This window comes from Prunus persica, chromosome G2 (genome assembly GCF_000346465.2).
Source record: "Prunus persica cultivar Lovell chromosome G2, Prunus_persica_NCBIv2, whole genome shotgun sequence".
In the NCBI taxonomy this organism is placed as follows: domain Eukaryota; kingdom Viridiplantae; phylum Streptophyta; class Magnoliopsida; order Rosales; family Rosaceae; genus Prunus; species Prunus persica.
This window is the reverse complement of record NC_034010.1, coordinates 18,382,877-18,525,656: the sequence shown is the minus strand read 5'-3', so window position 1 is coordinate 18,525,656 and position 142,780 is coordinate 18,382,877. Positions and strand designations below refer to the sequence as shown.

The window sequence follows — 142,780 nt, the reverse complement described above, 5'->3', positions numbered from 1 at the left end:
CTCAACACACTAGTCCGAGTTTCAGGTCCCAGGAGCAACCTCTTTAAGGAACACATAAATGCGCTCCCGAACTTTTGTGGGTCATCAACAAGTCTTTTTTTAATATCACAGAACTCTCGTCATTAATTTGGTATGTTTCTCAAAAAGTTTCCAAACCAGTGCTGTTGCCTATCAAGACATAACAAGCTTAAACTCTGCTGTCAAAAGGTTTTAAGAGTTATTCAATAAACTGAATATTTCCCAATACGAACACTCTGTCAGAAATTGTGACATGTATGAATGTGACGTAAATTTTGTATCAATTTGTCAAGTTCACTGTTATTGTTTGCTGCTCTTCTGAACATCAAATTGTGCACCTCTGATCAGGCTAACATCAGTAAATGATTAATGCAAGTCCTGTTTCTGATTTCATTTTTCTCTGTAGAGAAATTGGGGATGGATCGTGGGATTCCTGGACTGTGCCCTTATTGGAACAGGTGACTCTTGAACTAATAGTATGAGTGCTTTCTATCAATAATATATTAATATTCCATATGTAGTTTCGAAAATAATTTATTATACTTCTACTTGCAGACGACCATTGCTTGCGAGAAGGTGGTGAAATAGTTTGGTAATACATTTTAATTCTTCATTCTGGAAATTAAATTATAACACCTTTCTTAACAAATTTCCATGCCAATTACAGGTGAAAAATATAAGTGAATTAAGTGAGGGTTACAACATGGTTGGACTTTCTCAGGTGATTGACAGGGGTTGTAAAAGTTATTTGTTCCCACTTGTGTTTTTCCTTCATAATCTGCTGCTGCTACTATAAGATATTTCTTCTCCATCCATGGACCCTCTGCATGAATGTAGGACTTATGTCTATTTTTTCAAAGTAAAAAGAAAGAAATATAATGCTTCACATGTGTTCGTTTAAACTTCAGCTGGTGAGTGTTTAAGCTTTGGCTTATTTCTTACGTTTACCAGCTCCATGAGTCATTCTTCTGTATTGCTGATGGTCTCTCCTAGCATTCTTTTTTTTCTTTCTTACTTAGCAATTACTATGAAGTTCTTGTACCCTTGATGGTGCACAAGCTGCGAGGTCACAATATTGAAGAACACCTAGCATACAGATGTGCATACATACAGTTGTAACTGTCTTCTCAGTTTTAGTGCAGTTTAATGATTGTATAAGTGCCTTCATGAAAGGTGGGGAAATTTCCATGTGAATTTAGGACTTTTAGTTGCCTTATATAATTTTTGGTGATTAGATTGCATTCATCCATTGTAGTTTTTCCATTTAGTTTTCGACTATTCAACTTTGTATTGATTCTAATGATTTAGTTGTTGATAACATATTCCGCATTCGTTATGTTTCACAGGGTAACATGGTTGGTCGAGGAGTAATTGAATTTTGTGATGGGGGACCTCCTGTAAGAACTAACTTGACAATATATATGATATTGCCTTTTCTATTATTTTTCTTAAACATTTTTTTATTAATATTCATGCATAATTGTAATCCTTAAACATATATTGTTTTGTACATGATTGTAAAGCATGAAATGGTTTCCTGGTAAAAGAAATTCATCTTGATCTGGTAACTCAATATAATAGGAAAGTGAGAAGGCATATTTTTCCTTTATTAAGCTCCACAAAAGTTTTGTTACTTAAACCTGTTTATTGCTATTTTCAGCATTCCTAGTTTTTGTTGTTACAAATATAGTGCGTCACTGCACTAAATGTAAAGTGGTTCACAATTCTATAAGACTGATTCACATTTTCTTTTCAAAAGTGTGGTGGGCTTCTGTTACTGTTCGTATCCATGTATGATGAAAGCACCTCATCTTGTTACTCTCAACCTATCCATTTCAAAAAGCGCTAGTCTAATCCCTATGGATTTTGTGTCTTTCCAAGTCCTTCCGAAACCTTCCATTAGTTCCATCCATCTAAACTCTTGTAGTCTTCTGCTAAAATCCCACATCAGTTATTGTAACTTTGTAAGTCTTGCATGGGCCATTGCCAATTGGTTTTAGGTACGATGCTTTGAATTTAACACGATATCAGAGTGAGCGTTCATCCACATGCCAGGCCCAATTGGCCGTATGTGCTCCACGTTACCTAAGTATATTGATCCACATATTTCGCTCATTTCGACCACATATAAAAATCTCACATTGGGTAGTCTAAGCCTTGCATAAGAGTACATAAAATCCTAGGTCTTCATTCATTTCAAATGGTTTTGGGTTGGATGCTTAAACTTTAACAGATGGATTAAACGCCAACCATACTAATCATCTCAGCCTCTTTACCCTACTACTATAATACATTTAGCAATGATAAGACCAAAAGGGTATTGGGTTGATTGTAGGGAGAAGATTGTGTGAACCTAACATTACCTGATCAGTTTTTGCCATCTTCATCAGTGTTGTCCCTTGTATTTCTTTCTCTACCTTGTAGCACCTTTTGTTATTACATGTGCTGACTTATTTTTTCTGTATCAATTTTCTAAATCGCTAATGTTCCATTGTATATTTATATATGTGAAACAGGTTAAGAATTTTATATCACTAGCAGGTCCCCATGCTGGTACTGCTTCTATTCCATTTTGTGGAGTATGTGCTTCTTCCTCTTCTCTCTGTTTTCAACAAAAAAATTATCATTTTGAATAATTTTACTTACAATGTATAATAAAGTCATTTTCTAGGTTTTTATTGTATTTGGAATGCACACTTGCTTAAGTAGTTAGTTTAAACACAAAATCCTGATAAACAGGACAAAATCTATTAGGATGAAATAAAGACTTGGTTATTTCCCTCATATGTGAGATAAACATATTGTGAATCAACCCCAGTAAAATATTTCAATATGATGTCCCATATGTAAACCGAAAGCATCCTGAATTTAGAATATTCACTGTTGTTGAGCGCTGTTCAGAAAGATAATGATGTTTCCTTTTGGAGTTATTAGGACTTGAGCTATTCTATGCAATATAACTTCATTCAAGTATTTGTCTACATTGAATCCAGTTAAAACTAAGTTACATGTGTGGTATTTGGAATATGACATTGGTGCTTCACCATTCATGTTACTTCAAAATTATTTCCGTGGCAAATTATTATTTTGCGTGAATTTAAAACAACCAGAATTTTTGTCATGAGAACAGACCAGATATTCTGTTGTTTTCACCTTCCCTTTCAACTTTGTAAAACGTGAAGTGACAGAATCAATATTCTATTTCCATCCCATGCTGATCAGAAAGACACTGAAATGCGTTTTTGTCTTTGGAACCCTTGGCAACAGAAATCAATATTGATAGACTTAGAATATGATGGGGAAATAAATAATATCAGTGGAATAAGTAATATCGAATATATGTTATATTACTCACTTACCAATATATTAGTTATATATTTTATGTTTTGCAGTCCGAATGGATTTGTGCGCTTCTGGACAACTTAATCAAGTCAGAGATCTACAGCAGCTATGTCCAGGTTTAAACTTATTGAGCTCTCAAGTTCTTAATTTTTGTCCTTTTTTCTTTTGTATTTAAGTTTCTGAAACAGGAGACAGTAACATTTGCCTCAGTAAAATGGTATCTCTGTTGAGATTCTTGTGACCAAGTTGTCCTGTTTCTCTCTTGTTATTTATCTCTGTTGGAAACTCGCCAATTGAATTACCTACTTTTGATGTGTTTGCAGGAACATTTGTCTCCAAGTGGTTATCTTAAAATCCCTACTGTGAGTATAATCCATGAGTTAGCTTAAAAGATTTTTTGTACTGCCTGTAGGTTCCATGCACCAAGAGTTAAACTTCATCAACCTTTTTATTCTCCAGGACATTGCTGCCTATTTAAAAGGGTGTAGGTTCCTTCCAAGGTTGAACAATGAAAGAAAGACTATGAGCAATTCCACTTATAAGGAACGGTTTTCAAGCTTAGAGAAGTTGGTATTAATTATGGTGAGGTTTAGAGTTATATTTTCTGTGGCCCATTTGAAACGATTCAGTTTGTAGTTCTAAATTTCCCTGGCGTCCATGGTTAGTTTGAGCAGGACACTATATTGATACCCAAGGAGACCTCCTGGTTTGGATATTTCCCAGATGGGGCCTTTGATCCTATTTTGCCCGCGCAAGAGGTAACCTATCTACTCCATAGTTCTTGCTCAAGTACTGAATAATAAAAGTTTGTGCTTTATAATCTGAGACCATGGAGAGAAGTCCATATTCTTGTTGCCTAGTGCTTTTTGGCTGTCAATGTACTATACTTTAAAGCTTTAGGATTTCTGAACATTGTATTATCCTGCAGACCAAGCTGTACACTGAAGACTGGATTGGCTTGAAAACCTTGGATGAAGCTGGAAAAGTTAAGTTCATTAAGGTATCAGGGGGCCATCTTCACATCTCTCGAAGCGACATGAAAAAGTATGTTGTGCCATACTTGGAAAACGAAGCCTCAATGCAGCCCAAGATAGCAGAGCCTTCATCACATAAATCATTTTCATCCATCTGGAACAACTTCCTGGATCTTTTCGGGCTCACAGAGCATCGGCAATTGGTATTGACTGTGGTTTAATCTGAGTAAGAACACGGGATATACAGAAGGAGGCTGTGAAGTGATTGTTACCACGTATGTTTTCATTTTTAAACAGTAGGTGCTATACTAGAATGGGACTTCTTGTGTCTTTATTATGCCTCATTGGAGAATGGAGAAGTGGATTTTGCACTGCAGAGTGGCAATTGCATTTGACGAGGTTCTTCCAAACCTTACTTCATAATTTTTTTTTTTCTTACGAGATTGCTAACTTAGCGTATCCAAATAGCATAAACCAAATCGTTTTCTTTTGGGAGTGATAATAAAAATCATATTTAAGGAACGAAAGTTAAACTTTATTACCTTGTTTTAGAATTGCGTTTATGTTCCAATACCAAGGCAATTAGAATTTCCAAATTTGAGGTTATATAAACGACCGAAGAGTTCAAACTCTTGCCATTTCTCCAAAATTTTGGGACTACTTACAGCTCAAAGGGTGAATAGGCATAGATAGCACCAGTTTCAATAGTACATGCAAGAATAGTACAATTTGAAAACATTGCATAACTAGAACGTATAAATACAATTCTATTTCAAACCCTAGTTCTCTATTCGACTCCATTGTTTCTCAAATTTGCATGGTTTTCAACATTATGCGATTCTTGCATAAACCATGGAACCGGTGTTATCTATCCATGCCTATTTCACTAATGTAGGGTATAGTTGAAACAAAGAGATAAACATGTAATTTATTCACAATGTATATCCTCAGAGGCATCACCTCGGAATACTGCCAGTACTAAAAAAAACATTCTTAGATTATTAGTCCATTTCTTCAAAGCTGCAACTAAAAAGAAATGGACAGAGGATCAACTAATGCAGTTTTTCACCAGATTGTTGCCAGGACGAGTCTCAAACAGCTTTAATATATATCACTATATAGGAGACATCATCACAAAGAATACGAACAAAAATTGAAAATGGTTAAGGATACAAGTGCTTAAACTAATCCCCCATCTAAACAAACTTTTTTTTTTCCTTATATGATTTGGTACAAAGGGGGTGGGTTACTTGAGCCTAAATTAACCATCTTTATGCCTCAGAAATGGGGGACAGAAGAAAAAATGAAGATCAAGCTGATTTGCTGTCAGGGCAAGGTTTAGTTCTTTTACATGAAAGATTACAGAGAACAGCATGCATCCTTGTGGTGCGACATCCTGCTGTCCACGGAAGCTCATAACAAAGCATTAAATCAGCCTCCATCAACAACCCTAAACGGAGATGTTTTGCTGACAGATGAATTAGAGTGATGGTTCTATATGGTGATGCTCAAGATTGCGAAGCACAATTCTAGCAAAGATTTTGGCTTCAAGCGGAGCAGTTGCCGCAGCAGCTGCAGCCCGCAGAACACGTGCTGCTCCTGCATTCTGCATAAGGCTGGCATGGTGCATGGCATGCCGGCCACCAGGAATGGTAAACTGCAGTTGAAAGAGTGCATACATAAAAGACTGTTCTCCTTAAATAAATAAAGGATATATGCATTGGCGCTGAACACCACCTGGAAATATACCCTTTCTCAAAGAGGGAGAGTCTAAATATGCACAATTACCTGAAGAAGAGCAAATGCAGCACATGCCTTGAGAACAGATGATGGATTCCGCAGCATGGTAACAAATCTTCCAATTTCAGCCCCGCTGACAGTACAAGGAAAAGTCAAAATTCTGATTTAAAAAAGGCAAATACTACGGGGAAAAATCAAAGTAGCCCTCTCAATTGACAATATAAATGAACTTCCTGGTTAGATGTACATAAACCAGAACAGTAAAACAATCTTTACACAAACATCAACCACTAGAAGATAAATAAATAATCGATCGACACCACCAAGGAGATAAAAGTAATACTATCAAAAATAAATTATCAAGTAATTTGGATTATATTTTAATGTTATTTTGTAAATTTCAACCATAGCAAAAAGGTTAAAAGGTCCTGGAAAACATTGGATTGGAACTACGACTGTTGAATATGTTATAGATGACACATGATTTCCACAAAATGCATGGTATGCAGGAGTAAGAATATTAACAAACTAAGGATGGCTAACAGGCATTCAAGGGAACCAAATGAGTGGCTTAGAAGTTGGATGATTATATGCCTGTATAACCTAATGAAAGAAGATGAGAGGAAGGCCAAAGGAACAATGAGTGAGTGATTACGGAAAAGGATAAACAAAGCCAGAGAGAGAAAGAGAGAACCTGCATCTCAGATGTCCTGCTTCTTGAATACGAGCACCTTCGGTCACTTGTGCCAATGCTGCAGGGGCTGATGATGCTGCAGCAGCAGAAAACGTTTGTTGATCAGAAAATGTGAGGACAAAGGCCTCAATGTGCTTAAGAGCCATCCTTCTAGAGCCATCTAAGCTCACACTCTTTGAGATGCTTTCTGATGAAGTCCCTATCAAGGCAAATTCATCCATTCTGCACAGAGCATTAACTAACTTTAACATATGGAAAAAAAATTAAGAAAAACTTTAAGATATATAGATGCATGTTACTCCCAGAAACAATTTTCATCCCACTTGCATAGTGAGAAAATTTACTTCCCATGTAAATAATCATTATCATATACCTATGCCATAGGAAACAGCAAAATAAATGTCACAAAAAAATAAGCATGGCCACCAACTTCACATACTCTGACAGGTCGAGATGCGCACTCTCTAATAATATAGTGTGACTTATAAGCTGTAGGTATTTTTTAAATCAAGGTTTTCAACCAAAACAAGTTCTCTATATCTCTTTACTACAAGATATTCCTATATAATACACAAGAACGTCAAAATTCCCAAAAAAATAAAAGGAAAACACTTCAAAAGGATAAATTCCACCCATGTCTAAGGCATGATATTTTGAATCAAAGGTTTCTACACTGAAATCATCTTGTCAGAGCTACCAGCAAAACCAGGTTTCCTTAAAATGAATAAACCATAAGACTCAAAAGGATATTAAACCCCATTACATATAGAACAAAAATCCAGGCATTCAAAAGAATCTTGAAACAAAATAAAGAGTAATATCCACACAGAAAACAGCTAGGCTACAGTCATGCTACAACAAGTACCTGCCATCAAACATGTACGCCAATGCCAATGCAGCCATGAAGCGAGCCATTTTTGACACCGATGAAGAACAAAGATTAACAAGAGCAGGAACACCTCCTTCTTCCACAATACGGAGAGCATTACCAGGGTTAAAAGCAAGATTCCAAAGAGCACCTGCAGCTGTTTCATGGACATCCTGAAAGTTGAAGAAAAAATCAAAATCATATCACTTTCATATTGTAGGAAAAAGTAAAATCAAACAAAAAGAGGTTGATAGGAGACATGAGCAGATATCTGTAAGTACATGCACTAAACTCAATGAAGCATATACCTTGAACAAAGACAAAGGTTAAATAACTTAAAAACTTTCCAATTGGAACACAAGTGAATTTATATGCATTCATTATTTTGGAACTTTGAAGCAATATAAAAGCCTTGTAGCGTCGTGCTGTTATTCAACACTAAATGAAAACCAAAAAAAAGTAAATGAGTATAAGAACTTTCCTAATTTGACTAACAGCTAATACAGGATGTAGAGATCTTAGCTTTGGTTCCCAAAATTTCTCGTATCTCATTATTTTACAGATTGTCGGCTATTATCTACTAAAAAAAAAGACACGCGAAACTACTCAAATACTATACTGTTTCATACTTAATTTCAAACTGAAGCATGCACTGTCACTAAATTCAGCTTCTATATTTCATTTTGGAAAAACATATGTTCCCATAAATTGAGTAATCAATTCCAGAGCCTAGATGAGTGCAATCCACAACGATGGAGTGCTATTAAACTTATTTCTCAAACAATCTTAGTAGTCAACGCAACTATCATTCTTTAACTATAAAAACCATCTGCAATTTTGATAAAATAAAAATATAAAAATAATATAAAAAATTTCTTAACAGTGCTTCATTTCCTCTTATTGACCAGGAATATTTTGTTTACACAAGATAATTTTTCCCTTATAAATGTTTGTTTTACCATTTCACCCTAAATTTGGAAATTTCAAACATACTTGGCTTGTTTAAGAAATGTAAACCATTATAAGAATTTCCGGATCAAGTTTTAGTGGCAGAATAGAAATTTCGTCATTTTTTTTTCAAAGAAACCAACTTTTATTAAATGACACAAGAAACATATAGCAGAAGTGGCCAAGCAGGCCACAACCGAAAACAACATCTAAAATGTCTAACACTACATGATTTGTTCCTTTTGACGATTTTTACTAATCTTGAAAATAACTACTGCTGTCTCATCAAAAAAAAAAAAACTACAGCTGCATTTGACAACAAAGTTAAGACAATAGTTTTAAAATAGACCTTAAAGATTTCGAATGATAATTGAAAAAATAAAATAAATACTTACTGCAGCTTCAGAACGTGCCAATGCAATCAAAGGCACAACACCTCCTTCCCGTCCAATGGCAATGCTAACAACGAACAAAAAGTGAATATCAATAATTCCAGCATTGAATGAATAGTAAATATCCATATCATTGAAAGAACATGGGAGTCTTAAGACTACGATGGATTTCGAAAAACAACAATATGTGACTGGAGAACAAGGATATTTAGCAGATCACTAGTTATTTGATCCATTCATAAAAGGCAGAAGTGAGTGATATTCTTTAAGAGCATAAGAATTGAGTAATTTTGAAAGGAATCATTCCAGAATGAAAAATTACCCCATTACCCAAATGAAGCATGATCAAGTAACACAACTAATTATGGGCATTGATTAGATAATTTCGTAACTTCAACTTAATAAGTCCTTTAGATGGAATCTGGGTTCTAATAATTGCTCACAGATTATCTACTCGCTCAAGGTTTTCATGTATATTACCCTAAACCCTTTTCATGTATAATACCGAAAGGCTGTTTTGAAATTTTTTCCATCAAATTTGATGCTTTGGGAAGGGGAAAGAAAGCTAAAATCCTTTGGGGCATTCTGATGCAGGCAGTGATCTGGAACCTTTGGCTGGAACATAACAAGAATCTTCGAGGATTATAAGGGAAAGGGAGTGGGAGTGGTAGAGTTATGGGATAGAGTGAAGTTTTGGGCTGCCCTTTGGGCATCAACTTCCCTTGCTTTTGAGGATATATCCTATCCTACAATTATGCGCAATCTGCTGGCTGTAGTATCTTAAGGGGTTGTCTTTTGATTGGCTGTTTTGTTTTCTGTGTTGAGTGGCCTCATGTTTGTTTCACTGGCTAGTGTTTCTTTCTTTTTGTCTGTGTTCTAAATGTCCTCCTTTTTTATCCTTTCAAATTTTGAATAAAAAATGCTTCTATTCCCAAAAAAAAACAAAAAAAAAAAAAAAATGTATATTACACTTCTTTTTTCATGCAAGTGTACATAACCTGCAAGTTGACCCAATGGACAGCACACACACCGACCTCCCCCACCACCAACATTTCCTTCCTTTTATACTTTCTACACTTGTTTGGCAGCAAAAGTTTCAAGAAACTAATCATCACTGTCTAGCTCCAGAGTGAGACCAGATATCTCACATTGCATTCCAACAAGTTCAGTAATGATATAAGATACATACATTTGAAATAAATAAGTAAACGATATCTACAAAAAGACATGCATTATCAGGCCAAACTCTATGTCTCATATTGGTTTTTGAACTAGTCATTCCTAGTTGTGTTAAGAAGAGCAAGCACATACCTATTGGCTTCTGACACTGACAATCCCCAAAGAGCACCAGCAGCCCTTTCTTGAAGACCTGGGGAGGCGTTTGAGCAGCCTTGTGCAAGAGCAACCTAAATAACCCACGTGAGATACATACAATGCAACTTTCTGGCGTATAATATAAAAAAATTGCACTTTAGCTAGTCGGGTCACTTAAGCTTAAACAAAACAACAATTTCAAAGTATTACTATTTTAGCTCAAATGAAAGATTGAATTGTTAAATTGTACCAAAACTTTTAAACAATATAAATTTCCCTACTCAACTTGAAATCAGCATTTTCTCACATAAATGGGCATATACAAAAAAAATTTGTGTCAAAATGTATCCGTTGGTGCAGCAAAAATGAAATGGGCTAGCATAACATTCACATTTTTAACTCAAACTGACAAGAAACCAACTGGACCCAGATTATACGTTTGGGTTTAAATTGTAATCTTGCATGACAAAAAACTAACAGTACATAAACAAAAACACAAAAAAAAAATTGCTAGAAAGTATGCATGTTGGAAGGGTTTTCCCATCCTTCAGCTTACAAATTGTGAGTCCAAATGCCATTCAAATTATCACCAAAAGGTTTCATGCAGATATGAAATGGTTCACACAAAGAAACTACTAAAACCATCTGTTTTAATCAATTTCCCTTGATATTCTCTTAGATCCAGACCAGAAAGGTAACAAGTTTTGGTCAAACCCTAAATTGTGACATAACTCTTAATAAAGACTCTTTCATCATAAAATAGCATTTATTACAGCATAGTAACAACCTATTAAATTCTCCAGAGAAAATAAATAATACATAAAAACAAGGGAAAAAGTTCAGCTTCAAGCAAAAAAGTTGATAAAACTGAAATTAGCATACATATATTTTTGGAAACCTAAAATAAAATTATATGGTTACAGTTTTGAATGAGCTAGGTCCCCTCACAGCACATCAGGGTAATACACTGCTTTCAAGGACAAAGACTGGGTTCAAACCTGGGCATTCTCCTCTTGTAGAATATCTTAATAAATTTAAAACAAATAAATGGCTTTTCCACTAATAAATAGAGAACAGATTTCAATGCAAAAACAACCCTTCCCATGAATCTCAAAAACAAGAAAAGGTAAAATCACTGTACTTTCCTTATCAACATCAGCGGACAGGAACGTCTTCCATACGCACTCTTCATTATGCATCATGGTGAAAAAAATTGGTATTTTCAATTATCATTTTCAACAAGTAGTAAATTTTGGGGCAAAGAGTTCCAATCAATTATTTTTGTTCCCCGAGTCAGCAAGCAACCTCTATGACAGTAAGCATTGAGAGATTAAGAAGCTATTTCTACATAGGACCAAACAATTTTCTTCCTCTAAAGCACATCAAGCAATATACTTATCATGAAACACTTTCTTTCTTTTAGGGATTTGAATGAGAAGCTAGCATGGATGCTACTGGCATTATAGTGTTGTGATCAATGAGGGTAAATAATATATCATACCAAGGCCTCAACACCACCAGCTGCAGCAATTGCTTCTCGGTTTCTGTCATCGAACGATAGATTCCACAATGCACCAGCTGCCTCTTGCCTGTTAAACAGGAAAACAAGGTATAGTTTTACCTTGGTTGCACAGATAGAAGTTGAAAAAGCTATAAACAAAATGAAGAGAGTGAAAAACCAATTGGTCATGAGTTGTAGAGGCCTAAGACATTATATTGTAACACTAGGCTTTACACTCCCGATGTGGGATATACTCTCAACATGCCCTCTCACGTGTGGTAGCCAAACACAGATAACTTATATTGGGTGGCGTAGGAGCATGCTTGACCACTAGGCCTAAAATGTGAATTTCTCGCCTAATACTATGTAGAAGTTAGGGCATCCAACCCAAAACCAATTTGCCATGAGTGAAGAGGCCCTTGACATTATATGTTGTAACTCAAGACTTTGCATTCCCGAAATGAGATACTCTCAACAAGTCTAAAGCTTAAGCATATCAATGAACATTTCTTAACAATTGAAAATTTTCTTATTACTTTTGTTCCTTAATTGAGATTATGCTTCCTTTTATTGTGGTGTTTGGTGGAGGAGGAAGAGGAAGAGGGAGCAGAGGTACCTTGTCCCATTGGTGTGTATACAGAAATTAAATAAGAATAAAAAAATTCACTGGAATGAAAGTATACGTAGATGACAAAAAAAATATCAAACGAATACAAATAAATTCACCCAAAATATTCAAGTAGCTTAAACAATAATGTAAAACGTAATCCACAGTAAACTACCTGACACCTTCATGAGGAGATTGTGTAAGCTGAACTAGTGCTTCAAGAGCACCTGCCTCTTGTCCAACTGCAGCATTATTACTATTACTATCTCCATGAGCAGCCAAATTCGCCAAGGCACGGGCAGCCTGGTATAACCAGAAGTGCATTAAATAATTTGCTAGAAAGCAACACACAATGCACATGTTCACAAGCAAACACACAGGTGCATAAACAAGAGGGAAGTAGGGGAGAGAGCGAGAGAGAGAGGATCCCATTGTAAGATGAGCACCAAACTAAATAATATTTGACATTTGAAAATACGTTTTAATTAAGAAATCTACTTGGAAACATAAAAAATTCCTAGCCCATACCATTTTAGAACCAAAGCGCGGAAAGAAAAAACATATGGGATTAGGTATTATCGATGAGGCTGAATGAAAGGGAATCCAATACAATAGTGAACGGATGTCACTAGAAGATCCAGTGAATACATAGAATAAGGAAAACTTTTCATTAATTTAATGTTACACTGCCTGCCATAAGTCCAAGCCATGAATTGGCACTTAGATACGGAGGCACACCATAGGAGCCTTAGACCGAGACAGATCATAAGAAAATAGTATGAGATTCTTATAAACAAAGGACAAACCAGTCCCTACAACCTGAATCTTGACGAGGTGGGTGTCAAGGTCAAAACCACAATGATCAAGACCAGATTTGAAGGTTTCTTGAAAATAAGCTTTTCCTAAAACGTCAACCATCTTTAGCTATACAATAGATTATACACAAGCTGAAGTTGAGTCTTTGTCGAGTTGTTATTTGGAGCTTAGCAATATTATAAGATCAAATGATCCAATTGAGCCCACCAAAATTATAGCAATATTTAAAATAAATAGTAAGAAGGCTTCTAAGTTAGTCTAAAGAAACAAACATGTAGGCATCAAGAAAGCAAGCGACATTGATTTCTGAAATTTTATTTACAAATCACTTAAGTGGGCATCCTAGAGATTTCAGTATGCACATCCAGGACACCGTGACAATGAAAAGATTTACTACCTGCTCTTGCACTCCCTCAAACTTGCAGTTACGAGCAAGCATCACCAAAGCCTGCACACCACCTGCCACAGCAACCTCTGTGCTACACTTGTCATCAGCAGCTAAATTCGCCAGTGCACCAGCTGCACGTTCCTGAAATGACACACATGGGAAGCAAGCCACAACTTTAATCACCATGCAACAGAACCCCAAGTGTATTGCATGACATGTTAGCATTGTATGGAAAGAGAAAAAATATGGGACAAAAAGGTAATGTACCAGAACTCCATCACCACCAGAGGACCATTTGAAGATAAGATCAACTAAAGCTTTTACTCCACCGGCCTCCGCAATGGCACCCTAACCAGAAAATTTAATTTATTACAAGGAAAATTTTGGGGTATATGTATGTGAGAAAACAATAGATTGTAGACTATCAAACCTTGTGCTCTTCTCCAACAGAAAGATTCCAGAGTCCTCCAGCAGCCTCTTCTGCAACCAGCCTGTTCATAGACCTTGCCAAACCAGCGAGAATATTGATTCCTCCTTCCTCAGCAACAGCTTTTGCAACATTGGCATTAACAGACAAGTTTGCTATAGCCTATTTAAATAACAAATAGGAAAAGGAAAGTCAGCCTAATTCCACATCTACATCACCAAATAACCAGTTCCTATACTGACCAAATAAAACAAGCATTAGTTGAAAAGAGGAGCACTCGTAATTACATGAAGAAGAAGAAAAAAAAAATTAACCTTAGCAGCCTCTGACTGGAGCCCTTCCCTCCAAGATTTTGCTAGGTTTAGGAGAAGGCGTATGCCACCATCCCGCATAACCGCTTCAGCCCTCCTGCAATCTATGCTAGCATTTTCATCATCAATAACAACAAAAGTTGCAAGTCCTGTAGCTGCCCTTTCTTGAACATCCTCTTGTGAGCTTTGCATTAAATTGAGCAACAATGATGCGCCTTGCTTGGGCCAAAAATCATCTAAACCCTGTTGATTGCTCTCGGCAATGCGCAAAAGAGTATGAGAGAGAATCCACTCAATCCAAGTCATTATGTCATCCAAGTTCTTATCCTTGTTCTTTGAATTCCTCCAATCCAAAAACACATTCTTCCCTTTCTTTGTAATGTCGACTAATAAAAAAGCTATTTCTTCCATAATTTCTGTAAAGCAGGCAAGTAACAATTTATTTTTATATTTACGAGAAGCAAAGTTGGTGTCTTCTTCAAGCACAGGACAATTCAAGGCACATAAAACCTTCAAGCTCTGTGATGATGATAATAACCGTGAAACAGCAGCCGAACCAATATCAGTTCTTGAAACATCTAGCCCAGTCAAGTTAGGCAACTTATGCCAAAGATGTGAAACCACACCCCATTTCATATTTGACGTCCCTGCTACAGAGAGAAAACGAACTGATAAAACATTTCCCAATGCCATCTCGTCAATGTTCAGACAGTCTATGAACCCGATATCAGTCAAATTTTGACAATGCTTAGTTAAAGCAATAATAGCATCAGCATGAACATCCCTAATTCCCGAAAGTCGAAGCTTTTTCAATTTAGGACAGCAAATAGCTATTGCTTTTATAGCATCACTGCTGATCCTTTCACAGAAATCTGGCCCAAGCTGGAGGCTTTCAAGTGCCTCGTGCCGAGCCACAATCACAGAAAGTGTAGCATCAGTTATTTTTCTGCAGTAATCACCACTTATTTCACGTAAATTCCTGGCCTGAAGATGCAATATTGCATCAGCAGATTCTGCTCCCCGAAACCTAAGCTTCTGAAGATTCACACATCTTGCAGCAAGTGAAGCTGCCATGGCATCATTGCATTTGTGTGCCCTAAGATCCAAAGAGGTCCACAAACACGGAGAAATTCCAAGAACTCTCCATGTTTTGCAAGTTGATGATAAGCTTGCCCGATCACGATAGTTCAGACACGAAAACAACTGGATTACTGTATCATCTGGCAAACTAGTCCAATCAACAATCCAATTTTGCACTGAACCTGAAACTTCTTCCTCAATTTCTGGATAACAAGGCAAAACCACCTTCTCCTTCCCCTTCCTAGCCACCTTCCGCCGCACCCTACGACTCATATCTCAATCAATATACACAGACCCAGAAACCAATAGTCCAAAACCATTCAACTACACAATACCCAAATCTTATGACCAGTGAAGAAAAACGCACAGACCCAGAGACATGTAACCTTTAAACTCAAATCCCAAGTTCTAAAACCAGTAGGGAGAAGAACATGACAAGCCCAGAAACCAATACTGTTCGCCCCAAAAACCCTAATGCTCAGACAAGAAAGTAATTGTATATGTAGTAAACAGAATTAAAAGGTTCACAACATACAACAATCCAAGTCTACCGATTCCAAACACCCAACGAAATCTGGTATCCTAAATGCATTACACAAAAGGAATTATATGGTTTCTGTCAAACCTGCGAGCTGAGGCTATGTGGATACCCTTAAATCTTCAAGCTTTCCAACAAAATCATATACCTTTTATAGAATTGCTTTCTAGAAGCTGCAAATAGAGCTTTTGATCGATGAGAGAGTAAGCGAGGGAGAGAGGAGACAGAGCTGAACAAGGGTCGGAGAAAATTCAGGTGTGTTTTTTACAGAGAGAAAGAGGAGAGCAAAGCCAAACCCTCAAAGCATGTATCTACCCCTCTCCCCAATAGCCTTCGCTTCTTGTTTTAGTGCACCAAATGAGAGAGAAAGAGGGAGGAGGGTATGTCTGTGGAGATATTGGGATAAAAGGAGAGAAGAATTACAGCATTAAGGTGTGAGGAGCCAGAGAAGAATGGTGTGAAAAACCATATAGCTCATGAAGGAGCATCAAAAATCAGTAACCTCCATTATATAGTTTGCAATATTTGGTGTTTCGGCAAACAACAATTTTTGGGTTATGCAATTGTTGGACTAAAAAAAATTGTATACAATCCTTATTCTTTATATATTTTTATTGTTTTACCAAGGAAATCAAATAGTTATAAAATCTCATGAAAACAAATGCATTGGGAAATCCCTCTTCTTTTTACCCCAAATTTTCATTCCCTCTCTGTTTCCTTTTTGTTTCTAATTGTGGATTTCAATATACTTCTAATGTATCCGCTAAGACAAAAATAAAGATTGGGTCGAACTCTAGTTTGTGTCAAGGTAATAATTGTGAATGGTCATTGACTCCTAGGGAAAAGGTGGAAGAGTGAGCCCCATTATGTGACATACAGTTGCATCATCTTTTCATATGTAATGTGAAAACTCATACATCTTCTAAGTCCCATATTTTTAATGTTGGCATTATTTTGCTTACATAAACAAACATATGTACTGTTAGGGGTTTGTTGGTCAAATGAGTAAGAGCGTTTATTCTTACATTCGAAGTCTTAGGTTTAATTTTTTCCTCCTTTCAATATCGCTTGTTAAAAACAAGCATATGTATGTATTTAGGCTCACAAGGAACACAACATTCCTCCATCATGTTGATTCTCAAGTTGAGAACTAAGGGCATCTACAATTCTATTGATTCCTTCTTGTCATTCCATTTTTTTCTAATTAATACAAAGGGAACTCTTTTCATGAGCTAACAACCAATGGATATTAAACAGACGAGGCTCCCATGCTTGGATTCCATCAATCGACATGATTTAGAGGCCAATTGGTTGATATATCCATCGTTCTAAGTATTACATGCTGCATTCATTCATCAACATTGTCTACTTTATTCTTTCTTTCTTTTTTATTATTTATGAATAGTATTTTCTCTTAAGTGGTGAATGATGTATTTATTTCCAACTACAGTTAATGATATGAATTTTATCACTTGAATTTTTTGCTGAAAGAAGAATAGGAACCTCAAATACACTATTTCTTACTTGACATTGTCCATGCGGATCCCAAAAAGATAGGAACTTTCGAGAACACTCTCAACGTTATCATCAACCCCTTATTATAGAGCTATGAAACCCTAAAAGACTAGGAAAATCAAATTATCAACCGAGAGAAATTGGAAGAAAGAAAAAAAAAAAAAAGGGAAGTAAAACATAATATAGAAAAAATCTAAAACTACTTAAAATACATAATTCAACTCAAAAATCCTAAATTCAATGGAAAGAAGAAACTATAAATATAAAATATAAAATTGGAAAGTCTGCACGGCTGCGATTGTGTACGGAACTATTTTTACTCACTACTTTAACCCAAAGTGTATTTGCACCAGCATTCTCAATACTTGACACACGTGTCTATAGACATAATCATAGTTAATTTTTTACTTTGTATTTATAGAATCATGGTTATCCATATGGACATGTGTCAAGTGTTAAGAAGGGTGGTGAGGGTGGTGAAAATACACTTTGGTTAAAGTGGTAAGCAAAAATGCTCTCATTATATACAAGAGGTTGCTTCCTTAATCCATCTTACTCTTTGAATATTCTTTCGTAGGATTCCTATTGCACTTATGACATATTTACTAATTAGGAATGATAGTGTAAAGAATGGGATCCTCATTCAAGGTCATTCTAGTATTCACTAACACTTCGAGAATCAAAACAAGAGTGGGACTCGTATAAAATCAGCAATCACACCCGTGACATTTAAAGAGTGAGAGTCCACAGTGAACAGGTGGTAATTGATGGTAATCATGGATCATCAATAATCACTCTAATTTGTACTTAACTGCGATTCCAACTTAATAAATATGTCATTAGACTGCATATTATCATACGTGACTTATCGAGTATATTGAGTTGCATGCCAAATTGAATTTATAATTAAACCATAAAGAAATTTTCAGTTTTTTTTTTCATCAACTAAGTGTTGAACAGAATGCATTTTAAGCACCCGATCCACGGTCCATGCTTCCAATCGTAAGTCGAGGAAAAAAAACCTTTCCACTTTAGTTTTTTGATTTATTTGTCTTCTTTGAGCGTTAAATGTAAAATCTCTCGTTGTCTCTCCAAAATTTGTTTTACTGATTCCGTATACTCGCGAGTTGCCAAGATTTTGTGGGTGTGCCTAATCTTGTAGAATTTAGGTCATAGTTTGGAGATCAAAGACTCATAAAACCCTTTGAATGTCAAAGTAATCTCTCTTATATATATCCTTCACCTTCATAGGACAATAATATTGCTTGCCCAAGTATTTTGTCCAACATGTTGACCTAACATTTGTATATGTGCTATAATTTCCTAGCGTTAGGAAAAATCCCAAAATTTTCATCAACAAATTATTGAGGTTGTTCAAGCTAAGCTAAGGTAGAGGTGGATGCTTTGGATTGGTGACTGGATCATTTGTAAAATCATTTAAGAATGGAAAAAACAAACGAACTGAAAACCCAAGAAAATAAGCAAGAAGATACAAAACAACGAACTAACGTTGTTCGGCTATGTGTCTACGTCCATGGCCAACAAAATAGAGGTTATCAAACCTCTAGATTCAAAGCTTGATAAACAACTAGAAAGAACAAGGTCAAGAAACTAGGAAATAGCGTTACCTCTCTTTTCTTCTCTCTCACACACACGTTTTGCCCTTCAACATTATTCTCTCATTCAACTCCTTGAGTGGTAGTATTCAATTCTTCTCTCTGGCTTGCTGATCCATGTAAAAACATGTGTTGTTTTATGTGAATGTTAAATTAATTGAAAATGGTGAACAAGTTGTGTATTAATATATGTTTGGTCAACTTTTGCACTACATTACATGAAATTTGATGCATTTATTCATACTTGTTATCTTTTATACCCTTGGGGTTAATTTTTATTCTAATATGGAAGAATGGTAAAATATTGTTCCTTGGCAAGTTTTATATATGCATGTTTACATGATGCATTAACTATTGGAAATATATGTGTGGTTGTTCCCATTTGTTTTATGCACTTACATTAGCTTTTCCCCTAACTCGGATGGCCAATCCTTCATTTTCTGTTTGCAACTCAATTTTTTTTCCCTTAAATTTCTTTCAAATAATGCTTTGAATTGGGCTTCCTATTAAAGCATACATGATTATAAACCTTTCTCCTAAAAGCAATATATAGTTTGATATGGTTTCATTAAACCCTACTAGCCTCGTTGTAGCTAGAAGAAACGTTTGCTTCTATAGTTTAGAGGAATCTCGAGCCTTTGCATTTGAAACCGGTGCATTTACCCCCCTTTCGCTAAATTTAGAGTGTTATAATAATCTAACCAAACATAACTGATGTTAACTATTGTTGTTAAGTTGTTGTTTTTTTTGTTTCTTCACGTTCATGTCTCCTCAGTTTACAACAAGTTTCTTTTTCTTTTTTGCGTTTTGGTCATCTTCTTCTTTCTCCCTGCTTGACTAATGCCCTTATGGGATTCAATGGAAAACCGTTCATGGTTGTATTAATCTTCAAACCCAACTAAGTTAAAATAGTTTTTTGCTTTTCTTCAATATTTCATGCATTTTCTGGCTCCACAAGAGGGCTTTTTTGTCGTCATCCCCTTCCCTTCATAATCTTTTTTCTTTTGATCGAGAAAGTAATTTTCCTTCCCTTCATAATCAAATTGCAATGGATATGTGTTCTCAAGCTGATTATATCTACCTGAGTCTTGCAAGAGGAATTGATGGATATGCGTTTCAAGCTAATCACCTGATTCTACAAGGATATGCATTCTCTGGTTGACTACGTGTCCCTCGAGTTCTGCGATGATATGCTTTCTCAAGCTGACTACATGTCCCCCGAATTCTACGAGGATATGTGTTCTCGGGCTAACCATGTATCCCCCGAGTTTTGCAAGGGTGTAACATATATGGTACTTGAAATTGATGGAATATTATTGGAATTGACGAATTATGATTTAGGGTACACCTAGGTGGAGAGTATTTGAGTTTTGAGATGTTTTAAACTAAAATTGATGATTTAATCTTGGTACTTATTGGTGAAAGTTTTAATATATGTTTTCATATTTATGAGACAATGATTGAGAGTTTTCTAAGTTTTAAGGATTTTATACAATTCACAACTATTCTCTTAAGTGATGAGTTTATTTTTAGATGTGAAAGATTGAAGCATGTTGTATTCAAACCATTGATATTTATATTAAGGTTTCACGTGACCAATGTTATTTTAATAATTTTCTCGTTTTCCTACTTATATGTAATGAGCTATTATATATATATATATTTGTATATGCATGTATGTGATGGGTGGAAGATTGTTTTGAAATCAATATCTTTTGTTTAAGTTTCAGCAGATTGATTATAGTTTGAAACTTTTGGTTTTAGGAAAGTGTGAAGGAATATTTAATTCATGTACTTACATATGGTTTGAACTTTGTTTTCTTGTAGAAAGAATTACATGTGGCTTGATCCTTCAATAAGGGTATATAAGCAACCTAGGCTAACCTAGGTGCAACCGCAAGGTTATGACTTATTTTTTATGATCAGTTTTGTAAAGTTGAATTTGCTAAACGCTTGGGAAATTATTTGAGTTTGCTGTGCAGGTAAATTTCTGGGTTTTGAGCCTTCTCCAGGGGAGACTGTGCCGGTTTTCTGGTAGAAGTCAAACCCTAAAGCAGTTTTTGAATTAGGGCAAGAAGGGTATTTTGGTCATCCGTGCCCAACACCTGCCAAGTGTCGGACACACATGGGGTTTGACCCTGATTCCACACAAAAATCATGTGCTCAACTTACCACAAGAATTGTAGGTTTTTTTTTCCACTTTTGTTATGGACTTAAATTTTTTCACAATTAAAACAATTATTTAAAACCTTTTTACAATATCTGGTTTTTTAATGATTGTTCAACTTGTAAACAATTTTTAAACATTAACCTTTTTTAAAAATTATATATTTTTTATTAAATCTACATGGCAATGTTTTATTGGATAATGCTCTACAGTAGTAAATTAACGAAAATCTTAACGAAACTTCACGATATGAACTACTTGTGAGCACAAGTGTTAATCTTAAGAACCATTAGTTGACTTTGTGCATTTTATTATTATTATTATTAGGAGTAAATTGGCTTTTGTTTTAGGGATGATGTGTTAATTTTGAATTCCTAGAATAAATTTTAATGCGGTGACATGTGAAGGGCAAAAGTCAAGCATATCCAAAACCTGATAACTTCATGAACCTTATGACGTTTTGTAATAATAATCCTTTTTAAAATGTAAATAATTTTGCACACCACTTTAACCTAAGGTGTATCATCACCACCATTCTCAATTTTTGACACGGGTCCATTGGCATAAGGGAGCTTTAGTTTTAAAACACAATATAGTTTATTAATTTGAAAGATAGGAATACAGTTTCATCTAATTAGCATCAGGCCAAAGACCAAAATGTAATACCTAATTTTACAAAAATATCATTAAAAAATATCAAAATTACACACAATGCCACTCCTTCTAAGGCAAGCATACTATGTCAAATGTCCATATCCGGTCACCCGCCACTGCCACCATCAGGCCAGCCAGCCGCCGTCGTCTACAGGAGACCAACTTCGTTACCATTTATTCACCTTTAAAAAAAAAAAAATTTGTGTCATTGAAGGGAATCGAACCTTGACCCTCAAAGGAGAAAGGCTCACTCACAAACCACTACACCAGTCTTGATTTTTTAATATTTATTCAGTTATACAATATTTATATAAACAATCAACAGTTTTTTAAAAATAAAAAAATCATTTCAACACATATTCACACGAGAACTGCAAATAAAAACAGAAACTGCAACAAAAATACAATGTATATATCAATTATGTTATAAAAAAAATAAAAATGAAAACGAAAACAGCTACAAAAATAAAAATTAATTTTATAGAAGCAAAATGGAGGAACCAAGATGAAAGTACTAAAATTGAAACTGCGATGCAAAAACGAAAACTGCAATGTAGAAGCGGAAACTGCAATGCATAAACAGAAACTGCAATACAAAAATGGAACTTGCAATGTTGAGTTTGGGCAAAATGCTCAGCTCTAGAGTTAAACAAAACAAAACAATTTTTTTATTTATTCAAGACACGTTGGTAAAATACTCTGTTTCTGGCAATGCAATTTTCAAAAGTCCAATTTTGAGTTCCCTTTCTCTTAGGTAGTTCTACTTTTCTCTTGCCCACCCAATTCCTCATCTGGGTAACCTCTACTCTTCAAATTAGTGAGAGTGAAGGCCAAGGAAAGAGAAAAAATCCAATTGTAATTAAATGAAAATTGCAATGCAATTTCCGAAAGTCCAATTTTGAGTTCCCTTGGTCTTGGGTAGTTCTACTCTTCTCTTGCCCACCCAATTCCTCAGCTGGGTAGCCTATACTCTTTAGATTGGTGAGGTTGAAGGCCAAGAAAAGAGCAAAAATTCAATTGAAATTAAATGAAAACTGCAATGCAGTTTCCAAAACTATGTACAATGTATTTTTGCAATACCATTTTCAAATCAAGACAAATGCATAGTAAGTGAGCTTTATAATAAGAAGTTGCAGCTAAATTTGATCATTGCCTAACATAAGATAATTGTAGGTCATGATAAGGAATAGGACATGATTGCAAAAAGTATATTAATGTGACTAAACTTACACCTAGAATCAGATAATTATAGGTCATGATAAGAACCTCATTTTTTTTTTCACCATAAAAACGCATGGGAGAAGTACTACTTGACAGTGCGACAAAATATATTGCAATTCGATATAAGTAAGGAACCAAGCTTAACAATAAAAATTGTAAAATAGCCTGATTACTCACTGTTGATATTCTGTAGTGCTGTCTAGCAATTAGTTTTATTACAGGTTAATATCAATTAAAACTAGGGATGGAAAAATTGAACACAAGAGGTAAAACTATAGACTTCCTGGTATGAGCAAAGTTGTATGTGTTACCAACCCATAGCAATTTCAAAGTTAAAAAAAAAAAAAAAAAAAACTTTCAATAAGAACTTGAAAGTAATATTCAGAGGTATTTATAGACGTGAAGGAGGGCAGTACATGTGTGGTAAGTGATAATGCCACCAGGTTTTCAGATGAAGCGAAGCTACCACTCTAATACATTCATAAACGAACTCAAAACACAACAAAGTAGCTACAGTTCAAATCTCAAAACAACACCACCGAAATTAAACAGAAAAAAAATGTAGAAATGCCCATTTCCAAGTAATTCAATCGCATAACATAAAAACCAGACCACATCACTTGGCTCCCTGCAGTGCGCAGACCAGAATGCATGAATTCGTTAGTTATCCACAACCGAATCCCGGCTATCTAAGATGTTGTTTTCATGACCAGCTTGAAGTTTATAAACATGTCTTCATAGTAAACAGCAGCTGCAACAGGTACCTGTCAATGTTGACAGAAGCAAATTCATACATTAACGGACGAAACTGCTGATAATTCACATTATGTGTAAGGTCAAAATGGAAAACATCATAGGCTGCTACAAGGTGTAGATCTCCTTGTGCAAATCTTATGGCCAGTTGATATTCAAGACGATTAACTTCATATAAAGGCAACACACCTTGTTATTATTTAGTGCAGTGATGTCATATAGTGAAGGCTAGTCCTTTTTCTCAGCCAATATATGAGCAGCACCTTTGAATTTCCTTAAGGCATGAATCTCATCAAACATCCATGGAAAGATCATCTGCAGCAGCAAAAAACCCAGTTTGTGTTTGTGAGGTAGTAGTCAAAGTTGCAAGCAACAACATACTAGAGGTCAACTCCAATTTTGCTGTGTAAGACCAAGAATCTGTGAGAATGTGAAGGTAAAAAGTCCCACGTTGGAAAGTTGAGAAACATAGCAAGGGCTTATAAGGAGTTGAGCTACTCCCCCCATTGCCAATTAGTTTTCAGATGGAACCTCAACTTCCTTCATGGTATCAGAGCATGGTTAGCCCACGTGTGAAAGCCCAATGGCCAAACGTGTTCCACATCACCCAATATGTGTTGTCCACGTGTTAGGCTTGAAAATTTGCCACACGTGCGGGGGCGTGTGAGAATGTAAAGGTAAAAAGTCTCATGTTGGAAAGTTGAGAAATCTAGCAAGGGCTTATAAGGAGTTGAGCTACTCTCCGCATTGCCAATTGGTTTTGGGGTGGAATCTCAACTTCCTTCATGTGGTATCAGAGCCAGTCATTCAAACCCAACACGTGAGATCCACGTATTGGATAAAGGGTATGGATAAACATTCAAGCCCAACATGTGAACACCACATATTGGGTAAGGGTAGATGCCCAATTCAGGCCCAATCAATCAACCCGCTCTGATATCATTTTAGGATTTCAGAGGGACAGGCCCTTGGCCCACCACTAGCAACATTGATATTGTCTTTAACTTAACCACATGTTTAGCAGGTGTGGAGTTTTATACAAAAGGCCTCGATGTTATTAGGTGTGGAACAATTTATTATATAGGACTTTCTATTTTGTTAAGCTTTCGATGTGGAACTCGTGTATTCTTCAACACTCCTCCTCACGTGGGACCACTTTTTAGTGAGCCACACGTGCAATCAATTCCACATCAGTCACTGTTTTTCTTTTTTTTAAAATTTTTAAATTTGGGGTTGTTTAATTTTGATTCAATTTGGGGTTTTTTTTGTTTGAGTTGGGTTTGTTTGATTTGGGTTTAATCGGGGCCAGTCAACCAACTAGGCTCTGATACCATGTTAAATTCAGAGAGATGGGTCAACGACCCACTACTAACAACACCGATATTGTCTCTAACTTAACCACCTACAAAGTCCAATAGGTGTGGGGTTTTATCATAAAAGGTCTCAGTATTATTAGTAGTAAAACCATTCATTATATTTTGTATTTTATTTAATCAAATTTCCAATGTAGGACTCATAAGAATTTGCAATCCTTTAGGTTAGGAAGCACATCAAATTCCTATCAACCAATATCAAATTAAAATGTTGAAGAAACACACAGGTCACCAATTCAAGGACAAAGTAAATCAATTAACACATAACAGCAGCACAGGGGAGCTAAGCAATCATACTAGTACAAACTGTTCGACCTGATCTTTATGCTGATTATGGTGAACAACTAACAAAACCAGGACTGCAATCGAGAAGAGTCCAAAAGGAGCCCAAATTTAATACGAAAACCTCCTTTGAACCAAGCACCGATACTCGGCTCGTGACGATGATGATCTCCTATACGCGTCTCGCTCGCTGTGCGATGTCGCTTTGAAGATCGCCACCTGAAGGTCTGACGCTAGGTAGATCGCTACGGTCGTGATGCCGATACTCGTCTAGTCCTTGTCGATTGCTAACTTTAATATCACGATGGAAACAAAATATTTGAAAATGGCGAAAATGTAAATGTAACTCTTATATTAATCATGCTTTTAGCACATGGGCTTACTAACTGGTCTTTGACAAAATAAAATTTAAAACTCATCCACTTTATCCAAAACAAAAATAAGTAATGTATCAAATGCTAATTACTAAAGTTTTTTGTGGGTAAACACTAATTTTTCTTTTGCATAATCATAGTTAACTATTTACTTTGTATTTATGTAACTGTGGTTATGCCCATGAACACGTGTCAAGTATTAAAGTGGTGGTAAGTGTACACCTTAGGTTAAAGCGATGAGCAAAAAATGCTCATTTTAAAACTAGAGAGCATGATTGGTGATGTTTTAAGAAAAATCTCGTCTTTTTAAACATCCCACGATTTGTAGTGTCATCACTTTATCTTTTCTTCTTTGGTAAGCAATAAATAGACAAATTCAAATAAAAAAGAGACATATTCTCTTAGTACGAGTCCTTTCACATTACCTAAGTAATTGACAGTCGTTAATTAATGTAAAACCTATTCCACACTTGTCAATAGACTGAAGCTAGAACAATACCAGAAGAGCCACTATCCCAACTTGATCCACTTGAACCTATTAGGTGTGCCTATAAAGGGAGGTTAGTAGACATTCCAAGGGGCTATTGATCTTGGTATGTCAAGTCTATGTGCTGTATAAATTTACTTCAATTGCTACACAATCCCAAAAAAGATTAAATGTACATATCTTGATATAGGGGTTTCTTTCTGGTTTTGGTCAAAATATAGGGTAGGTATTAATACCATGCAAATTTTTCTGCAAAAAAGCATGTGCTCAATTTACCACAAGAAATTTTTTAGAAAAAATAATAATAATAATAATAAATAAATAAATAAATAAGAGAAAAAAGAAAAAGAAACGTGTGTGAATATGAATGGGTGTACAGTAACAGTCCACATTCAATCACTGGTTTTCAGTATCTAAAAGATCCGTACATTTACTCTCAGTTTATTACACATTTCACTGCGTGGGCCCCACACTTCTTAACATAAATACCAGACAGACATCTTCGTCCACTGCTCGCAAACAAAATTAGAAACCAGAAAGAAACGATGGGAGGTGGTCAGAGGCGGACGACCCAGAATCAAACTACGTCGTCGGCATCGTCGTCATGCTGGTCGCATTTCTGGTCGTCGGCTTTAAGGACCAAACCCTTGGGCTCTCCATTGGAAGTTGCCGTCCGCACGAACTCCGGCGACGGCCTCGTCCGTCGTCTCGGCATGTTTGACCTCATACTCCTCGGCGTCGGCGCTTCTATAGGCGCCGGCATATTCGTCGTCACCGGCACCGTCGCCCACGACGCTGGCCCTGGTAATAATGATCTGAAGTCTGAACTCTTCAATTTTAATCTGTATGCTTAATATTTTATTGACTAATAGTTCAGCTGAAGAAAAGCTGGAGTATTTGTTAATTGCAGTATGAAATGGATTAATGGGCAGTTTTTCAAATCCCAATTTATCATCTTTACTAGATAAACCATAATCTGCAAATGAATTGTCATTTCTTGAAGCATACCTAAGTACATATTTCAAATTGAGTTTTTAGTTTTTTTTTTTTTTTTTTCCATCTTAGAGATTGTGTTGGAATTTATAAATTTTTTTTTTTTTTTTTTTGGGTGCCATCTGCTGTTAGCATCAGCTTTTTGGAGATTTGGAAATTTATAATTAGTGTTTTTAAAAATTAGTAATGCATAAGGATCTTAGCAGAGCCAATTTTGTTTATGTTGGGTTCTCTTTGAGTGGATTAATATGAAGTTTGTTATAATGATGCAGGAGTGACTATTAGTTTCATTCTTGCTGGAGTTTCTTGTGTGTTAAATGCACTCTGTTACGCTGAGCTAGCTTGTCGCTTTCCTGCCGTTGTTGGTGGAGCATACCTTTACACATACACGGCTTTCAATGAGCTCACTGCTTTTCTTGTTTTTGCACAACTTATGCTCGACTATCATATTGGAGCCGCTAGCATAGCCCGGAGCTTAGCAAGCTATGTAGTTACAATTCTAGAACTATTCCCAATTTTTAAGGAAAACATTCCAGACTGGATTGGACACGGTGGCCAAAAGTTCCTCGGAGGAGCTATATCGATCAATGTATTAGCTCCTGTTCTCCTTGTGCTTCTTACTGTAATCCTTTGTCGGGGTGTAGGAGAATCCGCTGCCGTAAACTCATTTATGACTGCAACAAAGGTGCTCTTTCCATGTATTTTCTTTAAGTGAAGCATTGCACTAAAAGTGTTTGCGATTCAAGCAGGTGTATTTATATTATGCCAATTTTCCTGCAGGTTATCATTGTTATTATTGTCATCTTTGCTGGTGCTTTTGAGGTTGATACTTCAAATTGGACCCCTTTTGCCCCAGATGGTTTCAAACCAATATTGACTGGAGCAACAGTTGTATTTTTTGCATATGTTGGATTTGATGCAGTTGCTAATTCAGCTGAAGAATCAAAGAGGCCGCAGGTATGCCACGTTTGGAGTGATTAAACTTCTTTTGTAGCCAACTACTTTAGTTAATCTGATGAGTATTCTGTTTATATGTGTAGAAAAGATCTTCCACGCCATCTTATTCTATAAGAATTTCTCATCATTTTTTTTTCAACGTTTATATTTCAGCGGGACTTGCCAATAGGAATCATCGGCAGCCTTCTAATATGTATTGCATTGTATATTGGTGTCTGTTTGGTGATCACTGGAATGCTACCTTACTATTTACTTGGGGAAGATGCTCCATTGGCTAATGCTTTTACATCCAAGGGATTGAAATTTGTTTCAATCTTAATCAGTGTAGGTGCTGTTGCTGGACTTACGACTACCCTTCTAGTTGGTCTGTATGTTCAGGTGAGCCATTTTACCCCTCACTTAGTTGAAGTGACCTCTCATCATGTAGCATGTGCCAATTTAAATGATGGATTGTTTCTCATGAACAGTCTCGATTATATCTTGGGCTTGGAAGAGATGGTTTACTACCTTCAGTGTTTGCTAGAGTACACCCAAGATGCCACACTCCCATTCATTCTCAGGTCTGGGTTGGTATTGTTGCTGCCGCCTTGGCAGGCTTGTTCAATGTGCATATTCTCTCGCACATTCTTTCAGTTGGGTCATTGGTAAGTCACTGTCCAAATTTGTTTGTAGCATATAGAGGATGTTAAATGAATGCGCTTTAAAATATGGGTTGAGGCTGTTTCATATATTTTGAAACTACTATAAAATTTATCATTTGCCAATGACATCATTATCTAGCTTAAGATCTATTGAAGATGGCAGTGGCACAGTGCACGGCATGATGTGATGGATAGCTGTAGAACTGTAGGAAATAGTTGCATGGCTTTTGGGGTTTGTATTAAGATTGGTATTATCAGGCATTTCTTTGTTGCTAATACTTTCGGGTGTATACACCTCACCTTGTATTTTGGCTTGTTTCAGACAGGCTACTCTGTCGTTGCTGCATGTGTTGTTGCTCTTCGTTTGAAAGATAAGGCATCAAGTCAAGTGTCTTCTTCTACCTGGCGGGAAGGTGTCATCTGCCTCTTAATAGTTGCATGTGGTGGTTTTAGTGCTGGACTCTGCTACAGATTCAGTGTTTCAATTGTTTTTCTGGTGGTAGCTGTAGTTGTGGCAATACTTGCTATGGGTGCTCTTTGTTTCCGCCAAGTAAGTGACCATTGTGTGCTGTTATTTAATTGGTTGCAGGATTCATAATACTTGTTGGTAAATCAAAACCTGAAATTTTTAGTGACTACCTAGTCTTCAAGAGTTAAAAGTGTGTGCCCAACCTTATGCAATATGGTTTTAAATTGAATCACGGATAGGCTGCATGACCATATCTCTTTGTATCCCCCTTTTCATCTTTATTTTTTTCTCAGGTTTATGCCGATCTGCCAGGGTTTTCTTGTCCTGGTGTTCCTATTGTCCCAGCCGCATGCATCTTCTTCAACATGTTTCTCTTCGCCCAGGTACTCTTTTAGTTCGCCAGAAAAGTGGTAATGAAAGGAACTAAATCAAAGAGTTCAAATAACAAAGCGGATGAGTGATAAGTAATTTATTCTTTTGCAGATACACCATGAAGCATGGGTGAGATTTGTCATCCTTTGCATTATTACAGTTGGTATTTATGCATTTTATGGGCAATATCACGTGGATCCGAGTTCAGAGGAGACTATTATTTATCACCGAGCGTCAGGAGAAGAACGGTAAATAATTTCTTTAGTAAATGGGCCGTGCATTTTGGTTTGGCACCTGTTACAGTGTTAGTTGTATGTACTTGTTCCATGGTAGGTTGTAGTAAGATGTATCATTAATTCATAGTCCGTTAATTTTTCCAAATAACTTTGTTGGAAAGAATACCACTCATTATATTCATTGAGAGATGTATATAAATAAATATACATTATAGATTGTTAATACTCATTATAATTATCTGCTTGAGTCTGGTGTTGAAGGTACTTCTGTATTTATGAGTTATATGAAACAAATATTTGGTCAATGATATTTAGTACTCTGGATGGATTTGAATCTACATTTTTGATAGACTAATCGTGAAGCTTCATCACTAATGCTGCAAGCCATCACTAATGCTGCAACTGCAAGGTATTTGGTGTGCAAATTCTGCTTTCAAAAGCAATTGGAAGTCCTTTTGAAATGCTATCTGGAACATCTGAGTTCTAAACATTGTATTTGTGGTCCATATTGAATAAAATTCTCAATCTTGACCCTCTCCTCTAGAGCCAATTTTCATTCCACTTTTCTATGTTGTGTTGGCTTGTGGTAATCATCCTTGATCTTCCAGGTCTAAAGCTACTGCAGCAACAACGGAAGGGACCTCGACTGAAAGTCTAAAGCCTACTCAAGCTTAGTGTGATCGTAGCCTTAGAAGTTTGAAGTATCCTGCGACTTCTGTATAGCCTTAGGGAAATATTTTAGCATACCAGAGTCCACCATGTTAACCTCAGAATCTAAGACCACAATGAAATTGTTAGTTTCTATAAAACGGGTTTTATAGGGTACCGCCAGGTTTGACAATTTACTTGCGTAAAAGTCTTAATATCAAAATGAAAAATTATTACTGGAATCAAAAGTTTCTTTCAAAGGTTTCAATTCTGGTTTTCTCTTGTTGACCTACACAGCATAGCTTCTAGCCGGCACTGAGGCATTTTCTTCTGTATCTTTTGCAATGCAATTGAAGTTGGACAGAGCTCCAGTCTTATTTCCCTGTCTTGTTTCCAAACTGTTCCTGCTATTCCCCTTTATCTTCCCCTTATTCCCAACCATAATCCCAAGCCTTAAAGAACAAAAGAACCTCAAAATAAATAAATAAATAAGCTACCATGGCAAATAGGATCGATGGGTGACAACAATAGCACCACTCTTAAAATCCCTTTACCAATTGGTTTTTGTAATGAAACCCTACAATAGATAGGTGATTTGTGGACTACAATAATATTCAATAAATTTACATGCACGCAACTCAATTTTTATTTGTGAACACAATCTTTGTCAACAATTGCGAAATACATGAACTATTCTTAAAGAATTTTAGTTACACAATATTCCTTTTTCCAATTACACATGAGCCTCATCCCTTACTCTGCAGCCGAATTCGAAATTCATTCCACAAAATAACCATGTGTTGGCCATTTCAGAGAGTGCAGATATGTCCAGATGCCCAAATGGGCAAAATGTTGCCTCACCATTTATTCGCATACAAAATCAGAGTAAAAAGCCAGGACAGTCCTCCTTCTGCAGTTTTGAATGCTTAGCAGTTCCACATCAAACACTTCGAACTGTTTGGAGCTGAAAAATGTAGAAGGTCCTACCTGTAAAACAGATCGCATGTTATCAATCAAGTTAATTCGACACCAACAATATGGAAGTTTAATACAAACGCACATGATTCCCAAAAAGAGAAGAAAAAAGAAAGCACAACAATCCAATTTCTTGATCAAAGAATATGCTTATGTTATGATAGCTCTGCATCTCAGGACCCAAGCTGCCAGCAATGTAAAAACAATGACATTTTGTTGAAACTTGAATCTTCCAATTCTTAAGTCCTGAGATGTCAAACAACAGATCAACGCCATAGGGTTGAATAACCATAGACTGAAAGTTGGCTTCATGGGCTCAGATTTTGCAATATATCAAATCAGGGTGGTCAAATAAAAATAAGATAATTAAGAATTCAAGGCATTTGTTAGAACCTTAATAACTAGTCACTGTACAGAAGAATGCCTCCAAATCAAAGCAAATGGAAAGGATCACAATCACAACAGAAACTTGCAATTGCAAGTCTACTAATGTTTTGCCTCCTCAACCATGCCAAAAATATCTTAGGTGAGGTGAATTACGTAGGAAGAAAATTGAGAGAAGTACACAGAGTACTAGTAGAACATTTTGTATAACTGCGGAGTCTTTCTTAGAGCAACCATATTTAGTATAATTCGACATTTTATAGTCTTTATAGTAATTTAGTAAGGGAATCAGAGAGATGAGTAACTGACCGGGGGTCCAAGTTCTGGTGGAATGATTATTCTTCTTTTCCCCCCAGGTTTCATGTCACGAATTCCTTCTTCAAATCCTGTAGTACTTCCCAGTTTAGCAACTTCAACTACTAGTTATCTTTCCTCCTCCCCCTTCTCACTTCCTTTTTGGGAGTGAGGTAGAGGGGCCAGGGCAAAGGAGAAAGTACACAAAATTTTATGAACTCTAGAATTGATTTCACTTTTAACCTGGGACTAATGCATTAGTGCCCATGCGGATTCTGGCAGGAGAACCCTGTGTGTAGCTGCTGTCAATACGACGGCCTGACTCATTGTAGCCAACATAGTGGAACATCACCTGCAAAGTATCTAGAATCAGAGTAGGTCATGGTTGGAGAAGAGTTTTATCAAAAGTTTCAGTGATTCACATAAATTTAATGTCAATTTTTTAGGGGGAAAAAAAACCAAAGTTAAAAGTTGGAAGGACTTTCTTTTTCCGAGTAAAATTTTCAAAGATGTCTTACAGATGACATGACATAATCCTCTCCCCAAATTTTGATATTGCTTCAACCGTAAATGTCAAACTGTGATATATTTTGGAAAAGAAAATGAAAGAAAAACCTGCTGACCAGCCTGTGGGAAATCACCTTCACCAACTACAAAATCACGATATATAAGCCCTGAGTCACATTTTGTGTAGTTCTCTGGCGTTACTACCTGAACCTGAAAACCTGATACACATGTTCATACACACATGTTGGATCCGCCGGGATGTTTAGAAAAGCAACAACAATGATTATGGCTGGAGAGAGGTTCTCTAATTGAGGCTTGAAATTTTATCATAGTAACAGATGACCAGGAAATGCAGTTATTGAGCAGATGATTTATGGAAAACAATATGTCAGTGTTTGTATTTGCAAATGTAACAGTGGCACAAACCTTCTCTAATGAAACTTGGAAAGTCTTCGGGTGCATTATTTTCTTTCTGTATCCGCTTGTTTTGTTCAAGTAAGCGTCTTTCGTCAAATTGACTTTTACTCTTTGTCTTTCCAGAAGAAGATAAAGTTGGAAACAAGCTAGTTGTGACTGAAAGAAATAGGAGAAGCCTACGATTCACATTCTCTTCATAACGAGACATGCCGCCACTCTTTGCCCCGGACCTGCAAATCAAAGATTTGTATAAGCGACATAAATATTTTTTTTTTTTTATCAACAGAATAAGGTAGGTAAACATTAATCTAAATTTGTTAACCAATTAATCAAAACCTAACCTGTCATGTCTCAAGTCGTGACTTGAGCAGCATTGTATTATTTGCTTATTCTGAATCAAATGAATCCTTAGTAGGGAAGCTGGAAGAATTCTGTTTGTCAGTAAGTAGATATTGACAAGAAAGATAAGTAAAACATAATTATGCTCACGGTTTGGCTGCTGATAAAAAAAGAAAGAAAAACTTCATAAACTCAACGCATTATGTTAAAATAGTAAGAATCTGCTCATAATTTCATTCATTCTGTCTGGAAAGCAAATGGAGTAACACGGGTTTCTTCTGCAATAATTTGAGAACAACAGAGGAAGTGTTGGCATGTTAACCAAGATGAAGAATAAATTTCTTTTAAAAAACATGTATATACATAAATATAAACAGGGCACACATCTATCGTGCGTAGTTACGGATATGCTACATTGCACAACACGATGGGATGTGTTTACTGCATGATGCAGTCAGCATAACCACGCGTATTAGGTCATGACCGATGATCCCTAGGAAGTAAACTCCTTGTTACAATTGTTCACTCATTTCCTAACCACTTAAAACTTTTGGGGTAGTCTAAGATGATATCAGCTCTCGTTCTGAGAGATCTTCTCATCTTCAGTGCCCAGCTATGTGTTAGTTTTCTGCAGTGCAAGATGTTCGGCATATGTATATATATGTGTGTGTGCGTGTGTGTTCTCTCCACAAGCAAGATTGGGCTGCACATGAGAGACTGTTTGTTCAATACACATTGTTAGCTCATTCCAAATACGTTAAGCTTTTGGGGCACAACAGTAGTCTACCATGGTATATCAGAGCTTTGGTTTCAAGAGGTAATGAGTTCAAAACCTCTCACCACACCATTTTTCAGTTATCTATTATTCTGTTCAGGACAGGGTTGGACGCGCGAGGAGAGCGTTAACTTGATATAGATTATTGATTCATTCCCTAATATCTAGTGTTTGCTGTGTGAAGCTAACAATAAAAAATGCGATTGAATAGTCCTGAGACTCATTAACGAGTACAAAATTTCAATGATCTAGAGACCCAATTTTGCCATGAGAACATGAAACAGAACTAATATAAAGCAGAACAACTTCTCATGTCTTGGAATGGCTGTGAATTTATTTGTAAACAAGAAGGTGAGAATTTCAATTGCAGTTCTTCATGTTATCATGGAAACTGAAACCTACACTCTTGAAGTATTTTTCCCATATAAGTTAGAAAAGCTCATTTAGTAATTGACAAAGACATTAGCTTTGTCTATGCTGCAAACAAATAAGCAGAGGCAATTTTTCATAACCAATTTCTGGGTCTTCTCATAAACTAAAAGCTGAAACACCAAAAGAAAAAAAGCACACTCAAAAAACCTCTGTTTAGAGAAATCTACACTTCTGGGTTAAGTGTAAAGAAAGCTGAAATTCAAATTTTGAGCAAGTAACAGTATCCTATTCCAAATGCACCCATGTGCATATGCATAAATACATACATATATATTTTTAAATACACCGAGAGAGAGAGAGAGAGAGAGAGAGAGAGAGAGAGAGAGAGAGAGAGATTACAGGGTTTAAAAGATGAGGGAATCATCAGCATGACGTCTCTTGGGTTTTAAGCTTCCGGCATAAATGGAGTTAGACAAAGAGCTAAAGACACCCAACACACATACACACACACACACAGAGAAAGAAACCGTTTGCTGTTATTTTGCTGATGTTATCTGTTCAGTTTTCTGGAAAGAGGCAAATAAATATCATTCCACTCCCATTGGTTCTTGTAATATCATTTGCTGCCCATAAGGTTCTTCAATATTGCTAGGGGAACTATAAAAATCGGCAAAGCAGACCCAAATGATCTTACTGTTGTTTGGGTCCAATTCGATCCAAAGGTATTTTTGGGTTGAGAAGAACCGAAGGAAAATAGTAAGTTCAATCAAGGCTATGTTTGGTCCAATGGGCCGAATAAATTTGGTTTGGTTCAATTTTATAATAAAAAATTAGGATATGATGAATTTATTTCCAATCCTTCAAAAAGATTTCCTCAAAATACCGATTTTTTATTTATTGGGGAAGGGAATTCGAACACACGATATTAGATGCAGGTGTAACTACTCTAAATCACTTCAACTACAAACTCTTGCCTAAAAATAACGATTTTACTCTCCATTAAAATAAAATAACTGAAAAAGAAAAACACCCCGCCCCAACAACCTTAATTCTACCTTAACCCAAGTACAAGAAATGATCTTATCGTGCGGGTAAGGACCGGATCACATGCCTTGCTTTGCACAATTTTTAGCATATAAGGCTGATTTGCAAGCTCAAGCCTAATTGGCGCCAAAACTACCCGACTAACTAATTGATAACCTTAGTTAACAACCCAGCTAAGTGAACAATGACAGCTCAGCAATTCTTGACACATCACAGGTGACCTGGACCAATCGCAAGTTCAAATCATGCTGACTACTTAGCTGACATGGCATTATCCTCACATTACCCCTCCCTCACAAAATTAACCTCGTCCTCAAGGTTGAAAACCCAGGAAACCTGCTAAGCCAACAATATCCTGCCTCAGCACCTTCTCAACAATTTAGTCTGCAACTTTCTGCTGGGTGCACCCATTAGAGTATTGAAGGTGGCAGGCAGCTGTGCTTTTGATTTCATCTCAGCAAAGAGACCTTCAGCTTCTTCAACTTGGTTGGAAATACAAAAAGCACCTATTAAAGTATTATACACAATGACATTGGATGAGATTCCTTTCTTCGCTCTTGAGCACCCAAAACTTCTTTTGATTCCATTTATCGCATGTTCTGCTTGTGTCGCCATATGATAGTATTCTTTACTTTCAGCTTTTGAACTTGTTACCTGTTTCTTCTTCTTTGGAGAACTCTGTTTTATAGAGTCTTGAATGTGGCTATCGCTGGTCTTTTGATCTCTATATGATTATATACCATGAGAACCATGAGGCAATCAAGTTACTGTTGCAGATTATCCAGCCCATATTCAAAGTTATTGTTGCCGTTAAAGTAATAGAACACAAAGTGGAAATCTAGTCGGAATAGTATTTTTAGTGGTGATTTTGAGATAGAGAAGGAGGGGAGAAGGGGGTCGTTGGGGAAAGGGGAGTCGCCGGAATGGCCCCATGTGGCCACGCACAACAGAGGTGATCGGGTGGGTGCTTGGCTGTTGGGTGTTTTTCTTTGGAGGGAGAGGTGGGTGTGGTTTGAACAGATTGAGGGTGTCAATAAAATTCCCCTTAAAATATTTATAACTTCTCTACTAATGAAAAATGGATCATGGCATTTGGAGAAACGTGTTTCCAAAATGCGACAGAAACTATAGGAAAATAGTAGTGTGATTGAAAATGCTTTCTAAACATCTACCTGGTCTTGTACAGCAGAAACAAGAAATGCCCATCAAATGAATAAAGTGTAAATAAATAGATAAACACTTTAAGCTAGAACAGGATGAATGGTCCATCTTCCCACAACTCTATAGAGCATTATTAGTATTTTATATATGATCACCTAAAGCAATTACCACTCGTGCCTAGCCCTTTTGACCTGTCAAGTGATGCTACTTTTTGAAGCCTTATCTGCTCTCGAAATTTGGCTATAAACTCACCGGCCTTCTTATCAACCTCAGAGTCTGGTCCTGCAACATTGACAGAGTTACATGTAGCAGCAGCAGCAGCAGGAGGATCAGCATCTTCATCTTCTGAACTTACTAGAAAGTTTTCGGCCTCACTTTCCGAGTCGTCTTCAGACTCTTCGGCAACAACATTGCCATGAAATTCTTGCATCTCTTTCTTCTGATACTTGGGAATTGTTGGCTTTGGCATGTGCAAGGAATTGCCAAGATCTAGCTTACCAGTTACATTGTCAAAAAACTTCTTGTCGGTTCCTCCATTTTGAATTATATCTTTCCTCATAGATATAGCTCCACCATTATCACACATCTTTTCAACCTTGTCATCAGTGGTCAGTCTACTTGGTCTGATTGTTCTAACTGATCTTCCCCTTAATGAAGCTTTAGTGAGGCTTGCAGGTTTCACATCTGATCTCAAAGAAGCTGGCCCTAACTCTTTGTTACCCAATTGATCCTCTTCACTTCCACTTCCACTCAAGCCCTTGAAGTAATTTTCTGAGCTTCTCCTCAAGTCCTCCTCATGGAAAGAACCAATGCTATAGCCCCGAGAATGCAGTGTACTCATTGAAACTTTTTCAGTAATTGGTTTTGGTGGTGATGAGGGTAAGCCTGAAGGAGAAGACCCTTGAGAACTCTTCCTTTTCTTCAAATTATTCATTTTTGAGTTCAGAGCCTCTGAAGATATAGAGCGCGCAAAAGACTCCTCTTTTGGTGAAGAAGACATGGAACTAGTTTGAGAAGACTCGGAAGAGAAAGACAATGTGGACCGGAAGGACCGAGTTTTCATTGATTCAAACTGAGTTTCATCAACTGACAGTGGCCTAAAATGTGAAGGACGACTACTACTACCTACCCTTTTCCCCATTTCCATCCTTCCCGAACTCGAACCCCTATGAACTGGGAAAGGTGCTGCAGTGGCTTCATTGAATTCCTCTTCCAAATTTAGAGGACCCAAATCACCAAATTTCCCATTTCTACTCTTATCAGAACTATTAGGTGAAAAATTAGAACTTGAACCAGACTCACTCCCAGTCACAAATTCAGAACTATCCTGGTCTATTACCCTTGATTTCAAGCTCCGAATAGGCAACCCTAATGGCTCAGAATCAACAATTGATCTGGGTTTACCCCATTCATCAAAACCATAATTTGGTTGAGCTACAAACACCATTGGTTCACCATGAAAGTACTGAGAACTCCAAGCTTGAGTTAGATTATTCTCCTTGTACCCATATGAATTTTCAGAACCACGTTCATGAACTGGCAAACTGGGTTTGCACTGGGCATCAAAACCAGTGCTTTCATGAGAAGATACAGTAACAGGGTTACCTACAAAATACTGAGAATTCCAACTCCCAAGCCCAACCACTCTTTTCTCATCAGACCCACATGGGTTTTCATATCCATCATCAAAATTTGATGAAACAGGAAAAATTCTTGGCATATAAGACTCTGAACTACCAAGATTTGAGGGATTCTCAAATCCCCTTTCAACATTTCTTCTGCTAAACAAGCCATAGGACACAGCAATGCCAATGAAAACAAGGTGAATAAGCTCCCAGAACTTGGTGAGTATGGTGTGGTTGATAAAGTCAGGAGCTTGTGAAGGAAATAGTGGTATAATCATAATAACAAGGGCAAAGAAGAGAGCTTTAAAGAGAAAGTGCATCGTGTAGGACTTACCTTGTTTAATGGGGTTTGGATGAATTGCTGAGTTTAGCTCTGAATATGGGAAATGGGGTTTTCTGTAAGGGCTTGGGTCCTCCATTGATGAACAGGTGAGCCTCAGAGGAGCTTTTTGCTTCTGTATGAAATGGAGATGGTGAAGAAAGGAAGACTTTGAAGCCAAGGAAGAGAGAGACAGAGAGACAAAGAGACAGAGAGAGAGTGGAAAAAAGTGTGAGGAGGGGAAGAAGAATTCAAAAAGTGCGGTGTCAATCATTATGACCGTTTAGTCAAAATGACGATAATGCCCCTACATTTTGTTTGATTTTACAACCTTTCATAGAACGTGGCCACCTTATCTCTTAGGTCTTGGAAGTCATTTGATCGAGACAAAAGCAATTTACCAAACGGTGCAAAACGACAGCGTTGATTATAATACTTTAATTATAGCCCTGGCCCAAATTGCACGAAAATACTTCATGATCGACACCAAAACGACACAGTTTTAGTCGCCTGGCGCGTCACTTTCTCGGGAAAATGTTTCCCCAGGTCTTTTCCGATTGGCAGATGAGAAAATCACAGTGAAAGAGAAAAAGAGAGAGTGTGAAAAATGGCAGGAACAGAGGAATTTGTGGAAGCAGATAATGCAGAAGCCATAATCACCAGAATCGAACAAAAATCTCGAAAGATCGAAAGCTTACTCAAACAGTAACACTCAAATTCTATTCTTCTTTTTGTGTGTGTAATTTTCTATAAAATCGCTTAATTCTTTTAACTGTTTAATTCGTTCTCCATTTAGATACAAACCAGTCGAAGCTCTAAAAACTGCTCTTGAAGGCTCACCTCCCAACACCCGAGACGAACGCTGCAAGGTTTGTCTTTCTCTTTTTCCCATCTTCTGTTTGGCTGCCGAGAAAATATAACAGGAATAGAAAATTGAATTGCAAGTTTAGAACTTTAGTTTCCTTTTTGTAGTGTTTTCCTTTGATTTTCTTGGGGAGCAATCAGAAATGTCTCCCTGTGTTTAATTTTACTGCTGTTGGTCTGTTTGGTTTAGAAATGAAGAGAAACTGATGAGAACTTTTGGCGTTTTGCAGTCTGCAAATTGGATAATGGTGCATAGAGCTATTATGGCTATAAAAGATGTTGATGGAATGTTTTCTTCTTTGGATCCTGAGTACTATGATATTCTCATGAAGTGAGTGCTCCCCAATATCTTTTTTCTTAACTATCATTATTTTCAGCTTCCAGTATATCATATTTCATACCTTAAAAATTCTCATCTGGTATTGCTTCTGCGTATTTTCTTTAATTTATCGAATTGAAATTTGTGTTGATAATAAATTGTGTTCTTACGGACTGTTATAGCACAGATATTTGGTATTAGTTTTATGCACAGACTGCCTAATGTTAGTGCATGTTCAATGAGCTTTTAGCCATTTGAAGTTCTTTAACCAAATATAAAAGTACACACAATGAGAGTATACTGCAGTAGTTTCAGTTAGGCTGGTCGAGAATTTTCCCACACGGAGAAACAATTTTTGTTGAGCTATAGAAATGAACTTGAATTTGATTTGTTACGTAGGTCTGAAATTCTGGATCATGGGCTTGGCTTTTTTTTGCGTGCACTATCGATATCTTTTAGATGGTGTTTTTTACAGGCAAGTTACCAATATTTGTGTTTGTTAGGCAATGAAGAAACAGGGACCTTCACTGTCCGTCATTCAAGCCTTAGAGAGATTAATTTGAATCAAGTAGGGCAGTTAAGTATCTTATATCTCCAAAGGATTCTAAATTGTGTAATTAGTAAATGAGATTTGGGGAAAATAAAGAACGAGGCCCCTTGTAAGTCTGTGACAGCATTGCATTTTATCCGTATGCTCTTTCCTGGCATTTAACAAACACATTTGTCTGTCTACATTTCACAGCATTTTAATCTTGAGAGTGGCATTTTTTGTAAAACAAATGGTCACCTTCTCGGGTGATCAAAGTATTGGGTCCAAAAAAGTCTACAAGAGAATAAAATATCTGAAGCTGCTTCAAAGTAAAAATTGGGATGTATATCTTTTTTGTTTCTTGTTTTTGTTTTTTCTGTTTCTAGAAGTCAGGTTATAGTCATTAGGGCGTTTCTCATATGTATGGCTTTGTGTTAGCATCATATAGGCAAGTATTTTTCGCCAAAGTTTTAGAAGATTTTAGGTATATATTATTTCTACATACGTTTCCGATTTCTTGCTGTTATTCTCAGTAGTTTTCTTTATTATTATTTCTCCTGATTTTCCTTTCCCTTCTTCATATATAGTGATCTTTGGGATATTTTACAAGTTGCGGGTTTTCATCTTTGAAGGTACTTGTATAGAGGCTTGTCTACTGGAGATCGGCCCACATGCGACCAGTGCCTTCGGATTCATGAAAAACTGACAGAGAGAGCTGGTTTGGGATGCATACTGCGGTCCCTTGCGGACACTGTCAATACAGTTTGATCTCAAGACAATGTTAATATCCTCACTTTGCAAACTACAACACGCAGTGTCCTCTTGTTGATTGTTGAAACTTCACAGAAAGTTCTTGTCCGGAATCTTTTGTATGTTATTGATTTCTCTTCCTCAGACAGTTTTGTGACACAATATCAAATCCCTCAATGCATTTGTCCTTGCAGGTGCACATGATTTCCCAGGACCCTGTGGTCTTTCTTGTGTCTCCCCTTTTCCCCCCATAACCTTTTTCCCTTGTTTTTGTTTGTGTTGGCTTTCAGAGGATTTGTAACCATTAATATGACATATATTTCTACAACCTCCATAGAAAAAGAAACGTATTTTATCTTTATTTCTATTTTAATGCAGAGAAAGTGAGGTGATCAACTTATTGGTGAACCAAATGCTAAAGATGTGGTTAATCTTTAGCTTATTGGTTGATGGTGGAGACTAACGCAGATATTTAAATATATTTAAGTTGAAAATGCGTTCAACTGTTTTGGCAAAGTAGACTAGCCCTTTTCCATTTTCATTAGTTGAGATTAAAGTTTGGTTAGGTAGCTAATTACTCTCCAATATTTGGCATCTTCTAACCATCATTATATTGGTTGCTATTTTCATAGCTATTCAAGAAAGGGAGAGATTAGCATGGATTGTCGACAATTAAGTCAAAATCTAAAGGAATAGGTTACAACAATTGACATTCAAAGGCCAACTTTTCCACTGAAATTATCATTAAAAAAATCCAGGTTCTCCTGTTACCGCTGAAATTTTCCTACTAAACACTTCCCATATATAAAGATGACTTTTTTTTTACTTGGTCACCAACTTTTTAACCCTCATCTCCATCTCACTTTCATAACTTTTGCTATAACAATTGGTAAAAAGCCCAAAATTTGAAGAAACAAGGGGTGGCTTCAACTGACAAAACCTTGTCCACTACCACTACCACATTCCCTTCTCCTTCCATACACATTCTCACCCATTTTCCTCCTAATAACCAACCTATGCTTCTGTCTAAGTCATCCGCTTTCCCATTATACTTCCAACCAGAAGTTACGACTTGGGTGCGGATGCATCAAGTGGTCGGCGTTGGATCGGCAATGTAGCCCATGGGCTGATCGGGATGGGCCGCTGGACGTTGGGCGGACCACTTTGGCAGGTTTGGCCATTTGCAGGAGATGTGGAGGAAGCAGCGGCAGCAGCAGAAGATGACAAGGACGAGACGGCCACACGCTCGCATGAAGGGCACATGGTGAGGGTTGTGGGAGGGCTCATTTGCATGTAGAGCTGTGGTGAAAGCTTGAGTGCTCTAAGCTCTTGCACTTCCTTCTGCAACCTCCTGTTGTCTTCTGTTAGTTTCTCACAGCATCTCTTTAGCAACTCACAATCCACCTCTGTTTGCTTTAACTTAGTCCTGCATTTTATTTAACAGATTAACAATGAATGCAAATAGAAAAGTGTTATTTTGAAAGAAATGATTGGTTAGTTAGAACCCATTTTAGATTTTACCATGAACCAAACAAATAATCTTTCAAATTCTAAAATGGAACAGGCACCTAGGAAAACCCAAAAGAGCAATGAAGTTGGTAGACATGATCATCAATGTCTCATTTAATTACAGGCAACATGTTTGGGGAATATTATTTATGGGAACCAACCAGATTTGGCCTCATCTCATTCAATGCAGACACATGAGAATTGTGAAAGCAATTGGTATGTTACCAAAAACAAAACAAAAACTAGTTTAAATGACAATTCTACCCCTGGTTTCCCTTTGATTCCCAACAATGCCCTCCAACTCGGTGAAGAATTTTTCTCACCTTGCCCTCCTGTTCTGAAACCAAACCTCCACTTGTCTTGGTCTTAGGTTCAGCTGCTTTGCCAACGCCTGCTTTTGCCTCTGAACACAAAAAGATAAAGAGGGTGAACAAAAACCGCCCTTGTTTTACCATCAAAACTACACAATTGCCACTGAAGAAGAGTGAAGAACATAAACCCAAAGTCGAAAAGACCCAAATGCCCTTGTGAAATCATCAAAATAACCCCAAGAAAAAATAGCGACTGACCGGATTCAGAGTGTTGTGCTCCTTGAACGTGTCTTCAAGCAGCAAAGACTGCTCCTTTGTTAGCCTGAGCTTCTTCCTCGACAGGTCGCCACCATTGCCATCTTCATCGTCACTTCCATGGGAGCACGAGGTCCTCTCAGCCTCATTCTCATCGCCAATGGGCTCTCTCTCGCTCCTCTTCCCGCTCAGGCTCGACACCGTGCTGTTAGGCGACGAAACCCCGTTTTCCTCTTCAAAATCCGCAGCTTGGTTCACGTCGATTCCTCTCAGACACGACCTGGCATCTGGGTTTCGATCTGTCAAGCGATTGAAAGATGTAAAACACCAATGAAAATATAGCAAGGCTGTAAATAAAGATGTCATTGTGGTGATTTCAGAAGTTAAAAGTTGTGAGCTTTTTCATAAAAATACACAGAAAACCTTAAATAAAACAGATCTGACAGCCCAAAATTTTCCCTTTGGATTTCAGGTTGTGTTTTGAGGAGGAAAAAAGAAAACCCAGAAGAAGATTCAAGGAAAATGGGAATAAAATAGACAGAGGAACAAAAAATTACCAGGAAATTGAAAGATTTCATTCCAGGAAGTTCTGTGTTGATGATTTTGCATGGGCTGTGAAGGCTTCTCCATGAGATTCAAGCGCAACGAAGACTCATTCTCATTGGGTTTACATCCCAAGCTCAAACTCAACCCTAACCCCAACCCATCATCTTTCTCACCCATTTTTTTTCTTCTTCTCTCTCCTTTACCAAAAGAGCCAAACAGGGCAAGAAAGCCAGCTGCCAGAAAACAGAGAAGCAAAACAAAGACTCTTCCTTTCCTTGTTCAGATATCTGGGTTTGGGTCTGATTCTCTACTGTTTGGATTCCAGGAAAGCAAAATGGAAAGAAGGGGTAGAAAATGGCTGGGCTTTGCAGCAGGAGGTGTGGCTCAGAGTTTTTCCTTTTGCTTTTTGCAGTACAGTAAAAGGAAGATGGGACTATTTGTTTATATACAACAATAGATACAGAGAGAAAGACATGGGAAGAGTATAGAGTTAATCATGACTTGTATCAGAGAGACAGAGAGGGCTATTGCCTATTGCCTATTGGCTCTATCAATGATGTGATGTGATGCCTCCAATAGCTCTCTCTAGCTTGCCCTGCTAGACTCATTTACCAACAATTTTAACCATGATTAGGTGTGTGTTTAACTGTGGTTAAAATGAGAGTTTCTTTCTTTTTCTGGGATGAGAGAGTTTAAAAGTTAAAGTTTTTCTCTTTTTTTTTTTCCCCTTAAATAATGAATTAGTAAATTAAAGTTGCTTTTAAAGCTGTAACTGAGTTCTAATTCTAAATGGAAATTACTGAAATTTTTAAATGTATTTTAAAGAACCCCATTTTAAAAAATATAAGTAATAATAATAATAATTTGACAATTTTTACAGATTTTTTTTCAATTAATTCCCATTTTTAAAAGTAAACAAAGTATAGAATATTTGACAAATTTATATTTCATAGGTATTTTCTGAATTCTCTGTATATTGTATTTACAAAAATTTATTTTTTTATATATAAAAAATAATTTAAATTATTTTAAATTAACAAAAGAAGAATCGAACTCGAATACAAAGAATGGCGCATTTATCATAGCCAACTGTGAATTTAAGTTTTTCATTATTTGGCAAAAGAAAAATAAAATTAGATGTAAATGATTTTCATGGCCAGGCTTTATAATAAGCTTCGGTTAAGAAAGCAACTTTGTCGCTAGTTGACCTTTGACTAGAAGATTATATGCATTCTTTAAATACCCACGCGCCCCTCGTGCTATGTGACTGATAGTCTGTTTATCCCCAGATACAGATGGGACCCCCAAATTGAATGGAGCACGTGAGGAGCGTGGTGTATTAGGTGGAGAGAAATTAATTATGAGGGTGGTTTTTGATTTGGTTGGGTCAGAGAGAAACGATGTTGAAAGCGTAGGTTACATAGAGAGATGGGGTTGGGGCATTGGTTGGTATTCAGTTAGGTTTTTGGGAAAACTGCATCCTATTCATGGGGATGGGGGGAAGTAGGAACATGGAAATGGTTTCCAAATTGAAAGCAGAATTAAATGTGAATTGAAGTCAAAGACTCAATCAAGACAATTGGTCAATTGATGTTTCACATTTATGAATTCCATCTAAGAAATTATGCAACATTAAAAAAAACAAAACAAAAAAACCCCCTTATTGGTTATTTTTTAAATTCATATACTATGTAGATATTACAGTCCTGATTTCTTGAACTACAGGGGTTCAAGAGATTTGTGATCACTCACTATTAGATGTAAATTCAACGTTTCACTCACTCTTGCACTCCTTCTAAGAAACTTTTTTGAACCATTGGATTAATATCCAACGGTAGGTGACCACAATCTCTTGGACTCCTATGGTCCAATAGATCGAGACTGTATAGAAACCAATCCTGATTTCTTGGACTACAGGAGTCCAAGAGATTTGTGATCACTCACCGTTGGATGTAAATTCAACGGTTCACTCACTCTTGCACTCCTTCTAAAAAACTTTTTTGAACCATTGGATTGATATCCAACGATGGTTGACCACAATCTCTTAGACAATGTAATACAATGTTGAAATTCTTTTGAACAATTTTATCAACAAAACAAAAAAAAGAAATTCTTTTAAACAACCTCTTATAAATCTACATCAAGTGATGAGGTGTACGCCATGTGTCTTTCCCCAATCCACAAAGGAACCAACATCTCCACGTTTACAATTTGAAGGCAAGCTTAAATTATTAAATAGAACATACATACTCATGCAACATTATACGAGGCTTCTATGTTTCCAATGTACTAATACACCACCGGTGCCAATTTGCACTTTTCACCGGTGCCGCTTAAGGAGCCGGCGTGGAGTGGGTTGTAGGCGAATTTCAGGTGGTTCAATTCGTACAACGAAAGGGTGAATGGTCAAATCGCGATTCTAGGGTTAACAATCAAAAACCTCATGGCTGTTGAGTTGTTGACAAAGAGACGGGGAGAGCAGGGACGGAGGCACGAGGGGACTAGTGCAGTCATTGGGCCCCACTAAATTTTTTTTTTTTTTTTAAGAAAGTACTAGCATGCAACCCAATTTCTTCTAAACTAAAAGTCATTTACCAAGTGGATCATACCCAACAGACCAAAATACTATGCAACCAAACCTACATTACCACACGGGCCTACTAGCCAACCAAATTTATTACAACATACGCTACAAATTCCCAAAAGGATTAGAATTATTATTATAATTATATATTTTCTTCTTGTAAAAATCAATAAACCTACTTTTTTCTCTTTTCTTGGGGCAGAAACACGACCAGCCAGTTACCTGAGAGTTTTTTTTTCTTCTTAAATTCTAACTATATCATCAAGTTTTTTTTTTTATTGATTTTAATGGGTCTTTCAATTTATGTGTAGAATACCAAAGGGAAAAGGCTTTGGAGATATTTGGTAAATTGCTATTCAACTCTAATTATGTATTTGTCTATTCCTAAACAACGGAGCCTTAGTGGCCAAGTAAATGATAAATTCTTATTTCTATTTGCAGTAGGAAATCAATCATTGAATACCAATACAAATTGGATTTAGGGAGGGTTTGGGTGATGATTGGACTGAGAAATTAGCAAAACAAAGATCATGATGGACTCAGATCTAAACATGACTAAGATAAAGTCACCATAAGGAACTTATTATTCATTAAACCAAAACAAAAAAATAATAACAATAAAAGAAGGTACGGAAAGAGAGAAGGGAAAGAACTCATTATACATTACTTGTGTTAACATGTTTTAAAATAATGAGTAAAAAGTTAAGGGAATGAAATTTATATTTACAATCCTCATATGTCTCTTTTGATATTATTTTTCTTTTAAAAGAATAAGTTTATAACAAAAATGAAACTTTAATTAGAGCACTTTCAGTGGTTCCTTTTGTCATAGCAAAAATCCCCTTAGGCTGGCAAAACACATTTGCCACATCCCACTAAGCAAATCCAACCAGGGCAAGAGGTGGGCTCCATCAAGACTGGACAGGCCCAAAGGCAAGATCAGCCTGAACTACTGTCTAAGAGCGCTGACGTCAACAAAGAAAAAAATTGAAAAAAAATTCTTTAAAAAATACAAAAGAATTCTTTTTTCTTTTTTTTTAAAAATACCTTGCAATTTTTTGTAGGACCTGATTTTTCTCAATTTACACTCCCTTTTGTTTTTAATCGCATTTAATCAATTTTTTGTCATTTCTATGTAAATAGTCCCTGAGGTTTGCGAAACTATCAGATTGCGTCCTTTATTTATTTATTTATTTATTTGTCATTTATGGTCCTTAAGGTTAATAAGTATCCTCATAAATAGTCATTGCCGTCAGATTCTGTCAAAAAGTCTGTTAAGTTGATGATGTGGCACATATATGGGTTCCACACAAGGTCTAAAATATCGGTGATATCGGAAATATCAGTAGTCTAAAAACACGAAAATTTCTATGGAAATATCGAGATATTATCAATATCGATAAAAATTAAATAAAAACCACGGAAATTGTAAGAAAAACTTGAAAATTTTTATTGAAACTTTGGAGGATGCTTATTTAGTCAATTATCTATTAGTTTATCACAAAAAATTGGAAGGAAATGCATTGCATGATGGATTTAACTAATTTAAGTTGATTATATAGCGAGCTGACAAACACTGTGAGTGTAGAAAATATGTAGTAATTAATGAAAGAAGATTAAACACACCACAATCATTTATACATAATGATTTACTACAATATTTTACATTTTATACATTGCATGGTAAGATACATAAGTGACTTAGTATCACATAGAGTTCCTATGAGGTTCAAATTTTTCACTATCTTCATCATCTCTATGTATAGAGAAAGTGTATTGTGAAGAGTAGTCATCAAATGATAAATTCCCAAAATAGTTTTGCATGTAATTGTTAACATGTCACCCATATGGATCCGAGATTGGTTGACATTGTCCATGAGCAAAATCATTTGAAGATTGAGTCTCAGATTCTTTCCATGAGTTGCTCAATTCTTTTCCAAAAGGAATGGGATATGAAGGGTAGGGAAATGGTTGGTTATGAGTATAATCATAGTTACTACTTCCCACTCCAACTGAGTCCGAAGTTATAGATAACGAATCAGTTCAGAATGGCCCCCATTTTTATACAAATTAAGAAGAAATTGGTTTCAAGATTCTCATTTTTATACGTCCCAAAAAGAAAAAAATTAATGATATACATGTGTGAACTTTGTCAAAGTAAGAAATGTAAGGTCCATCATTCCTTGCCTGTCCATGTCTCAATATTCAGAAGAAAAAAGAACTTACTACTTGGACACCACAATACAAAGCAAACAAAGGATGACTAATTTTACAAGAGGAAACACCTTGAATCCCCTTTGTGTGTTTTTCCCTTTTTTTTTTCATTACATCGATATTTTCGATATTTTTGCGATATTATTTTGATATTTAAGCGATATTATAGCGATATTGTAACAAAATATTGCTGAAGTGTAAGCGAAATTATCAACGTAGATATTTTTCGATATTATCGTCGATATTCTCGATAGTTATACGATATGTGCATGGATACGTTTCGAAATATCCATGATTTGAAAAAACGATAATATCCTCGATATTTCGTCGATATTATCGATATTTTAGACTATGGTTCCACATATCCAATAATATGACGCCACGTGGATTAAATAAAATAGACATTTGAAACTTATAAAAAAATTTAAAAAAACTTAAAAGAAAAGAAAACATATTAAAAACAAAAACAAAAACAAAAACAAAATCACCATCATCTTCTCCATCGCACTAAACTCCAACCCCCACTATTCTCCCTTCCCCCTTTTTCTCCTCCCTCCCACATCTCCTCTTTCTCTCCCTCTCTCGTCTCCAACAGCCGCACTTATCCTCACCTACCCTCCGCACCACTGCCCCGCCCTCCTCCTTTTCTCTACCTTTTTGTCTCTCTTCCATGATCTCTTTATTTGACAGCAACCAACCTAAACTCCACCCTCCTCCCCTCCAAGAAAACCCAGACAACCACTAAGCCCACCTAACCCACTCATTTGGCCTTCACTAACCACCATCCAATTTTGGTATTTGGTGGTGGAGATTAGACGGGCAGTGGGTGAGGTTCCTAGCATATCAAGGTTTGGGTTGGCTATTGATTTGGGATAGTAGGTTGGGACATGGAGGAGGCTGGATATTAGGGGGTGGGGGGTTTGGACGAAGGATGTGGGGGTTTGGTGCAATTGAGGAGGTGGTGATTTTTTATTTATTTATTTATTTTTATTTTGGTTTATAATTTTTAAATTTTTTTTTAATGGTTTATAATTTGAAATTATTTTTAAAAATGTATTTTTTATTTAGTCCACGTGGCATCATATTATTGGATATGTGGGACCCACATATGTGCCACATCATCAACTTAATAGACTTTTTGATGGAATCTAACGGCAATGACTATTTGTGAGGACACTTATTAACCTTAAGCACCATAAATGACAAAAACAAAAAAAAAACAAAATAAAGGATGCAATCTGATAATTTCGCAAACCTCAGGGACGTTTTGTGATAATAAGCCTTTAATAATTTTTTTCCTTTCATCAAGTAAGAAGTAAGGCTAAAAACCAAAAATCCATTAGCATTCCCAATATATTGCCCTTGCAACTCCCCCTCTCCCTCCCTCTTCTCTGCCTCCTCTCTCTCTCTCTCTCTCTCTCTCTTATTTAATTATTTTTTCATAAAAAAATCATTTGTCAAAATTAAATAATTTTCTATTAGAGTTGATGACTTAGATGAATACACCAGTGGTTTGGAAATTAGCTAACTAAGGTAAAAAGTAATTAATCAATCCAAAAAAGAAAAAAAGAAGTAATGGTATATTAATTGGCATATGTGGACAATGGGATTAATCAATCCAATAGAAGACAAGGTATTGAAAATATCGGTAGTCCAAAAACACGAAAATTTTGATGAAAATATCGGGATATTATCGATATCGATAAAAATTGAATAAAAACCACATAAATTGTAAGAAAAACTTGGAAATTTTTATCGAAACTTTGGAGGATGTTTATTCAATCAATTATCTATCACAAAAAAATGGAAGGAAATGCATTCTATGATGGGTTAACTTATCTAAGTTAATTATAACGAGTTGACAAACATTGTGAGTGTAGAAAATATGTAGTAATAAAAGAAAATTAAACACACCATAATCATTTATATATAATGATTTACCACAATATTTTACACTTTATACATTGCATGGTAAGTAAGATACATGAGTGACTAGTACCACACAGAGTTCTTATGAGGTTCAAAATTTTCACTATCTTCATCATCTCTATGTGTAGAGTAAGTGTATTGTGAAGGGTAGTCATCAAATGATAAACAAATAGTTTTGCATGTAATTGTTCAAAACAAAACAATATAAATATACATATTTTAGCATATTATAATAAAAACATAAGCAACATGATTGTTAATGCGTTGGAGGAGTGAAATGGCAAGGGTTTGAATCCCCTTATGCGTGTGCTTTATGTTTTTTTTTTCTTTTCATTTTTTTCCATTACATCGATATTTTTGATATTATAGTGATATTTTGACAAAATATTGCTGAAGTGTGAGCGAAATTATCAACATCGATATTTTCCGACATTATCGATATTTATATGATATGTGTATGGGTACGTTCTGAAATATCCGTGACCCGAAAAAATAATAATATACTCAATATTTTGTTGATATTATCAATATTTTAGACTATGCTTATAGGTGACCAGAGCTTGTTTTGTTGTATGCTTAATTAATTTACGTGGGATATAAATTTTGAAATGATAATCGATTTGGGGAGAAATGGTGAGAGGGATAGAGCAGTGAGATAGAGAGAGTGTGTGAGAGAGATATAAATTGAGGGAGATGGAGAGAAGAGCGCAAGGAGGAAGATAAATAGGAGGGAGATTGAGAGAGGAGAGCAGGTGAGGAAAAAAGAAAGAAGAAGAAATGGAGGAAGAGATGGGTGGTGGCTGCGGTTGGGTGGGGACGGTGGCAAGAAGAGGTGAGAAACGTGTTGGCTTGGGCACAATAAATGAGGGGTTGGGTTTTTTTTTCTTTTTTATTTTGATTTTGAAAAATGAAGTAAAAAGAAGAAGAAATAATATTAAAGTGATGCATGATAAGGGTAGAATAAGAAAGACAAAGAAATAAAAAGAAATAAAATTGATTAAAAAGTATTAAAAAAACAAAAAGGAGTGTAAGTGGAAAAAAGATGAGTGAGAAAATCAGCTCCCCTTTTTTTATTTATTAATCTCATACATACAAATAAAACCAGCCTATTGGCACATGCTCACGCATATGCCAATTTGTTTTATTTTTTATTTTATTTTAGAATTAAGAAAAGATAACATAGGTAGTTATGTTCTATAAAAGTATGACTTATTATCTGATTTTGTTTTTATTTTTATTTTTTAATATGAAAAAAATGTGAATTTACCATATTATTCTCATTTAATTAATAATTTCAATTCTTAATGTTATTATATGGTATTTTGAATGTTTCACCATTCTCTGCTTTTTGCTTTATATATATATATAGATTAATCTCATATGAATAATAATAGCTGTTGAGTTGCCATGTCAATGAATGAAAAAAAAAAAAGTTAAGGCATATACCATTCACTTAAACAGTAACCACACTTACTTGCCTTTGCTCTCTTTGAGGTTTTGTAGAGAATACGGTACTAACCTCCGAACCAGAAAGTCCAAGACCACTATGAGTTAGTGCAAGCACTTAACCACAAGGGCAGGTAGAAGGCTAGTTAGTTGTCTTTGCCTTTTGCCATGTATTTTGCCTTTTGCGATGGCTAAGGGGTGGAATTTTGAAAAATAAAAATAAAATGGCTAAGGAGTGGAAAAGTGTGAAATCACGTGGGGAGGGCGTCACGTGCACCAACATGCCTCTCATCACCACGTGGCCCCATTATTGCACTCGTGCGTGTCACTTTGGTCTCTCCCTAACCAGACACGCATTTCTCTCAATCATTGGATACTCTCTCTCGTTTTCTTTATTTGCAAGCTCATTTATACCCACGCGCTCATCCAGCAGTATCATCCACACGCTTGTCTCATCAACAACTTATGATCCATATCCCAATTTTCATATTAATAATTTAGTAAACCAAGTTGGGCATGAAATTTTTAAGCATTATGATTAGCACATGAGGGTTTTGGTCGGCCATGATTAAGATCTTCCCACGTGTGTGTTAGCTGTCACACGTGTGCATCCTCCAATTATGGATTGCACTACCAACCCGACAAATCCATGCACGACCCATGTAGTGTATGATCTCTTCTTTTGTCTTTGTTTTTCATTCGATTTTTTGTTGTTTTGTTTCTTCTTTTTTAATTTTGTTTGTCCCAAGTAATTAAGATGCTACTTATTTAACATATTAATTAAATAAAGCATCGATCTCTAGATGTTGATGTTAATCATCATAGGACCGACATGTCATGCCATTCGCATTTTTAGCTATTTTATTCAAGTTCATGTGGATGTTGAATCTATAACATGCCTTATAACTTTATTGAAATTTATGTTAAAGAAAGTTCTTTTTTAAATTCTACTGGTTATCGTGATTAAATGTTTCTTTTAGTTGTACAAGATCAACTAACGTTTATTAGTTTAATGGCATTCCTTTTTAATATTGAAAGAAATTTTAAGTTCGAATTCCTCGCTTCTCATATCACAACACACATCCTATCCCGTATAGTACTCATCTTTTGTATTGCTCTCCCACAACTCCATTTTTACATAATATTGAACAAGATTTCTGTCAAAACTACACTTTAATCAGATTCTTGCATGCCCCTTTATTTCTATTTTCTAAAATACTCTCCCAAAGAGTACAATGTAAGCAAGCATATTGGGTGGAAAAAGTAGAATTTGTAGGAGGATATTGAGGCATGAGGTGCAAGAAAATAGAAATAAAGGGGCATACGAAAAATGCAAGGAACAAAGCTCCAGCAAGATACACGTGTGCATGTGGGATCACATGCATTGCTACTCAAAATCCAGCTATATATAATACCACAATGATAGGGTGGGGTGATCATTGCACGTGTGGTAGTGTTGGATTTTAAGAATTTGGATGTTGGAGTTATGTTATTCAAGTCTTTATGTAACACATAATCATAGTACTCCCCAAAAAAAGGGCAGTCATCATGTTGAATTATTATTGGTATTTTGAAAAAGTTATTCTGCACTTATTTGTTATAAAAATATATATAAAAGAGAAATTCGATGAACTTTTAGAATGTAAATAACAGCTCTCAAAAGAAAATTATTGAATATTTGGCTTCAAAGTCTTATATTCAAAATTTTGTATAATCTCTTTCATTCAATCACATACCAATGATCATGTTGCCTATATATACATATTAAGGGATGAAATAGTAAAAGCATAATATTTTCAATTAAATAATAAACAATAAAAATCTTACAAATTAAAACAACCAATGTATGCCACTAGGGTTTAGCCCAATCAAAAAGAGCCTTAACTTACAAATTCAATGGGATTCGGATCCTCTGCTTTGATTTTCTCTGTTATGATCTGCTATATTTTTGTTCTTCATACGCCACCTCGTTAAAATTTAATATAACGGATTTAAAAGTTGACATATCATCTTAAAACAAAAACTCAATTTACTCCTAATTAAAAAAGAATAAAAACGCCTAACACCCAACTAATAGTAGTTAACGTCCAACTTTTTTTTTCTTCTTCTCCTTATTCACGTTCTGTTCTGTTTTTTTTTTTCCTCCTTCTTATTCAATTTCTCTTTATGTTCTTTTTTTTTTCTTTCTCTTTATGTTATTTTCTCCTTTTTTTCTCTCCTTGCATAAACCATCATGCCATCATCTAGCTAACTAGAGTGCTAAAGAGAAAAGAAAAGAAAGGATGTAGGAAATAGAATCGAAGAAGTATTTATAATCTCCATTAAAAAGAAAAAAAGGTTTATAATCTTCCCATCAAATAAATGACAAACATAAATTTACACATCAATAATAAAAGAAAGAACAAATTCTTCTAAGTGGAATCCCAGATTCTTCTGTCAAATCTACTTCAATAGCTTGTGAAGCAGATATTCTTCTATGAGACGGTAACATATGAGTGCATTCTTGTCTTACAAGAGGATGATTGTGGTTTTCCATAAAATGGCTAACCCAATACTTACCATTAGATTTATTCAACTTAATGCTCATTTTAGCATTACAACCCGTACTTGTTTCTGCCCGAGAACTTTTAGTTAACTAATCTCGCTTATCTTTCAGTCGAAAACCCTTTTTGCAACAAACAAATACTCTTGAAATTATTTGACCAGTATTCTTATTCTTGTTATGTGAATCTCTTCTAATACTGCATCCTACTCTTCGCCCATACTCATTATAAAACTCATATGCAGCTTGTTCTGAAAGAAATTCCATATCACATATGGGCTTATAATCTAAATTATCTTCACATATTGTAGCCACTGAATCTTTCATTCTCAATCTATAAAATAAATATAATAATGTTAATATATTATACAATGATAATAGTCAAATTTATATTTACAAATTAAAAATGAAGGGTGGAGGTAGATATACCAAAACATTAATTGAAATCCAATTCAAAGCTCCACACACAGAAAACCAATTAGATAGTCTCAATGGGAAAGAGGGAAATTTTGAATTGTTGCAGACATAGGAACCAAAAAAGAAAAGGAAAAAGAAAGAAGCAAAGCATGCAGCAAGGACCAATAAATGAAAGCATATGTAGCATGAACCAATAAATAAGAGTATGTATCAGGGATAAAAGAAAACGAATAGCATGCCAAATAATCCTGCTTACTTTATGAGATCCAGTTCACATTTCACGTCTTCACAGGCCAAAGCTAAGGTAATATGAATATGAATGTAAATAAAGAGAAGAGGACATAACCTGAAGCAAGAAGGAGAAGAGGACAAAACCTGAAGCAAGAAGGAGAAAAAAAAAAGAAAAAAAAAGAGAGGAGAACAGATCAGGAAGAAGAAAGAAAAAAAGAGAGCTTTGGACGTTAAATATCCCATTAGTTGGGTGATAGGATTTTTTTTATTCTTTTTTAATTAGGAGTAAATTGAGTTTTTGTTTTAGGATGATGTGTTAACTTTTAAATCCGTTAGATTAAATTTTAATGAGGTGGCGTATAGAGAACAAAAGTATAGCAAATCATGGCAGAGAAAATCAGAGCAGAGGATCCGGATCCCATTTGCTCTGATTTTCTCTGTCATGATCTGTTTTACTTTTGTTCTCCATATGCCACATCATTAAAATTTAATCTAAAGGATATAAATTGGACACATTGACTGTAAAGTAAAAATCTAATTTATTCATAATTAAAAATAATTAAAAATCATAACTTGACTAACACCTAAACTTAACGTCTCTGGAAGTTTTTTTTTTCTTTTTTTCCTTCTTCCTCCTCTACACGTGTGCATCGCTCATCAATCTTTTCTTTCTCCAATCTTATAACACAAAAACATTCTTACCAAGAAGAGTATGAACATAACAAGAATCCTATGACACATCGAATAAAAAACTAGCTCCAAGGGCATAGGAAATTAAATCATTAAGTTTACCCAAATAATAGAAAACCTAGAGTGAAAAAGAACATAAGTCATGTAAAGAAAATATAGAAGTAAACTCTAAGTTTTCAAAGAAAAAACAAGGAATTTATGCCCACAAATTTTGAAGAGAGACAATTCCACTTTTTGTTTGCGAGGTTTTGTTTTTGTTCCTCATTCAAATGCCATGTTTGGCTATTGAGAAATTCCGGAAGAGAAACTAAAGTTTGGAATTTGAATCTCATCTGGTTTGGGGTTGTGATTTCTCAGCCACGAAATGGAGCATGTGCTACCGATAATTGTACATTTGAGAGAAGTTAATGGCATTGAGTACAGTCATCATATCCCACATCACCTAATTTGTTGAATTATTTAGCATTTGCCAGTTGTGTAACTTGGAACAATGTTTTGAAAGGCGGGGCGTTGATGTGAGGCGTTTTAGTCATGTTATATGAGGCGTACGCCTTGAAGCAGTGATGCGTATACCTTTTGAACATTAATTAACTAATTAATTAATTTTAAAATTTATAAATAATACAATATAATTAAATTGTACAACTAATTCTTATTCAACCATAACAAATTTTCTTTTTCTATATATAAGTCTATGTGTGGAAATTATTGTTGTACTATACAATATATACAGTCCCAATCTCTTGGACCACAGGAGTCCAAGAGATTGTGGTCACTCACCGTTGGATATTAATCCAATGATTCAAAAAAGTTTCTTAAAAGGAGTGCAAGAGTGAGTGAACCGTTGAATTTACATCCAACGGTGAGTGACCACAAATCTCTTGGATCCCTACAGTCCAAGAGATCAGGACTGACAATATATATATATATATATATATATATCAGTCCCGATCTCTTGGACCACAGGAGCCCAAGAGATTGTGGTCACCCACCGTTGGATATTAATCCAATGGTTCAAAAAAGTTTTTTAAAAGGAGTGCAAGAGTGAGTGAACCGTTGAATTTACATCCAACGGTGAGTGACCACAAATCTCTTTGACTACAGAGGTCCAAGAGATCAGGACTGATATATATATATATAAATAAAGGTCCATGTGTTAATATATTAACAAAAAAGGTAATTCTTATTGAGTACACAGCGCCCTGCTCCAACTACAGGCAAGAAATTCAAGTAGAATCTACAATTGGGAAAATATATAGAATACACAGCGTGTACTAACTTAAAATATTAATTAATTAGAAAAAACGCAATAAAAAAAACTGAACGTGCGTTTCATTTAAGTAATCTCAGTTTTAAAAGGGGCTGAAAGTGAAACGACGTCGATTCATACAACCCTAAAAAAATTCACACGAACTCTTCTTCTTCCTCACGCACTCTTCTTCTTTCTCGCGCCGCTTGGAGAATACGCAAGTGTTCAGGGTTGCAGCGCCTCATCAGCCTGGCCACGCCTTGCAGAGCCTTCTCATGCCTTCCCACGCCTCACTGCGCTAAACGTGCAACTTGCGAAACAGCAGACCGCCTCAGGATATTTCCTGCCCCCTCGCTCCGACGCGCGCGAAGATGTGCCTTTGAAAACACTGATTTGGAATGAATTGATGCGAGTTAAAGTTAAAAAGGTATTAGTTTGCTCCTGTTGTTTCTGAGTTTGCAAGACAGCCCAAGCTATTTTTTTTTCCTTTCAATAATATGTGTATGTGTTTAACTTGCACCGATTTCAACAGAGATGAGCGATAAGATTTTGGGGGTGGGGGCAGCCGTGCAGAGGAGGAAGAAGGGAAAAAAAAAAAAAAAAAAAACTTCCAGAGGCTTTAAGTTTAGGTGTTAGTCAAGTTAGGGTTTTTTAATCATTTTTAATTAAGAGTAAATTGGGTTTTTATTTTACAGTTAGATGTGTCTAATTTATAGCCCTTAACTTAAATTTTAATGAGATTGCATACGGATAACAAAAGTAAGAGAAAATCTGGACAGAGAATCCGGATCAGTGTGAGAAACCCCTCTCATTTTAGATTAGATTATCATTTGTATTAAAAGAAAAAAAACGTACAGTTACTCGATATTTATCTTAATTTCTTTTCTCTGAATTTATGAAAACCATAAAAGTCCATTTTAGAATAATAAATTATAAAAATTCAAGTTTTTAAAATGAAATAATTTAAAAAAGAGAGAATGCTGAACCTGGACCTGGATCCATTATAAATGGGCCCAAACCTCCACTTAAAGCCCAAACTACACACTAGCCTCTATGAAACCTTAAACCCCCAAAACCCACGGCTTCTCAGACTTCTCTGCCTCTCCCTCAAACCGTCGCCGTATTTCTTCACCGTCTTTCTTATTCTTTCACCTTTGAAAGGTTAGGGTTTCTTTCTCCCTCTCCGTTGCATTTGTTTGGTTTCTTAGCTGAGACAAGGAAAATTCGTTAACTTTAGAATTTAGGATTTCTGAATTGGTTGCGTATTTGAAATGAGATTGTATGTCCCATTAAAGCTAAAACTTTTGTGGAAGTAATTATATGAATACCCAAAATTTATAAGAATTGGTTGCTTAAATATTTGGGTTTTGGAACTTGTAGGGGTTCAGAAGTCAGAAAATGGGGGTACCTTCAAAGCAGAAGAGAAAGGCTCGTGACAGTGACAGTGAGTTTGAGGATGATGACGATTTAAACAGTGACGAGCTAATGGTTAGTTTGTATCTATATTCTTTTATTGGGTTTTGGTAATCATTCAGTTTTATTTTTGTGGTTATGTTTGTAATTGATGATTGTTATGTAGATGGAGCAAGAAGAGGATGACTTTGATGATGATCAGGAGGAGGAAGAAGAATCAGAAGATGAAGAGAATGAAGAAGAATCAGAAGATGAAGAGGATGAAGAAGAGGGGGAGGAGGAAGAGGAAAATGGTGATGGGCAAGATGATAATAAAGATGCTGAGATAGAAGAACTTGAGAAAGAATACATGAGTCTTCGTGATCAGGAGCAGTAAGTGACTTCTGTTGATAAGCATTTTATTTTGTTTTTACTTTTTAAGTTTGTTATGCTTAATTAGAAATACGACATACTATATTGGTATGTGTGAGTGTATGCTACTGTTGATTACATTGATGTTCTGTCTCAAATTTCAAACCATTGTAACGCTATAATATTGCATAAAGTTGCATTTTCATGTAGCACCTAAATAATATGAAAGTTGGGGAAATATCAGTATCATAATGAGGAAATTTATTATTATGCTGAAGAAGTCACTAAATAAATTACGTAGTTTGTGACCGTATCTATAGAAATTGAATACTGGTGCCATGTGCATAGTAGCTCTAGGCTAAGTTTCAGTAATTATTTAATTTTGTTATTGAAAAAGGACAAACCAACAGGAACATGCATACATAAGAAAATTCTAGTGAAAAATGGTATGTAGTCATGTATCTGGGTTAAATTCAGTTGTATGTGTATGTAATTTGTCGGTTTTTGATAAATAACAGAAGAACATACATACTTCAGCTGACATATGAAGTTAATTTTGTCCCTCGTTTTTTTTTCTTTCGTTCCATGCAGAGATATTTTAAAGAATCTAAAGCGTCACAAGGATGAAGATCTTCTTAAAGGTCAAGCAGTGAAGAACCAAAAGGTGTGTTTGCAAATAATGGCTCTTATGATTTCCACAAAATATGTTTTATTCGTCAATGTGAAATTATTGTTCCTTATTTAATACTTCTTTTTATGTGTCACCTTAAAGTTGACAAAAGGATTTATATAGTGAATTATAATATGATTGTTTTTCATTCTTACCCTTGGTTCTATGTTGTTGTTTTCCTTTTTTTGTCTGAAGGCTCTTTGGGACAAGACTCTTGAGTTCCGATTCTTGCTTCAGAAAGCGTTCTCAAGTTCAAATAGATTACCACAGGTCTGTTTCAGCAGCTTTCCTTTTCCTGCTTTACTAGCTTTTTGTCATGTTAACTATTATGTTCATACATGAGAGGTTATCTGCAGGAGCCAGTTAGGTCTTTATTTTGTGATTCACATGAGGGTGTCAATGCAGCATATTCGGATCTAGTTAACGCATCAAAAAGAACTTTGGATTCTCTAGTGGAACTAGAAGAGGTATGGCCGTCATACAAAATTATAATGTCTACCTGGTATTACTTGGTCTATGGTTACCTTCGTAGCTTGTAGTAATATGATAAGTAATTTATGTATTATTATTGTTTGCTAATATTGCCATCTGTGTATACTAACATCACTTACAACATGCTACTTTTCTTGTTACAGGCTTTACTTGAAAAGAACCCATCCATTGTTCAAGCAACAGATAGTATGTACAAACCACATTCATCATACTATTGTTTGTATTTTGTAATGCAAATTGACCCTCTGTCATTATCGTTCATTAACTATCATTTTCTGCATGATAAGAATTGCCAATATGCGAAAGGTTTTGCTATGCTTGGTGTTTTCTGTTTTCTGTGTTTAAAGTTTTTAATAGGCATTTTGTTCCTTGTTAAGAGTGTGTAACTTATAAACATACAATTAGCTAAGATACTTAGGTCTTTTAAATCGAAATTTAAGGAAATACTTGAAGTTTCCTTCCTTCCATATGATTATGGGGTTCTACTGAATTGGAGTGACGTTTGTGCTGAGTTCTGATCGAGTTCGAGTCAGTCCAGTAGCTGATGTTTTAGAGCCTATTAGGTGTGAAATTCAGAGTGCTCCTGTTGGTGTGATAAAATAGCTATCCTTAACAAAAATTTAGACACTTGGTGATTTTTATTATAGCCTTAAGGGTAACATCAATTTAGTCACCACTCCAGACTCCAGAGGTAGGTATTTGTTACAGTGGTCAAAAGCATAATATAGGCATAGAAACCAAACCAGATTGGGCCCTGTTTTGGTTCATTTGAGGGTAGACAAAGATCTGCCCAAATTTTAAATCTGGCTTAAAAAGTCAGCCCAAAATCCTTCCAGCTATGTCATATAAAGCTTAGTCAGATTAAGCTGACAAACCCAGCTTTTGGGCTACCTTAGTCTAATTGACTGTCCTAGTTTGTACTATTTTCACTTTCATTAACTTCATACTGCATGTATACGTTTATTGCTTGTCCTAATATGTTTCCTGTTCTTAAGGTAAATCTGCACGGTCAAAGCATTCAGAATCATCTAATAACATTGATGCTGATGGTGATGAGGACTGGTCACGGATTTCTCAGTTGCTTTCAAGGTACTTGAATCATATTCTAGATAATTTGAGAAGAAGGATCATACTCCACATATGCTCTTGTTGTATTGATCTCTATCTATCTTGTGTGAAACTGAATGTATTAAATTTTAGTTCATGCAATACCAGGCTGATCCATTTAGAGCAGCAAAAAGAAACTTGAAATAGTGTTCCCTGTTTTCTTTTGGAATTTCTATTAAATGGTAGATTCAAGTATCTTAGTATTTTTTCTCTAACTAGATCATTTTTTATTAGGTAGTTGACAGTTAATACCTCATGATATTATGTTATAAAGCTTCTTGTAACTGTTACAGATGAGATGTACCAGACAATAATAGCATTTAAAGTCGGTTGATATTTTAAATTCAACTTATGTAAGTGGAGTAAATTAGTATGTTTGCTAAAGGGGCCGGCAAAGGACCATGAAATTATTTATCTTTCTTAAAAATTCTACAGCGACATGTATATATGCCGAGATGTAATTATACTCGTGGAAAGTTCTACCATAAAAACTCCTATATTTGCAGTAATGCTGCGACAACTTTCCTCATGATTTATGGCGTTTTGTTCTACTATGTCCAACATTTCATTGTTGTGAGCAAATTTTTTTTTAATGAATTAATTCTATACTGGTAACTTGGTCTAACTGAGGCCTTTCGTGTTGTATCTTTTAGCATAGCTACTTTTAGAAACAAATCAATAGACAAATGGCAGAGGAAGACACAAGTGACCACAGGTGCTGCTGCTATTAAAAGCAAGCTGCATGCTTTTAATCAGGTTTGACCCCATGATTGAACTTATAATCAAGCTCCGACCTTTGAGTGGACTTATACCCGTGCTTTGCCACAGATTCGACATCAATGAATTTTCCTTTCCAATTGTAGAATATCAGTGAACAAGTTGCTTCTTATATGAGAGATCCAAGCAGAATGGTTAAGCAGATGCAGATGAGGAGATCAGCAATTGGTGTATTTGGCACTGTAAGATATTAAATCTTCCCTGTAAATTGAAAATATTGAAAATGTCACAGTGCCCAAGGTTGCATGGGCATGATCAGACAGAATTTTCATTTATAACATCATAAGAAGATATGTTTTTCTTAATTTTGTACATCTACTAATTAATACCTGACAGATGGATGGGCAGGTTTCTGACAGGGAGAATACTCCAAAGGGAGAGGTAATCCTACTCTTCTGCATATAATTGGGTTCACTAATGCTATGCCAATTTGAGGACCCATGTGTAGATTACATCGCACTTTAATGTCCCAGGGATTTTAAAAGTTTTCCCATGTCGCAATGGGGTAAAATCCCATTCTCTACGATGGATGCCAGTTTATAAAGCAAAAATCATGTTCGAACAATTTTTGGGTCATTTGTGGTGTCTACTTCAATATTCTTCGCATGGCTCCGTATGAGTTTGTTCCTTTGCTTTAGGCTAATGAACCATGCCACCTGTGTGTGAGGGCTATGGGTTTTTTAATACTCATCATGCTTCATTAGCTTTAATTATATCCTTTAATTAATATTTTGCTTTATTTGCCACTTTGATGTGCTTGTGAGGTTTGCCTAAATTTCCTCGATATTTCATGAAAGTTATGTTTCTATTTAAAAAACTTTATTAATTTTATTCCTGTACTCTGATAGGAGACACAATGTGATGCTGGTGCACAAGCTGATGGCGACCCTGAACTTTTGGATGACTCCGAGTTTTACCAGCAATTATTGAAAGAATTTTTTGAGACAATTGACCCAGCATCTTCTGGTAAACTATTGGGGCATCTCATACTTCATACATGATTCTTTTAAATGTCTGCTTATATGGCTATAGCCAATCTTAAGAGTTCATGTAGTTCAAAAACAACAAATGCATTCAAATTGCTTTGAAAAACTCTTGCATTTTCAATTGTTTATCATTGTATCTCCCAAAGTGGTCAAAGTCAATGTCACTGTATTCTCTCCGTTATGTTGGGCTTGGAGCTTAGTTGATCGTCAACTCTATTAATCAAGTTGCTATAACTTTCAAAATGGAGTGCTCTGGCGTAGCTGTTCTAGTTATTAATCAACCTATATTGCCAGCGTATTGTTAATGAGTCTGATTTTCCACTATTTGGTTATCTACAGAGACAGCCTTTTATTCTCTGAAAAAGTTGCAGACTAAGAAGAGGAAGATTGTGGATAGACGAGCCTCTAAGAGTCGTAAGATAAGGTATCAGTATAGGTTAATTCTTTGGTTCCCAATGTGGAACTGCTATGATTTTGTTTTGGAAATTATCTTGGAGAATCTGTTGAGTATATTAGGCGAGAACTAATGTTGAAGGCTCCTGCATTAATAAATATATGCTTTTGCAGGTATAATGTTCACGAGAAGATCGTAAATTTCATGGCTCCAGAGCCTATGACCCTTCCAACTTTGGTTCCTGACCTCAATAATTTGTTTGGGTTGAAGAACCAGAAACGAGCTTCTGTAGTATAGTGGTGATGCATGGCTGAGGCGGCTGTATTGGCCTTTGGGTTTAGGCTCTGAAATTTTGTCTGTTGTTATTTAATTGATTTGGTATAATGTAATATACTATGTTGTCCTGTTATTTCTGTGATCCATACGAATTTTTGCAATGTCATCCTTGTCTCTAAAAGCATATCTTTGTTATAAGAAAAGTGAATGTTCTTGATTAAACATATGTACTGAGATTAGCTTGAGATTTTGGTTCTTGATAAGTATAACTTTGTGATAAATTAATTTTGTAAATGAATTGCACTAAGAATCTAAGGGAACATTGCCCATGGTATATGTTCAAAGACCTAAAATGAAAAGGTCTTAGGAAGGGAAGACATGGGACATATGCAAAACGAGAGTTTGATGGTAATCTATGTGAAGGTAGAAAGCAACTCAACCGGGCTGTTCCCGTACAAACAATTCATCCACGTCTTTTGGACTCTGGCTTCTTTCTGTGAGAGAGAGTGATAAGAGAAAGTGTGAGAACGAAGCAAGCGGCGGTGATGAGCAACTTCCAGCCACGAGGACCACCAGAGTTATTGGCTACAATTGTGTGAAGATCGTTTTGCTCTTCTTCTTCATCTGAACGACATACAAAAATAGTAAATCCCAACAAATCTGAGGAAATTTCGTCATGGAATGCTATTTGTATCATATTTATTGACCACTTATCGAATAGAAGTGACTTCATGTGAATCACGTGTATTAGAGAGGGTGGTCGGTAAATATGGTACAACTAACAACACTTGTTTGTTGTACGTTATCATAAAATGCGTTAATAAACAAGACACCTCTAGTATCTTCATCATCAGAGTCCTCAAGGAGCTCAATCAACCTAATCGGACTTTGTGCTGATCCACAGAGGGTGGTATACTCCTGGCTTATATTTCCTGATACATGGATGATCAGAATCTGTGGAAACCTGCACAAGCTGAATGCCAAACTCCTTTACCTGAAGAGAAGGTTTCGTAATTACAGGAACTATCACTTGATCGCCACCATCTAAGCGAACCTCCCCAATTTCCAGTGGCTTAACCATATCATGTCTTCTCCTTCACCTGGAATACCGTAGAATATTGGGCAATATATCCACTTCCGGCCCTTGGTCTTATTACTGACACTAGTAATTATTAGCTCAGGTGAACCTTTAGCAGAACGATTAGTGAACTCATTGGCGTACAATTTTGTATAGACAGCGAAGACCTTCAAGCCTTGAATTCTGTGATTATCAAGTAGAGGCACAGTAAAAGATATCGGGGACTTTGAACTTTTATGGCTGAACTGGCCTGGAACCTCATTCCCAGCAAAAAATGTGCTGAATATATATTTTTCATACAGTCCCTAATATATACATATGCAATGTCAATGACAATAATACAAGTGAACTATTTCTTTCCTATGATCATGAGAGAGAGAGAGAGAGAGAGAGAGAGAGAGAGAGAGAGAGAGAGAGAGAGAGAGAGAGAGACGCACCTGGACGGGACTCCAATCAGGGTTCCTCCAATTTCTTGACATCCAAGATCGTTTGCACATCCGAATGGGTGCCATGGATTCCAAGTTGGACAAGCCCAAAAGGTTGATCATTTCTGCGTCAACACTTCCAAGTGGCGGTGATGATCACCTTCCAGCCACGGAGGCTGCCAGTGTTGCTGCTGCCTGTCGTGGCTGCAATTGTTTGATCATAATGTTTCTCTTCTTCTTTGTCTGACAATGTAAATGCAAAATAACAGAAAATCCCAACAAATTAGATGAAACTTAATAGTCCGAGTAAAATGAAATGAGTTAATAAACAACACACCTGTCGTATCTTCATCATCAGAGTCCCCAAGGATCTTATTAAACCAAATCGGATCTTGTATTGGTTCATCTCTTCCGGAAATCAAGTATACTCCTGGCTGATATTGATCCAAATCTCCACTCATGACACATGGATAATAAGAAGATTCTGTGGAAACAGTCGTCATATTATGATTCTCTTGAAGCTGGATGCCAAACTCCTTGACCTGATGCCAAGGTTGCATTATTACTGAAACCACCACTTCATCGCCACCTTCTAAGTGAACCTGCTCCTCCAACTTCCAGAGGCTTAACCATATCATGTCTTTTGCTTTTTTTTAAGGTAGCTAATTGGTGACAGTACTGACAAGTTGTAGTCCTTTATTGTCAAAACAAAAAAAACAAAAAACAAAAATTTCAATAGGAATATGGCTTTGGGCAAAAAAGAAAAAAAAGAAAAAGAAAAGAGAAGAGAAATTAAACAAAAGCAGTACAAGCAGTTGGAGATGCATTACATATAAAAAGTCATGTTGACATGTGTTATAAACATGTCGTGGAGCCCTCAAGCCGATGATTTTAGAATTTATTAGGGGCAAGCTTTTGGACTTTGAGAGAAAATGAAGACTGTGTGGTGTGTAGGTGGCTCGATGTAAGGTATGATATGTAAGCTTAATAATACAGATAATATTTATTATGTAGTGTGTTAGTTAGGTGGCTTAATATAATGTATGATGTGTAAGTTTAATAATATCATGGTTGTGAGGATATACATTGGGTTAAAGAGTTGAATAAAAATGCTCCTTAAATATATAGAAAAAAAAAAGGTAATTATTTTTAGTCAAGGGGGTTCTTTAAATTCTAATGATCAAAGTTAGATTATCATATAAGGGACAATCCACTGGAAATCAAGATGTCTTTTAATTTCTTACTAGATGATATTATGTTTTTTTTTTTTTTTGGGTCGAAATCTGATGTCATTGAACAACCTAAACGAGAAGGGGCAAAACAGAGACAAAATCAAAGGAATATAAACAGAGTTAAGTTAGACTCAATGCGCTAAAACCTTTCACAATTTAAAATACCAAACTTAGAACTTAGACCCCTTCACATATTATATCTCCTTTATTTTCACAATTTAAAGAAAATTTCACAAAATATATCAACAGAGCAGATGCAGATGCTAATCTCACAATCTGGGTTGGGCCACTTCAGTTTTCCAGCCCAAAGACATGTTAAAACTGAACAAATGGGGTCAATAAAAATATCTCCGAAGAAGATGCATTTGATGCTACGAAATGACATTGGATGTATGCAAAAACAGAGTCTGCTGTTGAGATGTACAAAAAATTCATCCGGGGCTTGTGGACGGTCGCTTCTTTCTGCGTGAGAGAGAAGACAGCTACATTTTCATACCAACAGGACAACAGAAACAAGCTGCGAGCACCTTCCAGCCATGGAGTTCGCCGGAGTTATTGCTGCCTGTAGTGGTTGCAGCTGTGATATCATCCTGTTGCTCTTCTTCTTCGTCTGGTAAACATACAAAACGAGAGAAAACCTCCTCTACAAAACATATAAACAAGACAAGTGAAAATCCCAACAAATTAGAGAGGAATAGGGACTGACCTGTGAATAGACTAACGAAATATAGATTCATTTATTATTTTGTTTTATATTTGGAAATAGTTGGAGTAAAATTATGAACTGCGTCAATAAAACATCACACCTCTCTTATCTTCTTCATCAGAGTCCCCAAGGCGCTTATTATACCATATTCGATCATCAGAAGAAGAATCTGTGGAAATACTCATCATATTATGATTCTCTTCTTGTTGCATCTGCACAAGTCGGATGCCCAACTCCTTTACCAGAAGCCCAGATTTCATAATTACAGAAACAACCACTTCATCGCCACCTTGTAACTGATCATCCAAATTCCAGTGGCTTAACCATATCATGTCTTCTCCTTCACCTGGAATACCGTAGTGTGATGGGCAATACGCCCCCCTCAGACCGTTGCTCTTATTTTTTACCATTATATGTGACAAATAACTGTGGTGGGCAATAGGAGAATCATAGTCAGCATTCACATAGACAACAAAGACAATCAAGCCTCAAGTTCTGTGATTATCAAGTAATGGCACAGTAAAAGATATTGAGGACCCTCTGCTTTTATGGCTGAATTGGCCTGGAACCTCATTCCCACCAAAAAATGTGCTGAATATACCACGTTCGTACAGTCCCTATATATGGATGCAATGAAAATGACATTATTAGTCAACTTCCTTTGATCATGTGTGAGAGAGAGAGAGAGAGAGAGAGAGAGAGAGAGAGAGAGAGAGAGAGAGAGAGAGAGAGGCGCACACCTGGACAGGAATTGGATCATCCTCTTGTAAATTTCCGTGTGATGTGTACATGTACATCCGTATGGGTGCCATGGATTCCAACAAGTTGCACAATCCCAAGAGGTTGATCATTTCTACATCTACTCTTCCAATGGGTTGTAACTTGTACCTGTACTCCCACTCAACTAGGTTGTAGTTGCAACCAAATTTGGTGCAGCCTTCCCAGGCTAAACGGGGGTATTGATACGTTATTTTTTCCAATGATATGCAATTGGTGATATCCAAGTCGCTTAGTTTTGGTAACCTGAGAAGCGATTTGAGACTTGTACACTTGTAAAAAGAGAGTTCATGGAGCCTTGTTAATCCTTTGATACAATTTGGCAGGCAACCAATTGGATTATTCCCTAGATTTAGTCTCTGCAATGAGGACAAATGACTAAAATCCATAGGAAAGGCATCATCCGAAAGGTTGCACCCCCAAAGACTTAATTCTACTAAAGAGCATGGTAAAGAACCCAAGATACTCGAACTTCTTTCTAGCCATAATTCACTTATCGAAATTCTATCTGTCTCAAGCACTTTTAACGAGTCCATGTTCCTCAACATCTCAATTGATAACCCATTAAGATTTGAGCAACCAGATATAATAAATGTTTCAAGTGATTTTAGCACACAAATGTTCTTGGGAAGCATCCTAAGGGCTTTGCAATCTTTCATATTCAAGTAAATAAGTCTCTCTAGGTTTCCAATGGATCCATGGACGTAAATCAGGCTTGTACAGTCTACTAGAACCAACTTCTCTAGATTTGGGCAATATGAGAAGTCAATGGTTTCTGTAAAGGAATGAGAATGGCTGAGATCAAGGATCTTCAAGGACCAAAGACACTGTAGAGGGGAAAAAATGTGCGATGGAAGAAATCAATGTTGGGAATTAATTGTTATATATATATATATATATATATATATATATCAAAATACAAGCCTAATGAAATGAACAGAAATTGAAATGCATGTAATAACATACTTTTGTTCCTTCATAGATTTGTCTCAAGCCGCTATACTGCATTTCAAGAACAATCAGATTGCCCACTGGAAAATCGGTGGGTATAGAATCCAAAGGAAATTCAAGCCAACACAACCATCTTAATCCGGTACAAAATTCTGCATAACATCCGTTGAGTTTTACATGACTGAGATGGAGTAGTTTTAATTCGTGCATCCTTGAAAATGCATTGGTTTCCAAGACTTTCTCATTTGAGTTTATGGGACTGTTTGTAGGGCACATGTGCATGTCTAGGGCAAGACCTTCAATTGTTTCTGTACCCTACAGAATAAAAGGGAAAAACATTTGGAAATATTTTAGAAGAATAAAAACAAATATGTATACAAATAACGCATATTTCTTACATTCTTTTTTGTCAAGATTTTGAAAGAGTCCTTATGATGCCATACTCTACTACGCTTCCAAGGCTCTTTTGATTCTAGGCGAACAATTTCTCTTCCCATTCCACGAATCAGATCGTGCATATGCACCTTGTCCCATCCATCAATTATTGTCACCAAACATCTATCGACGAGATTTTGAATGCCAACAATTGTATAGAAATCACATCCATCTAGTATTTTAACAATGTTATCTTTGTCCATTCCGACAAAGAAACAAGCAATGTGGAGGAATAATTCTCGGTCATGGTCATCTTGCAAAGAGTCGTAGCTTACTCTTAGTTTATTTATTATTTCACCATTTGGAATAGCTTCTAACTTCTCCAATGCACTTTTCCATAGACATATACTTCCCCCCAACAAAGAAGAACCTAAAACTTTGAGAGCTAATGGAAGTCCTCCACAATGATCGACTAGCTTCTCTGAATATTCTATGTAATCTTCAATGGGATGGTCTTGGCCAAAAGCGTGCCAACTAAAGAGCTCCAATGATTCTTCTTGAGTCAAAGTTTCAACTGCATACACTTCAGTAACTTGATGAGCCCTTAACAGTCTTGCATGCCTAGTTGTTATGATGATCTTACTTCCTGGGTAAAATCGATCTTTCATTCGAAGTACTGCATCTAATTGGTCCATATGATCCACATCATCGAGAACAAGAAGAACCCTTTTAGAGCTTATTGCATCTTCAACCTTAATTAATCCCTCACTAACATTGCTTATTTTCATTTTTGTCCCATTCAAAATGTCAGAAAGAAGTTGTGTTTGTATTTGAACTAAGCCATTGGGTTGCTGTGAAACTTCTTTGATATTTTCAAGGAAGCTGCTTCCTTCAAATATTCTAAAGTTTGAATTGTAAACAGTCTTTGCGATGGTTGTTTTCCCTATTCCACTCATCCCATAGATTACAAGTATGCCAACATCAGTCGACCTGCGTTGTAACCAGAAATTAATTCTTTCGACTTTGGAATGCATTCCAACCAAGTTGGGAGCAACACTCAATGGTGTGCGACTTAGTTTGTCTCCAATCACTTTAACTATTTTCTTGATAAACTTTGACTCGTACCTAAAAAATTGCAATCAAAATGAAAGAGAATTCAAACATGCAAGCATGATTTCATATACTTAAGTTATAAAATTCCATGATTTCATATATAATAGATGAAATCAGTTGCAACCAAATAAAGAAACTAATTCAGTTGGTAGTAGGAATGAAATTACCCATTAGCTTGATTTTGCAAGACCATCCCTGCCAGATCTGCAACCTCTGCAAGTGCCTCCCTCCATGCCTTCACCTTCTGCAGTGGTTGACTTTTTTGGTGTCTAGCAAATGCCTTTGCAAGGCTTCCTGTCTGCTTCCTTACATGAGATGGATCCACATCGTAGAAGACAGGCAAAACGACATGGTCATCTGAGGTCCTCCTCTTGCGTTCAAGGATCATCACCAGCTCGTCAAGGCACCATTGGGACGACACGTAGTCTTTCGAGAACACAATGACAGAAGTTCGTGAGTGTTTGATTGCTTTCTGCAGTTCGGGCTTGATGCCTTCTCCTCTCTCGACTTCATCGTCGTCTCGGAAAGTGTGAAATCCGGCGCTGACAAGGGCCGTGTAGAGGTGGTCAGTGAAAGTCTTGCGAGTGTCTTGGCCTCTGAAACTCAGGAACACGTGATAACGACAATATCGAGAAGCATTAGAAGAGGAGGTCTGTGGATCAGCTGCTTTCACAAGAGCCATGGATATCGACGACTTGAAGTGGTCAAGAACAAACTAGCGTTTGCTGGTGTCTGTGATGAGCTGTGGAAAATTAATTTAAAGCTTCAATTGAAAGCCAAGCATGTTATGATGAATTGCAGAATTGAATGAATGAAAAGACAGCCTACCCATAACCCCATTGACTTGACTTGAAAAGCGATTAGGCTAACATAGCACACAGAAAATTCATGTTGTCTCAAATGTCTTCATTTAACAATGACCATAATGTCACATAACAGTGATTAAATACCAAAATTAATTTCTCATTGGCTGAAGTCTCTTCATCTTATCACGTCCAATTCCTTACACTTGACTCCAAAAGAATTAATGTCATTGTTGTAACAATTTCTCTATTAGGTTATTAGTCCTCGTCTTGCCTCCAACCCTGAATTCTGCATTTAGAGAAAATTCTACCCAAGTATAATAAGTAAGTAGGGTAGTTCTTGGGAAGTTCATAATGATCGCTTTCATGGTTGATAATGAAGGATTTGATATCAAAGCCTGCATACTTTTCTTGGTCTATCAGCTAGCTAAGCCTACCCACCTTATACAAAGACTTGTAAAACTCATCAAACACTTTTTTTTTTTTTTCCCTATCAAATGATTGGAATATCATTGATAAGTTAGAAGACTCGATTACAATAGCCACATAACCAATCGCTTGAAACTCATATTTAGACTCCAATAAGACCTAATACGGGTTTTAATGGGAGTACAAAAGATAATAACAGCTATGATACACCCATATCAATAAGGGTAAAAGATAATCACGACTATGGTATTCTCCCCAATGGAATACAAAAGATTATCCAACACGTTCATGCTCTAGTTTCGTACTGATTTTGAAGTGACGATTAAAAGGGAATTGGAACTTGCTTACTTATCTATTTACTGTCCGTGTGTCTATTTGACTGTGTTTTGGCTTTCAATTTCGATGCACGCCATATGCGGGTCAGTTTCTGTCTTGTATGATACTCGATCGAGATTGCAAGGCTAGTCATGCATCAATCTCACCTTTTTCCACATCAGTTTTGGCTTCTTTTTCTTTGATATTTCTTCAACTTCAAGAATCTCTCAAGTGGGTCGTCCTCCATTTGACTATCGAATGGCTATAACTTAAGGCAGCCTTTCAGGGAAAAAAAGAAAAAGAACAAAGACTTATGATTTCATTGACTTGATTAAGAGTCGTTTCTACAACAGATCCAAAATCATTTTTGGCATCATCTTCATCTTAGTGTGTTGAATAGATTCATGATAATGATATAATCAATACGAAACCCCCTCATTTATGGGACGGCTAAGTAGTCTAGAAGAAGAGTATGATCAACCCCTTCAATCTAATGGGTTTTCTTAATTACACTTCAAGCAATCTTTCACTCTACAGATTGTGATAAATTTTTGTAACCAACCTTCAAATGTCTCTTTTTAAACAATAAATTAAAACTTGTTTATGTTTATAATATTGAAAGATGCCCTAAAATTCGTATCCAAATGATAAAATTGCAGAATTACAAAGTAAGCCAACGTTGCAAATCTGTTTCAATTTTTTTTTTTTAACGGGCAGAGTGAATCTAATTATAAAAACCTAGAATATTTAAGCTTTACTAAGTATGAGGTCTCAAGTTCATATTAGTCAAAGATTCTCAAGCGTGTATGCTCCATTTGGGACTAATAAGTCAAAAAATGTCGCCTAACCCAGTCAGTTGCCGCTCCAACAAATACCACTCTTTACATTATTTTTCTTGAACTTATTTGTTTAGGGACTAATTAGGCGATTAGTTCAACATAATCATAAATTAAGCAGGCGTATTACTCTGTTTTCACTCTGTGACCTTCGTTACTCTGTTTTCCTTGAGTTTTAAGTTACGGGTTCCCTTGTTTGGGGCTCTGGTCTTCTTTTTTGGGCTTTTGGCACCAAGACCATATAAAATTCATGGCCCCAGTAGCTGATGGTTTTGTTACAGTGGTCAAAAGCATAAGATAGGCATAGAAACCAAATCAGATTGGGCCATGATCCATGGGTGTGCCGAGCATTTCTGTTAGTGCAAGAAGAATGGGTGTGTAAAGGAGATTTGTTAGGAACTTTGTCGATCCTCAACTCTATTATTCAAGTTGCTATAACTTTCAAAATGGAACGCTCTGGCATCGTTGTTCCATTTATTAATCACTATTTGGTTGTCTACAGATTTATTCTCTGAAAAATTAACATACTAAGAGAATGTTCTTGATATGCATTGACTGTTCTTGATATAGAACTAAACATATGGTACTGAGATTTTTAATGCGCTTGAGATTTGAGCTCTTTTCAGCACCTGTCGTAAATTAATTTTATAAAATGAGCAGCTCAAAGAATCAAAAGAGAACATTGCATTGCGTGATACATATTCGAAGAAGATCGATGCATTTGATGCTACGAAATGAAATAGGTCTTAGGAAGGAAAACATTGGATATATGCAAGAAACAACTGTATGCAGTTCGGGTACAAAGTTTATCCACGGCTTGTTGACTGTCGCTTTTTTTTGTGTGGGAGAGAAGACCGGGCGATGAGAGAAAGCGTGAGAAAGAAGCAAGCTGCGGAGATGAGCACCTTCCCCTTCCAGCCACGGAGGCCGCCGGATTCATTGCTCCCTGTCGTGACTGCAATTGTCTGATCATAATGTTGCTCTTCTTCTTTGACTGAAACAAAATAAAAAATTACAGAAAATCCCAACAAATTAGAGGAAACTTAATAGTTGGAGTAAAATCAAATGCGTTAATAAACAACACACCCGTCGTATCTTCATCATCAGAGTCCTCAAGGATCTTGTTAAACCAAATGGGATCTTGTATTGGTTTACTTCTGCGGAAAAGCAAGTATACTCCTGGCTGATAAGAAGAATCTCCACTCTTGACAGATGGATAATAAGAAGAATCTGTGGAAACAGTCATCATATTAGTATTCCCTTCTTGCAGGTGCTGCACAAGCTGGATGCCAAACTCCTTGACCTGAAGCCAAGGTTGCATAATTACTGAAACAACCACTTCATCGCTACCATCTAAGTGAACCTCCTGCTCCAACTTCCAGAGGCTTAACCATATCATGTCTTCTCCTTCACCTGGAATACCGTAGCATCGTGGGCAATAGATCCACTTCAGACCCTTGCTCTTATTTTTTACTCTAGTAATTATTGGCCCGGGTAAAGCTCTACCAGAAGAATGAGCATACAATTTTGTATAGACAATGAAGACCTTCAAGCCTTGAATTCTGTGATTGTCAAGTAATGGCACGGTAAAAGATATCGGGGACTTTGTACTTTTATGGCTGAACTGCCCTGGAACCTCATTCCCAGCAAAAAATGTGCTGAATATACCTTTTTCATATAGCCCCTGTAAATCACAATATTATAAGTAAACTCTTTACTATGATCATGAGAGAGAGAGAGAGAGACAGAGACAGAGACAGAGAGATGCGCACCTGGACGGGATTCCAATCATCCTTTTCGGACATCCACATTCGTTTGCGCATCCGAATGGGTGCCATGGATTCCAAGTTTGACAAGCCCAAAAGGTTGATCATTTCTGCATCAACACTTCCAATGGGTTCTAGCTTGTACGTATACTCTCTCTCAACTAGGTTGGGATTGTTCCACAATACGGTATGTCTGCGGGACCAAAAGCTTTGATATGTTATTTTTTCCAATGATACACAACCTACTACTTCCAAAGTGCCCACTTTTGGTAACTCCTCAAGCAATTTCAGACTCTGACATTGCGAAAAAGAGAGTTTCTTGAGCCTAGTTAAACCTTTGATACAATTGGGCAGGCTACAAATTGGATTGTCCCCTATATTTAGTCTTCGCAATGAGGATAGATTACTAAATTCCCTTGGAAAGGCATCATTCGAAAGATTGCACCCCCGAAGACTTAAATCTACTAAAGAGCATGATAAAGAACTCAAGATACATGAACTTCTTCCAGGCCTTAGTTCACCTAATGGAATTTCATCTGTCTCAAGCACTTTCAGAGATTCAATGTTCCTCAACATCTCAAGTGATAACTCATTAAGACTTGTGCAACCAGATATAATAAGTGTTTCAAGTAATTTTAGCATACATATGTCCTCTGGAAGCATCTTAAGATTTTTGCAATCCTTCATATTCAGGTAAACAAGTCTCTCAAGGTTTCCAATGGATCCATAAATCAGGCTCACACAGTTTACAAGAATAAGTTTCTCTAGATTTGGGCAGAATGAGAAGTCAGTGGTTTCTGTAAGGGAATGAGAATGGCTGAGATCAAGAATCTTCAATGATGGAAGACACTGTTGGGGGAAAGATGTACAAAAGCAAAAAATGTGGGAAGTTAATTGTTAATAGATATAGAATTTTTTTATGAAACGAAAAGCTTAATGAAAGTGAAAATTTAAAATAATAAAAAAACCGAAAAGCATAGAGTAACATACTTTTGTTCCTTTGCAAACTTGCCTCAAGCTGCTATATCGCATTTCAAGAACAACCAGGCTCCTCAAAGAAAACTCGGTGGGTATAGAATCCAAAGGAAACTTAGTCCAACACAACCATCTTAATCCTGTGCAAAATTCTGCATAAGATCCGTTAAATTGTACATGACCAAGATGGAGTAGTTTTAGTTCCCACATCTTTGCAAATGCATTGGTTTCCAAGACTATCTCATTTGAGTAAATGAGAATGTTCGTAGGAAGCATATGCATATCAAAGACAAGACCTTCAATTGTTCTCGTACCCTACAAAAGAAAGGAGAAAAACATTTGGAAAATATTTACAAGAAGAAAAACATATATGTGTACATATAACACATGTTTCTTACATTATTTTCCAACAGGATTTTGAAGGAATCCTTATGATGCCATATTCTACTACGTTTCCAAGGCTCCTCCGATTCTTGGTGAACAACTTCTCTTCCCATTCCACAAATTAGATCATGCATATGCACCTTGTCAAATTCATCAATTGTCACCAAACATCTATCGATGAGATTTTGAATGCCAACAATTGTATAGAAATCACATCCATCTAGTATTTTAACAATGCAATCTTTGTCCTTTCCGATAAAGAAACAAGCAATGTGAAGGAATAATTTTCGGTCATGGTCATCTTGCAAAGAATCGTAACTTACTCTTAGCTTATTTACTATTTCACCATTTGGAATGGCTTTTAATTTCTCCAATGCACTTTTCCATACACCTATACTTTCCCCCAACAACGAAGAACCTAAAACTTGAAGGGCTAATGGAAGTCCTCCGCAATGATCGACTAGCTTCTTTGAATATTCTATGTAATCTTCAATGGGATGGTCTCGGCCAAAAGCGTGCCAACTGAAGAGCTCCAATGATTCTTTGTTATCCAAAGTTTGAACTGCATGCACCTTAGTAACTTGATGAGCCTTTAACAATCCTGCACGCCTAGTTGTTATGATGATTTTACTTCCTGGATAAAACTGATCTTTCATTCCAAGCACCACATCTAATTGGCTAATATGATCCACATCGTCGAGAACAAGAAAAACCCTTTTAGAGCTTATCGCATCTTGTATCTCAGTCATTCCCTCACTAACACTCTGTATTTTTACTTTTCTCCCAATCAAAATATCATAAAGAAGTTGTTTTTGTATTTGAACTAGGCCATTAGGTTGCTGTGAAATTTCTCTAATGTTTTCGATGAAGCTGCTTCCTCCAAATCTTTCAAAGTTTGTATTATAAACAGACTTTGCAATGGTTGTCTTCCCTATTCCACTCATGCCATAAATTACAAGTATGCCGACATCATCTGATCCATCTTGTAACCATAAATTCAGTTCGTGGACTCGAGAATGCATTCCGATCATGATGTGGGGAACATTTAGGGGTCTACGCCTTAGTTTTTCTCCTATCACTTGAACAATCTTGTTGATAAACTTTGACTCGTATCTGAAAAGTTGCAATCCAAATGATAAAAATATATCATACATCCTTGCAATAGTACAATCCGTCTAATTAATTATTGGACTTCAACTATATTGTGAGAAGTTTTAAAATACGCCAAGGAGAAATAATTATACTATCCTTGCAAAACCAAAACCAACTGCCAAGGAGATAATGATTATACTATCCTTGCCCCAAAATAAAAAATCACTAAATATCTCAAGAAATTACCCTTGATTTTGTAAGACCATCCCTGCCAGATCTGCAACCTCTGCAAGTGCCTCCCTCCATTCCTTCTCTTTGTTCGATGGTTGGGTTTTTTGGTGTCTAGCAAATGCCTTTGCAAGACTTCCTGTCTGCTTCCGCACATCGGATGGATCCACGTCGTAGAAGACAGGTAAAATGACATGGTCAGCTGAGATCCTCTTGTGTTCAAGGATCATGACGAGCTCGTCAAGGCACCATCTGGACGACGCATAGTTTTTCGAGAACACAATAACAGAAGTTCTAGAGTGTTTGATTGCTTTCTGCAGTTCGGGCTTGATACCTTCTCCTCTCTCGACTTCATCGTCATCTCGGAAAGTGCGAAATCCGGCGTTGACAAGAGCCGTGTATAGGTGGTCAGTGAAAGTCTTGCGAGTGTCTTGGCCTCTGAAACTCAGGAACACGTGATAACGACAACATCGAAAAGCTTTAGAAGAGGGGGTTTGCTGAGCTGCTCTCACAAGTGCCATGGATGAGGTGTTGTGAACAAGCGAACTGTCTGAGTGGAAATTAAATCTTCTATCAAGTTTTGAGTTCCTACTTCCTTCCTGGATTGTATAAACAAGCAGCTTGTGAATGACCAAATGAAATTAAGGATCATCCATCCATTGACTTAAAAAGCAATTATTTTGAGTCAAGCAAATGACATCATTATGTGTTTTTTTTTCTCTTTAAGATAAAAAAGGGAGAAAGTAACATAAAGGGACAATACGATTTGGAGACTTATTTGTCTTTCAAAAGGTGAGTAACGGCATGACAAATTCTAGGTTCACACCATGCCATTGCCAGGAAACCTCTGCCTATATCACTTCGATCTTTGCTGGATCCAAATTTTATGCTCCAATAAACTATAGGCTAGTTGCGGTTTTGAAATTAAAAATGTCACATGTTGTATGTATTATTCCTAGATGAGATATTATATGCTACGGGATTTGGCTACAGTACAAACTCGTATACAATACAAACATTTGGAAATACCACACCTGTTTGGCTGAATACACTACTCGAAGGGTAATCATATGACTCATTAAGTGACATTTTGTCCAACAAATGTTGGACTTCGGATCTTCTATGCCCCTTTTTAAATTTTAAATTTTAATTTTATACTCTTTATGGAATTTGGGTGGTAGTTATGGCCACACCCGAATCCGCACGATTAATAATTGGGTAATTTTTGAGTCAACCCGTTATGACCTGTTTAATAAACGGGTGGGTTTCAGGTCAACCCGCCAACCCGTTTAAATACCCACTAACCCGTTTAAATTCTGTTAGATTATAATAAATATTACCATTATACAAGGATCCTTGGTGGAGTAGTGGTAATCTGTTCGGCTTTAAGGAAAGAGGTCATGGGTTCAAAACCCCTTGGCTTCTTTTCTCTATTTTTTTAATATATATTTTTCTTTCTTTTCATTCTATCCTGTCTCCTCTCACTCCTAGAAAACATGATAAATAAAAAAACTGTCATTGTGTTTGAAACGACGACGGTATTATAAAACCTTCGTGGATAACTAACTTAAACACCTAAAAAATGGAGATTCTCATGGATGTTTTTAAAAAACAACGCACCAAATTAAAAAAGCGTTGTCTTATTGAAAAGGTTTTCTTTAGAGTTAAACTCTGAGCCCAAAAACGATGACAGAAGCTATGAAGCCACTGACGTAAAAAGTAAATACGACGGTTTTCAACAAAAGCCGTCATGTTAACTCCTAAATAAACACGACCAAATTTTCTTAGTCAGCGTAGTATAATTTCAAAGGAATCCACGTCGGTATATTACAAAACATTGACATATTAAGTCAATGTACCACGACGGCAAAGATAAATTTATCGACTTTTTACTCACAGTGTACTGCGACGGTCTCTGTTACTCTACTGTCCGGGTAAGTTGTACTAACCACGTTAGTTTGTTCCATTCAGGACATATAATATTGCTTTACCACACCGTGAACTTAAAAGTACCGTCGTATTTATTCGCTTTATACGTGTGACCTTATCTGTAAACCGATGTCTTAGTTTTTATTGATTTTTAAGATTTATTTTTGGGTTTTTTTGTAGCCTACGACGGTAGATCAACAGAATGACAAGAATTGTAAAAATCACGACGGTTGATATAGAAAACCATCTTAACAAAAAAATTAGAATGAAATCTTACCATTGGGAATTTTGTTCCTCATCATAATCGAATCACTAATGTGAGAGAGAATTTTTTAGAAGTTGACGATGTATGTATCTTTGTGTCTTTGAGATACACAAAGGCACATACACGTCAAAATCCAAAAAATTTCCCTCTAAAATTTAACGACAGAACATTTGCTTTTAGAAAGACAGTTTTTAGAAGTTGATGATGTTTGCGTGTTTGTGTCTTTCAGATACACAAACGTGCACACACATCAACATCCAAACTATTGCCTCCAAAGAGGTGAGATACACAATGACAGGACCCGAACCAAATTCCGCTTTGGAATTCGAGTCGAACCCTGTGCGTGTCCGACACTTGGCGAATGTCGGGCATAATTGACCAAATTGCCCTTCTAATTAAAATTTTAACCTTGACTCCTGCCGAAAATTCGGCAGAATCTCCCCTGTAATTTGCTCAATCCCAAAATTTCCACCTGTCAGAACGAGCAAAATATCCATACAACCAACTGCCAGCACTTCAATATACATGCCAAAAGTTCCAATCTCACTCTAGGGCAATATATCAGAGCAATCCTAATAGTTTACAGAGAAGTGAAACTTTTTACAAACCAACACTTCTGTAACAAGGAGGCCCGGAAGGCAAGATGGCCCGGTGGTGGATTTCCTGTGCACGCTACAGCCTGGGGGCGCAAAACATTTGAAAATGTGAGTGGACACAAATAAAGGTTCTTAAAATATCCTAAGAATATACTAACCCCCATTGTAAAAAAAAAGTTAAGTAAAACTGAATATGTACTCTGCATTTGAAGCATACTAAACTCACGGCATTCACATGCTGAAATCAAGGTATTTATATATTTATATAAATATATACAATCATATTTAAGAGCAATAAAACTTGCATGAAAGCACTGAAATCCAAACTTGCATAAAAACACTGCAATCAAATTTGCATAAAAGCAATGTACTTAAACCTTGCCTAAAAGCACTGCAATCAATTAAAACTACCACTCGGGTGTACCCCTATAATTCCGTCAATTCCCCTGGCAGGTCTCGGCGACACAAAGTCTATCCGAGCCGCAAACTGGCAGAATTCAGGGGACCGTAGTCAGCCTGATCCGCAATCCTGGCAGGTCTCGGTGACACCAAGTCAATCCGAGCCGCAAATCCTGGCAGGTCTCGATGACACCAAGTCAATCCGAGCCGCAAATCCTGGCACCCACGTTTCGGGCGATCCCGACACTCGTGAGGCAAATGTCAAGTGCACTGACAAAACTGAGGGTAAACTGGATGTCGGTAGACATCGGCATAACTGAGGGTAATAACCATAGATGGGTACTCACGGTGGTTTAAAATATATAACATTTCTGGAAAGATCTGATGAATAACTGAATGTTTATTAAGTCAAGAACTCTGCTATCATCAGAAAATATAAGGTTTCTAAAAAATCTAATAAATCTATGCATTTCTGTTAAATCTGAAACTGTACTGCCACATTATCTGATATAAATCTCAAACTCTGCTTTCTGTAACTCTTTAGCATATCAACTAAGCAGCATATAAATAAGATATTTAACTTCACAAGCATACTAGGAAAAATCACAATGAATAAAACTTATTCAAGATCAAATAATAAAACTCATTATATAAACTCATTTATCTAAAATCATTTATGAAAGAAAGTCCACTCACTCCTGGTCCGAGCTAGCTAGACCTCCTGAAGGTCTCTCCTGCGGGCCTGCCTGGTCCCGGGTGCCTGGGTAAACCATCATGAATATTTAATTAATAAAACTGCTCGGTATAAGTTTTTAAGTAAAACTCTGACCTCTGACTTTTAGAAGTGCGTGCACTAACTTTAAAGTCATGTTTCTGCCCACTAAGGCATTTCAGATGTTTAAAAATCGTCTGAAAGGACTCAAGACTTCACTAAGCGATAAACTTTCATATTGGTCGATACGAAACCCCGTGGGGTCCACGACCTCCAATGACCAATCTGAGAGTTCCTTTAAGTTCTTCACATTTAAAGAACCATATCCTGCAAGTTTGGTCTGAAACTGACGATCGGATTGATCACGATCGTGAAATTATAAAATTTCCAAACCCTAGCCCCAGGGTTAGCAATTTCGGAGTATCTGGGACTCCGATTCGCAATCCGTCGAATCCTACACGATTCTGAAATTATTTGAAACAACATATCCGAAATTGAGCGCGATCCAACGGTTCAACAATACTGAACCCGGAACTCACATAATATGGAAAATCCGTTCGGGGCTCAAACGGTATCCAAATTGAGATCCGCGAAATCCTACGCGCTCGTTACAACATAAGGATCGCAACAAGACACAGTGCCACTGCACTACCCTCACCCACGCACCGCAGCACGCGCCGGCAGCGATGGGTGTCTAAAGCGATTACCCCTCGCCGGAAAAACTTCAAACCACGGCTCCAAACTCCTACCCTAGGTAAAACACCATATTTGGAGCCACTTTTGTTCTTGGACCTACCCCAAAAAGTGGCCAGAAGTGGCCCAAAACGGAGGCCGAAAATCGACTGAAACTTCAAGCTCAAAAATCCAATAGCTACACTACGAATCGATCTAATGCTACCCAACAGGCAGCTAGAACAGCTCGAGAGGTTCAAGATCCATACCTGGGTCGACGGAAATGGTGGCCGGAGGAGGGAGATCGATGGCGTTGAAGTTTCGGTGACCTCCCGACGATTTTCTGCATTTTCCGGCCAGCACAGGCCGCGTCGCCGACGGGGAACGGTCGGGGAAGGAAGAGGACGTCGTCCCGGTCGTTTTGGTACCGGCCCCGTCCACAGCCGTGGTCGGTGGCCGGAGATACGAAGGAGAGAATGGACGGACGCGGGAGAGGGAGAGAGAAGGCTGAGCTGGTTTTTATAAATTCAACTTCGAAATATTTACGGTTGTGCCACTGAGACTCTTTTGACCATAACTCTCTCACTACAACTCCGATTCAGGCCCACTACATGTCTATGAACTCATTTCACCGTGCTCTACGTAACGATATAAGTGGAATTGTCAAATTCATTCTCGATCAAAAAGTTACATTTTTCTTAATAAAATATTCCGAGGGCAAAATTGTCTTTTCGCAAAATAAAATATTCCTTAATTGTGAATTTTAGGTTTGGGTTATTACACACAAAGGCACATACATGTCAAAATCCAAAACATTTGCTTTCAGAAAGACAATTATTGCCTCCAAATAGGTGAGATAGAACCAAGGTCTGAAGTGAGGACGGCAGCCAAGGGCAAGAAGAAGTTGGAACCCTAATTGAAAACTGAAAGTGAAGGTATGTGTGAAAAACCCATATTTATACAAATAATCTTCAATATCCATGTCGGTTCTATTACAAGAAGCGACGTCTAATTAAAATAATCCACGTTGGTATAAATACAAATAACCACGTTGTTTTCGTAAACTAAATTCATCGACTTTTAAAACAAACAACGTCGGTTATACATAAAATGACGACGTGGTAACTTACAATATCACTTCTTCAAAAGTAAACGATTCAAAAGTAAACGTTTGACGTGTAGTGCCCAAAGAACCACGTCATTTTTGGAATACCAAAAGTCAACTGGCTTTATTACTAACCACGTTGGTTTCTACTATTATAACGTCGTGGTAAGTACATACTAGGGCGGTTTTTGATAGAACCGTCATCGTATTGATCTTTGGGACAATATAAAACCTTTTTCGTCACCTGACCTAAACTTTTACGTTCTCTCTAACCGATAAAAAATTTCAGTTTCTTCTTAGTTTCCCTCTCATTTCCCAAAAGCTGCGTGTCTAATTCTCACTCTCTTCCTTGTCTTCGTCTCCAAAACTCCAAAGTTTACTTCCAAAGAAAACTTTCTTTGCAAGCCAAAGGTATTTTCTCACTCTCTTTTTCTTTTTCAATATCATTTGAAGTTTTTTTTTTTTTTTTTTAAAGAATGAGTCTGGAAACAAGACTCCTTTCAAAAGGATGAAATCTTTCATGGTTTGGATAAAATACCTAGTCCCTCAGTCTCAGGTGCTGTGAGGATGACAGTTTTGTCTTGTATTTACGTTTTTATTCACACACCACGACAGTAATTAAATTCGTGCTATTTCAATAGCACGGCTATACTTAATAACTGACGTGGTGTGATAATAAATACAACGTTATTAAGATAAAACCGTCGTCTTATTTGAAACAAACATGGGAGATAGAAATCTGGGCGGTTTTTTATTTATCAACTCATAATAAGACGACGGTTTTATCTTATTTGCGTCGCTTAATTCTCTTACCATGAAGTATTTGCACATCCACGTTTCTATAGATTATCACGATTGTTTTGTTTTTTTGTCGACGTCTGAACTCTAATATTATGTCATTGTTTTTACTTAACCGTCGTTGTTTTGCTTGCAGTTGTTATTTCTCTCCAAAAATGGTTTCGAAATTTTAAAGTAAGGAGGCTCAAGTATTGAAAGGTCGAAGCAAGGACCTTGCAGTTTCAAAGGCACAAATGAGTGAAGTCAAATATGTTCAAAGCAATCCTATAAAGAAGATGAGATTTACTTCAACCTCTGAGAAAGGCCCAAGCTCTGCGACATTTGATGAGGAAACTCAGGAACACGTGATAACGAGAAAGTTTGAAATCCAGAAAGATTCTCCTCTCTCGACTTCATCGTCGTATCGGAAAGTTTGAAATCCGGTGTTGACAAGAGCCGTGAATAGGTGGTCAGTGAAAGTCTTGCGAGTGTCTTGGCCTCTGAACTTCAGGAACACGTGATAATTAACGACAATATCGAGAAGTAGTGGAAACAGAGGAGGTTTGTGGATCGGCTGCTCTCAAAAGTGCCATGGAGGTTTGTGAACAAGTAAACTGCCTGGATGGATTGTATAAACAAGCAGCTTGTGAACATAGTCTGAAATATCGGTGGTACTCATCATATTATGACTCTCTTGTTCCACCTGCACAAACTGGATCCCCAACTCCTTTACCTGAAAGCAATGTTTTATATCTACTGAAACCACCACTTGATCGCCACTTTCTAAGTGCTCATCCTTAAACTTCCAGTGGCTTAACCATATCATGTCTTCTCCTTCATCTGGAATACCGTAGTGTGTTGATGAATAGTCCCACTTTAGACCCTTGCTCTTATTTCTGACTCTAATCATCACACCCATGAGCCACTCATAGTAAGGAAAATCAGAGCCAAAACACTCATAGACAGCAAAGACGTTCAAGCCTTTAATTCCGTGATTATCAAGCAAAGGCACGGCAAAAGATATTGAGGACCCTCTACTTTTATGGCTGAATTGGCCTGGAACCTCATTCCCACCAAAAAATGTGCTGAATATACCGTCCTCATACAGTCCCTATATATATGCAATGGAAATGACAATATTAGTCAACCATTTCCTGTGATCATTAGAGAGAGAGAGAGAGAGAGAGAGAGAGAGAGAGAGAGAGAGAGAGAGAGAGAGAGAGAGAGAGAGAGAGAGAGAGAGAAGCGCACCTGGACGGGCCTCCAATCATGCTTCGCTGAAATATGAGATGGTCTGTGCATCCGAATGGGTGCCATTGATTCCAACAAGCTGCACAATCCCAAGAGGTTGATCATTTCTACATCAACTCTACCAATGGGTTGTAACTTGTACTGGTACTGCCACTCAACTAGGTTGTAGTTGCCACCTAGTGTCATTGACTCCAAACAAAAGGATTGATGTGTCATTGACTCAAAATGAAAGGATTGATGTGTCATTTTCTCCAAAGAAATGCAACCTTGAATATCCAGGCCGTTTAGTTTTGGTAACCCCAGAAGCGATTTGAGACTAGTACACATGGAAAAAGAGAGTTTATCGACCCTCGCTAGACTACAAATTGGATTATTCCCTAGATTTAGTCTTTGCAATGAGGACAAATTACTAAAATCCGTAGGAAATGCATCATCCGAAAGATTGCACCCCCAAAGACTTAATTCTACTAAAGAGCATGGTAAAGAACCCAAGATACTCGAACTTCTTTCTAGCCATAATTCACTTATCGGAATTCCATCTGTCTCCAGCACTTTCAACGAGTCCATGTTCCTTAGCATCTCAATTGGGAACTCATTAAGATTTGAGCAACCACATATAATAAATGTTTCAAGTGATTTTAGCATACAAATGTTCTTGGGAAGCATCCTAATCTTTTTACAATCTTTCATATTCAAGTAAATAAGTCTCTCTAGGTTTCCAATGGATTCATGGACATAAATCAGGCTTGTGCAGTCTACTAGAAACAATTTCTCTAGATTTGGGCAATATGAGAAGTCAATGGTTTCTGTAACGGAATGAGAACGGCTGAGATCAAGGGTCTTCAAGGACGGAAGAGATTGTAGGTGAAAAAATGTACAGAAGAAAACAAGGTGGGGAGTTAATTGTTATAAATATATAATTTGTTATCAAACTAAAAGCCTAATGAAAATGAAAAAGAAATTGAAAAGAGTAGAGAGTAACATACTTTTGTTCCCTTGAATACTTGTCTCAGACCGCTGTATTGCATTTCAAGAATAATAACGCTTTCCAAAGAAAAATCAATGGGTATTGAATCCAAAGGAAACTTAGTCCAACACAACCATATTAGTCCTGTACAAAATTCTGCATAAGATTCGTTAAGTTGTCACATAAATAAGAAATAAAATCTCAAAAAAGAAACAGAAACAAAGAAAACACTTCACCTAAAATATTTTGTGATACGTTTAGCTCAATTGATAACTTGTAGAGTACACAAATGTTAGCCCCTAAATATTAGGCTCTCAGAAGAAGGTGAGAATCTCACCAAGTATGCATGAAAGTTCCAAGTGAGCATACCCCTTCCTGCAAATGAGAGGGAGATAGAGAGAGAGATTATTTAAACACTATGATGGTATCTCAAAACACATATTTCAGTGTAACAAAAATGCACTTTTCTTAACTACTTTTTTCCTGAATCCTTAGCCAGGACAACCAATATGTAGCAATTACGGCAATCACAGCAACCAATACCAATCATGAACATCACATTTGAACCATACACTTACAGATGTAGCAATACAATATTTGAAATGGTAATGGCAACCCAAGACACTTCACCTAAAATATATAAAAAAAAATTCATGTTTTCTTCTTTCTCGTGAACTATTATTTTTTTCTTACCGAACATACCAACATTTAAATTTATCAAATAAATGCAACATACTCAACGAACTCAACCTCTGCGTTTGCGTGAAAAAATAGTGTGTTTGTTTAATAAAGTATTTTATGAGGTCCAATTTCTCGGGGAACAACGAACTCAACGAACGCACTCCCTACGTTTGCCTGTTTGTTTGAAAAAGTAAGTTAGTGGGGTCCCTTTTTTGGAAAACGAGCAACTTTACTCAATGAACGCACCCCTTTCGTATGCGTGAATAAATATCCCGTTTGTTTGAAAAAGTAAGTCAGCTGGGTCCATTTTCCCAGGAAACAGGCAACTTTACTCAACAAATGCAACCCCTGTGTTTGCGTGAACAAATAGCCAATTTATTTGAAAAAGTAAGTTAGTAGGGTCCATTTTCCCTGGGAACGAGAAACTTTACTCACCGAACGCAACCCTTGCATTTGTGTGAACAAATAGTCCGTTTGTTTGAAAAAGTAAGTTAGTGGGGTCTATTTTTTCAAGAAATGGGCAAATTTACTTAACGAATGCAACCCCTGTGTTTGCGTGAACAAATAACCCGTTTGTTTGAAAAAGTAAGTTAGTTGTGCCCTTTTTTTAGGGAACGGGCAACTTTACTCAACAAACGCAACCTCTGCGTTTGCGTGAGCAAATAGCCCGTTTGTTTGAAAAGTAAATTAGTTGGGCCCATTTTTTTGGGAAACGAACAACTTTACTTAATAAACTTAACCCGTGCATTCGCGTGAATAAATAACCCGTTTGTTTGAAAAAATAATTTAGTTGGGTCCATTTTCCCAAGGAACAAAGCAACTTTACTGAAAGAACGCAACACGTGCGTTAGCATGAGCAAATAGCCCATTTGGTTGACAAATACGTTAGTTGGTCAATTTTCGCGGGGAACGGCCAACTTTAATAAACGAACGCAACCCGTGCGTTCACATGAAAAATAGCACGTTTGTTTGGTAAAGTAAGTTAGTTAGGTCCAATTTCATGGGGAACAGCGAACTTTACTCAACGAACGCACCCCTTACGTTTGCGTGTAATAATAGCGCGTTTATTTGATATAGTAAGTTAGTCAGTCTAATTTCTTAGGGAACGACGAACTTTACTCCACGAATGCATCCCCTGCGTTCGGGTGAAAAAATAGCTCGTTTGTTTGATAAAGTAAGTTAGTTTGCTCAAATTTCCTAGGGAACGACGAACTTTACTTAACGAACGAACCTCTTGTATTCCCTCTGTAAAATGCCTTGTTTGTTTGGTAAAGTACCTAAAAAACATCTCTCTTTATCTCTGCAACGACACTCTAGCGTTCCCTAAGTAATTGGCATCGTTTGTTCGGTAAAGCTGGTTGGTTGGTCCACTTACCCGAAAAATGATAAACTTTACTCAACGAACGAACCTCTTCTTGCATTCCTTGTGTTAAATACCGTGAAAGTGCATATACGACAATATTCACCGAAATGTTTATTATTGTTGCCAATTGTTACTAGATTGTTAATGGGTAAATAATTCAATGACATAGCATTCGAGCCAAACGTTTCTTTAAACATCACACTATCTCTAATTGCATACAGGGGGTCAAAAATTGCATAAACGGTATGCAATTGCACATAAGAAATAATATAGCAAAACAGTGTGTTGGATGTTAATATTGGTATTAAAATTCCATCATTACCAGAGTTCTTGAGTAAAAAAACAAATCTCAAATTGAAAAAAAAAAAAAAAAGTAGGAAGAAAATTCAAGAATCCAAGACTTTAAAGAAAATCAACAACCTAATTGTTCAAAATTTCATACCTTATTTTGAAGCACAAATCCATAACCTCATACATGGAAGAAAACAAATCCTCCATAAAATGAAAATTACATGGGTTTGATGGAGAAAGGATTACAGTGGGTCTGATGCTGTGATGAAATTAAGATAAATTATTAAATTATTAAATTATTAAAAATTATTAAAAGAGGGAAAAAAAAAAATCACCAAGATTCAATCCAAGGTGTTGAATTTTTTCTCCCATCAAAGGCTCTGCAACCCAGACATCCTCACTCCAGATTCAATACTAAGTCGTTGAATTTCTACTCAAATAAAGGCCTTTCACACCAGCTTCGTCGAACTCGACCGAATCACCCCACTCTATCTCCTCTCCGATGGTTCTTGCATCGCGGCATCGGCAGAGGGGAGATGCTCAGATTCCAACTTGGGGACAAAGATGAGGATTGGATTTTAGATATATATATATATATATATTGCAAAGATGAAGCAACTCCAGTGCACGCGACGTCTTCCTCGCGTTCGTCAAAGCTTTTTCGTTGATTTTCTCAATCACATGTATTTCACGTACTCTTTAATAAGAAAGGAGTGAATAAGTCATCAGGTCATCAATCTTAACCCTTGATTTTTAAAATGAAATATGAACCCTTAGATGATTGGCTGTACCCGTACAGCTGAGGCACCACAGAATTTTCGTACTTTTAAATGATAAAATTATGTGCATGGGATAGTGTGTACCCTTGGCTCCATGGGCAGCAGCCGAAAGCAAGATGGAAAAGTGGAAGAATCATGGTGCCTCAACAATGTATAGTTTTAGATATTATTTTATGGGGGAGTCCAATTGGTTGGTGACATGTGTGCTACAACATTTGTGAAATGTTTTTGGGTTCTTTATTTGTCCGTTCGAGCCATCCACTTTAATTCTTTCTCTTTGTTTAATAATTGATCAATTTGTCTGCAGGTGCTTTTGCACTAGTGAGAAGTTTTTTTTTAAAAAAATTTATTTATTTTAAAATTAAAAAAATAATGAGTAGTTGTGTTTTATAAAAATATAATTCATTATCTGATTTTTCTTTCAATTTTTATTTTTTTAATATACACTACTACAAAAAAGCAAAAAGACGACGGTAAATCACCGTCGTGTATTCGGTTTTTCAATGGTCGTGGAATCCACCGTCATCTTTTCCCTCATAAACCACGACGCTAAATCACCGTCGTTGTTAAAATATACAACGTCATCAACAAATACAAAACGACGTCTTTGTACTGCAAAAAGATCTAAAAAAGCAGTCGAGGATAAGAATAGACGACCAACTATCTAAAAAAACCGTCGTTAAAAAGGAAAAATATGACACATATTAACAGAACAAGGCCGCAAGATAGACATACAACGACGAAAATTAAAATAAGACGCCGTTAAATATCATTTTCACGACAATAAAAATATGACGTCTTTAAATACATTAGAAGACGACGTTATTGATACCTACTACGTCGCCCATATAAAAACAGCCGTCGTAAAATAAATTTTCCACTTCGATTTTTCTATAAAAGATGACGTGGAAATAGTTGTCAGTGTCATTATTTACGACGTATGTATTTATAGAGTAGACGTTGAACAACGAAACAACGTCGGTTACAAATATATGAGAGTCGTATTACAAAATTTATACGTCCTATTTTCAGAAACAAACAACGACGATAAATATTAGACGTTGTTAAATACAACAACGTCGAAAACAAATAAAAATAGACGTGTGTAGTCTGCTAAAGTTCTAAAAAATAGTCGAGGATGAGAATAGACGACCAACTCAAACAAATCACCGTCGTTAAAAAGGAAAAATATGACACATTAAAAGAACAAGGCCGCAAGATAGACATACAACGACGACAACTAAAACACTACGCCGTTAAATATAATTTTCACGACAAGAAAAAATATGACGTCTTTAAATACATGAGAAGACGAAGTTATTGAAATCTACTACGTCTCTTATTTACAAACAACCGTCGTGAAATAAATTTGAATATTAAGTTTAGCCAGCAGATCAAGAAATTCATCTGCCTTGGGGACACAGAATCATCTATCATTAAATGAGGGCATGATACAAAGTGTGAATTGGCTTCAGAATACAAAGGGATCTTGTTAGTTTGATAGGGCTGATAATCTCACGAGCACATTCTGTACGGAAAAAAAGGAGAAACTAAAAAAACCACAAAAGGACTGATACATCTTGCAATTACAGGAAGGAATCTGATTTGTCCAATTGGTTAACTGACTTAAAGATCAATTGATAAGGACATTTCACCAGATTTTCAATATCTTTTCACCACCCTTGTTTTTTCTTGGGGGTGAAAACTTGTCCATGATTTCAACAGAATCATCACTCGAATCGTTACTAGAATCATCACTCGAATCCCCATCTTCATTATCAGTTTCTTCCTTCGTAGGTACTATTTGCTCCCCATCATTGGTGCACTTTGCACCTTCTCCAGAGCGGAAAATGACAAGATCAAATAAAGGTGTACTTTTGCTGGAAATCAACACAAAAAGACACAGATCACCAACTTCCAAATGATTGTCACGCACAATGTCCATCCAACCACGCCTGAATCTGGGCCTTCCTTTGCTCAAACCTGTGAAGTCATTCCTGTGAAGTCATCCTTCAAGTTTCGAATGGGAGAACTTGGTCTGTTGGTTTGAGCAAAGGAAGGCCCAGATTCAGGCGTGGTTGGATGGACGTTGTGCGTGACAATCATTTGGAAGTTGGTGATCTGTGTCTTTTTGTGTTGATTTCCAGCAAAAGTACACCTTTATTTGATCTTGTCATGGACAACGGATATGTGTTGTAGTTAGAAGATTTTCTACAGCAAAGTTCAAAAATGCGATAACATAGGGTGATTAAAAGATACGACAAAATTAAATCCATTCCCAATTCAACATAACAGATAATGTAATCCATGAACCCATTAAACAGAAAATCCATGAACCCATACCTATAAGCACATTATTAACAGATCGCAAAGTATACACATAAAACCCTTTAACAAAACAACCTAATATCATTCAATGAATTTACAAGGGGAAGATAGGGTTTGTACTTACAGGTTGGACGAGCTCACAGATTCGACGGAGCCTGGAGAGTGCAACTTTTAATTAGAGCAGAAGTGAGAGAGCGAAATGTTATGTCGCGCGAAATCTGAAAATTTTAGGTTTCAGGGTTCGAAGTATAAGAATAAGAGCCAAATCTAAAAAAATTTAGGTCGCACGAAAATTTTTAGAGCTCGCGCGTTTTAAAACGTCGAAAGAAAAACCAAGGCGAAAGTTCTACAAGTACCGACGTAAATTTAATATTCCACGACGGAAACTTCATTTTTCGGATTAAGAACGTAAGGCCGTTCATTTTGAAGCTTCATTTTTCGGATTAATTTTAAATTTATTTTGAATTTTTTATATAACGACGACTGAAAAACCACGTCGGTGTTAAGAAACTAGAGACGTTGTAAATTATATAAACCGACTTACATATTAAAATGACGTCGTTTAAAGCGTAAACCATGTCGTATGTTTTTCTATACGACGTAAAATATGTATTCCACGACGCAACCACCGTCGTTAAAAATTAATACCCTAAACCCATAAAACTAAATTATACAATTTAAAAAATTAAGTTTATAAAAGGTTTTATGGTTTTAAAGCCTAACATATACCCTAGACTACCCAAAAATTATACTTTAAAAATAAACCCTAATAAATAACAACCCTAATCTCTAAACCCTAGACTCTAAACCCTAAACCATAAAACTAGAAGTGATTTTATGACTCATCAAAACAATTTTGTTTTGGATGGTCATTTTAAATTTTTGTTATTCAAAATGAATTTTTTCAAGGTTTATGTGGAAGAAAATATATCAATGACTTCATAGGAGTTGACTTTTCAATTTTCTGATTTATTTTAAATTTATTTTGAATATTTTGATATAAAAATAATAAAATATTCTTACCACAACAACAAACCACGTCGATGTTAATAAATTGTAGACGTTGTAAATTGTAATAGACTACTAAGTCGTTAAAATGACGTCGTTAAAATGAGAAACCATGGCGGCTATTTAACTATACGACGTAAAATATATATTCCACGACTTAACCGCTGTCGTTACATAAACGTCGTCGATGATACCCTGAACCCTTAAGAAATTGAAGATGTTGTAAACCATAAACGACTCAATTGTTCAAAGAACGTCGTCTAACTATATTTTTACGTCGTATTTGTTTAAAACACGAAACAACAAAATACGACAGTTTGTGACTTTATTAGGTCGTTGGAAAAGTATTACACGTCGGTTAAGCAATTTGTATGTTTGTTTTTTTTTTAATTTAAGAAAACCTCAACAAATTTTTACATTACATATTATAGAGAAAATTTGTACATTATACATAAATATCAAGTGTTCAATAATTGCCCTGTTTAATAATTTGGAAAACAAACTCTGCCCATTCATTCCGGACTTCATCAATGGCTTCTTGGGGGTATGAAGCTTCCTGGTTTCCCTTGGCATACTGCATAAACAATGACTATTAGGGTTTATAAATAAAAAGAAATTCAATCACAGACGACGATATTTTTCATAACCGACGTAGTATATCCATTCAACGACGTTAATTTTACATGACCGTCGTTGATAATACAAAAAACGACGTGAAATGTATGAAGGTAATTTCTTCTTACCTTATTCTCAAACCCCAAGGAAGGATCCATGATGATGTCCCTCATGAAGCGCATCACATAATACCCGCATTCGACATTGCTGGGTTGCTTTGGTGTGCCTGAGAGAGTTTTCCAAATTACATTTTTACGTCCTGCTCGGGCTATGTGGGTATTATATATTTTTAAAGCACTGTTCACGATGTTTTTCGCCTCTTCGTCGACCACACGATGACCTGGCAGAGGATCCAGAAAATAGACGGTCTCCTTCTTTGCTCTTACAATCAGCAAGATCCAATGATGGCTGCACAAAATTAATATAAAAACGACGGTTATTTACAAAAACGACGTATTATAGTATTTCACATGACGAAATAAAGTAGATAACGACGACATTATATATTTATCACGACGATAAATAAATACCGACGTGGTTAGTAGTTTCAAACGACTAAATAAAATAAAACACCGACGTGGTTAGTTTATAAGCTGTCATTTATTGAAAATCATAAAAACAAAATCCTAAGGAGACTAACCCTGGATTGTAAGGCATCATGAAAATCTGTTCACCGTCTGTCTTCTGAAGTCGAGCTGCTACCAGTCGTGATCTTTCAGTTATTGTGCCAGAGTTGGCACTAACTGTAGCAGGGTCGATAAAGCCAACCATGCTGCACATATTGGCTTGTTTCAAAACATTGTGTAAGTACCTAAATACATAAAATAATATAAACAAGTCAGCACAAAAAAACACGACGGTTATGTATAAAAAAACGACGTATTATAATATTTCACACGACGTACTGAAATAGATGAGGACGTTATAATATATTTATCACGACGGTAGTTAGTTAAGACGACGTGGTTAGTTAGTTAAGACGACGCAATATATAAACCAACGAGGTATTATTTTAGAAGTACAAACCTCATATATACAGCCAATACAGTAGCTCCAATTTCTTCCATGCCTGCAAATTGTGTAATATCTTCAGGCAGGAGGAAGGTATCGCGCTCACCACCAAACACCTCCTTATCAATTGTAAATTGGAGTGTCTTATCCTCAGGCAAGAGTGTCGTTTCCACAAAACGACAAAGGGTTTTTAAAGAAAATGGCGCCTCCATATTTGAATAAGCACCAACTTCAATAACCTGTTTAAAGAAATAAAAAAAATGACGTGGTAATTCAATAAAGACGACGGTTTAAGGAATAAAACGTCGTCTTAAAAGTATTTAAACAACGGTGAAAAAACTGTCGTGGTAATTCAATAAAGACGACGGTTTTATGAATAAAGCGTCGTCTGAAACCATTTAAACGACGGTGCAAAAACCGTCGTTTAAATATTTTATTACGTCTTAAAAAAATTCCGCCGTCTAAGTTGTAAACAAACGATGGATTAAATAAAAATATCGACGTCTGAAATTTTGAAAAACAAATAAAAAAGGCAAAGTTATGTGAACATACCTTGTCGTCATGCTTTTCTTCATCTTCTTTCTCCTTTTCTTCTTCCTTCTCTTCATCTCTTTTTTCTTCTTCCTTCTCTTCATCTGGCTGATGTTTCTCCATTTTGGCAGTATCATCCTCCAAATGTAGGGATCTCACATCACCTCCAGAGCAGCTAGCTTTGTCAGACATTGGATTTTTGGGGCTTTGGCTAATTCTTGGTTTAAGCATGCTTGGATCAAAATTGGGAATTAATTGGGAAAGCTGACTCAGGAAATGCTCCCTCTCAGCCTCTACCAATTGTTTTGTCCTAGCCTCCATCCTTAAGGCCTCTTCCCTTGCCTTAGCCTCCATCTTTTTAGTCTCTTCTTGAAGGAGAACTCTTAAACTGTCCTTCAAACGGTCGTCAAAGCTCACCCTCTGTGGTTTGGGCAAATTGAAATATTGCCTTGGGGAAACACCAGCACCAACTCCCCTCAGTCTGCCTGGATGCTCGGGGCCCAAAGCCATGGTCAGCACATCATTGCTGCCATCTACTCTGACTTTGCCTTCCGAGACTTGTTTCTGCAATTCATCCTAAAAAAAGATAAACAAAAAAACACACGACGGTTATTTATGTACAAACGACGTATTATATAATTTCACACGACGCAATAACGTATAAACCGACGTTATTATAACTTATAACGACGGTAGTTATACCGACGTGGTTATTTATTTAAAACGACGAAATGAATAAACAACCGACGTCTTATGCTATAATTAAAGAAAACAGAGTAGTGATTCCTATTTAGACGGTTAACGACGTTTTTAAAAAAGTTTCGACGTGGTAATATCATTCACACGACGCGAAAATGAACCACCGACGTCTTATGCTATAATTACAGAAAATTAGTAGTGATTCCTATTTAGACCTTTAACGACGTGGTAATATCATTCACACGACGAAAAATATAACATACGACGTAATAAGAATAATTCACATTTTAATAAAAATTTAAAACAGAGTGATAGTAGGCTTACAATTAATTTTGCTTTCTCTGCCACCTTTGGATCAAGGATGTTACCATGTTTGTCCTGTCTAGCTCTCTTCCATAAGGTAGATCGATCAATTTCTACCCCAGGCATGGTTTCCTCCAATTGATCCTCCAATCCAGCATATCCTTTTCGAGACAATCGATGATTGTACTGAGTTTCTCCCTAATCTGTGCATGTTGAGAATGCACAGACTCAAAATCTTTGGATAGCCTTGAAGCTACAAAGGCATCCCATTGTGCTTTCTCTATGAATTTATATGTTTCAGGGGGTTGGCTTAATTTCTCCCTGTCATTGGTGTATGGAAGGATATAATGCCTCGTTAGTGTAGACTTGAAATCCTTCCATTTCTTGGCAGCAGAAGCTAAAACAGAGGTCTTGCCCCCTTGGCCTACGACAAAAGCCATGTCAACTGCTTCCCAAATCTGCTCCTTTATATCCTTGGGGATTTGGGACCATTTCTTATCCACAAGTGGGATCCTGGAGCGTGCCAACACACCAATATACGACTGCATCTCAATATGTGCTTGGCCAACACCTTTCCCCCTTTTATTGTACTCAACAATTGGCCTCAGTTTCTGAAGCTTTCTCTTCACAACACGAGGCATTGTGCTCATACCTCGACCAGTCTTTGAATCATCAGAGATTGTTGTCTGGCTGGTTGGTTCTGTCTCAGCAGATGATGAAGCAAACTTCATCTTCTTCGAAGACTTCATCTCCTTCGAAGACTTGTCTTGAGGAGCTACCATTCCAAGCTTCTTGGAGCCAGAATCCTTAGTTTGTTGTTGAGAAACCATTTTAACAGACAAAACTGCAAGTGAAAATATTTCAGGAAAACATTAAGAACACAAACGACGGTATTAAAAAAATACGACGTATGATATGATTTTAGACGACGCAATGAAATAATCTCAGACGTAATAAATGTTTAAAACCATTATTTATATAACGTCGTGGTATATATGTTCACACGACGTCAATAGTAATACACCGTCGTGGTAAACTATTATTTATATAACGTCGTGGTATTTATGTTTATACGACATCAATAGTAATACACCGTCGTGGTATTAACATTCACACGACGTAAAACAATAAGATATTTTGTCGTCTATATTAGATACCAACCCTAGTTTCTTTTTCTTTATATTTTATCAAATAAGGGAAAAACAAAAACCATTGTTCAGAGAAATCAAACCTGCAATTAAACAAGCATATAAAAAAAGACTATTATTTTAAAAACAACTTTGTCAATTTTCAGACGACGCTAGAACAACTGACGAACCGTCGTGGTCTACCGTCGTCTTATTTAGTTGAGGTAGTTGTCTTCAAAGTTGGAAACTTTCCCTCTTTGTCTGTATATTTTATCAAACTTGGAAAGAAGTAAAATGATTTTGGCCAGAAAAAAGGTAAAAAGATTTTTCAAACAAAAAACGTATGAGCATGCAAAACAGTAACCAAAATAGTGAAAATGAAAGCTTACCTTTTGCGTGCAATGAAAGCAAGAGGAAGATGATCGATGTTTAAGTTCAGAGACGACGAAGAAGACGAGAGGAAGACGATGAGAAACTCGGACAATGCTCTGACAAGGAAAAAAGACGAAAAGGTTTCTCTGGAGATTGAAATTTTTAATCGGGTTTGGAAACAGTGCATGTGTAAGTCGAAAAGTTGCTTACATATAAAACCATTTCAAAAAAATAATACGGCGGTTACATTTAACTACGTCGTTTTTAACTAACACGACGCAATATTTTTCGTTCGACGTGGAATCATTTCATTTAACGTCGTTAGGTTTAATATAACCGACGTGGATTTTAATTTTTAAATTATGAATAGAATTTTTTTTCCCGTGACCTTTCAGTTTATTTTTCAATTACAGTGCGTTATAAATAGAGTTTTTTTTCCGGAGGAAATTTAAAACGAAGGAAATTAATATTCTGCAATATGTAAAGTTTCTTTTTTGGATGACAGATTTAAATAAAATAAGAATATAAAAACAACGAATGTGTAAGTCAAGTAGACGAAAAGTTGCTTACATATAAAACCATTTCAAAAAAATAATACGGCGGTTACATATAACTACGACGTATAAATTACAAAATACGACGGTACATTTAACTTCGGACGTGGTAAATAAATACGACAGTAGTTTGTAGGTACCGTCGTAGTAAACTCAAAAATTAAAGTACATAAGTAATAACTCGCGTCATGGTAGATTATTTAAGACGTCGTGATTATTAATTTACCGACGTGGAGTTCTGTAATATTCGTCAGTAATACCGACGTTGATTTTACAATTTAAACGGCGGTTTTTTGGTAAGGACCGCCGTTGGTTTTAAAAATTTATTCTATAAATTTGTCGCTTTCATTCATTTTCGCGGTTTACATTTAGGGTTCCAAGTTCTTCCTCTCTCAGAGACACTGTCTCTCACATCTCAAAGACAATAATTTGGATGTCTTTCTCAAAGAGAAATTGAGCTTACATTTAGGCTAGTTGACAAGAAGAAGCTTGTCAACTAGCCTTCTCACTTCCTTGATCAAGCCTGATAGGACACTTAGTGCTTCTGAATACTCCTTGCTTTCCATCAAAAGAGATGCAAGCCTGGCCTCCACTCGCTGTCGAAGGAAAGTTCGCTTCTCAGGGAAATCTGAAGATCAGATGTGCCTGATCCTCTGCTTGATTTTTTTGACTAAGAAGATCAGTCAGATTTGTGATAGCCTCTTCCTTTATCCGTAGAGCTTCAGAAGAAGAAGATGGGTTTCAAGAATGCGATAAAGAATAGAAATGGCTTCAGATGGCCTCTAAAGCATGAGCAATCGAATCAGTAGTTGCTGGGAGATATGATGAAGACATTGTCAATGCTTTTCTCGTCGTCTATATTAAGGTAAGATGGCGGTAGATTTATAATTACCGACGTAGATTATTTTGTTAAACGTCGTTAAGTGTAATACAACCGACGTGGATTTTATTTTAAAATTATAAATAGAGTTTTTTTTCCAGAATTCTTTCAGTTTTAGTTTTCAATTACAAAGCGTGATAAATAGATTTTTCTTTCCCGAGGAAATTTAAAATGAGGGAAATTAATGTTCTAGAATTTGTAAACTAACACGACGCAATATTACTAACCCGAGGAAATTATAAATAGATTTTGCTTTCCTGAAGAAATTTTAAATTAATTCAGTTTGAAACAAAACGACGGTTTTTTGTTATGCCGTCGTTTTTAACTAACACGACAGATTTAAATAAAATAAGAATATAAAAACAACGACTGTTTTTTTACTACTGTCGTCGTTTTTCGTCGTCTTAAGTAAGACTAAGACGACGTAATATATTTGTTGAGCGACGTTGATTTGTTTTTAAACGTCGTTAGGTATAATATAACCGTCGTTGAAAATTGTCTCTTTGATTGCAAATTTGCAACGACGTTGATCAACTTTCAAAAAATTGTCTCTCTGATTGCAAATCTGTGTCATCTGTTAAGATTATTTTGTATTTTAAAGCCGTGGATTTGTTTGTAATTATACGGCGTCTTATACGAAAACCTCGTCGTGTTATTTTATGAGTAAAAACGGCGGCTTTTATTGAAATCGTCGTCTTTACTTTCTACGTCGGTCTATTCATAACTTCTGCCGTTCTTTGTTTGCCTTTGATTTTACACTGCGAAAATCTGTTTCAAATAGACGTCGGTTGTTTAATTAGGTACGTCGTTGTTTTTGAACAGCCATTTGAATCTCCATTTTTTAGTTGTCTAAGGTGGTATTACACGACGGTGTTTTTAGAACCGTCGTCTTTTTAAAAACCACGACGGTTTTCACTTAGACCGTCGTTGTTTTCTGGTCGTCTTTTTCGCTTTTTGTAGTAGTGATAAAAATGTGTGAATTTGCCATATTATCCTCATTTAATTAATAAGTTTAATTTTTACTGTTTGGATTAACAAAGTACATTTTCTAGTATTTTGAATTTTTCACCATTCTCTGCCTTTTACTTTATATATATAGATACAAACGTTATTAACTGAATTTGAACAGAAGACCTAGAATTGGATTTAATGTGATGTTTAATAATTGATCAAGCGCTACATATAAGTCTCATTTATCCATTCTTTTTTTTATTTTATATATATTCTTTTAGACTATTTGCGCGACAACACAAACATGTTCCCTCCATGTTTTTCTGAAGTCATCTCTTGTTTCTTTAATCTATTCCAACTAAGCACACCAATTTATTATTATTATTATTATTATTATTTGCACTGTTATATAGAAATTTGTTAATTAATTATGTCGACTCCACGTTGGCAGACTCCACACAATGTGACAGTTTACGGGACCTCAAATTAATAGAAAATTAAGATAAGAACATAAAAATATGTACAAAAAACGGCAAGTCTTTGTTAGCTAGCCATGTGCCATCACCATCCGAATAATATTAAAATCCCCTTTGTAAATTAATCTATTGCCATCACCATCCGAAGAATTTCAAATCTGGCCTAAAAATTCAGCCCAAAATCCTTCCAGCTTTATCATATAAAGCTTAGTCCGATTAAGCCAAAAAAATCCGGCTTTTGGGCTACCTTAGTCTAATTGACTGTCCTAATTTGTGCTATTTTCACTTTCATCAACTTCATATTGCATGTGTACATTTATTGCTTGACCTAATATGTTTCCTGTTCTTAAGGTGAATCTGCTCGGTCAAAGCATTCAGAATCATCTAATAACATTGATGGTGATGGTGATGGTGATGAGGATTGGTCACGGATTTCTCAGTTGCTTTCAAGGTGATCATATTCTAGATAATTTGAAAAGAAGGATCATACTCTGCATATGCTCTTGTTTTATTGAACTCGATCTGAACTTGTGTAAAACTGAATATATTAAATTTTGAGTTCATACAATACCTGGCTGATCCATTTAGAGCAGCAAAAAGAAACTTGAAATTCTTATCCCTGTTTTCTTTTGGAATTTCTATTAAATGGTAGATTCAAGTATCTTAGTATTTTTTTTTTCTCTAACTCAATACTATAGTGTATATAATTTTTGTATTTTTTTATTAGGTAGTTGACAATTAATACTTCATTATATAATGTTATGAAGCTTTTCTTAACTGTTACAGATGAGATGTACCAAACAATAGTATTTAAAGTCGGTTGATATTTAAAAAACACTCTTCGAGCTTTTTTTACTTTGAGGGGAGAAGAAGCCATTGTTCTTCCCCCCTCTTCCCTCTTCGCTTCCTCTCTTCCTCCTTTCACCTCTTCCCCCATTTTCAGAGACAAAGGGTTTTCTCTATTTGTCTTAGTTTTGTTATGATTTTCATCCAACCATTATTGGCGGCTGCGGCTCAACGTCAGATCTTGACCTGCATTTCGACGTCGGATCTCCACCACCATTTTTTTTGCAATTTCTTTATGTTTGGAATAAGTTGCAGAGACTCTTTGGGTTCTCTGTGCTGTTTTCACCTCTCCTTTTGTGAGAGTTTTTCATCTCTCTTTGTGAGAGCTTTTCATCTCTCCTTGGTGAGAGTTTTATTTGTATTGTTATGGCTTGGATTTTTCAAGCTTTATCTCTTTTCTATTATTCTAAGTTTGCAATCTTAATTAGGATGCCTATGCCAGAGTTTCTTCGATCTTGCCTGATCGTTGGTGGAGACATACCTGATTTTCTTAATTTTGATATTAGACCACTCCGTTATTGTAATGGCCCTTTTGTGGCTAGTTTATATTGGTCCTTTGTGGCTAGTGGCTTTTTTGGCTGAATTATGAATGCAATCATAGAATTTCTCAACCAAAAAAAAAAAAAAAAGTCGGTTGATATTTTGAATTCAACTTATGGAAGTTAGTCGATCCTCGAACACTATTGTTCAAGTTGCTAGAACGATCAAAATGGAGCGGTCTGGCATAGTTTTCCTTGTTATAAAATAAATGAAGCCCACATAGGGAAAATTAGGTGGGAATTAGTGGAGATAAAGTTAGTGGGTATTAGTCAAAAGATGGGATAATGATGTTGTTGATTGAAGAATATTAATGATGTTGTTGATTGAAGAATATTAATGATGTTGTCTACCAATTATATTGTGAGGTGAACAACCAATGTCTTAGGCCTATAAATAGATACCTCCATCAAGAGAAGTTCACACATATAGAAGAGGAAGAGAAGGAAGAATGAGGGTGAGTGAGTTGAGAAGAAAGAGAGCAAGAGAGAAATTCTCCAAGAGAGAAAATTGAGTGAGCCATACATATTGTAAACACAAAGTTGTAGCCATATTATTTTACATAGTGGAAAAGTTACTGCTGCTGCTTTCCGGGGATGTAGGCATAGCCGAACCTCGTTAAATACTGTGTCTCATCTACTTTACGTGCAGCTTAATATTCGCATATATACCAGTTCATTTTACAACACGTTATCAGCACGAGAAGCTCTCAGGTATAATTTTTGTGTTGCACTATTATCTATACTACTAACCCTTATGTTGATGTAAGGAAGAAAAGTAGTGGAGGAGCTGTGGTCTGCAAGAGAGATATACGAGCAAACCAACTGTAAGGATAAGCTCTATGCCTCTTATTTTTTCTATTATTTTATTATCTCTCTACACAACAAGTTCAACTTAATTGCAAGTGAAAAGAAGAAAAGCCAACATGATATGTCTAGCTTTCCACTAATATATTAGTATAATAATATCATATTATTTGATTGTGGTGTTGATATGAATGCACAAATAATTGTCTTTACTTTATCCTTATATATGGTAATTATATGGACAGTTTCACCTTCTATATTTTTTGTGGTGGTATTTATCCCCACATTTATTTTATTTAAATGTATGGAGCAGAATTAGTGCCCATACAAGCACATTTACTTTACCGCAAATTTACTTTTACTTAAAGTAATATAATATATTATATTTACTGTATGGTGTAGGTTTATTACCCATACAACAGTATTTATTTAAAAGGGTGGTGCGGGTTTATCGTCCACGCCTTTACTTTTATTTAAATGTATGGAGCAGAATTAGTGCCCATACAAGCACAATTTACTTTACCACACATTTAATTTTATTTAAGGTATGGTGCGGGATTAACGTCCATACAGCAAGCAATTTAATTTATGAATTTAATTTACTGCACATTTACATTTATTTAAAAGGGTGGTGCGGGTTTATCGTCAACGCCTTTACTTTTATTTAAATGTATGGAGCAGAATTAATGCCCATACAAGCACCTTAACTTTATGAATTTAATTTACCGCACATTTACATTTATTTAAAAGGGTGGTGCGGGTTTATCGTCCACGCCTTTACTTTTATTTAAATGCAATTTATTTTATGGATTAAATGTGCTGTATGATGAGTTTTTTACAGTATGCAGATCAGGACCAGAAGTTCCTTGATCCTCATCATACAATTACATCAGGACTTGAAGATCCTTGATGATGATGTTAATATGAGAGCTGGCAGTCTCTCCGGTACTATATTTGTAAACATGTAATTGGACTTGAGGGTCCTTGATCCCTGACATGTAAATAAGGACCTGGGGTTCCTTAATGATGTAACAGTACCGTATTGGTTCATAATGCCGTACACATGGATGATAACTGTACTGGCAAATGTATTGTACACATGAATAGATACGTATTCATGACTTGATGAATAGTACCGGATATATGAATAGTGACGTATACATAAATATTAATCATTTTGGGTAAACCATCACTATTCAAAAAAAAAAAAAAAAAAGGAACCTGCAGTTCCTTAAACTCATGGATGAGCAATTAAATGAGATGCCAGAAGTTCCTCAAAAACATGGACAATTATGTAAGGGCTTGAAGTCCATAAATATGTACAGAAAATTGTAAAAATGTCCATACCATGAGAATATGTGATTTTGGCCCGAAGTTCAAAATCTAAGGGGATTGAATGTCCATACCATGAGAACATGTGATTTTGGCTTGAGGTTCAAAATCTAACAGTGTTGAGAACCTGAAGTTCCAACAATTATATGGACAACCCTTGAGGTATTATTGCAAATTGTGGTACGCCACATATTTCTTTGGCATAAAAGAATGATGAATTGAGGCTCCCCTCACATTTTGTTATATCTGGGCCGGAAGCTCATGAACCCAAATATATAAGATATTAGCGTGGCTTTTACTCAATTCATATTTCATGTCCATTTGAAAAGGGTGAATAAATTCTGAGTTTTGCGTTTAGCCCAGGCCAAAAGTTCCATACGTTGAAATATGAAATTTGGGAGAGTCGATGTGGTTATTTGAACCTATAAGGCACAAGGTTCCAAACCGTTATTTTGAAAAGACGTAAAAACCACAGGTGCAAGTTTAAGAATGTGCGCAATTATTATAACAGGAACATACAACAGATAGATTTTTTTCCTGCAATGAAGGTGCAGACCCTGTAAAATCTATAAAAATACATTATGTTCCGGAAGCCTCTGAAGGAAGAGGACGACGCCTCTTAAGCTTAGCCATGAGCCTCTCATGGTCTCCCAAAATTCTTTCATTGGAGACCTGCAGCATGTCTAGCCTTCTCAGTGTATCAACAGAGTATGAACTCACCAGTTTCAACAAGGCATTATTCTCTCCTTTAAGTTTCTCAACCTCCTGTTGAGACTCATGAAGCATTCTTTGGAGAGACGAATTTTCAGTAGCTAACCTCTCAACCTCGTTTGCTCTGGCACGCAAACGATCAGCCATGTTAGAAACAGAAACAGCACTCTGAATGCTAAAGGCCATTGAGTCATCAATAGCCTCTTCCTCTGATCTCCCTGTCAACAACATTTCATCCATTGGAGTAATGCAATTCCTAGCTACTATGACAGCAGTAGCATCATTCATCATCACAGAATCATTAACTGTGAGATAACGATTTTTGGATACAAAGGATGGACGCCAAACTTGGGCGTCACTGGTTGTTGTGGGAGTATCATTTAAATTGAAATAATTTGGGCAGGAAGAAGAGGAAGTCATTTTTAAGAAGGTTTCGAAGAAAGCCTTAAGAAAACTAAAGTTTCAGAAAATGAAGGAAGTTAAGTTGAAACGCAGTTGCTCCAATCAAGTTTTGCAAAGGCCATATCTATAGGAGGAAATATGGCTACAGTTTTTCAGGATCCCAATATCTTTTCGGATCCCCATATTATCTTTTTCTTTCTCAGATTCCAAAACTTCACGTGGCCTCCATTAATGTTTGTCGGCACTTTCGGCGTTTTCAAAGTATTATTTTCGTCAAAAGCCGATCTTGCTTTATGGATTTCACGGAGCTACTTTTTCAAAAGTATCCCGAGAATCTCGCAATTTTCCTATGGTTAATTTGAAATTCACCGGTTCTACCTATTCATTGTATTTGTGTATAAATGTGTTACTAACGAAATTTTCTTTGCAGAAGACATCCAGCTTTCTCCATACCTAGTGATGCGATATCTACTTATTTTTCTTATCAGTGAGCACTCAATATGCCCGAGAAGCAAGACTATCTTTGATCATCCATTCAGGAAGCGAGACTATCCCTGATTACGTTTCCGCCACATCAGGGAACTGTGAAGGCAACCTTATGCTCTAATCTCCGGAAGTTCTTCTAAACTAGAAGAAATGAGAGCTTGTTGTTTGCTCCCACCAGCTTCCTTCCTTGATTGCTGAGCTTGTTGTCTGCTCCCACCAGCTTCCTTCCCTGATTGCTTACCTTCTCTTGTAATCAATATCACAATTTTTTTTTTTTGCATTTTTTCTCTTTTTGTAATTCTCTGAGGATTATTTGTTTTTGACAGAGAAAAGAGTTGTGATTTTGCTCTTGCAGGATATAACTAGATCATCAAGCGCTACATTATATTTACTGGGCCGATACGAGCTTGAATGATACTTGAGAAAAGTTTCTCCCACCTAAGGATGTAAGCAGTATTTGTGTTATTATATGCTTATATACTTATTTGATATTTTATCTTGAAAGGTAACCAAATGGGGAGATAAGTCTGTTCCAAAAGAATGGCTTGTATGTATCCATGAATTATTAATGCAAATTTTACAGATTGCAAGTTGGATACATTGATAATACACTGCACAGATTAAAGTCCCATAAGAACAGAATATGGGTATAGCAGTGATCAATATGATGCACGCCTGTTGCGTAGCAAATGATGTGGATTGAAGTCCCGAAAGGACAATCCTTTGACATGTCAATATTGATATTATGCACGCCTAATGCGTAGTAAATTATATGGGTTAAAGTCCCATAATATGGGTTAAGGTCCCAGCAATTAATTGACATGAATGTATTAATCTGTGGCATGCCTTCAGCATGACAGATATATGGGTTCTAAATGTTCCAACTCCCTAAATGGAGATTATCCACGCCCTACTGCTAAATAACGCTCCAATGGAGGTTATTATCCACATTCTCACATAATAAAAGCCCCATGAAGTGGCTTGGGTACCCAAAGGCAAATAAATGCTTATAATTGATGCATGCGCATGCACATGAGAATGGTGGGATCATGAATTGATGAATGACAATTTTTTTTATTTTGGAGTAGCTACTCAAATCATCAATGGGCTGTGTTGATTGGAACCACGTTCAATTATTAAATGTCGACAATATCATTGGCTAAAATGGAATGAGGTAATTCCATTATAGATGAGAATGAACGTGAATTAACAAACCCACAGTACGAACCCCAAAAGATGTTAATACTGAAATTTATACTTGGGTGTTCGGAATAAAAGGGAATATACCTACTTTGTACGACACACTGTTTCTGGCAGAAACAAGGAATGTTGGGTTTTCTCCATATTTACAGATTCAATTGTGCCCCCCCTTATTACACAATTACGGAGACCAACATATTATCTTTAAGGGTTATTAAATGCACGGAGCATATCGCCAGAAGCGATTTCCTAAAGATGTATAAATAGCTGGGTTAAAGCTATATAATGTGTCATAAAGTTTAATCCCTTTTAAACAAAATCCGTTGAGAGGATTGACATTGCATAAAGCAAGTCCCTAAAGGACATGTGCTTGAAGCACAAAATTTGTACTCAATATTAATATGCATAAATTACCTCAGTGAGTACATTGATTATAATGTGATTGCAACACATTAAAGCTTCTGAAGAGTTCAAGAAATATTTGTCTCGACTTAAGGATCGAGCATTATGCCAACGAGATTCTTGCTTATACTAAGAAAGTATTGAAGCATTTTTATGAGGATTATCCGTTGGACACTTTAATGATTTTCCAGAAATATATTGGACCGGACATCATATTTTCCAGATAGGGCTCAACTCCATCACCATCATTTTGGGATGATGTGAGGTATATTTGATGCTATCTCCGCATAACACCATGTACGGGCATATTCTTTCAAGTGAACTTACAAATAGCCCAAGTTTTGTTAGAAACGCGGACTCTGAAAATTTCTATGATATACATAGAGATAGCTCACTGGAAATATATTTACTTACTCAACTACGAGAATTATTAATGGCTATATCCTCCACTCACTCCGAAAGATTCTCACTCCAAAAGATAGTCATGAAGACATCAGGGGGAGATATTAATCAGGGGGAGCATCCAGAAGTATGCTATACAGATTGCTGTACTCTTTTTTTCTTCCTTCCATCAGTTTTCTACCTCACTGGGTTTTTTCTCCAAGCAAGTCTTTAATGATGCAACTAACATATCACATGTGGTCTTCAAGGGGGAGTGTTATAAAATAAATGAAGCCCACATAGGGAAAATTAGGTGGGAATTAGTGGAGATAAAGTTAGTGGGTATTAGTCAAAAGATGGGATAATGATGTTGTTGATTGAAGAATATTAATGATGTTGTTGATTGAAGAATATTAATGATGTTGTCTACCAATTATATTGTGAGGTGAACAACCAATGTCTTAGGCCTATAAATAGATACCTCCATCAAGAGAAGTTCACTCCATCAAGAGAAGTTCACACATGTAGAAGAGGAAGAGAAGGAAGAATGAGGGTGAGTGAGTTGAGAAGAAAGAGAGCAAGAGAGAAATTCTCCAAGAGAGAAAATTGAGTGAGCCATACATATTGTAAACACAAAGTTGTAGCCCTATTATTTTACATAGTGGAAAAGTTACTGCTGCTGCTCTCCGGGGATGTAGGCATAGCCGAACCTCGTTAAATACTGTGTCTCATCTACTTTACGTGCAGCTCAATATTCGCATATATACCAATTCATTTTACAACATTCCTGTTATTACCAGCGTATTATTTAATGATTCTGATTTTCCTGTTATTGCCACTACTTATCAGGCTAACCACATTTTAGCAGACTAACTAATTAGAGTGACACGTGGATATACTCTATCAGGCCCCACTCAAAAACCTTTACAACAGTTTACATATTATAACTCCATTTTCACAATTTTTTTAAAAAAAATCACAAAATATATCAACAGAGCAGATGCTGATGCTAATCTCACAATCTGGGTTGGGCCACTTCAGTTATCCAGCCCAAAGATATGTTAAAACTGAACAAATGGGGTCAATAAAAATATCTCTGAAGAAGATGCATTTGATGCTACGAAATGACATTGGATGTATGCAAAAACAAATAGTCTGCTGTTGAGATGTACAAAAAATTCATCCAGGGCTTGTGGACGGTCCCTTCTTTCTGCCTGAGAGAGAAGACCGAGTGATTAGAGAAAGGGTGAGAAAGAAGCAAGCTGCGGTGACGAGCACCTTCCAGCCACGGAGGACGCCGGAGTTATTGCTGCCTGTGGTGGTTGTAACTGTGATATCATCCTGTTGCTCTTCTTCTTCGTCTGGTAAACATACAAAACGAGAGAAAACCTCCTCTGGAAAACATATATACAAGACAAAATATAGATTCATTTATTATTTTGCTTTATTTTATTTTATATTTGGAAATAGTTGGAGTGAAATTATGAAACGCGTCAATAAAACATCACACCTGCCTTACCTTCTTCATCAGAGTCCCCAAGGATCATACTGAACGATATTGGATCATAAGAAGAATCTGTAGAAATACTCATCATATTATGATTCTCTTCTTGTTGCACCTGCACAAGTCGGATGCCCAACTCCTTAACCAGAAGCCCAGATTTCATAATTACAGAAACAACCACTTCATCGCCCCCTTGTAACTGATCATCCTCGACACTCCAGTGGCTTAACCATATCATGTCTTCTCCTTCATCTGGAATACCGTAGTGTGATGGTTCATACGCCCCCCTCAGACCCTTGCTCTTATTTTTGACTCTTATATGTGGCAAACAATTGTGTTGGATATCATAGCCAGCATTCGAATAGACAACAAAGAAAATCAAGCCTCGAGTTCTGTGATTATCAAGTAATGGCACAGTAAAAGATATTGAGGACCCTCTGCTTTTATGGCTGAATTGGCCAGGAACCTCATTCCCACCAAAAAATATGCCGAATATACCACATTCGTCCAGTCCCTATATATATGCAATAGAACTGACAATATTAGTAAACTCTTTCCTGTGATCGTATGAGAGAGAGAGAGAGAGAGAGAGAGAGAGAGAGAGAGAGAGAGAGAGAGAGAGGGAGAGAGAGGTGCACACCTGGACGGGAATTGGATCATCCTTTTGTAAAATGGGTGCCATTGATTCCAACAAGTTGCACAATCCAACGATCTTGTTGTCTGTATCTACACTTTCAATGGCTAGTAACTTGAACTTGTACTGCCACTCAACTAGGTTGTTGCTATTAAATGATGTGGCGGCCTCTGCGCGACGGGATTGATATGTTATTTTCACCAATGAAATGCAATCTACAATATCCAAGTTGTTTACTTTTGGTAACCCCAGAAGCGATTTGAGACTTGTACACATGGAAAAAGAGAGTTTATCGAGCCTCGCTAATCCTTTGATACAATTTGGTAGGCTACAAATTGGATTATTCCCTAGATTTAATCTTTGCAATGACGACATATTATTAAAATCCATAGGAAAGGCATCATCCGAAAGATTGCACCCCCAAAGACTTAATTCTACTAAAGAGAATGGTAAAGAACACGAGATACTCAAACTTCTTTCTAGCCATAACTCATTTATCGGAATTCCATCTGTCTCAAGCACTTTTAACGAGTCCATGTTCCTCAACATCTCAATTGATAACTCCTTTAGATTTGAGCAACCAGATATAATAAATGTTTCAAGTGATTTTAGCATACAAATGTTCTTGGGAAGCAACCTAATCTTTTTGCAATCTTTCATATTCAAGTAAATAAGTCTCTCTAGGTTTCCAATGGATCCATGGAGATAAATCAGGCTCGTGCAGTCTACTAGAACCAATTTCTCTAGATTTGGGCAATATGAGAAGTCAATGGTTTCTGTAAGGGAATGAGAATGGCTGAGATCAAGGGTCTTCAAGGACGGAAGATACTGTTGAGGAAAAAAATGTACAGAAGAAAACAATATGGGGAGTTAATTTTTACAAATATATAATTTGTTATCAAACTAAAAGCCTAATGAAAATGAAAAAGAAATTGAAAAGGGTAGAGAGTGACATACTTTTGTTCCCTTGAATACTTGTCTCAGACCGCTGTATTGCATTTCAAGAACAATAATGCTTCCCAAAGGAAAATCAACGGGTATAGAATCTAAAGGAAATTCAAGCCAACACAACCATCTTAGTCCACTACAAAATTTTGCGTAACATCCGCAGAGTTTTACATGACTAAGATGGAGTAGTTTTAGTTCCTGCATCCGTGAAAATGCATTGGTTTCCAAGACTTTCTCATTTGAGTTTATAGTAGGGCACATGTGCATGTCGAGGACAAGACCTTCAATTGTTTCCGTACCCTACAAAAGAAAAGGAAAAAACATTTGGAAAGTTTTTAAAAGAGGAAAAACAAAAATGTGTACAAATAATGCATATTTCTTACATTCTTTTCCGTCAAGATTTTGAAAGAGTCCTTATGATGCCATACTCTACTACGCTTCCAAGGCTCCTTTGATTCTAAGCGAACAATTTCTCTTCCCATTCCACGAATCAGGTCGTGCATCTGCACCTTGTCCCATCCATCAATAATCACCAAACATCTATCGATGAGATTTTGAATGCCAACAATTGTATAGAAATCACATCCATCTAGTATTTTAGCAATGTAATCTTTGTCCATTCCGATAAAGAAGCAAGCAATGTGGAGGAATAATTTTTGGTCATGGTCATCTTGCAAAGAGTCATAGCTTACTCTTAGTTTATTTATTATTTCACCATTTGGAATAACTTCTAACTTCTCCAATGCACTTTTCCATAGACATACACTTTCCCCCAACAAAGAAGAACCAAAAACTTTGAGAGCTAATGGAAGTCCTCCGCAATGATCGACTAGCTTCTCTGAATATTCTATGTAATCTTCAATGGGATGGTCTTGGCCAAAAGCGTGCCAACTGAAGAGCTCCAGTGATTCTTCTTGAGTCAAAGTTTCAACTGCATACACCTCAGTAACTTGATGAGCCTTTAACAGTCTTGCACGCCTAGTTGTTATGATGATTTTACTTCCCGGATAAATTTGATCTTTCATTTGAAATACTGCATCTAATTGGTCCGTATGATCCACATCATCGAGAACAAGAAGAACCCTTTTAGAGCTTATTGCATCTTCAATCTTAATTAATCCCTCACTAACATTGCTTATTTTCATTTTTCTCCCATTCAAAATGTCAGAAAGAAGAAGTGTTTGTATTTGAACTAAGCCATTGGGTTGCTGTGAAACTTCTTTGATATTTTCAAGGAAGCTGCTTCCTTCAAATATTCTAAAGTTTGAATTGTAAACAGTCTTTGCGATGGTTGTTTTCCCTATTCCACTCATCCCATAGATTACAAGTATGCCAACATCAGTTGACCTGCGTTGTAACCAGAAATTAATTCTTTCGACTTGAGAATGCATTCCAACCAAGTTGGGAGCAACACTCAATGGTGTACGACTTAGTTTGTCTCCAATCACTTTAACTATTTTCTGGATAAACTTTGACTCGTACCTAAAAAATTGCAATAAAAATGAAAGAGAATTCAAACATGCATGCATGATTTCATATACTTAAGTTAGAAAATACCATGGAAATAAGTTCAGAAAGTTAGAAGGTACAAATATATAATAGATGAGTGCTGAAAGAGTTAGATAGAACTTAAAACTATGTTTGCCATAACAGCTGGATAATAGGTATTTCTCTGTCCCGGATGCCTTTAGAAGAATCTGGATTGCTGAGGGTGTCTTGAGTGTTTTTGTGGATGTGTTTTTATCAATAATTTTTATTATTTTATTTGAAAGGACAGAATCTACCAAAATTTTGAACTACATTTAATAACGAGATACTAATTCAGTTGCAACCAAATAAAGAAACTAATTCAGTTGGTAGTAGGAATGAAATTTACCCATGAGCTTGATTTTGCAAGACCATCCCTGCCAGATCTGCAACCTCTGCAAGTGCCTCTCTCCATGCCTTCACCTTCGGCAGCGGTTGAGTTTTTTGGTGTCTAGCAAATGCCTTTGCAAGACTTCCTGTCTGCTTCTTTACATGGGATGGATACACATCGTAGAAGACAGGCAAAACGACATGGTCATTTGAGGTCTTTCTCTTGCGTTCAAGGATCATCACCAGCTCGTCAAGGCACCATCTGGATGACGCGTAGTCTTTCGAGAGCACAATGACAGAAGTTCGTGAGTGTTTGATTGCTTTCTGCAGTTCGGGCTTGATACCTTCTCCTCTCTCGACTTCATCGTAGTCTCGGAAAGTGCGAAATCCGGCGTTGACAAGGGCCGTGTAGAGGTGGTCAGTGAAAGTCTTGCGAGTGTCTTGGCCTCTGAAACTCAGGAACACGTGATAACGACAATATCCAGAAGTACTGGAAACAGAGGAGGTTTGTGGATCGGCTGCTCTCACAAGAGCCATGGATATCGACGACTTGAAGTGGTCAAGAAACAAACTAGCGTTTGCAAGTGTCTCATCGAAAGCCAAGCATGTTATGATGAATTGCAGAATTCAATGAATGAAAAAGACAGCTTACCCATAACTCCATTAACTTGACTTGAAAAGCGATTAGGCTAACGTTTACCAGCAGTAATCTTCAATGTCCTCCTTTCACTCTGTGACCTTTACCAACAGTTTCACTTGGCGCATTTTTTGTTAATGTCCATGTCATGGATTGGTTGGACCAATCGGTTGCTTCCATTTGGCACATTCGAAACGCTACACTTGGCAGACGAAATTCGGCAGTGGACTTTGAGTAGACAAAGAATGAAGTCTTGGCTTTGCTAGTTATCATGGGAAATGATTATGGCTGCGTATATCACATTAATGGGGTTGGCAATGTGTGCCTTTTGATATCATTACACTAGTGCGATCAATTTTTAATACATGATCCCTCTGTGATGTTTGTTCTTACTCTGTTAATGTACAGTGAAATTTTTCAATCTGAAAAATGATTCATTATCGAGAATTTAAATTCATTATAAATGCAATTCTTTGCTTTTGAACATTGTTCCGAATGGTGTCTGTTTTCATAAATTTTGAATTTACTTACCCCTTCCAATCTACGTCATTCGAGGGATTCGAACACAATCTAAGATTGGTGGCTGTTTTCGTAAAAGAAATCCAATTTATTATTTTTTTGTTGGTCAATAAGAACTTTCATTAAAGGAGGTAAAAGAAATCCAATCTGAGATAGCTGCCACGCTTGACACTCGCCAGAAGGAGGCGAGACTTGTTAATTCAAGGGATTCGAATTTAGGACCTCATTTAACGAAGTGAACATCTGGTTAGACATAGACTAATATCAAAACTAGCCCCTTGACACATGCTCACGCATGTGCCAATTGGTTTTCTTTTTCTTTTTTATTTTTATTTTTAGAATTAAGAAAAAATAACAGGGTAGTTATGTTCCATAAAAGTAGGACCTATTATCTTATTTAGTTTTTAATTTTAATTTTTTTAATATTAAAAAATATGAATTTACGATATTATCCTCATTTAATTAATAATTTCAATTCTTAATGTTTGAATTAACAAAGGACATTTTCTGGTATTTTAAATGTTTCACCATTCTCTACCTTTTGCTTTATATATATAGATGATAAATGAAAATTAAGGGTGCATTTGAATTTGACAACCAACATACAGAGATAAAATCTATGAAATGCAAAGAACGTCATTTTGGCGATTGAAACGTAAGATGTATCTTTCAATGTGGGTCTACATATAATGGATCTTGTAATGTTATCTAAATCTCTAAACCTATTTTTTATTTATCGAAAGTTAGGAAGGGGAGGGGTATTCAAACATTATCGAGGTTTGAAAGAGGTTTGAACCTGAGACCACTTGTATGCAAATCAAACTCTTTTTTCACAAGATTAGACTTCGTTGGCTTATATATGAGCTCTTCCAATCCACTATATTTTTTCTTTATGATTTTCCCGAGGCATGGGTGAAAATGTTTTGGTAACATAATTTCAAACGAAGAAATTGCTTTTGATAAAAAGTTAGTTAGTGTTGTAAAGTCAAGAATGTGGAGCCCAAAATGGTAATGATGATGCTTGCCAACACCCACGTAAAGCCAAAGAAGAATGATTAAGAAACCACATTGTTCGGCCTACAAATAACGCTTCCCTCTCACTTGTAATTGTGAGAATAAAATATTCAATGAAAAGATCAGGCTTCTACGCCTTCTCTCTATCTCAATTCTCTCCATAATCTCTTTAGTTTACAACACGTTATCAGCACGAATTCGCTTTCAAAAATACCAGTTGCTCGGATGAATTCCATCTGCTTCAATACCTTTCTTTCTCAAATTTCCAGCTATCAACCTCTCAACTGTAGCAAAGAGTATAGCCCTCTCTAAAACATGTCTACAAACATAGAGGAAGAAGAAAAGGCCACAAACCGATCAAGCAAAGGCATTATGCGCAGCACTCAGACATGGAGGAATTGGATGAAAAACCCTCCTACGCCTTGGAACAGTTCATAACTGTCGGCAGAACTTTCGGTTCACTGTTGATCAAAACCGGTTTGAAGCTGAGTCTATGGAGAAGTCATAATAGCTAGAGTCCAGCTCAGTGGGTGTTACCTGGGCTACGAGATTGCTGTAATCTGCAGTTCCTTAAACTCATGGATGAACAATTAAATGAGATGCCAGAAGTTCCTCAAAATATGGACAATTATGTAAGGGCTTGAAGTCCTGAAATATGTACAGAAAATTGTAAAAATATCCATACCATGAGAATATGTGATTTTGACCCAGAGTTCAAAATCTAAGGGGATTGAATGTCTACGCCATGAGAATATGTGATTTTGGCATGAGATTAAAAATCTAACAGTGTTGAGAACCTAAAGTTCCATCAGTTAAATGGACAACTGAAAATGGTACTTAGGTGACGAGGGGTAAATTTAACGACACAACCAAAACACAATAACCTTCACACACTTTAGAACTTGACCAAGCACACTTATGACTAGTCAACTGATAGTCAGAAACAATCACAATCAAGATTGCATACAAATCATGCCACAAGGTACCTGCAACACTAGAAGATTACTAGTGACAACCTAAGCACTCAGAAGGACCCGTCAATCTAGGCGTCCCTTGTGCTAGCAACAACTATGGTGAAAGTGTGTGAAATCATCTTAATCAAGTAAGCAGCAAACAGCAGATACAGATGACTAGTCAACTACCAAGAACAAGTAAACAGCAAACTGAAGATACAGATGACTAGTCAACTACCAAGAACACAAACCCAGAAAATTTACAGAGATGGAAACCAGAAACTGTTCACCCAGAAACCCACCATTGGGAAAAACTGGGGGTCATCAACCGACCAGGCAATCCACTAAGTAGAAAAAGATTCTTACAAAGGAACACAAGCAAGCTCAAGCAAAACCTAGATCTATTTAGGAAGATGAGCAATACCTCCTTTGTGCAATCTTCTTCTCCAACTTATCAAAGCTTGAAGCTGAGTTCATCATGGCAATGGCAGCTCCTTCTCAGCTCGTTCATCCCATGGCACTAGCTTTCAAGCTCCAACTCAAAAACGAAACCAGAATTTGGATTCAAAGAAGAATGACCAATTTCCTCAAGAAACCATTCTCTTGAAGAAATTAGTCTTGAATCAAACCTAGATATAAATGAGAGTGATTTATGCAGCTAGATGAGATTCAAAGACACATGCAGTTTTTCAGGAGGTAGAATTCATTTCGGAAAAACTCATAGATGTCATAAAATATGAAGGTTACTCTTGAGGAAGAAGAAGCGAAAGTTTGCTATGAAACTTTCCAAAACCTATCCCCCAAGAGTGACGGCTGCAAATGAGGGAATTGATAGCCTTTTAAAGACAAAAATTCCCTTAGGTCAGAATACCCACATGGCAGCAGAGAGAGAAAGGAGAATAGGACAAAAAGGTTTGTTATCCAGCTGGAAATCCTACAGAGCAAGGATGACTAGTCATACGAGAAATAGATGACTAGTCATCATTTTATGAAAACAGTTTTAATGCCATGATATGCAATGCATACTTACCTTTGTCAAATTGCTTGAATCTCCATAGGATAGTTGTTAGTTAAGAACACCTAGAGAAGCTATTCTTAATCTAAGCATGAGCTTGATAAACATAATAAAAATCCTATTACAAAATTGTCAAGGGAAGCCAAAAGAAATAACTCAAAATGCATACATTAACAACAACCCTTGAGGTATTATTGCAGATTGTGGTACGCCACATATTTCTTTGGCATAAGAAAATGATGAATTTAAAAAAAGTTCGATTATGTTATAATCGACACCTCAAGGAAGAAATATATTTTGTGAATTCCGGTTGTTAAGAATCCACCGCGAAATGGATAATATCAGTATAAACCTCAAATGATGAATTGAGGCTCCCCACATATTTTGTTATATCTGGGCGGGAAGCCCATGGATCCAAATATATGAGAGATCCCGAACTTGAGGTTATGGGTATATAGTAGTTAATGCTCTTCACTACTATATTGTGATATTATCGTGGCTTTTACTCAATTCATATTTCATGTCCATTTGAAAAGGGCGAATAAATTCTGAGTTTGTGTTTAGCCCAGGCCAAAAGTTCCGGGCTCCCATACGTTGAAATATGAAATTTGGGAGAGCCGATGTGGTTATTTGAACCTATAAGGCACAAGGTTCCAAACCGTCATTTTGGAAATGATTATGCATCTCTATACTCAGTTTTACCAAAAAAATTTAAAGAATAGTATAGAAGCGCGACTTTACTCTGTGACACCCCGACCTAATTTTAACCATATATTTAATTTATTTAATTGTGAAATTAAAATTTTATCTTCGGAGTAAGATCCGATAGTCATTTTTTGATGCGTAACGATTTTTGGGATTTGAGTGACACCATAGCATAGAACTCATCGATACGAGTTCGTAGACATGTAGTGGGCCCAAATCGGAATTTTAACGGAGAAGTTACGGTCAACGGAAGTGTAGTGGCACAACCGTAAATATTTCGAAGCAAGAATTTTAAACAGTAAGGGGTGTATTTTCGGGTGTATAAAGCCACTTTTACATCCCTTTACACCTTCGGGGATTGTAAATGTGGTTTTTGTTCCAATTGGTAAGATGTAAATCTAAAGATGTATAATTGAATTTTTTTGTCTTAATTCGTTTTTGTATTAACTTTATAAAATTAATTTTGTGCGTGTTAAGTTTATTTTATTTTTTTCAAACAAATAGACCTAAAAATATTTAAATTTGGAGAAGATATGATTTCATCCACAAAAAAATTATCAGAAGAACAAGCTAATATATATATATATATTACCTATTAATTAATTGATTAATTATGAGTTTCACTGTAGAAGTGCAATCAGCAATAATGAATTATTTTATTTTATGTGGCTACAAATTAATTATGAAATTTTGTCTAGCAACTACTCTAGCCGCGCGTCTTGGGCAAGTAGGTTTACATTAAGTCTTTTTGCTCACTTTTGTTCATATTTTCTCACATTTTTGTATGTAGGGCCCCGCCTATAAAAGATGTAAAAAAGGATGCACATGTTCATCTAAATTTGCATCTCACGGTTGTGATGCAAATTTACAATCATTTACACTTACCCATTGTAGGTAATTCCGATCACAAATGATATATATTTAACATACACCTCATTATACAACTCCCTACTGGAAATGCTCTTACTAGATAATAATATGTTAAGTTAGATTCAAAGCGCTAAAATCATTCACAATTTAAAATACCCAACCTAGACCCGTTTACAGATTATAGTTCTAAGTTTACATCAAATGCCTTTCGAATAAAAACTCTGTTGCAAAGCCCTTTCAGGTATTTTAACTTTGCAGAGAAAATAGATCTCAGAAACAAGAAGAAGAATTGTTAGGTTGCTATTGAAAGATCCCGTAAAGAAAACATTTGTATAAAAAAAAAAAATAAAAGAGAGAGAAACAATTAGAAGACAGGGAAAGATGAAGAAGAGGGCGCAAAGTAACCAACGCTTACGGAAGAAAATAATGTCTGAAAGAAAAAAAAAAAGTCACAAAATATATCAACAGAGCAGATGCAGATGCTAATCTCACAATCTGGGTTGGGCCACTTCAGTTTTCCAGCCCAAAGATATGTTAAAACTGAACGAATGGGGTCAATAAAAATATCTCTGAAGAAGATGCATTTGATGCTACGAAATGACATTGGATGTATGCAAAAACAAATAGTCTGCTGTTGAGATGTACAAAAAATTCATCCAGGGCTTGTGGACGGTCCCTTCTTTCTGCCTGAGAGAGAAGACCGAGTGATTAGAGAAAGGGTGAGAAAGAAGCAAGCTGCGGTGACGAGCACCTTCCAGCCACGGAGGACGCCGGAGTTATTTCTGCCTGTGGTGGTTGTAACTGTGATATCATCCTGTTGCTCTTCTTCTTCGTCTGGTAAACATACAAAACAAGACAAGTGAAAATCCCAACAAATTAGAGAGGAAACTTGTTTTTCAAATGAATAGGGACTGACCTGTGAATAGGGGACTAACAAAATATAGATTCATTTATTATTTTGTTTTATTTTATATTTGGATATAGTTGGAGTAAAATTATGCAATGCGTCAATAAAACATCACACCTCTCCTATCTTCTTCATCAGAGTCCCCAAGGAGCTTATAATACCATATTCGATCATCATAAGAAGAATCTGTGGAAATACTCATCATATTATGATTCTCTTCTTGTTGCACCTGCACAAGTTGGATGCCCAACTCCTTTACCAGAAGCCCAGATATCATAATTACAGAAACAACCACTTCATCGCCCCCTTGTAACTGATCATCCAAATTCCAGTGGCTTAACCATATCATGTCTTCTCCTTCACCTGGAATACCGTAGTGTGATGGGCAATACGCCCCCCTCAGACCGTTGCTCTTATTTTTTACTATTATATGTGACAAATAACTGTGGTGGATAATAGGAGAATCATAGTCAGCATTCACATAGACAACAAAGACAATCAAGCCTCGAGTTCTGTGATTATCAAGTAATGGCACAGTAAAAGATATTGAGGACCCTCTGCTTTTATGGCTGAATTGGCCTGGAACCTCATTCCCACCAAAAAATGTGCTGAATATACCACGTTCGTACAGTCCCTACATATGGATGCAATGAAAATGACATTATTAGTCAACTTCCTTTGATCAAGAGAGAGAGAGAGAGAGAGAGAGAGAGAGAGAGAGAGAGAGAGGCGCACACCTGGATAGGAATTGGATCATCCTCTTGTAAATTTCTGTATAATGCGTACATCCGTATGGGTGCAATGGATTCCAACAAGTTGCACAATCCCAAGAGGTTGATCATTTCTACATCTACACTTCCAATGGGTTGTAACTTGTACCTGTACTCCCAATCAACTAGGTTGTAGTTGCAACACAATCTGGTACAGCGTTCCCAGGATAAACGGGGGTATTGATACGTTATTTTTTCCAATGATATGCATTCGGTGATATCCAAATCGTATAGTTTTGGTACCCTGAGAAGCGATTTGAGACTTGTACACTTGTTAAAAGAGAGTTTATGGAGCCTTGTTAATCCTTTGATACAATTTGGTAGGCTACTAATTGGATTATTCCCTAGATTTAGTCTCTGCAATGAGGACAAATGACTAAAATCCATAGGAAATGCATCATCCGAAAGATTGCACCCCCAAAGACTTAATTCTACTAAAGATCAGGGTAAAGAACCCAAGATACTCGAATTTCTTTCTAGCCATAATTCACTTATAGGAATTCCATCTGTCTCAAGCACTTTTAAGGAGTCCATGTTCCTCAACATCTCAATTGATAACTCATTTAGATTTGAGCAACCAGATATAATAAATGTTTCAAGTGATTTTAGCATACAAATGTTCTTGGGAAGCATCCTAAGGTTTTTGCAATCTTTCATATTCAAGTAAATAAGTCTCTCTAGGTTTCCAATGGATCCATGGACATAAATCAGGCTTGTACAGTCTACTAGAACCAATTTCTCTAGATTTGGGCAATATGAGAAGTCAATGGTTTCTGTAAGGGAATGAGAATGGCTGAGATCAAGGATCTTCAAGGATGGAAGATACTGTAGGGGAAAAAATGTACCGAAGAAAACAATGTGGGGAGTTAATTGTTATAAATATATAATTTGTTATTAAACTAAAAGCCTAATGAAAATGAAAAAGAAATTGAAAAGAGTAGAGAGTAACATACTTTTGTTCCCTTGAATACTTGTCTCAGACCGCTGTATTGCATTTCAAGAATAATAACGCTTTCCAAAGGAAAATCAACGGGTATAGAATCCAAAGGAAACTTAGTCCAACACAACCATATTAGTCCTGTACAAAATTCTGCATAAGATCCGTTAAGTTGTACATGACTAAGATGGAGTAGTTTTAGTTCCCGCATCCTTGAAAATGCATTGGTTTCCAAGACTTTCTCATTTGAATTTATAGCAGGGCACATGTGCATGTTGAGGACAAGACCTTCAATTCTTTCCGTACCCTACAAAAGGAAAGGAGAAAAACATTTCGAAAATATTTACAAGAAGAAAAACATATATGTGTACAAAGAACGCATATTTCTTACATTCTTTTCCGTCAAGATTTTGAAAGAGTCCTTATGATGCCATACTCTACTACGCTTCCAAGGCTCATTTGATTCTAGGCGAACAATTTCTCTTCCCATTCCACGAATCAGGTCGTGCATCTGCACCTTGTCCCATCCATTAATAATCACCAAACATCTATCGATGAGATTTTGAATGCCAACAATTGTATAGAAATCACATCCATCCAGTATTTTAGCAATGTAATCTTTGTCCTTTCCGATAAAGAAACAAGCAATGTGGAGGAATAATTTTTTGTCATGGTCATCTTGCAAAGAATCGTAACTTACTCTTAACTTACTCTTAAGCTAGTCACCATTTGGAATGACTTTTAATTTCTCCAATGCACTTTTCCATACACCTATACTTTCCCCCAACAACGAAGAACCTAAAACTTGAAGAGCTAATGGAAGTCCTCTGCAATGATCGACTAGCTTTTCTGAATATTCTATGTAATCTTCAATGGGATGGTCTTGGCCAAATGCGTGCCAACTGAAGAGCTCCAATGATTCTTCTTGAGTCAAAGTTTCAACTGCATGCACCTTAGTATCTTGATGAGCCTTTAACAATCCTGCGCGCCTAGTTGTTATGATGATTTTACTTCCTGGATAAAACTGATCTTTCATTCGAAGCACCACATCTAATTGGCTAATATGATCCACATCGTCGAGAACAAGAAAAACCTTTTTGGAGCTTATCGCATCTTCTATCTCAGCCATTCCCTTGCTAACACTCTGTATTTTTACTTTTCTCCCATACAAAATATCAGAAAGAAGATGTGTTTGTATTTGAACTAGGCCATTAGGTTGCTGTGAAATTTCTCTAATGTTTTCGATGAAGCTGCTTCCTTCAAATCTTTCAAAGTCTGTATTATAAACATACTTTGCAATGGTTGTCTTCCCTATTCCACTCATGCCATAAATTACAAGTATGCCGACATCATCTGATCCATCTTGTAACCATAAATTAAGTTCGTGGATTCGAGAATGCCTTCCGATCATGATGTGGGGAACACTTAGGGGTCTACGCCTTAGTTTTTCTCCTATCACTTGAACAATCTTGTTGATAAACTTTGACTCGTGTCTGAAAGTTGCAATCCAAATGAAAAATATATATCAAACATCCTTGCAATAGTACAATTCGTCAGCCCAACTTTGATTTGTTTGATTTGCTTAAATGAGAAATGAGTTAGACGTGTCATGCATATGCAATTCTAAATATGTGTTCAATTTTGATTTTATTTATTTTAAAGTAAAACAAGTAAAAATAATATGAAATCTCCATTAGTAACTCGTCGGAAGGAGTTATAAAAAAGAAAAAGTCCATTTTCAGTATTTCAACTTGTAAATAAAAGAAATGGTAGGAAAGAAATTACCCATCAGCTTGATTTTGTAAGACCATCCCTGCCAGATCTGCAACCTCTGCAAGTGCCTTCCTCCATTCCTTCACTCTGTTCGACGGTTGGGTTTTTTGGTGTCTAGCAAATGCCTTTGCAAGACTTCCTGTCTGGTTCCGCACATCGGATGGATCCACGTCGTAGAAGACAGGTAAAACGACATGGTCAGCTGAGAGCCGTTCAAGGATCATGACGAGCTCGTCAAGGCACCATCTGGACGATGCGTAGTTTTTTGAGAACACAATAACAGAAGTGTTGATTATTGCCTCAAACCAATAGTCAACAATATCGGCAAATTGACAAGTTGCAATGTGAATGCATTAATTGGCTTTTACAATAGTCAAAAGTGATGGCTATTGACAAGTTGCAATGGGAATGCATTAATTAGCTTTCACAAATGGTGGTAGGCTATTGTTGACTTGCCTAACCTTTGGCTTCTTTGAGAAGCCACTTCCTTTGGCTATAAATTGGAAGCAAATGGTTTTATTTGAGGAATCCAACCAAGTGTTGAGTAGAAGAGAAAAATAGCAAGAAAGGCATTTTGCCAAAGAGAGAAACAAATTCTCTCTAGTTGTTCTTTGCTTTGTATCATTGTTTTCTCTTCCTTTGTGAGTGAAGGAGGTTGGGTGTATTTGGGTCTTTGGGAAATTGAGTGGTAAACACTATTGTATATCCCCATTGATTAAAGTGGAATACTCCGTCGTCTCCAAACTGGATGTAGACAATTGCCGAACCAGTATAAATCTTGGTGTTCTTCTTGTTGTAATTTTCTATTCAATTTTTTTTTCTCCTGCCAGTAGTTGTTTATTTTTCACTCACAGTTGGTTGACGCTTCCGCACAACAAGTGGTATCAGAGCTCCAGTTTTCGACTGGGGTCTCGTAGGAGTGAAAAATTTGCTGGTGCTACAGTACTGTGAACAGTACCGTGAATAGTGCTCTGCTACAGTCTGTGAATAGTACCAGGCAGATTTGATGGCTGGAGAAAAAGACGAAGTTTTGAAGGAGAAGGAGTCGGCATCGTCGTCGTCGGCACCTACATCCAATAGACATCCAATTGCCACTACAAGGTTAGAGGTTGATAAATTCAATGGCTCTAATAATTTTGGTATGTGGCAATGTGAAGTTATGGATGTGTTGTATCAACAAGAGCTGGATATGGTTCTAGAGGATAAACCCGAAGATATTGATGACAAGCAATGGACGCGAATTAATCTCCATGCTTGTGCCACTATTCGATCATTCCTTGATAAAGAGTTGAAATACCCGTATATGAAGGAAACTTCTGCTAAGAAGTTATGGATGAAATTGGAGGAGAAGTATATGACCAAGAGCGCAGAAAATCGGCTCTTCTTGAAGAAACGACTCTTCCGATTTCAATATCGTTTAGGTATTTCTATGCATGAACACCTCAATGATTATAATAAAATACTGGCTGATTTAGCAAATCTTGATGTGATAATTCCTGACGAGGATAAGGCACTATGTTTGTTAAATTCATTGCCTGATGATTATGATCATTTGACAACTACTTTGTTGTATGGAAAATCCGAGGTGAAATTGGATGAAGTGTCTGCGGCATTGGTGAATCATGAGTGTCGTAAAAAGGAACAGAAGACTCAAAATTCACAAACTGAGGCACTTGTTGCAAGGGGTCGAACAGAGGAAAGAAAATCTGGGAAGCGGGGAAAATCTCGTTCAAAGTCACGAGGGAAGTTTCCTGCTAAAGATGAATGTGCCTTTTGTCGCCAAAAAGGTCATTGGAAGAAAGACTGCCCCAAATTGAAGAACAAAGAGAAGGAGAAAGCCGGTTCTGAAGCAAATGTTGCAAAATCTGGAGATGTTGATTTCGAGTTTGCTTTGGCTAGTTCATCTGCTGATGGTCACTCAACTGAGTGGATTTTGGATTCTTGTTGCACCTATCATATGTGTCCCATTCGGGAATGGTTTTCTAGCTTCGAGGAGCTGGATGATGGAGTCGTTTTGATGGGCAATAATAATGCCTGCAAAACACAAGGGATAGGCAAAATCTGTTTGAAGATACATGATGGAACAGTCAGAGAATTGAGTGATGTCCGGTATGTACCGGATATGAAGAAGAATCTCATCTCATTGGGCGCTTTGGAATCCAAGGGTCTCAAGATCATCATGGAGGGTGGAGTTCTTAAAGCTGTGTACGGGGCACTGGTGGTGATGAAAGGTACAAGACGAAATAACTTGTATTTCTTACAGGGGAGTACAGTTATTGGTGGAGCAGCTGTCACCGAAGCTGCTGACGCAAATAGCACAGACACCACAAGGTTATGGCATATGCGTCTTGGGCATGCTGGTGAAAAAGCGTTGCAAGGATTGGTGAAGCAAGGCTTATTGAAAGGTGCGAAGGCATGCAAATTGGAATTCTGTGAACATTGTGTGCTGGGTAAGCAAACTAGAGTGAAATTTGGCACTGCTATTCACCACACTAAGGGCATTCTAGATTATGTTCACACTGATGTTTGGGGACCTTACAAGAATGCATCTTGGGGAGGTAACCATTATTTTGTCTCCTTTGTTGATGACTTCTCTAGAAGAATATGGGTGTACACCATGAAGCGTAAAGATGAAGTCTTGAAGATATTCCTGAAGTGGAAAAAGATGATTGAAACGCAAAGCGGTCGAAAGATCAAGACTCTCAGATCAGACAATGGTGGTGAATATAAGTCTGATCCTTTCTTGAAAGTTTGTCAAGATGAGGGTATTGTGAGGCACTTCATGGTTAGGGAGACACCGCAACAGAATGGGGTGGCAGAGCGCATGAACCGTACTTTGCTTGAGAAAGTTCGGTGTATGTTGTCTAATGCTGGTTTAGGCAAGGCATTTTGGGCTGAGGCGATTACTTATGCAAGCCATCTCATTAATCGGTTGCCTGCTGCTGCGAATGAGGGCAAAACGCCCATGGAGGTATGGTCTGGTAAACCTTGTACTGATTACAAGTATTTACTCATATTTGGTTGTCCTGCTTACTATCATGTCAGGGAAAGCAAGTTAGATCCAAGAGCAAAGAAAGCTTTATTTATGGGATTTAGCACTGGCGTGAAGGGATACCGACTTTGGTGTCCAGATGAGAAGAAATTTGTTGTAAGCAGAGATGCGACTTTTGATGAGGCTGCTATGGTAAATCAGAACAAGCATGAAGGTGAAATTGAAGCAACTAAGACCATGAGTAGTTCAAAGCAGGTGGAGTTACTGAAAACTCCAGTTGTTCCAGTAAGGTCTGATACTACAGACACTAGTCCTACAGTTGATTATGATGATGAGGACAACGATGATGAAGAGGAGGCACCTACCCAAGAGCCTCCACAGCAACAAGATTCTATTGCAACCAGAAGATTAAGAAGGGAAATTCGAAAGCTTGCTCGGTTTACTGATATTGTGGCATATGCACTTCCTGTTATTGAAGATGATATTCCATCCGCCTACAAAGAAGCTGTCAGAAGTTCAGAGAGCTTGGAGTGGAAGAAATCTATGGATGAGGAGATGAAGTCTCTTCATAAAAATGAGACTTGGAAGCTGGTTCAGTTACCAAAGGGGAAGAAAGCAATTGGTTGCAAATGGGTTTATGCCAAAAAGATGGAATCTTTGGGAAAAGACAATGTAAGATTCAAAGCCAGATTGGTAGCTAAAGGCTATGCTCAGAAGGAAGGCATTGACTACAATGAGGTATTTTCTCCCGTAGTAAAACATTCGTCTATTCGTATTCTGTTGGCTTTGGTTGCACAGTTTGACCTTGAGTTGGCTCAACTTGATGTCAAGACTGCATTCTTACATGGTGATTTGGAGGAAGAAATTTATATGTCTCAGCCAGAAGGTTTTAAAGTTGCTGGAAAAGAAAATTGGGTTTGCAAATTGCAAAAATCATTGTACGGCTTGAAGCAGTCTCCAAGACAATGGTACAAGCGATTTGATAGGTTTATGATCGGGTATAAATACACAAGGAGTCATTATGACCATTGTGTATACTTTCGCAAACTACAAGATGGAACCTTCATCTATCTGCTTTTATATGTTGATGATATGCTTATAGCATGTAAAAGCAAAGTAGAGATTGAAAGGTTGAAGACTCAACTGAGTAATGAATTTGAGATGAAGGACCTGGGAGAAGCTCAGAAGATACTGGGTATGGAAATTGAAAGAGACAGAGCGAAGGGCAAGATTAGTCTGTGTCAAAAGCAGTATTTGAAGAAGGTACTACAACGTTTTGGGATGAATGAAAATTCAAAGCCGGTTAGTACACCTCTTGCCCCTCATTTCAAACTTAGTGCTTCTATGTCTCCTAGAACTGGTGAAGAGAGTCATTACTTGGCTCAAATTCCATATGCAAGTGCTGTTGGTAGTTTGATGTATGCTATGGTGTGTACAAGGCCTGATATTTCACAAGCTGTTAGTATTGTCAGTAGATATATGCATAATCCAGGAAAAGGGCATTGGCAAGCTGTGAAATGGATTCTGCGGTATATTCTGGGTACTGTAGGTGTTGGTTTATTGTTTCAGCAAGATAAAGTTACTGGTCAATGTGTTGTTGGATATGTGGATTCTGATTACGCAGGAGATTTGGACAAGCGTAGGTCCACTACAGGTTTTGTATTAGCTATTGCTGGAGGTCCAGTGAGTTGGAGGTCGATTCTGCAATCTACAGTTGCTTTGTCGACTACTGAGGCAGAATACATGGCGGTAACAGAAGCTATAAAGGAAGCCATCTGGCTTCAAGGGTTGCTTGATGACTTGGGGGTCCAACAAGACCATGTGGATGTTCATTGTGACAGTCAGAGTGCTATTTATTTAGCAAAGAATCAAGTTCATCATGCACATACAAAACACATTGACGTAAGGTTCCATTTTGTTCGTGAGATTATTGAAGAGGGAGATATTCTTCTTCAGAAGATTGGGACTGCTGACAATCCTACGGATATGTTGACAAAGCCAGTTTCGTTGCTCAAGTTTAAGCACTGCTTAGACTTAATTGGCATTTGTAAAATTTGTTGATTGCCCCATAGGGGATTGGGAGACGACTATTGGGAGTTCTACTTCGAGGGTTTGAGCCAAGGTGGAGATTGTTGATTATTGCCTCAAACCAATAGTCAACAATATCGGCAAATTGACAAGTTGCAATGTGAATGCATTAATTGGCTTTTACAATAGTCAAAAGTGATGGCTATTGACAAGTTGCAATGTGAATGCATTAATTGGCTTTTACAATAGTCAAAAGTGATGGCTATTGACAAGTTGCAATGGGAATGCATTAATTAGCTTTCACAAATGGTGGTAGGCTATTGTTGACTTGCCTAACCTTTGGCTTCTTTGAGAAGCCACTTCCTTTGGCTATAAATTGGAAGCAAATGGTTTTATTTGAGGAATCCAACCAAGTGTTGAGTAGAAGAGAAAAATAGCAAGAAAGGCATTTTGCCAAAGAGAGAAACAAATTCTCTCTAGTTGTTCTTTGCTTTGTATCATTGTTTTCTCTTCCTTTGTGAGTGAAGGAGGTTAGGTGTATTTGGGTCTTTGGGAAATTGAGTGGTAAACACTATTGTATATCCCCATTGATTAAAGTGGAATACTTCGTCGTCTCCAAACTGGATGTAGGCAATTGCCGAACCAGTATAAATCTTGGTGTTCTTCTTGTTGTAATTTTCTATTCAATTTTTTTTTTCTTCTGCCAGTAGTTGTTTATTTTTCACTCACAGTTGGTTGACGCTTCCGCACAACAAGAAGTTCGTGAGTGTTTGATTGCTTTCTGCAGTTCGGGCTTGATAGCTTCTCCTCTCTCGACTTCGTCGTCGTCTCGGAAAGTGCGAAATCCAGCATTGACAAGGGCCGTGTAGAGGTGGTCAGTGAAAGTCTTGCGAGTGTCTTGGCCTCTGAAACTCAGGAACACGTGATAACGACAATATCGACAAATACTGGAAACAGAGGAGGTTTGTGGATCGGATGCTCTCACAAGTGCCATCAATGATGAGGTGTTGTGAACAAGCAAACTGTCGGATGGATGGAAATGACCAAATGAGAGGATCATCCATCCGTTGACTTAAAAAGCTATGATTTTGAGTCAAGCAAACTGTCGTTGGTACTGTAAAAGGTATTGTTGGATTAGTAAAAAAGGTTTCTTAGTCAATTTACTTTAGGAACGACTACTTATTACTCAACAAATGAACTCCTTACTGTTGGAAATTAGGAACGTTATTAAATTGTTATTTAGTTTCCTTTTATTAGTTGATTGTAATTGATTTGGAGTAGTCTTCAAGTAACCTAGTTTTCCTAGTTAAGCTTGTAATATCTCTATAAATACTTAGCCTTTTGGCTCTATCAATAACAACTGAGAATTATTCTTCTTAACAAAATCTCTAATTTCACATGGTATCAGAGCACTGATTCTAGGGCGTCTCTTGAAACTTTTTTTACAAACCTTATTTTCTTCACAATCCGATGTTTCACAACCCTAGTTGCTAATCTTTGAAATCTTTTGCCAAATTGAGAGTCGTTGGCGCTTTTCATCCCTCACCCATGATGGGTATTCATCTTGTATAGTCGTCTTATTCACCCTCTCCTCAATGATCAATATTTTATTCCCGCTACCAAAGCCATACCATCCCACAGTTCCTACATCTAACTAAACCAACAGTCGCACCCTTCTTTGGCTCTGCAATTTCCTTATGTTTTTCATACAAGTATTGCTCTCTATACAAATCATATTGAGCCATCTCTAGTCATGCTCTCTGTTGCAATCAGATATTGAGCCCATGTTTTGATGTCTACTACGCTTGCCACAACCACGGCATCTTCGGCCTTCATCGAGCCTACCCATCATTTTTTTAAGTCGTCTACGCTTGCGGCAGGCACGCCGTCTTCATTGCGATTCCTTCGTGAGCCTCGTCACTGCTCACTAAGCCGTTTATTTCCTCCGTGAGCCTTGTCACCGCTCACCGAGCCGTTATTTTCCTCCACGAGCCTCGTCAACGCTCGTCGAGCCTTTCATTTGACTGTTCTGCCGGTCTCTGTCTTCTTCAGCTGCTCTCTTGAGTTGCCTTTTCGCTTCTCAGTTTGAGCACCTTATCTTTGTCTTTGTCTCTGTTCATGATTTGCTGGGTTTCCTCCCTTACTATTCTCTTTTTTTGAAGTTTTTTTCTTCATGAGACAGCCGTATGCTACCACATTCCCCTCTTGCATTTGTTTCTGCCATGAGACTGGCATGTTTGAGTCTCTTTACTATTATTTCAATTTCTCTTCTTTCAAATCTTGACCATTTATCAGTGTCAAATTTGATGGGGAGATAGATGCAACTTTATTTGGGTGCTGCTTCCTTCAACTCACGACTCTCATACATCGTCGGATTTGAGAGGAGCAACAACCCCCTTTACAGCAGCACACCGCTGCTCCATTTGCCTCCAAATTTGCCTTCATTACAACAGTGACACAGCTGCCCCCTCTACAGCAGTGACACCACTGCCTCTTTATCAGCAACCTTTGGGAGTAACACCTTTCACAATCTCTTGTGCAAGTTGGACGTTCTTGATATCCACCCTCCAACTTGAGGGGGAGTGTTGGAAATTAGGAACGTTATTAAATTGTTATTTAGTTTCCTTTTATTAGTTGATTGTAATTGATTTGGAGTAGTCACTACAACAAAAAGTGAAAAAGACGACCAGAAAACAACGACGGTCTAAGTGAAAACCGTCGTGGTTTTTAAAAAGACGACGGTTCTAAAAACACCGTCGTGTAATACAACCTTAGACAACTAAAAAATGGAGATTCAAATGGCTGTTCAAAAACAACGACATACATAATTAAACAACCGACGTCTATTTGAAACAGATTTCCGCAGTGTAAAATCAATGCCAACAAAGAACGGCAGAAGTTATGAATCGACCGACGTAGAAAGTAAAGACGACGATTTCAATAAAAACCGCCGTTTTTACTCATAAAATAACACGACGAGGTTTTCGTATAAGACGCCGTATAATTACAAACAAATCCACGGCTTTAAAATACAAAATATCGCCGTATTAAATTAATGTACAACGACGGAAAATATAAATATATCGACGTCATTTGCGTATAGTTCTACGACGTTATCTTTAAATCGTACAATAAAATTTAACGTCGTATTTATTCATTTTATACGTCGTACCTTTAATTTTAACCGTTGTCTTAATAAGAATTTTTGTTAACAATTTTTTTCTTTGATTTTCTTATCCTACGTCGGTAGATCTACTTAATGACAAGAATTGAAATAACCACGACGGTTTATATAGAAAACCGCCAACATAATCAGATTTGTCTGAGATCCCAAGGGTTACGAAATCTTACCAGATGGAATTCTGTTCCACATCATAATCTTAACAGATGACACAGATTTGCAATCAGAGAGACAATTTTTTGGAAGTTGATGATGTGTGTGCGTTTGTGTATCTACAAATATTATACCTAACGTCGTTGCAAATTTGCAATCAGAGAGACAATTTTCAACGACGGTTATATTATACCTAACGACGTTTAAAAAACAAATCAACGTCGCTAAACAAATATATTACGTCGTCTTAGTCTTACTTAAGACGACGAAAAACGACGACAGTAATAAAAAAACAGTCGTTGTTTTTATATTCTTATTTTATTTAAATCTGTCCTCCAAAAAAGAAACTTTACATATTCCAGAACATTAATTTCCTACATTTAAAATTTCCTCCGGAAAAAAAAAACTCTATTTATAACGCACTGTAATTGAAAAATAAACTGAAAGGTCACGGGAAAAAAAATTCTACCATGACGCGACAAATTTATAGAATAAATTTTTAAAACCAACGGCGGTCCTTACAAAAAAACCGCCGTTTAAATTGTAAAATCAACGTCGGTATGATCGACGTATATTATAGAAATCCACGTCGGTACATTAATAAAAACGACGTGTTAAATAATCTACCATGACGCAAGTTATTACTTATGTACTTTAATTTTTGAGTTTACTACGACAGTACCTACAACACTACTGTCGTATTTATTTACCACGTCCGAAGTTAAATGTACCGTCGTATTTTGTAATTTATACGTCGTAGTTATATGTAACCGCCGTATTATTTTTTTGAAATGGTTTTATATGTAATCAACTTTTCGTCTACCTGACATACACATGCGCTGTTTCCAAACCCGATTAAAAAGTTCAATCTCCCAGAGAAAACTTTTAGACTTTTTTCCTTGTCAGAGCACTGTCAGAGTATCTCATCGTCTTCCTCTCGTCTTCTTCGTCGTCTCTGAACTTAAACATAATCTTCCTCTTGCTTTCATTGCACGCAAAAGGTAAGCTTTCATTTTCACTATTTTGGTTGCTGTTTTGCATGCTCATACGTTTTTTGTTTGAAAAATCTTTTTACCTTTTTTCTGGCCAAAATCATTTTATTTCTTTCCAAGTTCGATAAAATATACAGACAAAGAGGGAAAGTTTCCAACTTTGAAGACAACTACCTCAACTAAATAAGACGACGGTAGCTTCTTATGTACGTGGTTAAATATGTAGACCACGACGGTTCGTCAGTCGTTCTAGCGTCGTCTGAAAATTGACAAAGTTGTTTTTAAAATTATAGTCTTTTTTTTATTTGCTTGTTTAATTGCAGGTTTGATTTCTCTGAACAATGGTTTTTGTTTTTCCCTAATTTGATAAAATATAAAGAAAAAGAAAGTAGGGTTGGTATCTAATATAGACGACAGTATCTTATTGTTTTACGTCGTGTGAATGTTAATACCACGACGTCATATTAAAATACCGTCGTCTATATAAGATTCCAAACCTTTCTTTCTTGGCCTTGTATTTTATCAAATTAGAAAACAAAAAGCATGGTTCAGAAAAATCAAATCTGCAATCAAACATTCACAGAGAAAGAAAGAAGGGTTTTGGATCCTTATATAGACGACGGTATATTACGACTGACGTCGTGTGAACATCAATACCACGACGTTATATTAATATTTCGTCGTTTATAGTTAATTATTTCGTCGTTGTTTAATTACCTTGGTTTTAAACATTTATTACGTCTGAGATTATTTCATTGCGTCGTTTAAAATCATATCATACGTTGTATTTTATTAATAACTGTCGTTTGTGTTCTTAATCTTTTCCTGAAATATTTTCACTTGCAGTTTTGTCTGTAAAAATGGTTTCTCACCAAGACCAAAGTAAGGATTCTGGCTCCAAGAAAAATGGAGGTAAGGACCTTGGAATGGTACCTCCTCAAGTGAAGCCTTCGAAGAAGATGAAGTTTGCTTCATCATCTGCTGAGACAGAACGAACCAGCACGACAACAATCTCTGATGATTCAAAGTCTGGTCGAGGTATGAGCACAATGCCTCGTGTTGTGAAGAGAAAACTTCAGAAACTGGGGCCAATTGTTGAGTACAATAAAAGGGGGAAAGGAATTGGCCAAGCACATAGTGAGATGCAGTCCTACATTGGTGTGTTGGCACGCTCCAGAGTTCCACTTGTGGACATGAAATGGGCTCAAATCCCCAAGGATATAAAGGAGCAGATTTGGGAAGCAGTTGACATTGCTTTTGTGGTAGGTCAAGGGGACAAGAGCTCTGTGTTAGCTTCTGCTGCCAAGAAATGGAAGGATTTCAAGTCTACACTAACGAGGCAATATATCCTTCCATACACCAATGACAGGGAGAGATTAAGCCAACCCCCTGAAACATATAAATTCATAGAGAAAGCACAATGGGATGCCTTTGTAGCTTCAAGGTTATCCAAAGATTTTGAGTCTGTGCATTCTCAACATGCACAGATTAGGGAGAAACTTGAGTACAATCATTGATTGTCTCGAAAAGGATATGCTGGTTTGGAGGATCAATTGGAGGAAACCATGCCTGGGGTAGAAATTGATCGATCTACCTTATGGAAGAGAGCTAGACAGGACAAACATGGTAACATCCCGGATCCAAAGGTGGCAGAGAAAGCAAAATTAATTGTAAGCCTACTCACTCTGTTTTAAATTTTTATTAAACTGTGAATAATTCTTATTACGTCTTATGTTATATTTTGCGTCGTGTGAATGATATTACCACGTCGTTAAAGGTCTAAATCAGGAATCACTACTCTGTTTTCTGTAATTATAGCATAAGATGTCGGTGGTTCATTTTCGCGTCGTTTGTATTGAATTACTACGTCGAAATGTTTTAAACAAGGTCGTTAAAGGTGTGAATATTGAATCATCCCTCTGTTATCTGTAGATAAAGCATAAGACGTCGGTGGTTTATTCATTTCGTCGTTTTAAAAACTAATCATGTCGGTTTAAAAACTACCGTCGTGATAAATTATAATAACGTCGATTTATATGTTATTGCGTCGTGTGAAATTATATAATACGTCGTTTGTATATAAATAACCGTCGTGTGTTTTTGTTCTTACTTTTTTATACATCTTTGTTTTAGGATGAATTGCAAAAACAAGTCTCGGAAGGCAAAGTCACTGTTTCTGGCAGCAATGATGTGCTGACCATGGCTTTGGGCCCCGAGCATCCAGGCAGAGTGAGAGGAGTAGGTGCTGGGATCTCACCAAGGCAATATTTCAATTTACCCAAACCACAGAGAGTGAGCTTTGACGACCGTTTGAAGGACAGTTTAAGAGTTCTCCTTCAAGAAGAGACTAAAAAGATGGAAGCTAAGGCAAGGGAAGAGGCTTTAAGGATGGAGGCTAGAACGAAACAATTGGTAGAGGCTGAGAGGGAGCATTTCCTGAGTCAGCTTTCCCAATTAATTCCCAATTTTGATCCAAGCATGCTTAAACCCAGAATTAGCCAAAGTCCCAAAAATCCAATGTCTGACAAAGCAAGCTGCTCTGGAGGTGATGTGAGATCCCAGCATTTTGAGGATGATACTGCCAAAAATGGGAAACATCAGGAAGAAAAGGTAACATATCTGAACTTTGAATTCTCTGTTTTTTTTAAAAACCATTAGACGTCGTTATTATTAATAAAACCCTCGTTTGAAATACATACCACGACGATTTTAAACATAAACTGTCGTTTGTATTTCAATACCACGTCGTATTTAGTTTACTTGTTTTACACGCCATTAAACGTCTTATTTTAAAACTTTGTGGTTTTTAGACGACGGAGTTAGTCATTCCCGACGTAATAGATGAAGGGAAGACAGAAGAAAAACATGATGAAAAGGAGAAAGAAGATGACGACCAGGTATGTTCACATAACTTTCCCTTTTTTATTTGTTTTTCAAAATTCCAGACGTCGATATTTTTCTTTAAATCGTCGTTTGTTTACAACTTAGACGCCGGAATTTTTTTTAAGACGTAATAAATTATTCACCACGACGGTTTCTTCAGACGACGTTTAAATTCTTTTCAGACGACGTTTTATTCCTTAAACCGTCGTTTTTATTGAATTACCACGTCATTTTTTTTATTTCTTTAAACAGGTTATTAAAGTTGTTGATTATTCAAATATGGAGGCGCCATCTTCTTTAAACTCCCTTTGTCGTTATGTGGAAACGACACTCGTGCCTCAGGATAAGACCCTGCACTTTACAATTGATAAGGAGGTGTTTGGTCTAGAGCGCGATACCTTCCTCCTGCCTGAAGATATTACACAATTTGCAGGCATGGAAGAAATAGGAGCCACTGTCATTGCTGTATATATGAGGTTTGTCATTCTAAAATAATACGTCGTTGGTGTATTTATTGCGTCGTCTTAACCAACTAACCACGTCGTTAGTATATCATAACGTCGTTGTCTATTTCAGTACGTCGTGTGAAATTTTATAATACGTCGTTTTGTTATACATAACCGTCGTGTTTTTTTGTATATATGAGGTTTGTCATTCTAAAATAATACGTCGTTGGTTTATTTATTGCGTCGTCTTAACTAACTAACCACGTCGTTAGTATTTACCGTCGTGATAAATATATTATAACGCCGTTGTCTATTTCAGTACGTCGTGTGAAATTTTATAATACGTCGTTTTGTTATACATAACCGTCGTGTGTTTTTTTGTGCTGACTTGTTTATATTATTTTATATATTTAGGCACTTGCACGATGTTTTGAAACGAACAAATATGTGCAATATGGTTGGCTTTATCGACCCTGCTACAGTTAGTGCCAGCTCTGGCACAATAGCTGACAGATCACGCTTACTAGCAGCTCGACTTCAGAAGACTGACGGTGAACAGATTTTCCTGATGCCTTACAATCCAGGGTTAGTCTCCTTAACAGGATTTTGTTTTTATGATTTTCAATAAATTACAGCGTATAAACTAACTACGTCGGTGTTTTATTTTATTGAGTCGTTTGAAACTACTAACCACGTCGGTAGTTATTTATCGTCGTGATAAATGTAAAATGTCGTCGATTGCTACTTTATTTCGTTGTGTGAAATATTATAATACGTCGTTATTGTAAATAACCGTCGTTTTTATATTAATTTTGTGCAGCCGTCATTGGATCTTGCTGATTGTAAGAGCAAAGAGAGAAACCGTCTATTTTCTGGATCCTCTGCCAGGAAATCGTGTGGTCGATGAAGAGGCCAAAAACATTGTGAACAGTGCTATAAAAATTTATAATTCTCACATAGCCAGACCAGGCCGTAAGGCAGTCATTTGAAAAACTCTGTCAGGCACACCAAAGCAACCCAGCAATGTCGAATGTGGGTATTATGTGATGCGCTTCATGAGGGACATCATCATGGATCCTTCCTTGGGGTTTGAGAAGAAGGTAAGAAGAAATTACCTTCATACATTTTACGTCGTTTTTTGTATTATCAACGACGGTCATGTAAAATTACCGTCTTTGAATAGATATAGTACGTCGGTTATGAAAAATATCGTCGTCTGTGATTGAATTTCTTTTTATTTATAAACCCTAATAGTCATTGTTTATGCAGTATGCCAAGGGAAAACAGGAAGCGTCATACCCCCAAGAAGCAATTGATGAAGTCCGGAATGAATGGTCAGAGTTTGTTTGCCTTCACCTGGAATAGGGGAATTATTGAACACTTGATATTTATGTATAATGTACAAATTTTGTCTATAATATATAATGTAAAAATTTGTTGAGGTTTTCTTAAATTAAAAAAAAAAACAAACATACAAATTGCGTAACCGACGTGTAATACTTTTCCAACGACGTAATAAAGTCAAAAGCCGTCGTTTTTTGTTGTTTCGTTTTAACCAAATCCGACGTAAAAGGATATTTAGACGACGTTCTTTGAACAATTGAGTCGTTTATGGTTTACAACGTCTTCAATTTCTTAAGGGTTCAGGGTAGTACTTTGTAACAACAGCGTTTAAGTCGTGGAATATATATTTTACGTCGGATAGTTAAATATCCGCCATGGTTTCTCATTTAAACGACGTCATTTTAACAACTTAGTCGTCTATTACAATTTACAACGTCTAAAATTTATTAACACCGACGTGGTTTGTTGTTGTGATAAGAATATTTTATTATTTTTATATCAAAATATTCAAAATAAATTTAAAATAAATCAGAAAAATGCAAAGTCAACTCCTATGAAGTCATTGATATATTTTCTTCCCCCTAAACCTTGAAAAAATTCATTTTGAATAACAAAAATTTAAAATGACCATCCAAAACAAAATTGTTTTGATGAGTCATAAAATTGTTTTGACGGTCAGATGTCTCATCCGGCGGATTCCCCGTCTTGGAAACTTCTTGATGATAAATGGCCTGAGTTTGGTAATGAGCCGAGAAACTTGAGATTGGCTCTTTCATCTGATGGATTCAATCCCCACAGTTCTCTAAGTAGCAGATATAGTTGTTGGCCGGTTATCTTAGTTACATATAATCTCCCTCCATGGCTGTGCATGAAACGAAAGTTCATGATGTTAACCTTATTGATTTCCGGTCCTAAACAACCCGGAAATGATATAGACGTCTACTTGGAGCCTTTGATTGATGATTTAAAATCTTTGTGGGATGGGATTAGAGGAGTGTATGATGCACATAATGGAGAATACTTTACACTCAGAGCTGCATTAATGATTTCCCCGCCTATGGAAACTTATCTGGTTGTGTTGTTAAAGGATATAAAGCTTGTCCAATATGCGGCGATGATACACCTAGTCACAGGTTGAAAAATGGCCACAAAATTTGTTACATTGGGCATAGAAAATGGTTACCAATCAATCATCCATATAGGAGGCAACGTGCAGCTTTTAATGGGAAACCTGAATATGGCATTCCTCCCGAGCCATTAACCGGAGAAGAAGTGCTGCATATGGTTGAAAATGGTGACAGAGTTTGTTGGAAGAAGAAATCAATATTCTTTGATCTCGAGTATTGGAAATACCTTCCTGTGAGGCATGCCCTAGATGTTATGCACATTGAGAAGAATGTTTGCGATAGTATTATTGGTACATTGCTGGAGATCCCTGGAAAAAATAAAGATGGGATTGCTGCTCGATTAGATTTATTGAACATGGGGGTCAAAACTGATTTGCAACCCGAGTATGGAGAAAGACGTACTCGTTTGCCTCCTGGGCCTTGGAATTTGTCAAGAGCAGAGAAGAGAGAGGTTTGCAATTCTTTCTATGGTATGAAGGTCCCTGAAGGTTATTCTTCAAATATTAAAAATCTTGTATCTTTACAAGATTCAAGACTTCTTGGCCTTAAATCACATGATTGTCATACCTTAATGCAACAATTGCTCCGTGTGGCAATTCGTTCTGTTTTGGAGAAGCCTGCAAGGTATGCAATAACTCGTTTGTGCTTCTTCTTCAATGCTATATGTGCAAAGACTGTTGATGTTTCCAAGCTAGATAAGTTGGAAGAAGATGTAGTAGTTACTCTGTGTTTGCTTGAGAAGTACTTTCCCCCTTCATTCTTTGATATCATGGTTCATCTAGTAGTACATCTTGTCAGAGAAGTTCGTCTATGTGGGCCAGTATATTTTAGGTGGATGTATCCGTTTGAAAGATATATGAAAGTGCTGAAGGGGTATGTTCAGAATCGTACTCGTCCCGAAGGTTGCATTGCTGAGCGGTATATAGCTGAAGAAGCGGTAGAGTTTTGTACTCAGCATTTATCTGATGTTAGTACAGTTGGAGTGCCTTCAAGCCAAAAGATGGGACTTTCAAAGTCATTATCAGGTTGCACAGTGAGCGTAGTTGATCAGGACCTGTTGAATCAAGCACATCTATATGTCTTGGAGAATACGGAGGAAGTCCTACCTTATATCGAGTACGTATGAGTTTTATTCTTTAACTTATTGATTTTAAATTATTTCTTATGTTTATCTTCTATATTTGGGACCGTAATGCTTGAATTTTTCGTGTCATGTAGGCAACATATGATCCACATCAAGACTGCTTATCCAAAATTTAGAAAGAGAACAAAGTGGCTGCAGGATAAGCACAATAGCACTTTCATTCAATGGCTACGCTTCAAGGTATATGTTGTTGAATAACATATTTCTCTTTTAATTTTCTTCTTATTTCTATGTTAGATTGAATTAAGATATATGATTAATTTGCAGGTTCAAAGTGAACTTGAGGAAGACAATCATGGCGTATCAGAAAATTTAAGGTGGCTAGCAGCTGGTCCAAACATGGCAGTGCCATTATATAGGAGCTATCTTATTAAAGGTATTAAATTCAATATCAAGGCACAAGATGATGTGCGGACAACTCAAAATAGTGGAGTTTATTTACTTGCACATACCATGCAAGTTGCTAGTGCCAAGGATAAAAACCCAATTCTCTCAAATATGGGTTTCTATGGTGTCATTCAAGAAATTTGGGACCTTGACTACCAAAAGTTTACAATCCCAGTCTTTAGGTGTGATTGGATAGATAGTTCTGGTCTTGTAGTCGACGAACTTGGATTTACCCTTGTAGATTTGAGTAAAATTGGACATAGGAATGACCAATTTGTTTTGGCTTCTCAAGTCAAACAAATATTTTTTGTTGACGACCCGATGCATCGTGGTTGGTCGGTAGTGTTATCAATGCCTAATAGAGAATATAATGATGTTATTGGTGATGAAGTCTTAGGTGATGTGATAATTGAGTGTGAGCCATTTACTAGAGGGATGCCAAATGTTGACACATTTGATGAACTGGTGGGTGAGTTAGGCGGTCAAAATATTCGAGATGGATGTGAAGATATATGGATTGAATGATGCTTATGTAATTGGCAGTGTATGACATTAATTTTGTAATATATTGTAATGTGATTTCTTCACTTTCTACGGTCAAATAAAACACGATGTTATTGTGAACCAGTTATTCAGCATATTTACCGACGTCTTAAAGCAACGTAACAATGAAGAACCACGACGCTATTGTGAAGCAATTATTCAGGGTATCACGTCGGGGAAGGATTAAGTACCGACGTCTTAAAGCAACGTAACAATGAAGAACCACGACGCTATTGTGAAGCAATTATTCAGGGTATCACGTCGGGGAAGGATTAAGAACCGCCATGTAATTCAAAATAACACGACTCCAATCCCATAATACCGACGTCTAAAAAACGAGATATATAATCTGAACGTTAAAAAATACGACGTCATCATACATTTTCCACGTCGCAAGTTCTTTTATAAACGAAGAGGAACGAAATGAATTTCGACGGTAATTCATTATAACCGCCGTCTAATATCAATTAAACGACGTTATTTGTAATACGGCTCTCATCATAATCAACGCCGTCTATATGTTCTGTAATACGGCTCTCATTTATTTGGAACCGACGTTGTTTAGAAGTTCAACGTCGTCTATATTAATAAGTGCGTCGTGAGTAATGAATACATATAAATACAACGTCAACTATATAAATGCCACCGACGTTGTTTCGCATTTCAACGTCAACTATATAAATACATACGTCGTAAATAATGACACTGACAACTATTTCCACGTCATCTTTTTTAGAAAAATCGAAGTGGAAAATTTATTTCACGACGGTTATTTGTAAATAAGAGACGTAGTATATTTCAATAACGTCGTCTTCTCATGTATTTAAAGACGTCATATTTTTTCTTGTCGTGAAAATTATATTTGACGGCGTAGTGTCTTAGTTGTCTTCGTTGTATGTCTATCTTGTGGCCTTGTTCTTTTAATATGTGTCATATTTTTCCTTTTTAACGACGGTGATTTGTTTGAGTTGGTCGTCTATTCTCATCCTCGACAATTTTTTAGAACTTTAGCAGACTAAACACGTCTGTTTTTATTTTTTTTCGACGTTGTTTTATTTAACAACGTCTAATATTTATCGTCGTTGTTTGTTTCTGAAAATAGGACGTATAAATTTTGTAATACGACTCTCATATATTTGTAACCGACGTTGTTTCGTTGTTCAACGTCTACTCTATAAATACATACGTCGTAAATAATGACACTGACAACTATTTCCACGTCATCTTTTATAGAAAAATCGAAGTGGAAAATTTATTTTACGACGGTTCTTTTTATATAGGCGACGTAGAAGGTATCAATAACGTCGTCTTCTAATGTATTTAAAGACGACATATTTTTTATTGTCGTGAAAATGATATTTAACGGCGTCTTATTTTAATTTTCGTCGTTGTATGTCTATCTTGCGGCCATGTTCTGTAAATATGTGTCATATTTTTCCTTTTTAACGACGGTTTTTTTAGAGAGTTGGTCGTCTATTCTCATCCTCGACTGCTTTTTTAGATCTTTTTGCAGTACAAAGACGTCGTTTTGTATTTGTTGATGACGTTGTATATTGTAACAACGACGGTGATTTAGCGTCGTGGTTTATGAGGGAAAAGATGACGGTGGATTCCACGACCATTGAAAAACCGAATACACGACGGTGATTTACCGTCGTCTTTTTGCTTTTTTGTAGTAGTGAGTCTTCAAGTAACCTAGTTTTCCTAGTTAAGCTTGTAATATCTCTATAAATACTTAGCCTTTTGGCTCTATCAATAACAACTGAGAATTATTCTTCTTAACAAAATCTCTAATTTCACAATTCTCAAAGTAAAATACAACGTTCATTGAGTAATTTTCCCAAGAACAAGGCTGTTTACCTCACTAACGATTCTTTATCTTTCACAGTGTAAAAGGTATCATTGAATTGGTAAATAAGATTTTAATTTAAATTTTTTTTAAATTTCAGTTTTTTTATGTAATTAGTAGTTTATGTTTAACTTTTTATAGGTTTTACCACTAGATCTATCGCCAAGAAACCATCACCTCTCCCTAGGCAATGGTGGACAAGAAGATATGGGGATCCTGCCATCCCTCCGTCAGAGGTAGTTTTACCATCTAGGGTTTGATTTTTTACGTCATATCACGTCTTCTCCTTCACCTGGAATACCGTAGTGTGATGGAAAATAATTCCCCTTCAGACCCTTGCTCTTATTTCTGACTCTTATTTGTGACATATAATAGTGGTGGACAATAGGAGAATCATAGCCAACATCCACATAGACAACAAAGACAATAGTAAAGGCACTGCAAAAGATAATGAGGACTCGGCCTGGAACCTCATTCCCAGAAAAAAAAATGTGCTGAATATACCATCCTCATACAGTTCCTATAATATATATATATATATATATATATGAGAGAGAGAGAGAGAGAGGGGCAGGCAGGCGCACCTGGACAGGGATCAGGTCATCATTTTTTACATTTCCGTAGAGTGCGTACCTCCGAATGGGTGCCACAGATTCAACCAAGTTGCACAATCCCAAGAGGTTGATCATTTCTATATTAATTGTACCAATGGGTTGTAATCCTATAAAATTGTCTAAAATTCACAATAAATAAATTAAAAATTATAAAAATACAAAAAAATAAAATAAAATCATATGAACTCTTTGCGACATTCTCCAGCCCAACCTGTTATTTTCCCTCTCCTCTCTGAAACCCAACCCGATCCAGCTCAAAGCCTGTTCAATGTGGGCCAGGCTGGCCTAGCCCGGCCCATTGGTGATCCCTACTTTGATATGCTTCTGAGATTGCTTTAATTTCCTCCTTCATATGTCATGAAAGTTATGCTCCTATTTGCACAAATTGATTGATTGGGGGACACAATGTGATGCTGGTGCACAAGCTGATGGCGACCTTGAACTTTTACCAGATTACTGAAAGAATTTTTTGGGGCATCTCATACTTCATACATGAATCTTTTAAATGTGTGCTTACATGGTTATATCCAATCTTTAAGAGTTCATGTAGTTCAAAACAACAAATGCAATCAAATTGCATTTTCAATCGTTTATGATTGTATCTGCCTAAGTGGGTTTGGAACTTAAACATGAATTTTTCAGGGGAAGGACAATATTTAAAAGGCTAAATACTTAATAATAAAAAAAATCCAGACAACTAAATAGTCTTAGAATTTAAACAATACTAATGTCATTCATAATTAAAACAAATAAGATTTTTACATCTAGAACTAATAGACTATAGTCTATATAATATACCAATTAATATGAACAAAATTCAGGTCAATTATACAATTAGCATACCAAAATTCATATCAAATATGAACAAAATCCATATCAATTACACAATTAATCTAGCAAAAGTCAATGCCAATTAATCTAACCAAAAGTACATGTGATTTGGACATCACAAGATAAAAGTACACATGATTATAAGTTCGGGGTAACTTTTGGTGAACTTTTTAAAGCACTGTAGGGGCTTTTTATTCCAGCAGCTTGACGAATG

The 142,780-nt window shown here is 36.6% G+C and overlaps 11 protein-coding genes, 1 long non-coding RNA gene and 1 pseudogene across 24 annotated transcripts in view; 4 read left to right on the top strand and 9 right to left on the bottom strand.

The window, feature by feature from the left end:
• LOC18771025 (palmitoyl-protein thioesterase 1) overlaps positions 1-4,868 on the top strand; it is a 6,537-nt gene extending 1,669 nt beyond the window's left edge. The window contains exons 3-12 of the mRNA XM_007202290.2: positions 425-476; positions 574-594; positions 686-739; positions 1,365-1,415; positions 2,535-2,597; positions 3,411-3,476; positions 3,684-3,722; positions 3,820-3,942; positions 4,026-4,118; positions 4,289-4,868. Coding sequence (XP_007202352.1) covers positions 425-476; positions 574-594; positions 686-739; positions 1,365-1,415; positions 2,535-2,597; positions 3,411-3,476; positions 3,684-3,722; positions 3,820-3,942; positions 4,026-4,118; positions 4,289-4,555 — 829 coding nt within the window. The 3' untranslated portion in view covers positions 4,556-4,868. The remainder of the gene's footprint in view (positions 1-424; positions 477-573; positions 595-685; positions 740-1,364; positions 1,416-2,534; positions 2,598-3,410; positions 3,477-3,683; positions 3,723-3,819; positions 3,943-4,025; positions 4,119-4,288) is intronic.
• Positions 5,316-16,489, bottom strand: LOC18771888 (protein ARABIDILLO 1). The gene is made up of 12 exons (XM_007203937.2): positions 14,344-16,489; positions 14,033-14,191; positions 13,870-13,950; positions 13,612-13,743; positions 12,574-12,701; positions 11,792-11,879; positions 10,288-10,382; positions 8,980-9,043; positions 7,634-7,809; positions 6,769-6,990; positions 6,123-6,207; positions 5,316-5,991 (listed from the first exon to the last, which is right to left on the bottom strand). Exons 1-12 carry the CDS (start codon positions 15,691-15,693, stop codon positions 5,815-5,817), a joined length of 2,757 nt encoding a protein of 918 aa, XP_007203999.1. The 5' UTR covers positions 15,694-16,489; the 3' UTR covers positions 5,316-5,814.
• Positions 26,903-30,993, top strand: LOC18769543 (cationic amino acid transporter 9, chloroplastic). 2 transcript variants are annotated; one of them, XM_020557073.1, is made up of 10 exons: positions 26,903-27,204; positions 27,666-28,078; positions 28,174-28,350; positions 28,504-28,728; positions 28,818-28,994; positions 29,314-29,541; positions 29,754-29,843; positions 29,944-30,080; positions 30,419-30,477; positions 30,677-30,993. In XM_020557073.1, exons 1-9 carry the CDS (start codon positions 26,946-26,948, stop codon positions 30,441-30,443), a joined length of 1,731 nt encoding a protein of 576 aa, XP_020412662.1. In that variant the 5' UTR covers positions 26,903-26,945; the 3' UTR covers positions 30,444-30,477; positions 30,677-30,993. The 2 variants fall into 2 exon arrangements, with proteins under 2 accessions (XP_020412662.1, XP_007204888.2); XM_007204826.2 differs by lacking the exon at positions 30,419-30,477.
• Positions 31,266-35,389, bottom strand: LOC18769078 (peptidyl-prolyl cis-trans isomerase FKBP20-2, chloroplastic). 4 transcript variants are annotated; one of them, XM_020557074.1, is made up of 7 exons: positions 35,179-35,389; positions 33,635-33,713; positions 33,303-33,523; positions 32,993-33,094; positions 32,613-32,732; positions 32,385-32,461; positions 31,266-31,703 (listed from the first exon to the last, which is right to left on the bottom strand). In XM_020557074.1, exons 1-7 carry the CDS (start codon positions 35,207-35,209, stop codon positions 31,581-31,583), a joined length of 753 nt encoding a protein of 250 aa, XP_020412663.1. In that variant the 5' UTR covers positions 35,210-35,389; the 3' UTR covers positions 31,266-31,580. The 4 variants fall into 4 exon arrangements, with proteins under 4 accessions (XP_020412663.1, XP_020412664.1, XP_020412665.1 ...); XM_020557075.1 differs by having other exon boundaries at positions 33,011-33,094; XM_020557076.1 differs by having other exon boundaries at positions 33,635-33,724; positions 35,179-35,388.
• Positions 36,950-39,152, bottom strand: LOC18769783. Its single transcript, XM_020558440.1, has one exon. It carries the CDS (start codon positions 39,026-39,028, stop codon positions 37,136-37,138), a length of 1,893 nt encoding a protein of 630 aa, XP_020414029.1. The 5' UTR covers positions 39,029-39,152; the 3' UTR covers positions 36,950-37,135.
• LOC18770171 (actin-related protein 2/3 complex subunit 5A) lies at positions 39,408-41,751 on the top strand. The gene is made up of 4 exons (XM_007202684.2): positions 39,408-39,633; positions 39,725-39,797; positions 40,023-40,123; positions 41,273-41,751. Exons 1-4 carry the CDS (start codon positions 39,536-39,538, stop codon positions 41,406-41,408), a joined length of 408 nt encoding a protein of 135 aa, XP_007202746.1. The 5' UTR covers positions 39,408-39,535; the 3' UTR covers positions 41,409-41,751.
• Positions 42,097-44,874, bottom strand: LOC18770003 (homeobox-leucine zipper protein HAT3). Its single transcript, XM_007203076.2, has 4 exons — positions 44,023-44,874; positions 43,469-43,764; positions 43,223-43,302; positions 42,097-42,816 (listed from the first exon to the last, which is right to left on the bottom strand). The coding sequence occupies exons 1-4, from the start codon at positions 44,186-44,188 to the stop codon at positions 42,456-42,458; spliced, it is 903 nt and encodes a 300-aa protein (XP_007203138.1). The 5' UTR covers positions 44,189-44,874; the 3' UTR covers positions 42,097-42,455.
• On the top strand, positions 57,409-63,996 carry LOC18769764 (protein AATF). Of its 4 annotated transcripts, none has more exons than XM_020557474.1 (14): positions 57,409-57,740; positions 58,694-58,801; positions 58,893-59,098; positions 59,669-59,741; positions 59,943-60,017; positions 60,104-60,214; positions 60,383-60,425; positions 61,235-61,328; positions 62,000-62,102; positions 62,210-62,305; positions 62,472-62,504; positions 62,972-63,089; positions 63,449-63,533; positions 63,677-63,996. In XM_020557474.1, exons 1-14 carry the CDS (start codon positions 57,720-57,722, stop codon positions 63,798-63,800), a joined length of 1,290 nt encoding a protein of 429 aa, XP_020413063.1. In that variant the 5' UTR covers positions 57,409-57,719; the 3' UTR covers positions 63,801-63,996. The 4 variants fall into 4 exon arrangements, with proteins under 4 accessions (XP_020413063.1, XP_020413065.1, XP_020413062.1 ...); XM_020557476.1 differs by having other exon boundaries at positions 57,412-57,684; positions 62,460-62,504; XM_020557473.1 differs by having other exon boundaries at positions 57,412-57,740; positions 62,460-62,504.
• Positions 64,065-72,652, bottom strand: LOC18770968 (TMV resistance protein N). 3 transcript variants are annotated; one of them, XM_020557470.1, is made up of 9 exons: positions 71,265-72,652; positions 70,604-71,178; positions 69,347-70,448; positions 68,964-69,263; positions 67,961-68,824; positions 67,321-67,837; positions 65,620-67,157; positions 65,295-65,525; positions 64,065-65,162 (listed from the first exon to the last, which is right to left on the bottom strand). In XM_020557470.1, the coding sequence occupies exons 2-6, from the start codon at positions 71,116-71,118 to the stop codon at positions 67,709-67,711; spliced, it is 2,910 nt and encodes a 969-aa protein (XP_020413059.1). In that variant the 5' UTR covers positions 71,119-71,178; positions 71,265-72,652; the 3' UTR covers positions 64,065-65,162; positions 65,295-65,525; positions 65,620-67,157; positions 67,321-67,708. The 3 variants fall into 3 exon arrangements, with proteins under 3 accessions (XP_020413059.1, XP_020413060.1, XP_020413061.1); XM_020557471.1 differs by lacking the exon at positions 71,265-72,652 and having other exon boundaries at positions 64,065-64,403; positions 64,613-65,162; positions 70,604-71,249; XM_020557472.1 differs by lacking the exon at positions 71,265-72,652 and having other exon boundaries at positions 69,347-70,313; positions 70,604-71,249.
• On the bottom strand, positions 73,481-77,922 carry LOC18770586 (protein SUPPRESSOR OF npr1-1, CONSTITUTIVE 1). 2 transcript variants are annotated; one of them, XM_020558355.1, is made up of 7 exons: positions 77,283-77,922; positions 76,268-77,057; positions 75,959-76,084; positions 75,576-75,875; positions 74,592-75,434; positions 73,906-74,503; positions 73,481-73,813 (listed from the first exon to the last, which is right to left on the bottom strand). In XM_020558355.1, exons 1-7 carry the CDS (start codon positions 77,783-77,785, stop codon positions 73,626-73,628), a joined length of 3,348 nt encoding a protein of 1,115 aa, XP_020413944.1. In that variant the 5' UTR covers positions 77,786-77,922; the 3' UTR covers positions 73,481-73,625. The 2 variants fall into 2 exon arrangements, with proteins under 2 accessions (XP_020413944.1, XP_020413943.1); XM_020558354.1 differs by having other exon boundaries at positions 75,959-77,057.
• Positions 79,868-82,304, bottom strand: LOC109947646. Its single transcript, XR_002270425.1, has 3 exons — positions 82,107-82,304; positions 81,150-81,213; positions 79,868-80,137 (listed from the first exon to the last, which is right to left on the bottom strand). It is a non-coding gene; the product is annotated as an uncharacterized LOC109947646 (long non-coding RNA).
• LOC18770478 (TMV resistance protein N) lies at positions 108,020-112,512 on the bottom strand. 2 transcript variants are annotated; one of them, XM_020556282.1, is made up of 6 exons: positions 111,972-112,512; positions 110,479-111,577; positions 110,105-110,395; positions 109,154-109,975; positions 108,520-109,027; positions 108,020-108,403 (listed from the first exon to the last, which is right to left on the bottom strand). In XM_020556282.1, exons 1-6 carry the CDS (start codon positions 112,487-112,489, stop codon positions 108,189-108,191), a joined length of 3,453 nt encoding a protein of 1,150 aa, XP_020411871.1. In that variant the 5' UTR covers positions 112,490-112,512; the 3' UTR covers positions 108,020-108,188. The 2 variants fall into 2 exon arrangements, with proteins under 2 accessions (XP_020411871.1, XP_020411872.1); XM_020556283.1 differs by having other exon boundaries at positions 108,529-109,027.
• On the bottom strand, positions 118,149-128,740 carry LOC18771088 (annotated as a pseudogene). The gene is made up of 7 exons (XR_002270308.1): positions 127,831-128,740; positions 122,065-122,337; positions 120,671-121,772; positions 120,296-120,586; positions 119,310-119,699; positions 118,690-119,206; positions 118,149-118,499 (listed from the first exon to the last, which is right to left on the bottom strand). The product of XR_002270308.1 is annotated as a TMV resistance protein N (transcript).

Bases quoted from the DNA above. Each gene is read 5' to 3' on its own strand.
- LOC18769783 (XM_020558440.1), bottom strand. From the start codon at position 39,028: ATGGAGGACCCAAGCCCTTACAGAAAACCCCATTTCCCATATTCAGAG.
- LOC18769078 (XM_020557074.1), bottom strand. From the start codon at position 35,209: ATGCTGATGATTCCCTCATCTTTTAAACCCT. The intron at 33,524-33,634 runs GTTAGGTTTTGA...TTTGATTTGCAG, and splicing joins CACGACTTGAGACATGACAG to GTCCGGGGCAAAGAGTGGCG. The intron at 33,095-33,302 runs GTTTGTGCCACT...CATGTGTATCAG, and splicing joins TCCAAGTTTCATTAGAGAAG to GTTTTCAGGTTCAGGTAGTA.
- LOC18769764 (XM_020557473.1), top strand. From the start codon at position 57,720: ATGCGAGTTAAAGTTAAAAAG. The intron at 62,103-62,209 runs GTTTGACCCCAT...TTCCAATTGTAG, and splicing joins AGCTGCATGCTTTTAATCAG to AATATCAGTGAACAAGTTGC. The intron at 62,505-62,971 runs GTAATCCTACTC...GTACTCTGATAG, and splicing joins AGAATACTCCAAAGGGAGAG to GAGACACAATGTGATGCTGG.
- LOC18770003 (XM_007203076.2), bottom strand. From the start codon at position 44,188: ATGGGTGAGAAAGATGATGGGTTGGGGTTAGGGTTGAGTTTGAGCTTG. The intron at 43,765-44,022 runs GTAATTTTTTGT...ATCGCTTGACAG, and splicing joins TGAAATCTTTCAATTTCCTG to ATCGAAACCCAGATGCCAGG. The intron at 42,817-43,222 runs GTGAGAAAAATT...AATAAAATGCAG, and splicing joins TTTCAGAACAGGAGGGCAAG to GACTAAGTTAAAGCAAACAG.
- LOC18771888 (XM_007203937.2), bottom strand. From the start codon at position 15,693: ATGAGTCGTAGGGTGCGGCGGAAGGTGGCTAGGAAGGGGAAGGAGAAG. The intron at 13,744-13,869 runs GTACATTACCTT...GTGTCATTTCAG, and splicing joins CTGGTGGTGATGGAGTTCTG to GAACGTGCAGCTGGTGCACT. The intron at 11,880-12,573 runs GTAGTTTACTGT...CCTGTTTAACAG, and splicing joins TCTCCTCATGAAGGTGTCAG to GCAAGAGGCAGCTGGTGCAT.
- LOC18770478 (XM_020556282.1), bottom strand. From the start codon at position 112,489: ATGGCTCTTGTGAGAGCAGCCGATCCACAAACCTCCTCTGTTTCCAGT. The intron at 111,578-111,971 runs GTAAATTTCATT...GCAATTTTTTAG, and splicing joins TTGCAAAATCAAGCTCATGG to GTACGAGTCAAAGTTTATCC. The intron at 110,396-110,478 runs GTAAGAAATATG...TTTCTTTTGTAG, and splicing joins AAATCTTGACGGAAAAGAAT to GGTACGGAAACAATTGAAGG.
- LOC18770171 (XM_007202684.2), top strand. From the start codon at position 39,536: ATGGCAGGAACAGAGGAATTTGTGGAAGCAGATAATGCAGAAGCCATA. The intron at 39,634-39,724 runs GTAACACTCAAA...TTCTCCATTTAG, and splicing joins ATCGAAAGCTTACTCAAACA to ATACAAACCAGTCGAAGCTC. The intron at 40,124-41,272 runs GTGAGTGCTCCC...TCATCTTTGAAG, and splicing joins TACTATGATATTCTCATGAA to GTACTTGTATAGAGGCTTGT.
- LOC18769543 (XM_007204826.2), top strand. From the start codon at position 26,946: ATGGGAGGTGGTCAGAGGCGGACGACCCAGAATCAAACTACGTCGTCG. The intron at 28,079-28,173 runs GTGCTCTTTCCA...ATTTTCCTGCAG, and splicing joins CATTTATGACTGCAACAAAG to GTTATCATTGTTATTATTGT. The intron at 28,729-28,817 runs GTGAGCCATTTT...TCTCATGAACAG, and splicing joins TAGTTGGTCTGTATGTTCAG to TCTCGATTATATCTTGGGCT.
- LOC18770968 (XM_020557470.1), bottom strand. From the start codon at position 71,118: ATGGCTCTTGTGAAAGCAGCTGATCCACAGACCTCCTCTTCTAATGCT. The intron at 70,449-70,603 runs GTAATTTCATTC...GCAATTTTTTAG, and splicing joins TTGCAAAATCAAGCTAATGG to GTACGAGTCAAAGTTTATCA. The intron at 68,825-68,963 runs GTATGTTATTAC...TCCCCTCTACAG, and splicing joins AAATCTATGAAGGAACAAAA to TGTCTTTGGTCCTTGAAGAT.
- LOC18770586 (XM_020558354.1), bottom strand. From the start codon at position 77,785: ATGGCACTTGTGAGAGCAGCTCAGCAAACCCCCTCTTCTAAAGCTTTT. The intron at 75,435-75,575 runs GTATGTTACTCT...TTCCCCCAACAG, and splicing joins AAGTTTGCAAAGGAACAAAA to TGTCTTCCATCATTGAAGAT. The intron at 74,504-74,591 runs GTGCGCATCTCT...TGTGATTTACAG, and splicing joins ATGATTGGAATCCCGTCCAG to GGGCTATATGAAAAAGGTAT.